The 144,179-nt window shown below is 36.1% G+C and overlaps 1 protein-coding gene across 2 annotated transcripts; it reads right to left on the bottom strand.

The window, feature by feature from the left end:
• Positions 1–42,400: 42,400 nt before the first annotated feature.
• Positions 42,401–132,050, bottom strand: LOC123559589 (uncharacterized). Of its 2 annotated transcripts, none has more exons than XM_053552554.1 (4): positions 131,994–132,037; positions 98,749–99,722; positions 70,149–70,293; positions 42,401–43,544 (listed from the first exon to the last, which is right to left on the bottom strand). In XM_053552554.1, the coding sequence occupies exons 2-4, from the start codon at positions 99,588–99,590 to the stop codon at positions 42,876–42,878; spliced, it is 1,656 nt and encodes a 551-aa protein (XP_053408529.1). In that variant the 5' UTR covers positions 99,591–99,722; positions 131,994–132,037; the 3' UTR covers positions 42,401–42,875. The 2 variants fall into 2 exon arrangements, with proteins under 2 accessions (XP_053408529.1, XP_053408528.1); XM_053552553.1 differs by having other exon boundaries at positions 42,402–43,544; positions 131,918–132,050.
• Positions 132,051–144,179: the final 12,129 nt, after the last annotated feature.

Genomic DNA, 144,179 nt, shown 5'->3' with positions numbered 1-144,179 from the left:
ATACTTTTTAATACAGTTTGTCAAACGATTATGGAAGATTTTATTTCTTGTCCAAATGTAAAATAAGCAGAAAATGCGTAGTAATTCAATAACCAGCAAGTATTTCTAATGTTCATTTCTAATTGATTAACTTAGCATTTCGCACATTAATTCTGCGCCGTTGACTCAAACAAATCAGTTGAGTATTCACTTCTTTTACTACTGTCTGTACATGTTTCGTTATTCCCATGGATTACCGTATAGGTTTATTTGCTAAAAATGTTGAAAATGTCAGTTATCAAATACTAGATAAGATTCTATTTTCATATACAATATATTTAGTGTATAAATCGGAGATAATGATTTTAAATCGATTATTAGTTATTTATGCATGTTTAATATCCTGTACTTCCAAATAGTTTGATTTTGTTTAATTAAAAATTATTAAGATTTTGGTAATCGTATCGCCCTTCAGTTATCATTCTTAAATAATTGTAGATATATTTTATCGTAATTTCTAATTTTATATATTTTGCGTTTGACAATAATGCTACTTGTTAAATATTTATACATTTTACAACGGGTATTATTACTTTATCTGGAATACAATAATTGAGTATGCAAATAGGGTTTCAAATAATTGATCTTCAAATAGAGCAGATAATGTTAACTATTATGATTCAAGTAAACGTTTAAGCATGTTTTGCTGGTATGACAATGATGTAGAATGGTTCAATGATAGACTACTGAATATTGCATTCGGGACAAAAGTAAATTTAGTAATTATAATCTTAGCTGTTCGATTTATTTTATAAATAATGCTCAGAATGATTATCATTTCTGCATTTTTTATGTTATCTAATTCAGTAATCTAGCAATCATAATTAATCTTTTTTAGATTAAAAGTGTAATTAAAAATTTTAAATTTAATCATTTTAATTTTTTACTGAAAAAATAAACTAGTATTTTAAATTTATTTTAATCATTTAATTACATAAAAAAATAAAGTGAAAGGGTTTTAAAATAAAACCTTTCTTCATTTTAATTCTTGTACCCCCCGATAGGGGGGTTTTTTTTTTTTTTTTTGGGTTTTTTTTGTAACATTTTTGGGTTTTTTTTAGCGCCCTTTTTTTGGTGGGGGAAACCCGGGTAAAACATTATTTTGGAAAACCCCTCTTTAAATTTTTAAAAAGGAAATTTTAACCCATAGGGGTTCCCCCCCTGGTGGGGGAATTTTAAAATTAACCCCTCACCCGGCCCCTTTAGGGGGAATTTTTTTCCCAAAAATTTAAAAATTTTTGTAATAAAAAAAAGAAAAAAAACAAACTTTTTTTTCAAAGACTTTAAGTTTTTTTCCCTTTTTTAAATTTTTTTCAATTTATTAAAAAAATTTTAAAAAAATTTTTTAAAAAGGTTTTTTTTAATAATTTAGATTTTTTTGAAACTTACAGGGCTGGAAAAAAATTTTTTTTTGGGGGGAAAAAAAAAAAAAAATAAATCGGATGAATAAATAATAAAAAAACAGGTTTCGAAATAAATTTCAGGTTGTTGTACAAAAGATCATATGAAAAAATGGTAATATTTTAAAATTAAACTAAAACAAAGACACCCATTTTTCAAAAATGCATATACATTATGCGGTCATTTTAAATTTCCCTCGGAAAGAAGGGAACTTTTCCCCTTTTGGGAAAAATCATACCTTTAAATTAAGAACCCTTAATTCGCTTTTGTTAATGGCATCATCATTTTGAAATTGCATAAAAATGTAAAATTTCAACGGATTAAGTTAGTAATGATATCATTATTTATTTAAAAGAAATATTAAAATTTCGTTAAATTCGAAAACCTTCGCGAATTTTCATATTCGTCAGAGGACAGTGTGTTTTTTTTGTTTTGAGGATCATTCTTGCCAATTTTTTCTTCGTTCTTTTTGAATACGTTGACGTGATTACCCCGTACAGGACATTCTTAAAGTATAATGAAATTTAACCTCGTCTTGAAATTTTCAATTTTATTTCTATACCTGACAGAATCTTTGTCGAATTTTAAACACATTTAGTAATATGATTTTTAATAAGAAACATAATCACGATGCTTTAAATAAGGAGTTAAAATAAATTTAAATTAGAAAATAATTCAACGATTATTATATTAGCAAAAATTTTTCAATCGCATGGACTTTTGTTTCGAAGTAATTTCTGTAGATGTTTCTAAAGTATGTACGGTGGAATAGCGAGGACATAGGAAATAATTTATTTTTTCTGTGCGAGGTGATAGTACATGCGTATGTTGAATTCAACGTGCGGGGTTGATAATTATCACGTGCGCAGTGTTCACCAGATCGTTACTGTATACCATGTGCGCATGTGATTATAACACGTGCGTATTTAGTACTTTTATAAACAGTGTGATAGGCTGCAATTTTTCAAGAAAACTATATCAGATTATTTTTAAATATTACTCTACTATACTTTACAATAAGTCGAAGACTTGTTTAAAAACTGATATCTCAGCTTTTTCTTGTAGTCACGTGACGTGTAATCAACGCACGTATAGTATCAATGCGAACGTAGTAGATAGGTTAATTTCATGCGGCACGTGTTAATTCCACATACGACGGGCTATCTAACATGTGCGAATGTGGTGCTAACACGTGTCACGTTATATCATAAAATGTTTCTATGTCCATATATTCAATTGTATACATGTTCAAGAATATTTAGTCACTGGATGAGGTCCTTAGTAATTGACCTAGCACTTGTGAAAAAATTTCGTATATTTTCCATAAATATCTTTTCAATGTCCAAACATAAATAGCGATACAAAATTCATATAATCTTAGTTATATTATACTATTCGACGTGAAGTACATGGGGGCAATTTAGCTGCCAATATCAGGTAGGCGTTGAATAGTTTTCATACCGGTTTTCCATTTATTCACTTTATTATTTTCAAAGTTATTATTCATTATTAAAGTTTCAATTCACCCGTTGTAAAAATGTCGATCATATTTATATATATTCTAGACAAAAAAAAGAACTTTAAAGTTTCTTAAAATTAAAAAAAAAAAAATAAATTAAAATAAAAACTCGATAAAATTATTTTCTTATAATGAAAAGCGAGGAAACTTGCTTGGGGCTGTTAAATTTAAAATAAAAATTTTAAATTAAAAAGACAAAAATTGGGGGAAATAAGTTTTTAATTTCATAAAAAAATTTTAAATTTAACATTTACAAAAAATCTTAAATTTTGGAAATTTTCTGAACAAATTTCTAAAATTTTATTGTTTAAAAATTAAAGTCCCAAATTTTTTGTGTTTCTTAAAAATTTCTTTTTTTTCCCCCTTTTTATAAAAAAAAATTTTAATAAAAATTTTTTTTGGGGAAATTTTTTTTTTGAATAAAAAATTTTAAATGGAAAAAAAACAAATTTTTTAAAGCGCAGCTTAGTCTGTTATCTTTAAATCGATTGTCAACGGGGACCATTTTGACATTTTAACTAAATTAAAGTTGACGATATATTCCGAATGACTGGTATTTTTTCAGTTCTCGGTTTTTACTCTTTTTAAGCTGTTGTTAAATCATCTAAATGTGACCAAGCAAACGTCTTTTTTTGTCAGCAGGGCGCAAAATATGGACTTAACAGCGTTAACCATAAAACCATAAAATTCAAAGTACCTATCAATTGTAGTAAGTGGGTTAACATATATTTTTATGACCAGCTTGAACACACACTGACGGGCTTATTTCTTTTCCCCAGGCAATATTATAATACACAATGAAATTTAAGGGTGATTAAACATTTGACACAATTTAAATTATCTTTTTTTTGGTTGTATAATGTATGCTATTTGGGGTTATAATAAATCTAAGAAATAACGCAATGTTTAAACGGACCACTCACCCCCTTAAAAAAAGACACTGGCCTCCAGATCGGTCCGGACAAGAACAGAAAAAAAATATATAAGGGAGCCGTGCCATGAGGAAAACCAATCTTAGTCTTTGTTTTCGACCGGCTTGGACGAAGTTGACCAAACCTGCGCATCCGCGCAGTTTGCTCAGGATTCAATGCTGATTCGCTAACAGTTTTTCTAATATCTAATTGGTCTGGAAAGCGAACTGCATGAATCCTGACCGATTATTGTAGGACGTTTTGGCCAGCGGACGTTTTGGCTCGGACGTTGCGGCCCTAGGTTCTTTCGGCCTAGGATGTTTGGCCAGGGCATTTTATGGGGGGTAGGCGTTTTGGTCAAAATATAAGTGTGGTTCCATATCATGCAAAAATATGGTCTGGAGATTATTCTACTGAATGTTATAGTATAATGGGAACAAATTAAACTGATAATAAAACTACTCAAGGTATTGTATTTTTATTTTTTATAATCTTTTCTATTTGTATTTATGTGAAAATATTTGCCATTTACAACAAACCAAAAGAGTTTATGAAAATAATTTTGAGTCAACATTTACATTTTTAAAATAATGATCATTATTACTGATAACATATGATAACATATTAATGTCGGATCATAATTTGCATATTATGGAAATTAATTTCTTTTTGGCCAAAACATCCTACCTCAAAAATTTTCTTGGCCAATAAACGGTCCTAGGCCAAAGATCCTAGGCCGAAACGTCCGGGCCCAAAACGTCCGTGGCCCTTAACGTCCGTCCTACACTTCCTGACCATGTCTGCACGGAATGCGCAGCCGGTACTCGATCCATGATGGTCAGCAAACCCACTATGTGGTTTTCTCATGGCTTTATATTTTTTTAGATATATGGATATTAATGGTGTTTTATAATTATGCGACGTATTACTGACTGACTATATAATGTTGCGTAAACACATGAGAATTAGAAGTTTTATCTAATTTTTTCGGATACATTAAATGTATTTGTTACGCTGCATTGTAATCTCTAATACCCTTCCCTTGCTCACCCAATAGTATTTATTGGTAACGACCAGTGGAAAAACTTCGTTATTGCCGTGCGGTCTGGGTTCGTTTCCGGCTCGGACCAATCCTTTATTTTTTTTATATGACATTTTTTAATAGTGTATAGAAACAAAATGATTCCTATTTTAAGTTTTCACATATTGTGACAACTACATGCGTTAAAAGGTATCCTTGATGAACTGATAATTGTGCTTTTTAATCGGAACCTCCTTTTCATTATTTTACTCCGTAGATGTTATTTGTAGAATTTTATCGTCATAGCATATTCCTGTGGCATTGAAGGAATATGGATTAGGATATAAAGCATGTTTGCCTGGGGTCTATTATTTCGAAAAAAAAAAAAAAAATATCTGTGAGAACAATAAACATCTTCGCGGGAAGATCTTCTTTGCATGTCTACCGTTTTTCTGTTACTCTAGCAGGCTGTTCACGTGCACGAATAGACTTGCGCTCGTGCAAAACCAATTCATTCTGAAAACAAAGTGGGCATTTATTAGGGATATGGAAATCGGAATGTCTGTAAATTGTACCATTTCTTTCATTTTACCACAGATAAGGACATGTATACACTGTTACATAATTATTATCGAATATATTCGGCAAACTCTAATATGAAATAAGGTAAATTATAGTGATACCCTGCATATTTATTTATTATTTTTAGTTAGGTTAATTCTATGCGACAAGCATAATTGGTTTTTTTTAAATCCAGATTTTTAACAGATGCATTATTGTTATTGGTAACATGATAAAGGATGGGACGTTTATGTTGAATATTGTACTTGTCTTTGTATTATATGACCGCGAGATTGGAAATTCTGGGAAACTCTTCGATTGTTTAACCAAATATTATACGTGTTAGAGGGGCAAATATATTCGTTCAGGAATTTGTTCAAGTCACAAAGTTTAAAGAGATGTTTGGAAATATGTAAATTAAAAAAAAATAGCTTAACAATAACGCGACTGTTATGCATTCATCAGTCAGAATGTTCGTCAAATTCCCGGGGGAACCCACTCGGTAGAACTCTGGTATGCGAGAAGCTGTTATGTCACTATTTTGATATATTTTATTCCAAACTGTACAAAAGTTTTATTGGCATTTTGAATAAGTTTAAAACGGAGGATTGCGTAATGGGCGGACAGGTTATGGAACACTAATTTAGCACTGTTTTCGTTAACGCTAGCGTTGGTTAAATTATTACGTGTCTGTAGTTTGGACATTTTGGTAGGAATTAAATGAGGGAAGGGTTATTTAGATCCCATTACGCAATTTATGGCTTTTTGAAGTTTTGGGACATGGTTCAAAATCTCTCTTGTAAAAATAGTCTCTCCGTATTTATGTTATTACTGTTATGACAGTTTGAAGGACAATCCATCTAAATGGGTGTAGGATTGACCGGACAAAACGTGTGACGGCACTTTGAACACCATGCTTTTTATATTAAATATAATATGGGAGATAGTTTTTACGTAATATAACATTAACAATGCCAAATAAAACACTACATAGATAACTTGTATTAATATCAAACAAGGCACGTGTTATGATATCTTATTGCTTTTCGCGTCCTAGTGTGTATGGGCGTTCTGACATTATGATGTAGTCATCCCTGCCCAATGCCATTCGTCATAATTTTCACATCATGAATAGCTTATTAATTATCAGTATCTATGAATTGCAAGAGGTCCATTTATTTTATAACCTTTTAATCCGGGCATTGTGTTTTATTCCAGGTTTGACACAAGAGCTGTTTATGGAATCAGAAAAAACGGGACGGACATTTTTTCTCGATAGAGAATTTTACTTATGTGTGAAGTTTCTACTAGTTTGTCAACAGATGCTGACAGACACGCCCGGATGAACCATCGTTCTCAGTGACATTCGTTAACAACAGATAAAAGCTTATACTTATGAGATCAGGAAACTGAATATTTTCCATGTGGTTCATCATTTGTATCCCTGCTTTATATCGTGTTCCAGTACATGAACCATACATGCGTCTTTTTTAAGTACATCTTCGGACATAGGGGGTGTGTGCTGTCTTTTTTAGAAGTACGGCAAAATCGAAAAAAGCCTATAGCGGTATCAGCATTCGATGGGGGCATAACGAAAACATGTGCAGTCCAATAGTAAAAGAAGTGATACTCAATTGGAGTTCGTCGAGTTCAAAACCCGCGCAGAATTAAATGTTGCGGATTGCTAGTTTTTCAATTCAGAATTTGAACATAATAATATTAAGAAATGCTTGACCTCGTTTGGGGATTGATATCTACTCACATTTTAATACTGCTTATTTCATTTGGAGAAGAAATGGGAATTTGATTCATGACCGTTTTGAAAAATGATTTCAAAAGTATTTAAGGTGAATAAAAAGTTAGTTTTATCTGACATGTCTCAATTAATAACATTATGATTTTTTTTTCTCATACCTGTCTTTGTCTTGCTTTGTTATAACATACCTTTTCTGCTGTAGGATCACCAGACATTCATGTTGTCATCTTTTCAGTGTGTTCCCATATACCAAAAATCAAGTTCACCTACATGCGATAAAAGAAAAATTACGGTGATTTGTATTCTTCTCAATGCAGATACGGGAAAAGTCTGGTAAATGTATCTTTTAGAAATACTGGGTCCTGTGGATTTCCGAATTCGAAAACCAAAATTCAGTCTAAGTGTGACACAAATATGGAATCCTGTATATCTGCATATCTATGCATATAACAAGGGAGGGAAAAAAAAACCTTGCCGTTATGATCATAAAAAACTACAGGTTTCGTATTATCCCGTATATCAGATGCAAATATATTCCCGTATATGACCACAAGTACGGGATCCGTTTATATTGCGTATTACATGCATTTACGGGGACTTGTCCGTAGCCCGTATAGTAAAAAATACAGTTTTGTTATTTTCCCCGTTTTGATCACAAGTTACGGGATCCGTTATATTTTCGGTTTACCATGCATATACGGATAGTCTTAGCCAGTATATTAAAAATGTACAGTTTGTTTTTTGCCCGTATATGTCAAAAGTACGGGATCCGTATACTTAGTTTTCATGCGTATACGGAAAAAAATCCGATGCCGTACTAATTAGAAAATACAAGTCGTATATGCCCCGTCTTTATTAGATGCAATCACTGTCCGTATATGACTATATACGGGATCCGTATAATTCGTTTATCATGTGTATACGGAAAAAAAAAATCGAAAGCCCGGAATATTAGAAATACAAGTCACGTATATGCCCCGTCGTATATAAGATGCAATCACAGTCCGTTAATTTGACCAAAAATACGGGGATCACGTTGTACTACGTATATTCGGAATCTTACAGGCTCGTAAAGCGTTCCGTATTTTCGAAATACGGAAGTATACGGGAGACAAAAAAAAAAAGTCTCAAGACCCTTCGAATACATGAAAATTGAAAATTATCGTTGAAAGCAGGACGCGAATAAACACCATTTCTAGGTATTTTTTTAAAGTTCGTTTATTGCATAATATACGGGAAATATACAGTTATGTATATTCGGCGTGTCGGGCTCCGTATATGCATGACATTATCGGACCTTCACCGTATACTAGATGATTCCGAATCGGGATCGTATATTAGGTCCGTATATTTGTATATACATCCGTATACTCCCGTATTTTCGATATTCGGGACCGTACACTCCCGTATATTGACCCTTTTTTCGCAGTGTTAGCGTGCCGATACGACAAATAAGGTAACTGGCATATTGTATCATAGCTCGGTGTTTTTTCTTTACAAATTTGCTGCAGGTAAATCGTATACACTGACTGCAGGGTGCGGTAACTAAAAGTGTGCGGTATTTAATACCCGCACGCTAGTTACCGCACTTTTGGATAGGAAAGTATGCCAGCGTGTCTGGAATAGTAGACAGCGAAGTGTATTTTATTGATTTTCTGCTCTCGCATTGGTTTATTTTACCTGGGCTTTACACATTTGTAAAGCAAGGGGTTTTAAGTACTCACTGAACTGCTGTATTTTGGAAAATGAGGAACGCCTACAACTACCATATATGGAAGGCTATGATACAAAACTGAAAGAACATTAAAACTCTCTGGTAAACGATTTATACTCGGGGGCTACGCCCCCTCGTACAAATCGTTTACCCTCGAGTTTCAATGCTTTTTCTATTACTTGGCGCACTAATTTGTCGTTTTGGCGTGCATGCTTGTAGGTGCGGTAATTATAAAATTTGCAAGAACATCGTACACTGAATGCATATATCTACTATGACGTAAGAGATGAATGCTTATGCTTTGTTAAAGTATCAAGCTAGCTGACATAATGCATAGGTTCAACTGCTAAATAGGATTTAGCAGGGAAATGTAGAGATACATAAGGCCTAAAAGGAATTGTTTGTTTCCGGTGACATACTAAAAAAATTAGGGTATGTAAAGGGGCTGGATTTTTTTTATCAATTGGGACTCTTCGGAAATTATTTTTGTGTCAAAAAATGAATAGAAATAAGTCGGTTATGCCTTTAGAGCATCAGTACGTTGATTTCTAACATCATTGACCATATCGAACTAGACAAAGTTTGGTTTAAAGCAGAAAAATAACCTAGATATGTTAACTATTTAAAGGAAGTCATTATAGAAAGCGAAAGGAACCAATGGTCGTAAAGACTGTTTTACGAAGTAGTAATTTAGTGTTACAATTATAAACACTTACCCTATATTACAGCGTTTTGATGTAGTTCACACGTGAAATGATTTCCTGTTCTATGTGCGTGTGTGGTTTTTTCTTTTTTTTTTTTAGGTTTTTTTTTTTTTTAATAAATTCTTGTGTCGATATAATAAGAACGAGCAAAATGTTAAGCAAATTTGACCTATATTATCGTCTACCAAAATGTTAAATAAAGGCAATTCTCACGGAAACTCTATAATCACCATTTTGACTGCCATCACCTCATTTACTAAAATGTCAAATATAATCACTGTAACACACAGAGATAGGGGAAGTATTTTCAGAGAAAAATTATGTAAAAAGTAGATCAAAATCAGCAAAAAGTCATGTTCTTATCGATGTTTAAATCATACCAAATATGCTTTTCTGAAATGCCAAAAGCTAATAGAGTTTTACTCTTTTTTTTGTGAATGCTCATATGATTGCCCAAGGAAGGTCACGTGCCTGGTTCGGAAGAAAACGATATTGACCCGCAAAACTTATAAGGCTTCGGAAGGAAAAAATGATTTGGCGGGATATAAATACGTACCACCTGATGATTCGGTGGGAAATCATTGGGTACCAGATGAAAAAACGATTACTTCTGTATTTTCTTCCTCCTAAATGCCTTGTAATGTAATGTCAGACACAAAGTCTTTATATGAGCCATGAGAAAACAAACATAGTGCGTTTGCGACCAGCATGGATCCAGACCAGCCTGCATCCGCTCAGTCTGGTCAGGATCCATGCTGTTCGCCAACGGTTTCTCTAATTGCAATAGGCTTTGAAAGCGAACAGCATGGATCCTGACCAGACTGCGCGGATGCACAGGCTGGTCTGGATCCATGCTGATCGCAAACGCACTATGTTGGATTTCTCATGGTGCGGCTCTAAATTTATAAAATCGTCAGGGAGAAATGACGCGCTCGGGAATCGAAAACGGCCCCGAGATCTGCGCTATCCCTATTGAGCTAAACACACGGACTATTCTGCATAACAGGAAAAACTAAAAGTTAACGTACAAATTAGTTTTATACTCTTATATAGGCCGTGACAGAGGGTTACACCCTTTCACCATAAAAAAATAAACAATTTCAAAAATCTGTGACAAGTTTCCTTTATCAGAGAACATTGCAAAAAATGTAATAAACTGTAAGTCTTGTTCAAATATAGGAGATAGGTAAGATATTTTATTCCCTGAGTGGGCCGACCACTTAACCCTTTCCCTTCTAAATTTCTTTAATGAACTTGTCCATCTTTCAATTTGGACAGTCCATTGAACTGTAAAAAGGTTTGCTTACAAAAAAATTTTGGGCTGAATGGCGAACAGAGCAGATGCTAGGGATTCAGTACGGGCGCGGAAAAATGGCCCTAATGGTTTATGTTGTTGGGATTTGTGAAAAAAATCTGACTGGATTTGCTTGAAAAAAAAATTTTCCTGGTTGAACATATTGACAATAAAATCGGGCTCGCAAATAAATAAACAGGTCAGATGAAAAAAAAACGTTATTTCAAGTACCCTTATAGCTAATTTATAACCTTAAACTCTCTATAACGAAAATGTTTGAGTTTAAAATATTTTCTAAGAATCTAACTTCTTTTTCAGGTGAAAAACATGACTACGTAAACATTACTACATGTTACGACAGAGGCCTGTTGCTCTCAATCCTCGCAGAAGACAACACCCGGAATTCACAGACTTCCGTCATGCAAGAAATGTGATAAACAAAAGGTAAACATTCCTGCTGTTTTCAACGATCTAAACATAATCACTTACTTTAAAATAACAAAAGAAAAGTAGGATACTGTTAAAAATTTACCTTAGATATAAAAGCGTTTGGTCCGCTATTTGGCAGTTATGTGCAGCAATTCCAGTTAAAGCAATAAATCCATTTGACGTTGGTTTTAATCTACTATCCCACTCGAGGTTACAGTAACACGTATACATAGGGTACAATATCATATCACTATTTCGTACCTAAATGTAATTTGTAGGCTGATTATTTACTGGTATCAGTTAACTTGTAATAACAAAACTTAATTCACTTCAGGGTGGTAGTGTTAGATATTATTACCTGAATTGTATAATAATAATCAACCAAGATGGCAGACTATTCATAAATGTTCATATAATTTACTTCACGATATAAATTCAGTACGACATGTCATTGATTAAAAATGTCTGCTGGTAAAATTTGAGCTAAATTTGTTATGAAAAATAAGAAAAACGTATATTTTGGTTACATTTGCGAATGATTTTCCATTGGTACGACTGCTACCTATTTACAGCGAAATATGTTTCACCGAAGTAATGTTTGGGATCATGGAGGATATTCAGTTGTACTATAATAAAATATAATTCCATTTAACCCTTACCCTGCTAAATTTCTATATTGAACTTGTCCATCTTTCAATTTGGACAGTACCATTTACTGCTAAAAGGGGTTCATACCAAAATGATACTGACTGAATGGCGAACAATGCAGGCTGATCTTGGTCTGCACTGGTCGCAAAGGCAGAGCGGGCAAAGGGGTGATGCCCATTTCATTACCTGTAATGAACAGGCTCTGTCAAACCGAGTCTCCTGTTATGTTGCTTGGTTGCGTTCGTTTGATTTCAAAGGATCTTTTATTTTTATTTTAGAAAACCCATGTTTTCTGAAGAAGAAAAACAAATACATTCTTTATATACTGCATTTTTTATAATTGATTAAAACATTTGCAAATACAAAAAAAAGTGTACAAATGATAATTTCAGTGCAAAATATGTAGTGAATCATAAACAGAATGTTTTGATTTTGACACAGCTTTTTTGCAGCGTCAATGACTTTTGTTATGGCATAGTTTTGTTTTGGATATGTTTGTTTTTGATATTTGTTTAAATACATGTTTTATGCATGAGATAGTTTTTACCAAATACACCTTGATATGCATATATTCAGCTCAGAAATTACGGTATCGCTCACCGAGTGTAACTGACATATTATAATGTGTTGATGACTTTCTTGGTTGGAAAAGATCAACAAGATCCCCGACAGTTATATTTATGGCAAACGATGCAGAGTTTCATACAATTCACAATGTTGGTCTCTAATTGCCATTTTATGGCAAATAAGGGAGTGTCTTTTACTGAACATTAATCCGATCCATGAGAGCAATGTTTTTTGGCAAAGAGAGAAATGTTTTCTACAAATGAACTAACTATATTCCTGACCTGCTTTGCTGATGACAAAATAAAGAAGTGTTGTGTACTACAAAAACTGACCCCAATCCCAGAAAATCATGTTCATGGCAAATACAGAAGTGTTTCTACTGAAGCACCAAGGTCCAAAAATTTATGTTTATTACAAATAATGCAGTTTCGTTCGCTGAATAAAACCCCTACAATTCTTGACAGACATGTTTATGGTTGATTAATAAAGTTGTCTTTACTAACTTAGTTGTGTGTACTTTCAACGGAAAAGATGGTTTGTAAACAATTTTGTTGTAGTTGTAACAAGCAAGATTATAAAAGATCAATTTATTGAGTCGTTTGCATAAAGAATCATTTTATTTATCTTAATTAGGGTTTTAGAGGAGATGTCAGACAAAGTAGAAGTCGATGTACAAGGTACGGACCAATGATGAACGACGGACAGAGAATGACACAATAAACTTGTCTTTGATTGAATTGTGCTTCAACTTAAAACCATGGTGTGTCTTTATTTCCAAGTATATTTGCACGAATTCGTTTTTATAATGTATCCTCGTATCGGTACGGCCTTGATCTGTACATCTCTCTTGCTTGCTGATCAACAGGTTGCCACTTTGAGGATGGTCTGCAATAAGGTACTGACCCTCTGAAATGAATGAAAACAAAGCTACACAGGGGATGTAAAAAATACACCAAAACAATACGTATAGTATTTTATATATTATTTGATTAAAAAGGAATTTCGTTTCAAATGTTAGTATCAATTCTAAACTTTTACCAAGCATAAACGTATAGAAATAGGTAAAAATTGTGAAACACATGAGATCGATTCATGGTGGTAAAAAGTATAAGAACTATGTATACCATGAAAGCCATTATATTGAAGATATTGTTGAACCAGCACCAACCCCAGAACCTCCAGTTGTTTATAAAAAGCTTAAGGACATAAAGGCAGAACAGCAAACTATGGAGAAAAAGAAACCAACAAAAATGTTCACATGTACTGAATGTAATCGAGCTTATACGAAAAAGCAGAATTACGAGAGGCATTTAAAGACACACAGTATAACAAACGAAGAGTCTCAGATTGTTTGTGAGTTGTGCCAAGCTTGTCTTGATAGTAGGGGGACATACATATACCATTTACAACAGCATGCAGTGTTAGAAAACACAACTTCCACAAATGTTAAATTGAATGATAAAGATAAGAAAGTTGATCAAGTAAATGCCGAAATGTCTGAAACAAATGTAAAAGGTGAAAAAGAAAGCAAGTCTGCAGGTAAAGCAGTGATAAATGAGTTGTCAGAAGATGTTAATAAAGAAATGTCTGAGCTAGATACTGAAAAAGTTAAGAAACCAGCTGTGAAACAAACCTTAATAACTGTGCTGAATCCAGAAACTGGAGACTTTGAAGAGAAATTAATTGAAGAAAATGATGAACCAGAAATCACTATTGACATTAGAATATTTGAGGAAGACTTGCATAATGATGATGAAAATGATAAGGCTGATGAAAGTGATGATAAAGAAAAACTTGAAAGTGTTAGTGATGTTGTTGTTGGAGAGATTATATACTGTAGGTTATGCAACAAATGTGTTAAGAGAAATACTTTGTCAGATCATATGAGAACCCATCTTACATACAGTTGTAACACTTGTCAGTATGCGTTCATGAAGAAGCAACGTTACATAGATCACCAGCGTGCTTTACATCTCTCAGAATTAATTGCGGAAGAAATAGAAAAATTTCAGCAAGTGGAAAATTTGGTTTCTGAAGAACCAGTGAATAGTGAAAGTATGACTGAACAAAAAGAGAAAGATTTGCACAGAAGGAAAAGAAGTACGAAAATTCTGAATTGTCCTTTGTGTACCTCTGAATTCAGGCAAGATAAGTATGTTGAGCATTTAAAGACACATGAGAAGCATGTCTTAATTTGCCAATTTTGTGAGCGCTCATTTTCTAAGAAAAATATTTTAGTGATTCATGAAAAATCACATCAAATTATTTCACATGGTGTTGGTGAACTGCCTTATCCAAAGTTATGTCCAGTGTGCGAAAGTAATATGAACTCCAGGGAAATGTATATGAATCATATAAAGGAGCATTCTAGAAAGGTAGTTACATGTAAAAAATGTGAAGAAATGTTCACTAGTGAAAAGGTTCTAGACAACCATGTTAAAATTTGCCATGACCCTCATACAAAGATTTACTGGAAGGAAGATGGAGAGGGGCTTAAATTTGACACTAAAACTGGTAGAATCCATGAAGTATTCTCCGACTACATCACTGAAATTAAGGAACTGAATGATCTATGCAAGCAATTTGGCAAGCCGGCGATATGGCTTACAACACAGAAAAAAGCGAAAGACAAGTCATTGAATATAAGTAAGGCAAAAGAAAGTTCAAATAAAGTAAAAGTTTTTGAAAGTGTTGAAACAAGCGAAAGTGATGAGAAAGTTAAATCAGAGACATCTGATGAAGATTATATTCCTGAGAGAAGCCTGCGTAAGAGAAAACCTGGAAAAGTTACTGAAAGTGATGAACTTGAAGATGAGGATTATGAATCAGAGGAGTACAAACCATCCAAAAAGAAAAAGCGAACTTCGCGTATTGCCTCAGATGACTCTGTCTCTGAGGAAGATTATAAGCCTAAAAGCACAAGAACCAGACAGCTTGTTGTGAAGAAAGACCTTTTGAAACAGAAGATTAAGAAATTAAAACAAACAGCTGGAAGAGTACTCAGATCTACTCTAGAAAGTAAAGCTGAAAAGAAACCAGAAAAAGCTAATTTGAAAAAAAATAAAATAAAGAGGAAAGCTGCTGATGAAAATAAATTGAGTAGTCCGAAGAAAAAACGTTCAGAGGTAGATAATTTAAGCTTTGAGGAAGTAGAAAAAGTAAGAAGGAATGAAGAATTTCCTGAAAAATGTCCAGAATGTGGTATTGCTCAGTTTTCTTTAAGCAGTTACAAGGAGCATGCACGTATGCACACAGGGAATATGCCATTTCAGTGTCCTGTGTGTGAACAAACTTTTTCACGAGCTTGTAATATGCTAACGCATGTTAAGCATAGACACAAGGAGTATAATCTAAATAAATTGAAGAAAAACATGAAGAAAACTTCTGATTCGAATAAATCATTGAGAACATTAAGAAATCGTGAGAAAAGTCCAGATTCCAAACCTGGTATGCCAGTTTCTACAAGTACACCTTTAAGAGGCTCAAGGCTTATTGTGAAACTCTCTCCAATAAATGTTGAAGAGAGAAAGAGAAATGTTGCATCTAAATCTAAAGATTCAGTCAAGTTTAGTCCTGATACAAAAATTTTAGAAACAATTGAGAAGAAGAGTGCATATAGATGTGACATCTGTAAGAAAAAGTTTTCCCAAAGGTGGAATTATGCTCAACATATTCAGGGACATAAAAGGGAAGGAAAGAAGAAAGAAAAAGAAACAAAGACTGTTGCCAGTAAGAAAGATGCAAAAAAGAAAGAAAAAGAGAGCAAACCATTTTCATGTAAAGATTGTTCAGAGTCATTTAAAAAGAAACGAGACTTGTATATTCATACAAAGATTCATTCTACTGATGAAGATGATATTTCAGATAAAGCTGAACCTGAAAACCTTACTTCCATAAATACATCAGTAGATAGTGCAACCAGTGATAAACTGGACAGTTCGGTGGATATGACTAAAAGTTTTACTGGTAGAAATGGCAAATTAGATGAAAGCAAAAGCGAAAGTAACAATTCTTTGCAATGTGAGAGTGAAGAAATGTCTACAGATCTGAATTTAGGTGACAGTTTAGAAATAGACTCTGAAACTTATAGTCTTGTTAAGAAGAAAAAGAAACAAAGTGTTAAAGAACAAGTAATTGGTAAGAATGGTACCAAAGATGAAAGAGGTAATGGAAGACTTTTGAAAACGGACAAAGGCTCTGTCTCAGGAACAAGCGTTGATGCCATAACATTAGTTAAAGATGAGTCTGGTAAGACTGAAAAAGAATTGAACGTTGAAACTGCAGCAGTTGAAAACAATAAAGACTTGGAGAATTATGGTTGTGAAGTGGTGAGAGAAATATCGGTGCCTCAGAACAATAATGATGATCATAGTAAAAGTGGTGATAGTGACAGTGAAAAGGCAAAATTAAGATCTCAGCCATCCGTAAACAAGATGTCTGCTGAGACTGCTGTTTTTAAGTGGAAGGCCAAAGTCAGTGAGCTATTGTCATCGCAGCTTGAACTTCATGCTGCAAAACAGCAAGAAGAACTAGCTAATCCCGAGATAAAACGTGTCAAGGAATACTTGTCAATTAGTGGTAAAGGCGAGAAGCATAAATTTGAATGCCGTATTTGCGGAGACTTGACGTGTGATCAGGAGTCGACGTTCAAAAACCACATGGACGTCCATCTGAACGAGCCACCACCCCATTGTAATATATGTGACATTTATTTCATGGCAATTCATCCAAAGAGGCGTCTCACAGAGCACAATAAGAAGAAGCATCCAGAACTGAATTGCTAGAACTTGGCTGTTATATACAGTCAAACCTGTGTTAAAGACTACCTCTGAACAGAGACCACCTGGCTCTAAAGACCACATGTTTTGTTTCCAATTTTTTAACATTTACAGTGTATTTTAACAGTGAATAAAGATCGCCTCCCAGTAAAGACAACATTTTGGCTCTCCCAAGGGTGGTCTTTATATACAGGTTTGACTGTATTCCAATGGTTGAATGCAGCAATTACTTAATTCCATATTTTTTTCTTACAGGTTACAAGTGTTGCTTTCATCCATGTTTTCTGTGTTAGATGTGTTAAGAAGAAGCACATTTGTAATGATAAAACAGCCATTTTTTCATGAACAATTTTATTTAAAATGAATGCAGTTAGCTGTTGATGTTACAGTCTGTAAATATTAATGTTGTCATTAAGAAAAATGTTTCATTTGAACAAGCTTCCATGTTTTTTCTTCATTGTTGTTTATGCCCATTTTATATAAAAGTTTTTGTTTGGTCAGGTGTAAATAATTATTGTATCTCGGTAGATAATAGATTAACTGTTATTTTTATAAAACATATCAATTATCATTTATGATGAAATACAAGGTGGTGTAATTTAATGTGGTGGTATTTTGCATTGGTAGACTAAGGGTTAGCGATATGCCTTTAATTATACTTTGTTAAAAATGGATATTTGTATACCTTGGTCATTGTATGTTATGAAAAAGCCACAAAATTTAGTATCTACATGTAACTATCAATAGAACTTTCCAGACCACAATATAAAATTGACATTTATAGTATGAAAGTTTTGTTTTCACATACTAAGTGTGATCTCATCATACAGGCAGAAAATTAAAATGCGTGCAGCTAGACCTGGATCAATACAGGTTTAGACATATGTCACAGTTTTCCTGGAAATTTTCACTTTGATTCTGCAGATGTCGGTATGTCGGTTAGTCTGTAGACCAATCCGTTTCCGGATGATAACTCAAGAACGTTTAGGCCTAGGATCATAGAAGTTGATAGGTAGGTTGGTCATGACAAGCAGATGACCCCTATTGATTTAGAGGTCAGTAGGTCAAAGTTCAAGGTCACAGTGACCCGTAACAATTAAACAGTTTCAGGATGATAATTCAAGAACACTTAGGTCTAGGATCATGAAAGTTGATAGGGAGGTTGGACATGACCAGCAGAAGACCCCTATTGATTTTGAGGTCAGTAGATTCAAGGTGAAGGTCACAAGTGACCCGTAACAGTTAAACGGTTTCCGGTTGATAGCTCAAGAACGTTTGGGCCTAGGATCATGGAAGTTTATAGGGAGGTTGGTCATGACCAGCAGATGACCCCTATTGATTTTGAGATCAGTATGTTAAAGATCAAGGTCACAGTGACCAGGAACAGTTTAACGGTTTCAGGATGATAACCCAAGAACCCTTTGGCCAAGGACATGTCTGTGACCTTAAATTACATTGAAATAACCCTTGGATACGACAGTTTCAAAAATATTTCTCTAGTTCATCCACATATAAAGATTAGCAAACATGTCAAGTAAAACACACTTTGCCATCGTATGCCACTTTTCCCAGATATATATTATTCTATATAATATTATATATATTATATATATATTTTATATAATTTCATCAGTTTTATTTACAAAATACAAAATGGCGTTGAGACACAATATTTAAACTAATTTAGATGGTATATGAAAATAAAACGAATGCATAGCGGCATAGTTTATTTGTAAATGCACTTATTTGACCTTTGACCCCATTGTACTGTAATTAGGAACCCTAGAAGGCGACAGCCCCTTTTAAATTTCATGTTCGATCCTAAGGAACACTTTTATACTAATATCCGAGCATTAACAAAAAATGCCATCAGAAGTCACATTTTCTCAATATATTGGCAGACTAATAGACTCATGTAACAGAAAAACATTTTGACAGGCTCTATATAGTGTTACCAATACATCATCAATTGTTAAAATTGTTTAAAATGTCACTGGTCCATACAAGTTCACAGCCAGTATAATTTTTATCTAATACTTTAAGAATGACTAATTCTATAACTAATACTAATTTTATGACCTCTCATGAACAGACTCAATCAAACCGAGTCAGACTCTGCTATTATTCTCTTTTTTGTTGTTGTTGCATTCTATGCTTCCAAGGGATCTTTTTACAGATTTTATTAATGATAACATCATGCAGTACAAGTAGCAAATTAACATCCCAAGATCATAATTTCACTCAACATTATTTAACACAATGCATACTAAGTTCAAAAATGAGTGCTACTCTCGACAACTGGCATTTTTTCTTGGGGGTTTTACACCTGTTTCAACAGTAACTTTAATTTGGGTCTAGAATCAAACAATGAAAACAATCAACTATTTCAGATGTCTGTGGTCTCTCGCTAGCACTGTAACTTAACCCCTTATTCAAGATGGTGTAGATTTTCCCCATGATATTATCAACATCAGCATTGTTTGCAAGTAAATCTAAATCATCCAGGTTTTGCCTTCAATTTCATTCTGTTAAATATGTACTGCAATTGGTCCTCTAAGCGGTTACAGACAGGTACTTCAACCATCACTTCTACCGAAGTACACATAAAGCTCCACACATCTGTTGTTGAAATTTAAGCTGCTTCTTTCTAGCATCACCTCGGATGCCTGGTAAGCAGGAGTGCTAGGCTATTAGGACCCACCAGCCATTTTTGTCATGACAGTATTCAGGCTCCTGTGCTTGCTCAAACCCATGTCACGTAACTTTACCACATGGAAATTTTGTGAAACAAGTATATTTTCCGGCTTTATATCCCTGTGAATGATTATTGGATCTAGTGAGTGCAAATATGCTATGGCTTGTGATACCTTTAATGAAACAGTCAACTTCACTGACATAGCATGGTATTTTCTTTATTACCGAAGAGGCATTTATCCAATGTGCATCCTTCAGTTAGTTCAGACACCACGTATAGCTGATCACTTGCTAAGGCATACGCCATCATCAGTACAATATTTGGATGTCTTAACTTACTATGTACACAAAGTGCACGGTCAATGAATGGTTTTGCAATCTTCATTCTCCTCGTAACAATCTCCTTTATAGCAATATTAGTCCCATTCCAACGCCCTTCATATACAGTACCAAATGCCCCCTTTCCTATTTCTTTACTCATGTTTAAATCGTTTAAATGCATCCTAGGTACACACGGAGATGCCTGTGGTGGGTGCCTAAAGCTGGACTCTTCCTCCATTTTGTTTGTATTCCCGCGTTTTAAGTACTTAACAAATAAGTAATAAGTTATAACAAATAAGTAATAAGTAATAACAAATAAGTAATAACAAATAAGTCATAAGAAGTAACTAAAATGTCCCTCCAGGGCTTCCGTACATTTCACTTCAAACCTTCAAATTAAGCAGTTATTTCCGTTTCAGGCTTTCAGCTTTTTTTCTGAAAATGTGTTTTACATCGTTAGCATTGACGTAAAATAAATACAAGTCAATCATTGTTTCAGCCATAGATAATGAGGTGGAAATTGCAGAGATGCACACAACCCATTTAACTCATTTTCATTATGGGTTACTGTTGTTAACAATCGTATTAAAGGTTCGGATGATAACACTCTGTTTTTAGTATGAATACATGTTTGTGTACTTTGACTTGACAAGGCTGATAGTTGGACATAGTGACAAAAGTACATATATATATATTGTCCGTAAGTATTGACCTGGCACTCATTAATCTTCGCCAATATGTTCGGTCGTTTTCGTTATTTTACGCTATATTTGTGCCCTGAAAATATCTACGTTGATCAAAACAATCATTTCAATTAACCAATGGCACAGTTGCGTAGTGGTAAGCCGTCCGACTTGTAAGCACATTACCATGGGTTCGAACCATTTCTTCCTTGTAATTCCGTGTAATTGTGTCGTTAATACATTATTTTAAGAACAGTTTCATTTTTTTGTCGTTGACAACAGTTTTTTTTAATTGTCCCTTGAACGAATGGATACTTGTTCGATCCTGAAGAGTTTAAACGAAATCTATGTAGGACGGTTTACTGACATGTACTTAGTAGAATACTCGATAGTATAGTATTTAGTTGATAAATCATGATAAGTGTGACAATTTTTCCGTATGTTAAATTTACAGATTAAAAAAAAAATACAGATAAAATAAAAAATGTCAGACAGAAGACTCGAACTCACACCCCTGAGATTAGTGGCAGAACGCTTTGTCTGCACAGCTATATCTGCATGTGGTATATAATTGGTTTTTCAATAGTTTTATCGTAAAGTACTTTATTCAAACAAGTTGACATATTAACAGTATGTAATGAAAAGCTGCTATAGCAGAAAGCCTTCTTTTCTTCATACAGTGTCACCAATTAAGTTAATGGGCTTAAGAATAAAAATAAAGTAAAATGTGGCTCTAAAACTAGGTGATTTGGGTAACAGCACAATACAAAGTACATTAGTCTGTGTACATAATAGTACGCTGAAAGAGGTGATCCTGGAAATTTAACCCTAAGCCTCCCGTATCTTACAGATTTTTTTTATCTCGGAGGGTCCAACCCCACCTCAGACATCCAATTTCACCAACATTTTCACATTATTCCATTATTCTTTCTCTCTAGTTTGCTCATAAAACTCATTTAACTCCATTATTATTGCAGAAGACAAAAAAGAATAGTGAACTAGATACTGACCCGGAAGTACTTTTAGGTATGACGGTATTAAATACATTTCTTCTTTGAGTCATATTAAATTGTCAAAATCTACAGTGTTTTATTTTACTTTTCCATTCTTTCACTTGTTGCCAGACCAGGCTCCTTGTATAAAATAATCCAAATGCTATTGAAAACACAGAAAAAAAACAATATGTCATCCATAATGCAAGAGCAAACTTTGAATGACATCACTATTGTAAACAATGTATTCTTCCGCAAACTTTCCCAGCATCCTCAGCTGTCACTAAGCAATATCCTTAAACTACATATTACCAACTTCCATATATCTGACCTCTTCTAAAATACTCTATAAGGATATGATTACTGATAAAATTGAAAATAAAAGAATACCTAGCATAAAAATGCCTTTTTACACTCCCCCCCCCCCCCCAAAAAAAAAACAAAAACAACAATATAAAATAAAAATAAATAAATAAAAATTGAACTATATAGTGTCAGGGACTACATTCGAGTGGACCACGGAGGAATACCGGCGCATTACTACCGTCATACCTAATCACAATAAAGTTTTATTTGATTTGGTACTGACTGGTGCTTTCTGTTACCTATGTACTCACTATTTTTAGAGACCGTCCGATCTTGGTAAAAAAATCTACCTCATTTAAAATGTACGGTCTCGATATGTTTTAATTTGAGCCAACGGCCTGTATAAAGGTCTACGTTAAACAAATTAATAATTGCCTTTATTCTTTATAATTATATAATATATATTTAATCAATCAAATAAATCCTCAAGTCTATATTTCTCATGCTCGGTCGTTCAGTAAAATCCAAAGCAGAGTGGCGGTAGGTTAACACATTTCTGTGCTATTGATATGCATGCTAGATCTATAGACGAAATAAAAATATGACCTTTTAATGGGTATTTTTGTCTTCAGCTTAAGATAAAAGTAGCATGTTCAAGCGCGTCAGTTACTTTCATTTTCGATGGTATTAAACACGCGTGTTTTTCTCCGCCAAAAAGTACGTATACGAAACATTTACTTCTGGTTCTATTACACAGAACGGGTATGATGGGGGCAGTAGATAGCTACATTGAAAATTCTGCCAAAAACCGCGTTGACAGCGACAAAACAGTAAGTAAGCGGCCTCAACCACATTGCCGAAAAGCCCCTTAACGGCGGTCAATTGAAATGCAATGTACACTCCAAAAGCCCTAAAACTGTTACTTTACCCTCTTTAAATTCGGGACTCATTTACCTTCAGTACTAAATTAATTGTCATTGGGGTAGCTATGCGTAAAAGAGCCCACATATCATGACGCCAATGCACTTGATCGCTCGAAATATTTAGTGACGTCATATATTGTATGACATAATAGAAATTCAGCGTTTGAAAAATTATAGCTTGTTACGTTTGTAAAGAAGGCTATGTATATTCTAAGAAGGGCTAAGGCTGAAGCAGTTGACGATTTTGTATCGTACAGGTTTTTCTTGGAGTATGCATTTAAAAACACTGTGATTAAAGATATTGTTTCATATGCATAGTTCAGTAATTTGCCTGAAATTCTTCAAAACACTGCCGCTGATTGACTGAATCAATTTTCGGATGATGGATTTTACTTTGAAAGTTGTGCATTGAACTGGACATCAATTGGAAGGATTTTAGGATAAAAGGAATTTTGATTACAGTAAATAATTTTTATCTGTGAATACTTAATGGCACGATTCTTTCGTACATAGTAGATCTAAGTTCTTTTTCTAATTTTCATTTTTGAATTTTTCCAAATTTCATTTGTACACTCCTAAATTGTAGACTCTTTTTCAAACTCTAACTGTTTTTTACGGGAGGAAAAATAGCTAAGTGTAAAAAGCGAAATCGGACCGCGGACCCATTCTCTCTATTTCATACCAGCGCATAATCCAGACTGCTAATTCAACAGAAATGTACGGAAATAACAGAAATATAAGGAAATTCTTAAACTTTTGGTTAAAAATCTGGCCGGTGTGGGGTGAAATAAGTGGAGCCATGAAAAAAAAGTGGACAGAAGGTCATATGCGCCTGCGCAAACCTATATATAACTAATGGGAGGAGCGCGCTTAATATAACCTCAGGGTACATCTCAAAACATGAATTGACTAGTTCGCTGATTGATAATACGTCCAGTAACTAATAAATCTCCTCTGGATTTATTATATTTATCTAAGCTTCCGTGCATACATTGGGCTAATAAACTGGTATGACTGACTAAAAGTTTCTCATAAGGTCTAAAAATGGTTTCTGTTTGTTTTTCTTTCAGGTTATATTTTCTTATCGACATTGTATTTTACATATGTCTTTGTGACTGAGTGGTCTAGGGCGCTGGCATTTTGCATGAAATTTACAGCATTTTTGATTTCAAACAATGGTGATTTTGCCCAGTGGGTATCAATTTTCATTAAGAACTATATCCTTTCGACTACCGCTATCGTACACCGACGCACTACCTGAGACGCCAAATGCAGACTATATTTTTGGGGTTCTCCATTACCGCTACTGTTTTGCAGGCGGGCTACCGCAGACGACTAATACGTACCAGAAAAATGGGGGTGCTCATTTCCATAGCGCATAATGCAGTATTTGGGTAAAATTGTATTTTTTCGCAATTGAAAATAGAAGGAATTAACAAAAATATACTACATTTTTATGCTGCGGTAATTTTTATGTAAAACGGTTGCTACACTATGGTAGTTATATCCATTGTGTGGTTATTGGTATAACTACACTGTGGCACAACTTATAGTTTCTTGTTTCCTGCAATAGTCTACTATGGTATTTATATGCAGATAAAACAAACAATTAATGTTATTTATTAAAAGTCACATATTTAAACGGCCACTGCATCACTGTGGCAGTACATGCTATTTTGTGTGAATATGTATTAATACGCTGCGGCACTCTCTTTGGTTTCGCATGCCCTGCATTAAACTACTGTGGTAATCGGGGGAATAAATAATGCCTACAGGATAAGTTTTGATTAGTAGTATAATCCTTTTGCATGGTAACTTTCTCAGCACTGTGGAAGTGCACTTAATTTCATTTAATATGCACTATGGCACTGCCTTAAAATTCAAGTTTCTCACAAAAGTCTACTATAGTTCTTAGTAACAGGACGAGTAAAACTACACTGCGGTACTACATTGAAATTCGTTCTTCCTGCAAACGTCTACTGTGGTAATTATTTGCAGAGTGGTTTGGTTGCTGTACCACTTCCTCCCTATGTCAGCCCCTCCCCCTCCCCAATCCCGTCTAACAAAACATATGCATCCCCACTCCTATACCTAGATCCTCACTCCCTGTAATTACTATAAGTACTCTTTTTTCCAGGCACCATAGTGCTTTGTAATTCCCTTCCAGTACAACTTGTGCAAGCCCCAACCATGAACCAGTTTAAGCAGGGTGTAACCAAACTTGCACACAATGCTTAACATGATAGACCTGTTTCTTTAAACTGCTTTTATCTGTAAATCCTTCTTGTTTTTAACACTATCAACTGTATTCCTGCTTGCAATACACATCGTGTATTACTTTTATTCTCCTGTCCATTCTACTTTTAAAATTCTTGTACAGGCGCGCAGCTGCACGTAATACTCGTAAAGGGGAGTGATGCAGTATAAAAAGATAAATAGATAAACATTTAGTTAATAGTATGTATTAAAGAGAGGCTTTAAAATATTCGTTTTAGCAGATGCAGTTTCTGCATATCTTTGGAAGTTTAAAGTTTATATTAGAGGAAAAAAGAAGTAGAACTAACGAGGAAGGTTTGAACCGTATAGTGCTTCTAGACACATCCCTTTGGCACAGGCGTTCCTTGCCAGCTCAACCCATCTTTGTGGGTTTTTAATAAGGGCGAAAATTCTTGCCATATGATTTGAAACCACAGAAATTAGTCCGACAGAAGGATGTTTCAGCAGGAATAATGTAATACATGTAATACATTATAATTCCTGGTTTCGGTTAGTACAATAAACAAAGGACAGCATATGACACGTCAAATCAAAGATGGAAACATGGTAGCTAGAGTATGGAAGGTTACCGTTCAGGAATTAGGAAACCCAAACAAATGCAGGTAGTTGATACCATAGACCGAGAGTTTGCAGACTCACATGAAATTATCTCAATGTCAGGGCGAACAAATGCTTGTCAGTTTTGCAGTATGAAGAAACTAAAGACCGCCGGTGGTCTCCGAACACCAACGTAATCATTTGGTTGTAAGCAGTGTAAAGACAATTTACACAGGTATAACAATACTCTTCTTATTAAAAAGTTGATCTAATGAGTAGTTCTAAAGATTTCATGGTATTATTGAGTCATTGCTATGTTACGTGAACGTACTTTCTTTTACTCCATGTATATAAATTGGGTCTGAGTCAACAAGTCGCTCAAATCCAAAAATGTACTCAAATTATCGCTCTGGGTCAAATTTCTCGAAATGTTTAAGCATGTCAGAAGAGGAAAAGTCTGTTATTGCATTATATATTCGACTGCTCTTAACAGGTTAATCTTCTTAGTACAGGATAAAATGTTTCAAGAAATCCAGCCCTTAAGTATAAAAGCCAGTTCCAGAGAAGTTGTGCAATAATTGTATTTGAAAATCAAAATGTCTTGCTTACATAAAAATATTTGTCATTTATTTTCAGGGTTAATCCCCGTGATCTTTTAAATAATACTTTCAGGGAATGCTTTCTTTCGTATCATGCGTCCAGATATTGGGTTTGGCTAACTAAAGGACAAGTCCATACAGACCTCCAATCCAAAAACGCCGTAAAACTTATGGCAACAAGAGCAAAATTGGAAACTCCAGAAAATCGATTTTAGTATATATAACCATTGCAAATCACTAAATGTTATAATTTGATACGTTTTATTATTGCTCATTATACTACATTTTAATAAGAAATCCCTTCCTTCAATTTAGCTACATAACGGTTGCAAAAAATCACACAGGAAGGTACATATTAAAATAGAAACACCCCGTAAAATGCCAACAAAATTATCTTGGAAATCGACGAAGAAGAAATGACTGTCTGACAAGCGGACACTAAGCACAAACTGGAGAAAGAAACAGACAGTGTCTAAGATTAGTGACAACATTACATGGTGTACACATTTTTACTATGTGTCGTGTGTATATGTATGTTATGTTTTTAGTACCAATGAGAAAGTTTGATTGATTCATCTTTTGATAATTAATTTTCACATGCAATATACTTTTGTAATATGAGCTGTCTCAAGAGAAAAGGTGTTTAGAGTTAAAGTTTTGAAATTCAAGAAAAACATGTTTCATAAAGTTTGGCTTCTTGTGAATTTTGATACATTGTAATATGGTATAGAAATAATAATCATACAACCGGGCATATTAAATATAGATACATAACTAACTTATTAAACAGTTCTACCGATGACATGTTTATCACAGTGAATTTTGGACATTTTATCTTTCTATGCGTCATTAACAATGCTAATTACCCTACCCCCCACCCCCTTGCCTTTAGACGGCTATTCAAAAAATACATGTATATATAGATTAACGGTTATTGTCGTAAGTTGTTGACAAAATTGTTTCATTCTTACTCAGTTTAAACGGACTACAGTACAAATTCAACAAAAAACAGGAATTATTTCATGACTTTTAGCGAACTTTTTGTGTAACATTACATATGCTCTATGTTACCTTTTGCAATGATTTGTAAGTAATGAATGATCCTCATCTGTTATGGCTTTTACAACTTGCTTTCGTTTAAATATATTTTTTTAAATTTTCTGTCAAATGTTTTTGTTTGCTTTAAATGTTTTACTTTTAGTCTCTTACCCGTTTCTCCGGATCGGACTATAGGTAGACTGTCTATCATGAAATTTAGTCCAAAATAGCCTACGTTGTTCAGGTTGTGTAGCATTTGATATATGATTCTTCTTGCTCATACCCGTTCATAGGAGATTGCCTGTACTGTAGTGTTTTCATTTAGTTGTTAATTTTATTATTTTATCTTATTATTTTCTGTTATAAAATGTTTTTGTTGCATTTTACTTTTAGTCACCTACCAGTTATGTCAGTGGATCGGACCATGTAAACGCGTCAACTATACGTTATTAAGGTTCATTTAAATTTATTCATATTCATAATCTGTTTTTGTGGTGTATATGATACAAGTGCCAAAACAAAACTCAAAAATGTCGAATGACACTTCGTGGTAAAACTTATAATAGTAGCTAAAAGTGTCTTTTTCTTAGTTTGTTATGCCTTACTGACTTTCAAACAGATTTTAAAATATCTGAATTTATTAATAGCATTATATCTAAATTAGAGCGTATCCCAGTTGCGAGCTGTATTCCGTCGATACTTTTCTTTAAAGTCACAATTAAGGTATCAATTGTTTAATCATACAATGAAGAATTGTAAGATCTCATTTCACCGAAAGCACATTCATGTACGGTTTTGGAAACAAATCATTTTAGAGTCTGTTTTTGTTTGCATTTACGGCCATTTTCAACATTATTCCAGTTATATAAGGCAGCCAGTTCAACTAAGCATCGTTCCTGGGAAAGACCAGTACTAGACGCCAAAGTCCGTAAGCAACTGCCTACTTTCTCACATAAAAATCCTAGTCGGTAGCACAGCTCGAACCTGCGAACCTCCGTCAGTGAGAGGATTCAGAGATTACAAGTGCACGAATGTATCTCCTACATTACGGACCCGGACTATAAATTAATATAATGAGTATACAAAGGCACATGTGAAATACTGAATACTGTACCATTTATAAAGCATTCCAGAGTATCCATGCATTGTAATGCATAATGCATGGAGCTCAAAGTCAAAATTACCATTGTGTACTTTGAGATAATTTAAATGCATTCTTACCTAAAGTTTGAGTTTTAAATTTGAAAAGTACAATACTTCCATAGCGGATAAATTTACACACGTCTAGTATGCAATTGGAAGAAGCGATGTGTGCATATGTATTACCGTTGCGGCGTAAAAACGATGAAGCGTTCTGTAGAGAATTACCACAATGTATATATGTACTTTCCATGTGCAATACCAATTTAAAATATTACTGCCGTAGTGTATAAATGTACACTATTTCTGATTACCACAGTGAAATTTTGTATTTCATGGAAAAAGGTTCAGAACTACCGTAGTGCCACAGTGAAAGTAACTGGTGAAAAGTCTACATAACGCATCAGTAGCAGACCTGTGGTTTTCAGATTTCTAGAATGCCGGTGTAATGAAGTATTTCGACCCCCATAGAATAACGACCCCCCGGTCATTATTCTATAGAAAATGTGACTCCTTTCCTGTAAAATATTGACTCCCCTTATAAAAAACTGACTCCCTTTGAAAACTCTATAGAATAACGACCCCCGGTCATTATTCTATAGAAAAACTGACCCCTACAAGTAAAATACTGACTCCCTAAAGATGACTCCCTTCGAATGTCATAGAATAACGACCCCGGTTATTATTCTATAGAAAAAGTGACTCCTTCCATGTAAAATACTCACTGCCGAAATAACTACATTCGAACTCTCATACAATATCGATTCCCGGACATTATTCTATTTAAAAAAATTACTCTTTCCGTGTAAAACACCGGCTCCTAAAAAGACTTTCGACGATAATATCTATTAAAAAGTGATCCCCACCAAACCTAACGGACAATTTTACTAGATCTACAACTTTAATACCCTCCATTGCCAATAGTTAACATTTTGATTGTGCTACTACTACTGGTGCCGCTACTTCTATTGCTATTACTACATGTAATTCTTCTTCTTCTACTACTACTACTACTACTTCTACTACTACTACTACTACAACTGCTACTATTGGTACTACTATACCTGCTTTCACTAATACGTCTTGTACATCTACCTCTTCTTCTCCTGCTGCTGTTGTTGCTGTCACTTATTCCTCTGCTGCTGCAACTGCAACTGCCATTACTACTACTACTACTACTACTACTACTACTACTTTCTATTGTTGCCGCTACCGTACTTTACTGCCACTGCTAAGTATCGCAACTTCTATTAATTTCTATGCTAGCAGTTTCTTGTGCAGTTTTCTTCTGAAGCATTACTTCATACCGAAGTTTGCAGGGATTATTGACACTGGTGTGTTTTGTGAACGTATTGTGAAATGTTATTTTCCTGAAAAAAAATGTATACACCAACATACAGCGTCTAGAAATAGAATCCCTTTTCCCGTTGCGGAATGCTCTGATTTCTGTGTCAAGTGATGGTATCTGGGGCTAATGGTGAAACGGAAGGACGGACGGACGGACGGACAAGGTCAAATCTATATGCCCCCCCCCCCTCCCCCGAGTGGGGGCATAAAATGCAGCAATTAGGCCTTAGATACATGAATTATCACTAAATTTGTCCAAATGACTGGGGGTCGTTTTTTTATGGGAGTCACTATTCTTCGTGAGGTTCAGTTTACTTCACGTAGGGGAGTCATAGTACTATGATCTGGAGGTCATAATACTATGACCGGGGGGTCACTTTTTCTATAGAATAATGACCGGGGGGTCATTATTCTATGGGGGTCGAAATACTTCATTACACCGGAGCCGCATAATGCAGATGTAGTAAAATAGCTTTAAATACCGTAGCGTAGAAATGAGTAATTAATTAAATTTTTCAAACTGAGTTCTGTAATTACCGCGACGAGCAACCATCAAAACTAATGGGTATTTTTGTAGAGTAATGATCCCTTAATTGTCTGAAAAGGATTTTCTTATCAACAAATTGCGATAACAATGGTTTTAGAACATTATTGCGCAGGAGACGTTTGGTTTTGTTTTTAAATTTTATGGAGACCTGTAATTTGTTGCGTAATATTATTTAGTATGTCATATGAATAATTTAACTTATTAGTTTAACTGATTTTATACCGTTTTGTTAATAACATAAATGAAAGTTTACACTTCAGATCAAATTCTGCAAAAAATAAAAAGCATTCAAATTCGCCCCAGATACAAAGAAAACTTAAAAAAATCCGGTAGTCCTACGCTGTACGATGTCGGTAATCTGGACCCTCGTTTTGATGGTACGTTTTAGGCGTCTGCGGTAGTCGGTCGGTGTATGATAGCGGTAATAGCGACCCCCGTTTTTATGGTACGTATTAGTCTGCTATGGTAGCCGAAAGGATATGTCATTTCTTTTTGATTGTTTAAGAATGGCATGCAACAGGGATATACAAGTATATGAAATATACATATACACATGAGGAATTAGTAAACATACAAAGAATCCACTGGAAAATAAGTGAGAGAGAAATGCGGTATTGGTACACATAATAAGATTATCTGGTAAATAATTAGACACAATGTTATTATTATACTAGATTTATATAGCGCCTTTTTCATGATAAAAGCGTTCAAAGGCGCTTTACATGTAGCAAACGCAGCCGCACAGGGCGCGAAGTCCATCTTCTACTAGTACAGACACAGAACGATCTAACCAGACGGACAGAATGAGATAAAAAAAACCCCAGAACAGATAGAGAGAAATCATTTTAGATACAGGACTGTCCGGCTAACTTAGCCTAGCTATTTGCTAATAGACAGTCAAGTTCCTTGACGTACCCGGTGTATAGCACCGCTACTCGCGAAACCGTCTTTCCCTGGAGAACCAATACAGGCGTCTTAGTTAGGTTGGAGACACTCAAGAGCATCACAGAAATGTCCAGTGTCTGAACCTGGATTCGAACCCCGGCCCACATAATTACAATATATATATATATGAGACATAGCTATGGTATATATATGGTAGACATAATAAGAATCACCTGGGAAATAAGTGGACACACTGCAGAGAAATGCTATACTTTAAAACAACCTATTTCGAAATAATAAGTTGTCGCGATATTTAGCAGACACATCTGTGGACGGATAGCTCAGTGGTTTGCACACTGGCCTTCCAATCCTGAGGTCGGGGGTTCGATCCCCGGCAGCTACTCGGGAATTTTCAGAAACGCTTTTCAGTGTTTCCCACCCAACTAGAGGTGTACTGGTCAGGAACCCAGGCAATCCTTGCGTGTATCAGTGCTATACACTGGGCACGTTAAAGAACCAGGCTGTCTATTCGTAACGAGCTAGGCTAAGTTAGCCGGACAAGCCTGTATCTGATTTCTGATCTCTCTGTCGTGGGGGGCTTTGTCTCACTCTGTCCCTCTGGTCAGATCGCTCTGTGTCTGTACTAGTAGAGGATGAATTATGCGCCTTGTGTGGCTGCATTTGAACTATGTAAAGCGCCTTTGAACGTGAAATTGATCATGAAAAGGGCGCTATATAAATCTGGTATAATAATAATAATATTAATAATAATCTGAGAAAATGGTAGGCATAATAAGAAACTTGGAAACTGGAAACGATATATATAGGACACCGCTGAGGAACTGATAGACATGATAAGAATCATCTGGGAAATAAGTGAACGCATGAGACACAGCTGAGGAATTGTATGTCATAATAAAAATCTTCTGGGAAAGAAGTGGACAAGATATATTTGAGACAAAGCTAAGGAATTGGAAGACATAGAGTTTAGAATCATCTGGTAAATATTTGAACACGATATATATGAAACACAGCTGAGGATTTGAAGACATAATAAGAATCTTCTTGAAAATAAGTGGTCATGATATATGTGAGACACAGCTGAGGAATTGAAAGACACAATAAGAATTATCTGGGAAATAAGTGGTCACGAATTATGAGACACAGAGGTGAAAATGGCAAACACATTTAGATTCCACTAAGAAATAAGAGGACACGATATATATATATTTTTTTTTGTTAGGTTTAACGTCACACCGACACAATTATAAATCATATGGCGACTTCCAGCTTTGATGGTGGAGGAAGACCCCAGGTACCCCTCCGTGCTTATTTCACCACGAACAGGCACCTGGGTAGAACCACCGACCTTTCGTAAGCAAGCTGGATGGCTTCCTCGCGAAGAATTCAACACCCCGAGTGAGACTCGAACCCACATCGATGCGGGGCAAATGATTTGATGTCAGCCACTCAGCCACAGAGCCCCCCACCCCCCACCCAGCCCCTGGACACGATATATATGAGACGCAGCTGACGATATCGTAGATACAGTTACAATCTCCGGGTGAATAAGTGGACACAGTATATATACACAGCTTAGGAAAAGGTAGATATAATTTAAATGTTCTGGGAAATAAGTGAACACGATATTATGAGACACGGCTGAATAATTTGTAGATATACATGTAATAAGAATCTCTTTTGGAAATAAGTGGACACTGTCTATAAAAAACACAGCTGAGAAATAAGTAGATATAATAAGAATCATATAGGAAATAAGTGGACACAATACATATGAAACACAGCTGACGAAACGGTAGACGTAGTAAGAGTCTCCTTGGAAATAAGTGGACATATGAGACACAGCTGAGAATTGGTGAAAATAATAAGAATCACAAAGGAAATAAGTGGACACGATATATATGAGACACTGCTAACGAAGTGGTGCACATAATAAGAATTTCTTGGGAAATTAGTAGACACAATAAATATGGGACACTGCTAAGGAAATGGCGGATATAATAAAACCCACCAGCCGTGAAATAAGTGGACACGCTATATATGCGACACTGTTGAGAAATACTATACTCAATATGAGGCTATTGGGAATTAAGTGGACGCGATATATACCAGACACAGGTGAGGAAACAGTAGGCATAATAAGAATCTCCAAGGAAATTAGTGGACACAATACATACGAGTTTTTAGCTGACAAAATGGGAGACATAGTAAGAATCTCTGGAATAAGTGGACACGCTGACGAAGTGGTGGACATAATAAGAATTTCTGGGAAATAAGTAGACACAATAAATACGAGACACAGCTCATGAATTGGTATACATAATAAGAATTTCCTAGGAAATAAGTGGACAAGATATATATGAGACACAGGTATGGAAATAGTAGACGTAGTAAGACTCTCCAGCGAGGAAAAAAGTGGACACGATATGTATGAGACATTGTTGAGACACTGTTGAGAAATACTATACCTAATAAGAGTCTATTGGGAATTATGTATTGTCAATTGAAAACATTTCGACCCTGAAAAAACTGTCCACTTTTGTATACAGGGCTCTTGTAATTCGTAAAACTATCGGTTACCCTTAACACACTTAACATTAACTGGCATTTATCCAGATAATTACATGTTTATGTAGGTTCCCACTTAATTATAACGAGTTTAGTATGTAGTTAGCTGACAGAATTGTTTGTGATCAAGACAGTTGGTTAAAGATATGTCAAATTGCACAGGTATACATCTCAGCTTATGTGTATTTGTAAAATCACTTATTTTTCACACCGCCATTGACATTACTATTTAAATGTTATATGATTATATGTTACATGTGAACTCATGGGTTTGTAACCTTTTGTTAATAAATTATATATCTATGTGGACGCGATATATACCAGACACAGGTGAAGAAACATTAGGCATAATAAGAATCTACAAGAAAATAAGTGGACACAATACATACGAGATACAGCTGACGAAATGGGAGACATAGTAAGAATCCCTAAAAAATAAGTGGGCACGACATGTATTTGACACAGCTGAGGAAATGCTATACATAATAGGATTGCATTAAGACATAAGAGGACACGATATCTATTCGACACAGCTGAGAAATTTGTAGATATAATAATAAGAATTTACTGGGAAATAAGTGAAATTGTAGATACAGTACGAATCTCCGGGTGAATAAGTGAACACAATATATATGTGACTAAGCTGAGGGACAGGAATTTGTAGCCTTTGGACATAAGTAGATATATGACACATAGCTGAGAAATTGGCAGACCATAAAAGGAACTTATGGGAAATAACTGGACGCGATATATATGAGATTCTGCTGAGGAATTGGTAGACATAATAAGAATCCACTGGGAAATACGTGGACACGATATCCTCGTTTAATATTTTCGACATCTGAAGGGTATTCAAGAAAGTAAGTGAGGAAGGACAAAGCGTAAGAACCAATCGTTATTATTTTAAATTTATCTCCCTTTTTGACTCTATTATTTTTAAACAATTGAAAAAATATGTTTTAACCTGCGCTGAAACCAAAACCTTTTTAAAATCCTATCCCCCGCTATACTTTTACATTTTTTTCTTTTGTTAAAAAATAATAACAAACTCCTTATACAATCAAAATAGTAAAAAGAGAAATTTACAAGTTCAAAAAACCCAGCTTGAATTTTAAAAATTTTTACTCCCCCCCCCTGCCCAAAAATCCTAAACTTTTATTTTAAAAGGGGCCATATGAAAACCTTTCAGTGGGGGAATACCGCACGCGGGTGCCCCCCAGGAAATATCTCAGCAGGGGGCGGTCGCTTACCAGCGAAATAATCTGACGCTACCTCATTACGATCCGAGCGTGTCTCGAACATCAAGGATGGGGGCCACTGATTATTTTAAAAAAATGTGTAACACTAGCAATTCCATTCCTAAACCCTTTATATATAAAGACTTTCAATTTTTTGGACAATAGACATACAGTATTTTTTTAATGACGTTTTCCTTTTTTAAAATTTTAAATCATTTAAAAAACAATTAATTTTACGTATACCTTAATGGAACCAAAAACAAATCTTTGCTTTTTTATATTAAAAAACGCCGAAAACCTTTAAATAGATCATTACCAAGTTTAACCTTATTTCATTTAAATGTTTATCATTTTTAGAACTAAAAAGAAACGGAAACAAAAACAAGAAAAATAATTGTTTAACATCCGATTCAACTTAGATTACAAACGGATTTTGCATCCACAACCCCGATGTAAAGATTTATAACTGCAAATACAGATATAACATGATTAAGGGGGGTTTTTCAAAAATGAAAAAAAAATTGAGGGATCTTATAGCTTTTATGCACTTTTAGAAACGGTATAAGACTAAAAAAATACAAAATTTTTTATTTTATGCAATAAAATTTTTTAAAAAGGGTTTATGATACACGAATTTTTTTCAAACTTGATTAAGGGACGCATCGAAAAATCAACAGTTAAAAGGGTCCGTTACCGGGATACTACCACGATACGCTGTTCGTTTTTTTTCCGTGTTTAGCGGAAATCCCGAAAAAACCCCTCTGGTGCTAGAACGTGACTCACTTGCATCTGCGTTATGCTATGTTTTTGGGCTTAGAGACATTGAAGTGCAAATTTGGGGGTATTAGGGGTCAACCGTTCATTTTCGAATGAGCATCTTTTCGCGAGAAGTGTATAAAAAACGAAACAATAAAACCTTTAAATGTCTAATTTTTTTAAAGAAGAAAAAAATCGAAAATACTTAGCGAATTCGCCAAATTAAACTTTTTTTCATCCATACATTGCGGGAAACCCAAATTATTTCCTTACTTTTTGGAATAACAACACAAATCTGCATTGCACTGAAATTTTCCCCTCCAATGCATCGATTTGCTTCACACGCAGCATTCCAAAAAAAGATAAATATTGCAGACTTATGCAAAGGTCCATGAAAATTTCAAATATGAAAGAATATGGGCATATAAGAATGAAAAAAAATCATTTTCAAAGTCAAATGTTGATGCCATGTGTAAAATAAGGGTTTACAAGTACGAAACACAACAATTTTGCCTTATATTTTTCCATAAACGCATTGACATTAAAACTAAAAACAATAAACATTAAAAAAATACTACTTCATACTAGTGTTGGGGGAAAGGTAAAATTTTTTAGAACAAAAGCGCACAATTTGTGTCGGACATTGGGTTTACAAGATATGTTTTAAAAAACTGAACGGTTGCAAAAATAAGGGATAAAATTATATTTGCGCCTGCATATCATTGGACTATTAAGGGGGACACTTTAAACAGAGAACTTCAATTCGAATAAATAAATAATCCCACCCCAAAACGGATAAAACAAACACCTGATTTTCTTACCTATTCTTAAAACGTTCTATATATAGTCCATTCCCCAGCTAAACCTTTTTGTAAAGTCCAAAAAGAATTTCAAAATATCTTGTTAGCATAGAAAAAAAATTCTTAAAAACCTTTTTTTGAAGTTTTGAGTTTTTTTTCCCCAATTTTTTTTTTTTTGTTTCCCGGGTCAATTTTTTTAAACAAAAATACAAAAATTTAGACTGTAAAAATTCTTCGCAATTTGAAAAAAATAATCCACACCACACCACACAAGATATTTATTACTGCTCTTGTTAAACACCGGTCTATAGTTTGTAATATTGACCTATCAAACTCACAACCGGTGTGCTTTTAAAAAAAATTTTGAAGACAAAAACCTGGAATTGATTTATACGTCATAAAAATTAAATAAAAATGAGGGCTTGTCGAAAAAATTGTAAAATTCCATAAAAACCGACTAAATTATGATCAAGCATGAACCCTTTAAAATTTTGGGAAGGGAGATCAAAGCTCCTCACGGCTGTAGTACGGGAACAATACAAGAAAAAAACCCCTTTGGGGCCAAGAGGCGTCCAGGAAAAGGGAAACAAAAGGGAAACTTAAAATCTCATATAGGGGTCTTTTTTTTATATGTGGGGATAAAAAACGTAGCAAGGTTTTTTCGTCGGGCGAAAAAGAAATCGCACGTATCTCTTTTTAAGGCCAGCATGTTTTAAAAAACCGTACCATTTATCAACTTTTTACACAAAAAAGCGCAAGTACGCTTTTAAACTTCTTTAAGTCTTTCGAAACTGACGGCCATTTTTTTTTTTCACAACATCAGTCTAAAAAGGGTTTACTCCCATTTTTACTAATGCTATAAAAAAACAATTTTGAAAATGGGGGAAGATGATGTAAGCGATGGTGGGGATGCGCTCCAAAAAAAATTCATTTTTTTAAATTTTTCGAACCTCAGCACGCCTGCGGATTGGCCATGAGGTTCACCCCGGGGATTTTAAAATCTTTTTTGAAAGATCCGGCTTAACATGTAACGTGAGAAAAATCAATTTGGGAAAATGGGGAAGGCAAAAAATTGAACACAGCCAGCGGTCGGGCAACGCCCGGGAAACCTATAACTCGTACAAAACATGTTTGACACAGTCCACAAAATTTTCACTCACCCTTTGTAATCAATCAACCTTTTTCCCGAGAAAAAGCCTATGTTCAGTTCCATAGCACGGATTTTTATGACTACATATTTTTATTTTTGGGCGCCAGCGCGGATATATTCAAAGGACACTCAAAAAGGTATACATTTTTTTTTCCCTTTTTTTTTCTCTCTATTTTTTTCTGTGTCGCGTTCTTCTTTTTTCCTTTTCTTCCGATACATATTTTATTATTCATTTCGGTTTCCACATTTTTAGCTTTAAAAAAATCCGCATTTTCGCTGTATTTAAAAAAAGGGAAAACTATTTATAGAGAAATAGCTTTGCAACATTTCTCAGTTCTCGGTTTTATAAAAAAAAATAAACATCAAATTTTCTTTTTTTTAATTGATTAACTGGGAGGAAAAACATCGGGAAGAGACCATGATTATGCTCAAACGACGATTATGAAAATTTCCGCGTGTCTTTTTCCATTTTCTGAAAGAACGATAACTAGGGAATCCAAAACATTTTTTTGCAAATGTTTTTTTTAAGGGGAACTTTGTTGACGCGCAAAAAAACCGCACCCTAAAAAAGGGTTTTTTGGGGACGCAGGGTAAGCTTCCTGCCCCACCCAACCCCTGTCTACATCAAAATGCATTGACAAATTCGAAGAAAATGTTTATTTAAAATTTCCCTTATACTTACGAATAAAAATTTTTTCAGCGCCCTTTTTGAAAATTCAAACTATTTTGTCAATTCCAGGTTTTCTTTCCACCCCAAAAAAATTCCAAATGGTCATTTTTAATTGTATTACATTTTTTTTTAATAATGAAAGAAATTTACAAAAATTTCACATACCGACATTAATGGGTACTGCACAAATTTTTTCATTTTTTTTTGAAATACCACCAAAGTAAACCGCTTAAGGCTTTTTTGGCCATTTACATATTTTGCACGTGCAGGGCTGTACACCAATATCCCGGGTTTTAATGAATATTTTTGGGCTTTACGACAAAGTCCTATAAAAAACACAAACATCTTTAAAATTGCACAAAAAACCCAACGCCCCCGGGCTGTCAAAAATTATACAACAAACTCAAAATTGTCATTCAATGATTGTTTTTGGTTAAATTTCAAAAAAAGAGCGCAGATGGTAATAACCAAAGATGTGAAGTTCTTAAACCCCGAAAAAGGTTCAATGGAAAAACCATCAAATACATTACAAAAAAATAACATCAAATTCTATTAAAATTTGTAAAACCAATAACACATGTTGTAAATTTTCCCCCCGCTGGCAACATTCCGACGCTCGATCCCATTGTTTTTTGGTTAAATTTTCACCATATTATGTGTTTTTCTAGTTGGACTTTCGCAGTAATGCCAAAATTGAAACGAACAGTTGGGCCCCTACTGCACGTGCAAAATATCCAATTTGGGGCAAAACCAATGCGGTTACGGCCATGAATCCCCAAAAAATAAATTCTAATTAGCTGCAGTACCTATTTAAATTCCCTATTTAATTTTTCGGTAAACCTGCATTTTTAAAAAAGAAATACAAAATAACCTGACCGATTAGAATTTTTGATTTGAAGTGAAAAACAGTCATTCAGAATCTTTTTTTTTTTGAAAGGGGGTTTGGGATCTTTCTAACCTTTTTCCAAGCCTTTTGAAAAGTGTTTTTTCCAAAAGAAAACAATGTTTAAAATAACTTTGATATTTTAATTGCAAGTGGACATTTATTTTTTAACAAAGTTTTTTTCTTTTTAGGTCGTTTTTGTGACAGAGATAAAGGGGTGATTAAGACATAGAGGGGTCCACTGGTTTCAATTTCCCACTGTAGGGAAAAAGGGCGTATGTTGTTTTACTTTCGTTTCAAAATTTTAAAAAGGGCAACACACGAAAAATTTTGTTTCTGTCTACCACCCCTTCTTTTTTAATATCCTTAAAAGGGTAAACGAAATCTAGATAATGATAAAAAATAAACGACCACTTTAACTAAATTAACTTTTGCAATATTTGATTTTTACTCACTTTTTTTTGGGGGAAAAAATGAATTTATTATCTCACCTGCTCTAGGCCTTATGGTTTAAGACAAGAATCTTTTTAAAGGTTTTTCCCTGTACAAGTTTAAGCCATGTACTCCCTGGGCGGGGCCATATTTGACCCAAGGGGGATAATTTGAATAAACTTGGTAGAGAACCTCTAGATGATACTACAAACCAAATATTAAAGCCCTAGGCCTTGTGGTTTTGGACAAAAAGATTTTCAAAGTGTTTCCCTATATAAGTCTATTTAAACCATGTGACCTCTGGGACAGGGCCATATTTGACCCTAGGGGGATAATATGAACACTCTTGGTAGATGAAATCTAGATGATGCTACACAACAAATATCAAAGCATAGGCCCTGTGGTTTTGGACAAGATAATTTTTAAAGCTTTTCCCTATATAAGTCTATATAAACCCTGTGACCCACAGGGTGGGGCCATATTTGACCATAGGGGGATAATTTGAACAAATTTGGTAGAGGACCAACAGATGATGCTACATACCAAATATGAAAGCCCTAGGCCCTGTGGTTTTGGACAAGAAGATTTTCAAAGTTTTTCCCTATATAAGTCTATATAAACAAAGTGACACCCTGGGCGGGCCATATTTGACCCAAGGGAGATAATTAGAACAAACTTGATAGAGGACCATTAGATGATGCTACATACCAAATATTAAAGCCCTAGGCCCTGTGGTTTTGGACGAGAAGATTTTCAAAGTTTTTCCCAATAGAAGTCTATATAAACCATGTGATCCCCATGATTCTAAAATCGGGCAAGCAGTTTCACACAAGAAGATTTTTAAATTTTCCACTATATACATATAGGGAAAAGTGACCACGCCCTCAGGCAGCCATTTTTTTGGATAAATCAAAATGATTTGAACAATTTTGGTAGACGGTCACACAAGGACCATTTGTGTAAAATTATTCTAAAATCTGGCAAGCAGTTTCACACAAGAAGACTTTTAAAGTTTCCACTATATACATATAGGGAAAAGTGACCACGCCCTCTGGCAGCCATGTTTTTTGACAAATCAAAATAATTTAAACAATCTTGGTAGAGGGTCACACAAGGACCATTTGTGTAAAATTATTCTAAAATCGGGCAAGCAGTTTCACACAAGAAGATTCTTAAAGTTTCCACTATATACATATAGGGAAAAGTGACCACACCCTCTAGCGGCCATGTTTTTTGACGAATCAAAATAATTTGAACAACCTTGGTAGAGGGTGACATAAGGACCATTTGTGTGAAATTATTTCAAAATCGGACCATCGCTTTAGGAGATGTCGTTTGAAGATTTTCTTTTTTTTTTTTAGCTCTGACAGCCCCTATGTGCAAACAAGCGAACCGTTTGAACAACTTTGGTAGAGGACAACCCAAGGAACATCATGGCCAAGTTTCATCAATATCCATTCAGTGGTTTTGGAGATGTCATTTAAACACAAATGTTGACGATGGACGACTTGACGCATGCACGGACGACGGACACAGCATGATCACAATACCTCACCATGAGCACTTTGTGCTCAGGTGAGCTAAAAAGGCCTGAAGATAGGGTCATAAATGTGGCACCTAGGGTGTTAACAAGCTTTTCCTCTGATTTGAGCTGGTGACCTATTTTTTGACCCCACATGGCCCAGTTTCTATCTTGGCCTAGAGATCATCAAGATAAGCATTCTGTGCAAGTATGTGTCAAATCAAAGCATAAATGAAACCTCTATATGGCTGGAGAAAATTTTGCCCGTATTTTGCCAGTTATTCTAGAAAACATGAAGGAATCTAGCCAGTTTTCTAATGGATTTTATTGTGACTTAAGTTTGTGCAAGTGTGGTTAAAATCAAATGTAAAATGTCACTTCTATCGTGTTCACAATTAACAAATTTTGGCTCTTTCAGTGGTCAATCAAGGCCCGTAACTCCCGAACCTATCATTGGATCTGACAGATTCATCATGGAATCCATGATCTATTGTTGTTAAAGATATTTTGCAAGTTTGCATCAAATCAAACCATAAGTGAAGTCTATATGGCTGCAAAAGTCAAAACAGCAAATTCTGGCCCTTTAAAGGGCCATATCTCTGGAACCCATTATTGGATGTGAGCAGTTTTCAACAGGAATTGAGATATTATACTAATACAAGTTTTGTGCAAGTTTGCTTAAAATCAATTGCAAAATGTTGCCATAACTCGAGAACCAATGATGGGATCTAGCCAGAAATGAACTGAGATATTATGCCAATACAAGTTGTGTGCAAGTTTGATTAAAACTGATTGCAAAATGTGGTTTCTATTATGTTCACAGGAAATTGTGAACGGACGACAGACGAAGGGCGATCACAAAAGATCACCTTGTTACTATGTGATAGGTGAGCTAAAAAGACTGTTCCCCTTAAATTTTAGTACTTTTTACATTAAGGCTGTTATATACAATACAGTATAGTAGGAACAGTGGACAAAACTTCTCCGTATGAGATAATAAAGACCAAGAAAGTTTATATTTTACCTTAAGTTTACTTTTTATGTATTTTTTTGTTACCTAACCGACAAGAAGAGCCTGACCTCACCTGGGGTAGGTTACTGTGGACATCCGGTTTAACAGCCGAGACATATTCCATTAAAACCCAGTTTCTTTTCAATGTCAGCAGTTCAAACATACTAATCATTTATATAAAAGCTATAAGTATCACCATACCTGAGCTTGTGGTTGACTGCCCTTGTAAACCTGGCTGTATGTGAGGTGAGGTGAGACATGCCCACTCTGGTAAGCAGGCAACTGTTCTGTCGAGTTCAGGACTTTTTGCTGGCTGGGATTGGTATGCTGTTGATCTGAACGTGGAATGCTATGTTGAAAGTGGGAATGGTTGGGTGTGGACACAGGACCGTAATGTAGTGTCTGTTTCGGCACAGTGTCCCTTTGCTCAGTGCTGGATTTATCATTACTATTTGGTTGATTGTAATAATTTAGTGGTGTGGAAGTTAATTTATCTATTCCATAAAGTGTCTGAGGTTGACTTGACATGTTCTGCTGGTAGTATGTTCCTTGCTGAGGACTGAGAAGTTTACTGAGTCCATACTGATTGTTCGCATAATTGTCCCCTGCCTCTGTTCCAGAGCTTTGATGGTAAATGGACTTGGGGATTCCATAGTAAGGATCAGGCTTCTGTATTTGGTGCTGCCTGCTATCTAGTCCTAGTATGTCTTCAGGACGACACATGGGAAGCGAACTGAATGGCGGTGTGGACATGGGTTTGTTTGTGAGATCTGGGGTGTACAAACTCCTTGTCAAGCTGTCCAGGAAGGAAGGAGAGCTATATGTCAGGCTATCAGCTGGCAGATGTCTACTGTCTGTTACCTGTAATTAAAACCAAGTGCACTAACAAACAAGAGCTGTCAGAGGCTGCAACGCTGGACCATTCAACAGCCTTGTCAGTTGAATGAAAATAAAAATTGAACAAGAGCACCGCCTTGCAGGTGCAGATGCTCATCTGATTTTTTTGTCTCTGTATATTGTTCTACCATGATTTTCTAAGTCCGAAAACAGCCATAATTTTTGCAAAAAGCAATGTAGAGTTATGGTACTTGTTGTGCAGAGTTAGCTTTTAATAGCGAATAATTGCTTCAAGTTTTAAAGCAATAGCTTTGACTGTAAAAGAGAAAAGTTGACTTAAACATAAAACTTAACCAAGAAATCTGATATTTTCTAAGTCCAAAAGGGGCCATAATTCTTGCAAAAAGCAGGATGGAACTATGTTTCTTGCGGTACAGAGTCCGCTTTGGATGGTGAACAAGTGTTGCAAGTTTTAAAGCAATAGCTTTGATAGTTTAGGAGAAAAGCTGACTTAAACATAAAACTTAACCAAGAATACTGATTTTCTAAGTCTAAAAGGGGCCATAATTCTTGCAAAAAGCAGGATGGAGTTATGTTTCTTGTTGTACAGAGTCAGCTTCTGATGGTGAACAAGTGTTGTAAGTTTCAAAGCAATAGTTTTGATAGTTTAGGAGAAAAGTTGACCTAAACATAAAACTTAACCAAGGAATCTGATATTTTCTAAGTCCAAAAGGGGCCATAATTCTTGCAAAAAGCAGGATGGAGTTATGTTTCTTGCTGTACAGAGTCAGCTATTGATGGTGAACAAGTGTTGCAAGTTTTAAAGCAATAGCTTTGATAGTTTAGGAGAGAAGTTGACCTAAACATAAAACTTAACCAGGAAACCCCAACGCCTACGTCGATCAAGTGATGACAATAACTCGTCGTTTTTTCTCTCTCAAAAAATCAGATGAGCTAAAAAGGGGAATAATTTTGTTAAATTGCAAAACAGGGTTTTGGAACCTGTAAAATGCATATCATTTCATGACAATAGACAACTGTGTGAAAATTCAATCTAGTCCTGACGAGACCAAGTGGGACCTTGTTTTGGGGTAGATAGAAAATGTTTTTACTATTTTCAGTAGCCCTTGTGGTGTAAAAGATGAATCCATTTGATGACACCCTGTCATCACTGGGCAAATTTTTTTATGGAGGATTAAAGATGGCGACCAAAATGGCGTCGTAAGTAAATGATAAGTTTATGCCACATTCAGATAACATATATTTTATCAAACAATATTGCCATCAGATAGGTCCATTTAGAAGTAGATATTCCCTATAATGATGCAGACAACAAACATAACATATATTTTTATAAAAATGAAGTCGACAAATGCGTTACCAATAAAGTCAATAAAGTCTAACAGTTGTCTCCAGTCAAATATTGTGTGCATTTTTAATGCTTGCGACAATTATATTATACTGAACAACAACTAGGAAAGAAAATGTATGTCATAAGAGTTCGCCATTTATAACAGAAGATTACGTTACCATCATATATAGTTAGATACAAAAGCAAAGACTTAATATTCATAGAATTATTTGCTAAAATTGGTTATTTGAATATACTATTTGAATATACTATTTACAAGTTAACAAATACAGCGTATTTATAGTTAAAGATTAATTATTTCTGTTTTATAATAACTCAATTGTAATTAAAAATGTGAATAACATTTGCATTACAAACTAAAGATGCTTTTGAGAAAAGCGCATGTCTCCCACAACTGCCCCTATGAAAAATGTTAGTTTCTCTGGATGTTTTAGACGAGTGGATCCAATTAGATGGTCTGGATGAGTGGATCCAATCAGTAATTCAAGGGCCATAAATCAAAAGTGCCTGGGCAGATTTGGCTAGTTATCGAACTTGGGTAAGGTATTTTAGCCAAACACATTTTGTTCAAGTTTGGTGAAAATTGGATGAGAAATGTTCGACTTAGAGTGCAGACAAGCTTTGTGACAGACAGACAGACAGACAGACAGACACACACACACACACACAGACTGGAGTAAATCAATATGTCGACTTAGAGAGTGGACAAGAGTACAAGAGTAAACAGACGGATTTTTTCTGTAATTCAAGGGCCGTAACTCTAAAATGCCTGGACCGATTTGGCTAGTTATCGAACTTGGCCGAGGTCTCATGGTCAAACACATTTTGTTTAAGTTTGGTGAAGATTGGATGAGAAATATTCGAATTAGAGTGCAGACAAGAAAAAAAAGACCGATTCTTGGTAATTCAAGGGCCATAACTCCAAGACACCTGAACAGATTTGGCTAGTTATCGAACTTGGCCGAGGTCTTATGGTCAAACACATTTTGTTCAAGTTTGGTGAAAATTGGATGAGAAATGTTCGACTTAGAGTGCAGACAAGCTTTGTGACAGACAGACAGACAGACAGACAGACACACACACACACACAGACTGGAGTAAATCAATATGTCTCCCACACCACTGTGTGGTGGGAGACATAAATATACAGTAAAACAGTTTGACTAGTGAGTAGTCTAAGGCATGTATTTGAACTAGAACTTGTGAATTGGAATCAGCATAGTTTCAATTGCAAATTTATACAATATTAACATGTATTCAGGCCTCGACCTTAGCGGTGGACCGTTGGACCGACGCAACCAAAATATCGGCAGGTCCACTAACTATCAAAAGTTGGGTAGACCGACGGTCAACCAATTTTCAGTCACGGTCTGCAAATAAAATAAAACCCTTAAAAGTAAACAAATAGGGGGGGAAATCATACCCATATCGGCGAATTCACAAAACGAAAGTTGATTTTGCCTTAAGTACGGCATTCTACCGTTAAAAGCATTGGCGAGTTAAAGTCAGGAGAGCACGAATGGACTACTCACCGATCGGGCGAGTGGTTTTTACGTGGTATTTACCAAATTGAGAAATTACATCAGGCAAAATTACCTGGATTGACTGGAATTTACCCGCGAATCGTAAAAAATATCAAAACGTCATGCTGGTAATTTTCCATTCCACAAGCACGTGCGCCCTATCGTAATGTCTAATTTACATCGCAGTTACTTTTGACACAAAAAACGCGCGTAGTGCATTCATTTTTTAATATAATCGCTTTAAATTTTCAACACCGCTTGAGAACTAACACAGTCTGAATTCTATAACAATTTTAATAAGATATCGACAGGAATGTAGGCAAAATTCTTTAAAAACGATCAAATTTTCATATAATGTTTTGTAAAATTTCAAGCAGCGCGATCTTGATTATTTATTTCTTTCTTAAAGTAAATAAACGGTACATACTATGGTAATAAAATTCAGACTTTTGACCAGAAAGTACAAAAAACACAATTAAAAAATCTTAAATAATGAAAAAGCGGCAGCAATTTAAATACATGGAGTAAAACGATTTTTGGCAAACAGATTTGTTAGCGCGGCAGAATAGGTTACGTGACCTAATGAACGTAAATAGAAATGTGGTTTTAAAATAAAGCAGTATGATGTCGTTGCGGTTTTTAATAAGTTTTAAATGATTCTTTGTACATGTATTTTTTGACACAACACTTTGTTAGATATTCTTCTCAAACAATAATGTAAATTTCTTGAGGGCAAATAGGTCACAGAGGTAGGACATCCACTATTATCTTTCACGGTTTGACACATTTACATGTCAGTTTATTCGGGATATTGCACATTCGCTTTTAAAAAATTAAAGAAAAAACTTTTTTACTGATTTCTTCTCAAAAATTAAAGGAATCGAGACAGTACGATCAGACAGTGATGTGTCACATGGCGCGAAAACATGACGTAATGCCATGACAATCTCGGGGAAACTATACCGCTTTGATCTCCGCTTCAGATGCCACGAATAACCGACACACTTCTTTTAGCTCTTTGAGAGGGTGTTAATTGAAGATGAAAACAAGGTCAATTAGCTTAATTTATCATCAGAATAATTACCGATAATTAATTGTTGATGTTTTCTTTTTTCACTTTCAACACAGGTCGGGGGGATGATGATTATTGTGTCCATATTTTGGGACACTTTTCAAAATAATTATTTTTCGGGATAACAGATTGCTACAGTCTTCCATTTTTAATTATTTTAGAAATAAGTCCTGTTGCTTTGAGTCATATGAAGTAATGACGTCTACAGCATCACAATTTATGTGATAGAATTGGAGGTCCACTAAAGTCTAAGCAGGTCTACTAGATTTTAGCAGTTGGTGGACCTGCTGGCAACTGCTGACAAAAGTTAAGGTCGAGGCCTGGTATTCAGTTAAACAGTAACATCTATAAGGTTTTAAGTACCATATGATTATAACATATTATACAGAAGATGTATAATGAAATATACAAAATGCGCGCACTGTTACATCTACATCTTGCAGATGAGCAAGCCGGCTGACTTTCGCAACCACGTTTGATCATGTTGCGCAGCTGTCTTCTATAATAAAACATACAAAAAGGACCATAACATTTCGGTACAACAAATGGTTTCTGTAGTCAAGATGTATTCGATATATCCAATGATATTGATGTATTTTCACTACTCCTGTACCACTATGTACAACAAGGGCTCACACAGAACGTCATAATGGAGTCACCTATAAGAGATCGTGTGTCAGTGGACATTAAGGAAACAGTGTTGAGTATTCAGCTATAATACCTGACCTTGTTCACATGCTTTGTCCGGCGGTTGTGATAGCACTGCAAGTCATTTTGGAGTTGGAAAAGGAATTGTTGTGAAGATATTGTGTTCAGGCAGGTTCTGCACCTTTGGCTTGTGTCGGCGATCCGACGTCGGATTTCGAAACTGTTATGAAGTCTGTACGAAGTTTATTGCAAAGTGCTATGGTTATCATACAGACCCTGAAAGCAACATGTGTGGGCTTAAAAAGTAGAGAAATCACCTTCTGCGGCACTGTAAATATCTTCATTCCCTCCCACAACCAAGTTGTTTGGACAGAATGTAAAACGTGCTCATCTGCAAACATGCATATGGAAAAGTGCTCTAGAACCAAACCCCTAATCTCGACCCAACATTATTTGGATGGGAAAAAGTTCAAGCAACAAAATCGCTTTGTCCTATTATGATAAAAGACAGGGTAGCACTCATGAAACATGATCAAATGTGGTTGCTAAAGTCAGCAGGCTAGCTCCTCTGCAAGATGTAGATGTAACAGTGATGTACAATATTTTATGCATGCATGGGAAGTGTAGTTTGTAACAACCCTCAAACAAAACAAAATGTAGTTGGAGTACAGCAAAGCAAAGCTTTCAGCATTCCCAATCTTGTAACATACAGATTTGTGACCACTATCAAGTCAGCACTTTGCTGATATTTCGAATGATAGCATTTTCCTATAAAGGAATTTTGTGTTATTGATAATGTGACCCACGTTTATGCCATCACACCATTGCAGTCATTAACCTAGTCAAGACAAACATTTTGTATATTTTATTATACATCTTCTATATAATATGGTACTTAAAACCTTAAAAATGTTACTGTTTAACTGAATTTAGGCTAATTGTTTATATGTGCAATTGAAACTATGCCGATTCCAATTCACAAGTTCTAGTTCAAACACATGCCTCAGACTACAAACTAGTCAAACTGTTTTGCTGTATATGTTTTAATCCAAATGTTATTCACATTTTTAATGGTAACGTATTGTAATGTAAATTACAACTGAGTTATTATAAAACAGAAGTTATTAATCTATAACTATAAATACACTGCATTTGTTAACTTGTAAATAGTATATTTGAATAACCAATTTGGCAAATAATTCTATGAATACTATTTAACAATACATGATGGTAACGTAACTTTCTATTATAAATGGCGAACTCTTATGATACACATTTTCTTTCCAAGTTCTTGTTCAGTATAATATAACTGTCGCAAGCATTAACTAGAATGTGTCTGTAGGACACAGGGTGTGCCCCCCACTGGTACATTTGTCACAAATAAGGGGCAATAATTCAAATGTTTGCAGTCTTAATGGGGTATAGCCTCAACAAACATTTTATGAAAAGGATTCATTATTCTAGGCCCTATACTTTTTGAGCTATGAGCATCACAAACAAAAAATCCACTATTTTGGCTATTTCAAGGGCCATAACTCTGTAATAAGAGCTAAGATTCTCAAGAAGAATGCCAAGTGTGCAAGGTCACATCATGTTAAAGACTCCAGCAAGGTTTCCTGAATTTACATCTAATACTTTTTGAGCTAGGCACATAATTAGGTGAAAAAGTGCATTTTTAACTATTTCAGGGGCCATAACTTTAAAAATAGGGGGTGGAGCCAGCCAAAAAATTAGAGGTGTGCAAGTTTATATCATGATAAAGACTTATGCAAGTTTTCAACCATTCATATTAAATACTTTTTGAGCTAGGTGCGTCACAAGGTGAAAATGTACAATTTTTACTATTTCAGGGTCCATAACTCTAAAAATAGGGGGCGGACCCAAATGAAAAATAGGAGGTGCGCAAGTTCATATCATGATTAAGACTCATGCAAGGTTTCATGAATCTATATCAAATACTTTTTGAGCTAGGCATGTCACAAGGTGAAAATGAACAATTTTGACTATTTCAGGGGCCATAACTCTGAAAATAGGGGGCGGAGCCAGATGAACAAGAGCTGTCTCCATAGGATGACACATGCCCCCGATGGCACTTTGAATGAAAATATAGTTATGGCCGATGTTAGAGTTTAGGACCTTTGACCTACGGAACTGGGTCTTGCGCGCGACACGACGTCTTACTGTGTCACACATTCATGCGTAGTTATTTTAAAATCCATGCATGAATGACAAAGATATGGACCGGACACGCCCATCAATGCACTATCATGAAAAATGACCTTTAACGTCTAAGTGTGACCTTGACCTTTGAGCTACGGACCTGGGTCTTGCGCTCGACACGTCGTCTTACTGTGGTACACATTCATGCCAAGTTATTTGAAAATCCATCCATCTATGACAAAGTTATGGACTGGACACGCCCATCAATGCACTATCCTTTAATGTCTAAGTGTGACCTTGACCTTTGAGCTACGGACCTGGGTCTTGCGCATGACACGTTGTCTTACTGTGGTACACATTCATGCCCAGTTATTTGAAAGTCCATCCATCGATGACAAAGATATGGACCAGACACGCCCATCAATGCACTATCCTTTAATGTCTAAGCGTGACCTTGACCTTTGAGCTACTGGCCTGGGTCTTGCGTGCGACACGTTGTCTTACTGTGGTACACATTCATGCCAAGTTATTTGAAAATCCATCCATCGATGACAAAGATATGGACTGGACACGAAAATTGCGGACAGACTGACAGACCGACAGACTGACGGACCGACAGACGGTTCAAAAACTATATGCCTCCCTTCGGGGGCATAAAAATAGGAGGTGCGCAAGTTCATATAATGATTAAGACTCATGCAAGGTTTCATGAATCTATATCAAATACTTTTTGAGCTAGGCATGTCACAAGGTGAAAATGGGCATTTTTGACTATTTCAGGGGCCATAACTCTGAAAATAGGGGGCGGGGCCAGATGAAAAATAGGAGGTGCGCAATTTCATATCATGATTAAGACTCATGCAAGGTTTCATGAATCTATATCAAATACTTTTTGAGCTAGGCATGTCACAAGGTGAAAATGTGCATTTTTGACTATTTCAGGGGCCATAACTCTGAAAATAGGGGGCAGAGCCAGGCAAAAAATAGGAGGTGCGCAAATTCATATCATGATAAAGACTCATGCAAGGTTGTATCAATTTATATCAAATACTTTTCGAGCTAGGCACGTCACGAACTTCAGACGGACGGACGCATGCACGGACGGACGCACGGACAAGACCAAATCTATATGCCCCCACCACTCATGGGGGGGGGGGGGGGGGGGGGCACAAAAAAGCACAAAATATATGACTGAAGACTTACCGTTAGACTTCAATGGTAACATAATTGTAACGTAGACTGAATTTTTATGAAAATATATGTTACATGTGTTGTACACAGCATTCTGGAGAGTATCCACTTATAGGTAGAATGACCTGATGGCAATATTGTTCAATAAAATGTCTGTTAACTGAATTTGGTGTCAACTTATCATTTGCTTAAGACGTCATTTTAGCTGCCATCCTTAATCCTCCATAAAAAAATTTGCCCAATGATGACAGAGTGTCATCAAACGGCTTAAACTTCTACAACACAAAACAGCTTAAAACCATTAAAATAATTTCTATCTACCGCAAAACAAGGTTCAGACAGAAACAAACTTCCTCTTCCATTCCCATTGGTGGGTACTGAGATACCAGCTTACATATAAGAATTTAACCAAAAACTGCTAAGTTGAAAAAGGGGCATAATTTTGTAAAAATGCAAAGTAGAGTTATTGAACCTTAGCACTGCATGTCATATCATGACAGTGAATAAGTGTGTGAAGTTTCAATCCTTTTCCATTAGTGGATACTGAGATACCAGCTTACATACAAAATCTTAACCAACTAGAGCTATCACTAAAGGTGATGAATGTACCCACCCCCCCCCCCCCCCACATGCACTGACACAGTACATTGCAATTTGACGCACACAAGACTGCATAATTATGTGGACTGTATGTATACAGTATAGTAACAAAACACAAAGTCCCATAACTATGCAGAATATTTATCTAAAAGAACGTAACATGCACCATGCACAACTAGGGTTGGTACTGATCACTTGTGTGAAGTTTCATTAAATTGTGTGCAAGGGCTCGGAAGATTAGGCGCGCACAAGTCTGCATATGCAGACTGTATGTACATAGTATGTTAACAAAAAACAAAGTCCCATAACTCTGCAATTTTTTCTTTTTAAAGAACCTAACAAACACCATGCACAACTACTGTTGTTACTGATCACTTGTGTGAAGTTTCATTAAATTGTTTCAAGGGGATGAGGAGAGATGGTGCGCACAAGATTGTGTCTATGTATATAGTATAGTAACAAAAAACAAGCAAATTCGATGAATTGGTATCCCCCGCCGAAAGGGTTTGTGGTCAGGAATGGCAAAAAAATATATCTGGCAAAAAGTTACGGATGTTACTAAGAAGCAAATAATTTCATTTGTCAAAATCAATTTAAGAGAAAATGAATGCTATTTTTTGGTTGGGGAAGCGGGGGCAGCAGGGGTGACTGGGTGAGGGTACAAAACATTGATTATTGATGTTGATTATAAATATTGAAATATTGATGGAAAATTAAAAAAAAAAATTTAAAAAAATGGGGGGGGGGGGGGGGGGGGGGGGGGGGGGGGGGGGGGGGGGGAATGACTTGGTGGAGGAGTGAGGTGGGGGAACAGTACAACTTTGCATGTTGATAAATATTCATGGAAGGTTTGAAAATAATAATAATAAAAAGGAAATAATTTTTTTTTTTTTGGGGGGGGGGGGGGGTGGGGGGGGGGAGGGGGTGTGACGAAGGCAAGGCAAGGTGGTGACAGGTGTGGGTACACAACTTCACATGTGTTTACAATAAATGTTCATGGAAAAGAATGAAAGAAGTTTTATGAAATTCTACCAACTGGTTGGTTTGTTATGTACAAATCAGTAGATTTTCAAACAATTAAAGGGCAATAACTCTAAGGAAAATTGACCAATTGAAAAAAAAAATGACAGACATCATCGAAGTATGTTGGTTCATATTTATTTTAAGTTTCATGAAATTCCAACAGCTTGTTACTGAGAAATGGCTGCAGATGTGGATTTTTCATTAAATCAAGGGCAATAACTCTAAGGGAAATTGACCAATCCAAAAAAAACTTGATGGGCATCATTGCAGTATGTTGGTTCATATTTATTTCAAGTTTCATGAAATTCTACCTGCTAGTTACTGAGAAATGGCTGCGGATGGACATTTTTGGGCATTTTCATTAAATTAAGGGCAATAACTCTAAGGGAAATTGACCAATCCAAAAAAAAAACTTGACTGGCATCATCGCAGTATGTTGGTTCATGTTTATTTCAAGTTTCATGAAATTCTACCTGCTAGTTACTGAGAAATGGCTGCGGACGGACGCATGCACACACGGACGCATGGACGTGACGGACGGACAACGCCATTTCAATACCCACCTCCCGATTTCATCGGCGGGGGATAACAAAGTCCCGTAACTCTGCAATTTTTTTTTCTGAAAGAACCTAACATGCCCCATGCACAATTACTGTTGTTACTGATCACTTGTGTGAAGTTTCATTCAATTGTGTCAAGGGGACAGACGTGTATACGGACAGACAACCTGAAACCAATATACCACCCCCCGCCCCGCCACCCCCTTACAACTTTGTTGTTCGGGGGTACAAAAACTGCTATGTTGAAAAAGGGACATAATTTTGTAACAACAGGGCCATGATGGCCCTATATCGCTCACCAGAGTTGATCTGGCCTACTGACCTAGTTTATGACCCCACATGACCCAGTTTCGAACTTGGCCTAGAGATCATCAACAAAAAACATTCTGACCAAGTTCCATAAAGATTGGGTCACAACTGCGACCTCTAGAGAGTTCACAAGCTTTTCCTTTGATCTGGCCTACTGACCTAGTTTTTGACCCAACATGACCCAGTTTCGAACTTGAAGATCATCAAAACTAACATAGTGACCAAGTTTCATAAAGATTGGGTCACAAATGTGGCCCTTTAGAGTGTTCACAAGGCAAATGTTGACTGATGATGGCCGCCGGACAATGACCGGTCACAATAGGTCACCTTGCGCACTTTGTGCTCTAGTGAGCTAAAAATGCAAAGTAGAGTTATGTAACCTGTGCATTACATGTCAGATCATGACAGTGAAGAAGTGTGTGAAGTTTCAATCCATTCCCATTAGCGGGTACTGAGATACCAGCTTACATACAAAAACTTAATCAAAAACTGCTAAGTCGAAAAAGGGGCATAATTTTGTAAAAAAACACGAAGTAGAGTTATGGAACCTGTGCACTGCATGTCAGATCATCACTGTAAACAAGTGTGTGAACTTTCAATCCATTCCCGTCAGTGGGTACTGAGATACCAGCATACATATAAAACCTTAACCAAAAATTTATAAGCCAAAAAAAGGGCATAATTTTGTAAAAATGCAAAGTAGAGTTATGGAACCTGTTTCACTGCATGTCAGATAATCACAGTGAACAAGTGTTTTACATATAAAACCTCAACCAAAAACAAGAGGACCATGATGGTCCTGAATCGCTCACCTGTTCCCACATGACCCAGTTTTGAGTACGATGTTGTTTTTTCTATTATTTGACATAGTGACCTAGTTTTTGAGCTCATGTGACGCAGTTTTGAACTTGACCTAGATATCATCAAGACAAAAATTCTGACCAATTTTCTTGAAGATCCATTGAAAAATATGGCCTCTAGAGGTCAGAAGGTAGGTTTTTCTATTATTTGACCTATTGACCTAGTTTTTGAAGATATGTGACCTAGATATCATAAAGGTGAATATTCTCACTAAATTTCATGAAGATCTCATGAAAAATATGTCCTCCAGAGAGGTCACAAGGTTTTTTTATTATTTGACTTACTGACCTAGTTTTTGATGGCATGTGACCCAGTTGCAAACTTGATCTAGATATCATCAAGGTGGAAATTCTGACCAATTTTCATGAAGATCCATTCTAAAGTATGGCCTCTAGAGAGGTCACAAAGTTTTTCTATTTTTAGACCTACTGACCTAGTTTTTGATTGCAGTTGACCCAGTTTCAAACTTGACCTAGATATCATCAAGATGAACATTTAGACCAATTTTCATACAGATCCCATGAAAAAAGTGGCCTCTAGAAAGATCACAAGGTTTTTTCATTATTTGACCTACTGACCTAGTTTTTGACCGCACATGACCCAGTTACAAACCTGACCTAGATATCATCATGCTGAACATTCTCACCAATTTTCATGAAGATCCATTGAGAAATATGGCCTCTAGAGACATCACAAGGTTTTTCTATTTTTAGACCTACTGACCTAGTTTTTGATCGCAGTTGACCCAGTTCCGAACTAGACCTAGATATCATCAAGATGAACATTCTGACCAATTTTCATGAAGATCTCTTGAAAAATATGGCCTCTAGAGAGGTCACAAGGTTTTTCTATTTTTAGACCTACTGACCTAGTTATTGACCACACATGACCCAGTTTCAAACTTGACCTAGATATCATCAAGGTGAACATTCTGACCAATTTTCATAAAGATCCCATGAAAAATATGGCCTCTAGAGAGGTCACAAAGTTTTTTTATTTTAAGACCTACTGACCTAGTTTTGATTGCACGTGACCCAGTTTCAAACTTGACCTAGATATCATCAAGGAGAACATTCTGACCAATTTTCATGAAGATCCATTGAAAAATATGACCTCTAGAGAGGTCACAAGGTTCTTCTATTTTTAGACCTACTGACCTAGTTTTTGACCCCACGTGACCCAGTTTCGAATTTAATCTAGATATCATCAAGGTGAACATTCTGACCAATTTTCATGAAGATCTCATGAAAAATATGGCCTCTAGAGAGGTCACAAGGTTTTTCTATTTTTAAATCTACTGACCTAGTTTTTGACCCCACGTGACCCAGTTTCGAACTTGACCTAGATATCATCAAGATGAACATTCTGACCAATTTTCATGAAGATCCATTAAAAAAATATGGCCTCTAGAGAGGTCACAAGGTTTTTCTATTTTTAGACCTACTGACCTAGTTTTTGACCGCATGTGACCCAGTTTCGAACTTGACCTAGATATCATCAAGGTGAACAGTCTGACCAATTTTCATGAAGATCTCATGAAAAATATGGCCTCTAGAGAGGTCACAAGGTTTTTCTATTTTTAGATCTACTGACCTAGTTTTTGACCGCACGTGACCCAGTTTCGAACTTGACCTAGATATCATCAAGATGAACATTCTGACCAACTTTCATAAAGATCCCATGAAAAATGTGACCTCTAGAGTGGTCACAAGCAAAAGTTTACGCACGCACGCACGGACGACGGACGCTGCGCGATCACAAAAGCTCACCTTGTCACTTTGTGACAGGTGAGCTAAAAAGGGGCATAATTTTGTAAACAAGTGCTGTCGGAAGACAGCAACGCTCGACTATTCAACAGCTTTGTCAACTGAATGAATACAAAAGTCGAAAAAGGGGCATAATTTTGTAAAAATGCAAAACAGGGTTATGGAACCTGCACAGTGCTTATCAGCTCATGACAGTGGACAAGTGTGTGAAGTTTCAATCCATTCCCATAAGTAGGTACTGAGATACCACCTCACATAAAAGAATTTAACCAAAAACTGCTAAGTTGAATGAAAAAGGGGCATAATTTTGTAAAATGAAAAGTAGAGTTATTGAACCTTTGCACTGCATGTCATACCATGACAGTGAAAAAGTGTGTGAAGTTTCAATCCATTCCCATCAGTGAGTACTGAGATACCAGCTTACATATACAAAAACTTAACCAGAAACTGATAAATCAAGGGACATAATTTGGAAAAAAATGCAAAGTAGAGTTATGAGACCTGTACAGTGCATTTTAGATCATGACAGTATACAAGTGTGTGAAGTTTCAATCCATTCTATGTGGAAAAAGAGGTATAATTTTGAAAAAAAACAAAAAACAAAGTAGAGTTATAGGACCTGCTTAGTGCATGTCAGATCATGACAGTGAAGAAGTGTGTGATGTTTCAATCTATTCCCATTAGTGAGTACTGAGATACCAGCTTACATACAAAACCTTAATCAAAAAAGTCAAAAAAGGGGCAAAATTTTGTAAAAGATAGAGTTATGGAACCTGTGCAATGTAAGTCTGTTTATCACAGTGAATAAGTGTGTGAAGTTTCAATCCATTCCCATTTTCTATCTACCGCAAAACAAGGTTCAGATAGAAACAAGCTTCCTTGTCCATTCCCATTGGGGGGTACTGAGATACCAGCTTACATATAAGAATTTAACCAAAAACTGCTAAGTTGAAAAAGGGGCATAATTTTGTAAAAATGCAAAGTAGAGTTATTGAACCTTAGCACTGCATGTCATATCATGACAGTGAATAAGTGTGTGAAGTTTCAATCCTTTTCCATTACTGGATACTGAGATACCTGCTTAAATACAAAAACTTAACCAAAAACTGCTAATTCGAAAAAGGGGAATAATTTTGAAGAAATTGGAAAGTAAAGTTATGGGACCTGCACAGTGTATGTCAGATCATGACTGTGAACAAGTGTCCATTCTCATTAGTGGATACTGAGATACCAGCTTACATACAACAAGAGCTGTCCGTAAGACAGCCAAGCTCGAATATTCGAAATATTGTCCCAGAAGCAGGAAATTATTACCCAAAGGCCATACCAAATTGATATGTCGTTCGTCGGAACTACCGCATCAATAATTTCATTCCCGAGAAAAAAAAATAAAAATCACCCGCCCGCACGTACATAAAAATCTCCGAAAAAAAATTTTTTTCCCGATTACGCGGTCCGGAATAATAACGGCAAAGCAGGTTTTATCGCTGTTTTAATGCGTCAAAGTGATATTGATCGGATTCCATGCATCCGTAATACATGTTACTGATGACCAAAACTCAAAAAGTCAGGAATTATGGTGTTGTTCATCATTTGTTTTAAATCTGGAGTGTCTGTGCTAGTGCCACACATGGCCTTCGATGTGTCGGTAGGTAATGAAGTAGGCACGTTCTACTTTTGTTCAATACAGTGAAAGGAACGAATCACGACTTGTAAGACGTGCACGGGGATGCAGTTAAAAAAATATTTGGAAATATTGTTCAGATATAGTTTTCAAACCATTTGTTATCAGTTATTTAGTTCAGTATGGTATATCTAGAGCCCAAAGCTGAGGCCGACTACTATCTTAAAAAAATGTTTGTTCACAGATCCGGACCGACCTATCACATTGTCTAGGCCAAATCTTTTTGAACGTAACTTCTTTAGTACAGCAGTCAGATATTCTATCGAAACGCATTTAGTCAATTTAAAAATTGTTTAGCTTTTCAAATAAGTAGTGTAGATATAAAATATGTCCTTTTGTAACCCCAATTTTGCCTGTTTGTCTATTACTTGGCTGTGAATTGATACAACGAAAAAAAAACTGGAAAAAACAGACCTCCCCAACTCTAAATTTCTAGTTCAGTCAAAGCAAAACAAACAACACTTTAAGGGTGGCCATATTGGGATCATTCTTTGTCAGTCTTGTTATCATTTTTGCCTGAAATGAATCTCCACCACAAAAACAAAAGCTAGCCTGATCTGTTAAGAAATTATTCCAAAGGGATTCGAGCAATGTCGAAGCATCTGTATGACCAACTCTGTTTGGTCTCACTGGTCAAGTGGTTTATTACTTCCCTTCACCTCTATGGGTTGGAGTTCCACTAGGGGCACAAATTTGTTCATGTGCCAAAGCCATCTAACTGTGCTTCAGAAGAAATGTTATTCCACACATGTACCTGTTTTGTCTTAAATAGGCAGGCCTTCAGATTAATGTAGAAAAATCAAAATTAAAGATAAGACACTCATCCCTTAGAAATTATAACTAAAAAAAACCAAAGTGATTCAGTGAGGTTTGGCAAGAATTTATTTGCAAAATCATTCATGTAGTCTTTAAAACATAATAGAAAAGCTATATACTGTGTTACCCACACTGTAAATGTTTGATTTCTGTGTTATTTCTAAAGAAATGTTAACTTCATGTATAATCATAACCGCCTCCTCAAGGGTCCAAGCTGGGAAAAAAAATAAAAAAAGCCCGCTCGCTCCATGTAAAATCTACCCGCCTCTGAAAAAATCAAAATTGAGAAAAAAAAAATAAAATAAAAATTTCGCTCGCCCGCTCCATTTTTTTTTGAAAATTTTCCGAAGAACTATTAATCAATTTGGTATGGCCAAAAAGGTTAAATATCAAGAGTTTTAAGTTCAAAAGGGGACATAATTTGACCAAAATGCATATCAGAGTTATGGGACTTGATGCTATTGACTAGTTTTATAACCCCGAAGGCACATGTGAAGTTTCAATTCAATATCTGCATTAGTTTTGGAGACAGTAACTTGCATGTAAAACTTTAACCAGAATTTTCTAAGTCCAAAAGGGGACATAATTTGCCCAAAATACATGTCAGAGTTATGGGACTTGACCCAGTGAGGTTGGTAATTGATCTAGAAAAAGAAAAAATAAGTTTCAAATCTATACGCCCTTTAGTAATAGCTGTATGTACTTGCACGCAAAACTTTAACCAGGATTTTCTAAGTCCAAAAGGGGGCATAATTTGGCCAAAATGAAGGTCAGAGTTATGGTACTTGCTGCTATCATCTAGTTTTATAACCCCAAAGACACGTGAAGTTTCAATTAAATATCTGCATTAGTTTTGGAGATAGTAACTTGCATGTAAAACTTTAACCAGAATTTTCTAAGTCCAAAAGGGGGAATAATTTGCTCAAAATACAAGTCAGAGCTATGGGACTTGACCAAGTGAGTTTGGTAATTGATCTAAAAAAAGAATAAATAAGTTTCAAATCTATATGCCTTTTAGTAATAGCTGTATGTACTTACACGCAAAACTTTAACCAGAATTTTCTAAGTCCAAAAGGGGGCATAATTTGACCAAAATGCATATCAGAGTTATGGGACTTGCTGCTATCAACCCCGAAGACACATGTGAAGTTTCAATTCAATATCTGCATTAGTTTTGGAGACAGTAACTTGCATGTAAAACTTTAACCAGAATTTTCTAAGTCCAAAAGGGGGAATAATTTGCTCAAAATACAAGTCAGAGTTATGGAACTTGACCCAGTGAGGTTGGTAATTGACCTAGAAAAGGAAACAAGAGGACCATGATGGTCCTGAATCGCTCACCTCTTCCCACATGACCCAGTTTTGAGTATGACGTCGTTTTTTCTATTATTTGACATAGTGACCTAGTTTTTGAGCTCATGTGACCCAGTTTTGAACTTGACCTAGATATTATCAAGATAAAAATTCTGACCAATTTTCATGAAGATCCATTGAAAATAGGTCACAAGGTTTTTCTATTATTTGACCTATTGACCTAGTTTTCGAAGGTACGTGACCCTGTTTTGAACTTTACCTAGATATCATCAAGGTGAACATTCTCACTAATTTTCATGAAGATCTCATGAAAAATATGGCCTCTAGAGAGGTCACAAGGTGTTTCTATTTTTATACCTACTGGCCTAGTTTTTGACCGCACCTGACCCAGTTTCGAAACTGACCTAGATATAATCAAGGTGAACATTCAGATCAATTTTCATGAAGATCCATTGAAAGATATGGCCTCTAGAGAGGTCAAAAGATTTTAATAATTTTAGACCTACTGACCTAGTTTTTGACCTCAGTTGACCCAGTTTCAAACTTGACCTAGATATCATCAAGATGAACATTCTGACCAACTTTCATACAGATCCCATGAAAAGTATGGCCTCTAGAGAGGTCACAACGTTTTTTTATTATTTGACCTACTGACCTAGTTTTTTAAGGCACATGACCCAGTTTAAAATTTGACCTAGATATCATCAAGGTGAACATTCTGACCAATTTTTATGGAGATCCATTCACAAGTATGGCCTCTAGAGAGGTCACAAGGTTTTTCTATTTTTAGACCTACTGACCTAGTTTTTAACCGCACATGACCCTATTTCGAACTTGACCTAGATATCATCAAGATGAACATTCAGACCAATTTTCATACAGATCCCATGGAAAATATGGCCTTTAGAGAGGTCACAAGGTTTTTCTATTATTTGACCTACTGACCTAGTTTTAGAAGGCACGTGACCCATTTTCAAACTTGACCTAGATATCATCAAGATGAACATAGAGACCAACTTTCATACAGATTCCATAAAAAGTATGGCCTCTAGAGACATCACAAGGTTTTTCTATTATTTGACCTACTGACCTAGTTTTTGAAGGCACATGACCCACTTTCAAACTTGACCTAGATATCATCAAGGTGAACATTCTGACCAATTTTCATGAAGATCCCATGAAATATATGGCCTCTAGAGAGGTCACAAGGTTTTTCTATTTTTATACCTACTGACCTAGTTTTTGACCGCACGTGACCCAGTTTCAAACTTGACCTAGACATCATCAAGATGAACATTCTGACCAACTTTCATACAGATCCCATGAAAAATATGGCCTTTAGAGAGGTCACAAGGATTTTCTATTATTTGACCTACTGACCTAGTTTTTGATGGCACGTGACCCAGTTTCAAACTTGACCTAGATATCATCAAGGTGAACGTTCTGACCAATTTTCATGAAGATGTTGTGAAATATATCGCCTTTAGAGAGGTCACAAGTTTTTTCTATTTTTAGACCTACTGACCTAGTTTTTGACCGCATGTGACCCAGTTTCGAACTTGACCTAGATATCATCAAGGTGAACATTCTGACCAATTTTCATGAAGATCTTGTGAAATATAAGGCCTCTAGAGAGGTCACAAGGTTTTTCTATTTTTAGACATACTGACCTAGTTTTTGATGGCACGTGACCCAGTTTCGAACTTGACCTAGATATCATCAAGATGAACATTCTGACCAACTTTCATAAAGATCCCATGAAAAATGTGACCTCTAGAGTGGTCACAAGCAAAAGTTTACGGACTGACGGACGGACGACGGACACCGCGCGATCACAAAAGCTCACCTTGTCACTTTGTGACAGGTGAGCTAAAAATAACTTTCAAAGCTATATGCCTTTAAATGACAGCTGTATGTACTTACATGCAAAAACTTAACCAAGGTGTGATGCTGACGCCAACACCAGGTTGAGTAGAATAGCTAGACTATTCTTTGAACAGTCGAGCTAAAAACTTAACCAACAAGAGGGTCATGATGACCCTGGATCGCTCACCTGAGTAATATGAGCTACATGCTTCAAATGTCAAAATGATGATGAAATATTAAGAAAGTCAGTAGGTCATATTCATGGTCAATGAAATTCAGTTTTACGATTTATGTGCAGAATTGTGTATGTCATCAAAATTTCAAGGCTATTTTTTTGAAAAACAAGAAAGTAGGTCAGTAGGTCAAGGTCACAGTCAAGTGACATCACATTACTTGGGGTCATCAGGTAATTATAATTAAACAGTCTTGGAAATAGGATCAGATGATTTTTTAAGTATTTTTCTTATATACAGTCCAAACTGGCCTTACGGTCACCTTGAATAAGCGGTCACTTTACTTTAACGGCCAGTTCAATTCCCCCCGACGAAAATCATTCTTTATTTGCCCTTGATTGAACGGTCACCTGGCCAACGCGGCCAGCGGCCAGGTAATTTCATACCAAATGTAAAAATTTACCCCTTTAAACGGTCATTTGCAAAACTCTCAGTCAGCTGGAAATTCCAATATGTCGAAAATGCACTAAAATTAGGTAACCTTTGACCTCATGTTCAGCGGAGATTGACGAAGTGTTTTCGTCTTATATCGTTAACCAATCAGAAAAGATTTTACGTCTATGCAACACATGTCATTGTGCCATAAATTATCTATAATTAGGTCGGCAAATGTGTAAATGTGTTTTGATGTAATATGTTTGCAAATTAACTGTAAATCGTTGTTTCTGTAATCCAAAAGGTGATGAGAAGTTTGTCGGCAATTAAAGTAAATCAAAGGCGCTTCATTAAAAGGAAACTTGCACGTATTGTTGTAATAATAAATAGAAAGTGAAATTTCAACATGCTGTCACTTATCAAAAGTTTCTGTCAATGATAACATCAGATTTAATTGTTTGAATTCATGTTGTAATACAAAAATGACTTCTAAACGGGATCGCAAGTGCCTTACTCTTGAGGACCGTGTTAAATGTATAAAATTACTCGAGTCTGGAAAAAGTTCACGTGTTGTGGCTGCTGAGATCGGTGTTGGACGTACGCAGGTTCAGAATGTTTTAAAGCGTAAAAGAGAAATCATGAAGGAGTACGAATCAAATGGGAATTTATCTCTGAAGCGGCTGAAGAGAGACTCTGAGTACAGTGATATAAACAATCTAGTGTACCGTTGGTTTTTGGATGCCACTGCAAGGTTATTCCCGGTGTCAGGACCTCTGATCCAGGAAAAAGCAAGGACTTTTGCTCAGGATTTAGGGTTTGTTGACTTTAAGGCAAGCAATGGATGGTTAGAATCTTTTCTTAAGAGAAATAACATTGTTTTTAAGACTCAGTCTGGTGAACGTGGTGAGGTCAAACGTGACACTCCAAAGCCCTAGGCCTTGTGGTTTTGGACAAGAAGATTTTTTAAGTTTTTCCTCTCGGTTGCCATGGCAACCAGAGTTCTGCATGGAATTCAATTCTTTGAACATTTTGAAAGGGGGCCACTGAAGGATCATTCCTGTGAAGTTTGGTGTAATTCTGCTCAGTGGTTTTCAAGAAGAAGACTTTTTCAGAAATTGTTGATGGACGACGCACGACTGACAAAGCACGACGGACATCAAGCAGTCACAATAGCTCACCTTGTCACTTCGTGACAGGTGAGCTAAAAGGTTGGTCAGTAGGTCAAGGTCACAGTCAAGTGACTCCTAATCGCTTGGGGTCATCAGGTAATTATACTTAAACAGTCTAGGAAATATGATCTGATAATTTTTTAAGTATTTATTCCTATATAACTCATACAACAAGTGACCCCCAAGGGTCTCTTTTCACCTCAAGGGCATAATTTGAACAATCTTGTTAGATATCCACTAGGCAATGCTACACACCAAATATCAAAGGCCTAGGCCTTGAACTTTCAGAAAAGAAGATTTTTATTTTTTCCCTATAGGTTAAAGGTCAGTAACTCAAATCCTTCTTTGTTTCATATAAAAAATGACAACTTCAGGTCGTCTTTACGTATCTTTAGAGAACATCACTTTTTCCTACACCTATTTTTCATGAAAGTCCTATCACAAATTAACGAAAAAATGAAAAGAAAATAGGGGGTTATGTAGTTCCTAGTGAAATGCCAGTCAGTTGTGGTCTGCTACCCTAAAAATGGCGCATATTTGCTCTCGTCCGCGCAATAAACACCTACTTCCGGTTTCGATCTGCAAAACTTGCCATGTGGGGTGTATGAACATGAAAACCATCTAATTTCATGCAGAATGTATTCTAGTAGTGTAAAATGGTGATTGAAGCACTCGTTCTACACGAATTTGCGCAAAAAATGGGAAAATTAGGATCTATTTATTATGGACTTCTTTCGACTACACCACGGAAGCACATTTTCGACCAAATTACTGACCTTATTCCTATAAGAAATGTTTCTTATCAAATATCACAAAATTTTCATCTCTATTTTCAAGAAAGATGTAATGCCAAACATATTGCCAAGCTTCATTGTGAAATTTCGAGATTTTAGAGAAATATAGACATTTAATAGAAGTCACACACTACCAATTTACTGGGCTAAATTTTGACCCTATGGTCCTTTTATTGTATATTTTGGTAAAAGTTTCACTCGTTTGCATTATTTTTCACTTGGATTCTGAAATATCATTCATTCTGTCATGAATAAGACCCAGAAGGATGCATTTTGTGCATTTTCTGACATTCCGGAGACAAAATATTGGCTTTTTAATCCCAGAAATCGCTGCTGAATAGGCGCATCTACTCAAAATATGGTCAAAATTCAAAAATTTTCAAATTTCACTATTATTTTGCATTGGAAACACCCTTTTATATCATATACAACCTATCTATGACTATTAAGACTAATTGCGATGTGTTTCGAGAAAGTCTTATTTCAGCTCTTATAGGTTAAAGGTCAGTAATTCAAATCCTTTGTTTCATATAAAAAAACGACAACTTCAGGTCGTCTTTACGTATCTTTAGAGAACATCACTTTTTCCTACACCTATTTTTCATGAAAGTTCTATCACAAATTAACGAAAAAATGAAAAGAAAATATGGAGTTATGTAGTTCCTAGTGAAATGCCAGTCAGTTGTGGTCTGCTACCCTAAAACTGGCGCATATTTGCTCTCGTCCACGCAATAAACACCTACTTTTGGTTTCGATCTGCAAAACTTGCCATGTGGGGTGTATGAACATGAAAACCGTCTCATTTCATGCAGAATGTATTCTAGTAGTGAAAAATGGTGATTAAAGCACTCGTTCTACACAAATTTGCGCAAAAAATGGGAAAATTAGGATCTATTTATTATAGACTTCTTTCGACACCACGGAAGCACATTTTCGACCGAATTACTGACCTTATTCCTATATAAGTGTTTGTTAAATTTGGGACCCCTAGGGCAGGGCCATTTTAGGGAACCAAAAGGCACTGCTACACACCAAATATCAAAGGCCTAGGTCTTTTGGTTTCAGACAAGAAGATTTTTACCTATATAAGTCTATGTAAAACTTGGGACCAGGCGCCAGTGCACAGGACTTTCCTGGTTTCATTAAAAAAAAACAAAAAAAACAACCATTAAACACCTAAATATATTTAAATATGTACGGTCATGAAGGTCGCGTGTGATTTCTGCGGATTTCCCCTAAACCACAATTTGTGTATACGATGGCTTGGAATTTATGGCCTTATGTAATCAAAACAGAAGGACTGTGGCTTCCAAATATTTTATGACACCCCTAGAGTTAATTGCAGCGGAAGTCATCCGTGATTTGCCGACGATTGATCAGCAAAAAATTATGTAATATTATCTAAAAATATTTTAATCTTTAGCCCAAGACTTAGTACTCTTCGGTTTCGAGGTCAGCGATGTTTTTGTACTTTGAATAATGGAATGGTCCACGATTTAAGTAGTGTTATTCAGTATGATAGTCGTTTTTTATGTAAATAAGACTAGAACATGCTGATTTTCCTATTCGGCAGACGAGTATATAAATTGAACTCCCAAATTCAAACTATATGAACTTCAATTTGAAACCAATCCAAAACAGAAATTTATGCCTAAAATATATTTCACTTACTTTAGCAAGTTATATCTTCAAAACACAGAGAGAAACTATAATGAATTTTGTATCACTGGAAAAAGAATTTAATTTACTAAAATCTTTACATTGACAACTAGAAAATGCTTTTGTAAAAAAGCGCATGTCTCCCCCAATGCAAAGTCCTATAGGCAAGAAGTCAATAGGGGTCAGGAGCAAAAGTCAAAGAGACACTGATGGTTGGTTGCAATAGGGATCATCTACTTGGCATGTCCAATCATCCCCCTAAATTTCAACACTCTTGGCCTAGTGGTTCTCGAGTCACTGTTCAGGCTTCTGTGACCTTGACCTTTGATCAAGTGATCTCAAAATAAATAGGGGTCATCTACTCTGCAAGTCCAATCATCCTATTAAGTTTCAACATTGTAGGTCAAGTGGTTCTCAAGTTATTTCCAAAAAATGTTTTTACATGAACAGGCCACTGTGGCCTTGACCTTTAATAGACTGACCCCAAAATCAATAGGGGTCATCTACTCTGCATGTTCAATCATCCTATGAAATTTCAACATTCTGGGTTGAGTGGTTCTCAAGTTATTGATCGGAACTGGTTATCAATGTTCAGGCCCCTGTGACCTTGACCTTTAACGGAGTGACCCCAAAAACAATAGGGGTCATTTACTCTGCATGAACAATCATCCTATGAAGTTTCAACATTCTGGGTCGAGAGGTTCTCAAGTTATTGATTAGAAATGGTTTTCCATGTTCAGGCCCCTGTGGCCTTGACCTTTAACAGAGTGACCCTAAAATCATTAGGGGTCATCTACTCTGTATGACCAATCATCCTATGAAATTTCATGATTCTGGGTCAAATGGTTCTCTAGTTACTGACCGGAAATGGTTTTCAATGTTCAGGCCCCTGTGACCTTGACCTTTCACAGAGTGACCCCAAAATCGTAAGGGGTCATCTACTCTGCATGACCAATCATCCTATTAAGTTTCAACATTCTGGGTCAAGTGGTTCTCAAGTTACTGACCGGAAATGGTTTTCAATGTTCAGGCCCCTGTGACCTTTCCTTTAATGGAGTGACCCAAAAATCGATAGGGGTCATCTACTTTGCATGTACAATCATCCTATGAAGTTTCAACATTCTGGGTCAAGTGGTTCTCTAGTTATTGATCGGAAATGGTTTTCCATGTTCAGGCCCCTGTGACCTTGACCTTTGACAGAGTGACCCCAAAATCGTTAGGGGTCATCTACTCTTCATAACCAATCATCCTATGAAGTTTCAACATTCTGGGTCAAGTGGTTCTCAAGTTACTGACCGGAAATGGTTTTCAATGTTCAGGCCCCTGTGACCTTGACCTTTAATGGAGTGACCCCAAAATCGATAGGGGTCATCTACTTTGCATGTACAATCATCCTATGAAGTTTCAACATTCTGGGTCAAGTGGTTCTCTAGTTATTGATCGGAAATGGTTTTCCATGTTCAGGCCCCTGTGACCTTGACCTTTGACAGAGTGACCCCAAAATCAATAGGGGTCATCTACTCTTCATGACCAATCATCCTATGAAGTTTCAACATTCTGGGTCAAGTGGTTCTCAAGCAATCTGACTAAAGTACATCTCCTATTACGCTACGCATAGGATCTGAAAACGACCTATTCATTGCCTCGTTCTGACGGCCCTTTCACTAGCCAATCAGAGCCTAGCTTACAACATTTTGCAAATCTACCTCTAGCATTGACTTTTGATATTTACAATTCTTATGTCGTAATTTATCAGATAGCCGGTTAGCTCAGTCGGTAGGCCACTTGCTTTGTAAGCGAGGGGTCCCGGGTTCGAGTCCTGGAATAACTGCATATTTTTCTTACTCTTTGAAATTGGAACAAGTCGCCTGATTGGATAACATAAAAATAGCAATAATGGAAATCCAAAATATACAGAAGACGAATGTGAATGGGTCGTTCTCAGATCTTCGTTTAGAAGATCAAGTACTTTAGTCAGATTGGTTCTCAAGTTACTAACCAGAAATGGTTTTCAATGTTCGGGCCCCTGTGACCTTGACCTTTAATGGAGTGACCCCAAAATCGATAGGGGTCATCTACTCTGCATGTACAATCATCCTATGAAGTTTCAACATTCTGGGTCAAGTGGTTCTCTAGTTATTGATCAGAAATGGTTTTCCATGTTCAGGCCCCTGTGACCTTGACCTTTGACAGAGTGACCCCAAAATCAATAGGGGTCATCTACTCTTCATGACCAATCATCCTATGAAGTTTCAACATTCTGGGTCAAGTGGTTCTCAAGTTACTAACCAGAAATGGTTTTCAATGTTCGGGCCCCTGTAACCTTGACCTTTAATGGAGTGACCCCAAAATCGATAGGGGTCATCTACTTTGCATGTACAATCATCCTATGAAGCTTCAACATTCTGGGTCAAGTGGTTCTCTAGTTATTGATCGGAAATGGTTTTCCATGTTCAGGCCCCTGTGACCTTGACCTTTGACAGAGTGACCCCAAAATCAATAGGGGTCATCTACTCTTCATGACCAATCATCCTATGAAGTTTCAACATTCTGGGTCAAGTGGTTCTCTAGTTATTGATCAGAAATGGTTTTCAATGTTCGGGCCCCTGTGACCTTGACCTTTGATGGAGTAACTCTAAAAACAATAGGGGTCGTCTACTCCAGCAGCCCTACAACCCTATGAAGTTTGAAGGTTCTAGGTCAAATGGTTCTCCAGTTATTGCTCGGAAATGAAGTGTGACGTACGGACGGATGGACGGACAGGGCAAAAACAATATGTCTCCTGGGGGAGACATAAAAATAATGTCAAACTTACAGAAAAACTAGAGATGCTTTTGAGAAAAGCGCATGTCTCCCACAACTGCCTAATCATCTAAATAGTAAGTCAATCTTTATATTGTTTACTTAATCCACATGTGCATGCGCCTTCTTGACACCAAAAGGACGCCTATACTACTAGTAGTATAGGCGCCATTTTGGGGGCAAAACTGTGCAAGAAATCTGAGTGTTTTTGGTAATTCAAGGGCCATAATTCCAAAGTGCCTAGGCCGATTTGGCTATTTATCGAACCTGGCCAAGCACTTATTGGCAGACACATTTTGTTGAAGTTTGTTGAAGTCTGGTGAAGATCGGATGAGAAATGTTCAACTTAAAAGTGCGGACAAGCTTTGTGAGACAGACAGACAGACTGGAGTAAATCATTTATTTATTTTGTTGGGTTTAATGTTGCACCGACACAATTTTAGGTCATATGGCGACTTTCCAGCTTTAATGGTGGAGGAAGACCCCAGGTGCCCCTCCGTACATAATTTCATCACGAGCGGGCACCTGGGTAGAACCACCGACCTTCCGTAAGCCAGCTGGATGGCTTCCTCTGGAGTAAATCAATATGTCTCCCACACCACTGTGTGGAGGGAGACATAAATACTAAAATAATCATATTTGTAACATAAGTGTGTGCAATCACAATATAAATGCCAACACCTCTGTTCAGATAAGACTGTCAGGCTTATCAGCCATATACCTATTATTGATTATCCTTTATCAGTGTTATGTAAAGGCGGTTATATTGGCTTCTGTTTTGTGTGGTAAAGGGATAACAACACAGACATGGAGATGCATCTGTTTTCTTACCTGACTCTGTAACGGTCGAGTATCTACTGGCAACAATCTAACATCTGTTGACATGGGAACAGTTGCCATAGAGACTGATGGACTCTGAATGTTGATTGGGGTCGATCTTGAGCCAAGGTTAATATTCTGTCCTTCTATATCACTCCTGAAAATTACAAATTTATTGAAGTTATGATCCTAACAAATTATATAAAGAATCTATATAACAAATAATTTCATTTAACAATCTCAACTTTAACAATTAAAATGTTGGAATGCATGCTGGATTTTTGGCCGATTAAACCGTATACATACAAGTTTCAAAGACATTAAACGCTGCCAGACTCACTAATCAGGCTAATTTTGAACAAGTCTGTTAATTTTGTTTAAATTCTCCAACCTGATGTCAGTCTTACCATGTATTCCAAAACTGAAATATAATTGTTTCCCATGAAAAAACAAGAAGCTGCATTCAATAAACGCTTGATGCCCCCGGTGGCATCCTTGTCGATACAAAGCAACCTAAGTCCAAAACGAGGTCAAGTTCAAGGTCAAGGTCAAGCTGAGGTCAGGAAATGCAGAGTTTTCTCAGACGCAGGTTTTCTGCGTCCTTGATGCGCTTTGACTGCTTTGGACTCGTATTTTGTAGTGCCTCTGCGTCCACTGGACCCGCAAAATCGGTCACGAAACTCCTTTGCACTGAAGCTTCCTTTGCGCAGATACCCATGTAAAATGCGCAGTTTTTTACCACCGGGACCATCCCCGAATCGTGGGTACTCATTATACACAGGTATAGACGATTTTCCAACTTCAAAACAAGTTTTGTTACGAATGTTCGCCATTTTGGTAAAGGGAAACTACTCTCCGCGCTAACTGACACCGCTAAAATCTAAGATTGCCGTTACGTTCCGTAAAAGATCTAATGGTTTATTTTTCTATTAAACAAAATTAATTTCATATAAATTTAAAGTATTTTGATGAAAAAATATTAATAAATCACAAAAATTATGATACTAATTAAGGATCGAGTATTATTTTTAACTAAGATCAAACTGTGAACAACATAACTGACACGAGTTGACACTTAATTGCCGGTAATTACTGGCTATTTGATCATAACAAAAAGACTGTCACACCTTTTGTTATCAGTCTGAATTGAGAAGCTCATGCCATTTTGAAAGATACCATTCCGAAATACTGAATCAGCTGCTATCTTAATTAAAAAGATACAAGTTCATTCGGTTTTAGGATAAATTTTTTTTAGTAATAATGTCCATTTTCAAGATCAATAATTTGTGGAACCCAAAAATTATTAGGGACCCTTAAATTAGCAGCCATGGGAGTCAATGGACTCCCAAATAAAAAACCCGAGGGAAAACCCTGGGTGATGTCTGATTTATTTATTTATTTATTTAATTATTTGGGTTTTACAGCGCACCAACACAGTATAGGTTATATGGCGCCAAACAGGACTACAAATTTTGGTTTCACATCTCATTTACATCGAAATAAAAACAGGAGATGTGGAATCAAAATTTGCATACCTGCTGGAATCACAGAGTTACAGCAAAGCCCGTCTGTAGAATGCCCATGGACAAGCAAGGTTTTCCATGGAAAGTGCATGGAATTCCATGGAAAGTATGCTATTGACACTGGAAAGTGTAAATCCCTGGAAGTGTTCCATGGAAAAGTGTCCTGTATTCCAGGGAAACACTGGAAAGTTTCCAGACATACAGAAATATGCATGGAAAATGTCCCTTAACTAAAAATATGTATGGAAAAATTCCCTGGACACTGTAGCATTTGCAAATATACATGTATATAGCTGATAACACTTGGACATTCCAATAAAGAATAAGAACCAACAAGAGGGCCATGATGTCCCTATACCGCTCACCTGTTATCATTGCACTTGAGGACAAGAAGGTCCTCGGAAAAAATATCTAAGTCCAAAGGACAGGAACAACAAAGGGAAGGAATTTAACCAAACAGAAAAAAAAATCTAACAAGGTATAGCTATGTTAAAATACATCTAAAGATTGGAGGTACAATCCATGTTGTACCACAGAAAACTGGTCTCGTATTTTCCCTATGGCCAATAATAAAAAAGTTACTTAAATAAGCTATTAATAGTAACGTAAAAGGGAAGTAATTAAAAAAAAATATTGTAAGTGGACAAAAGAAGGATCTGCCAAATAAATCTGTTGACATAAATGAAATTTCAGATCAGTATCTTCATAAGTTATGGAGATATAACAATTTAAATTTGAAATAAAGGGAGGTAATTTAACATCAAATCAGTCCATAGTTATCTACCCTGATTGTCTCGGTCCAACTGATAACAATAATGAAATTTCAAATAAGTCCTGTAAGTACTTACTGATATAAATCCATTTTGATTACCATCAGGGGAGATAATCAGATATAAAATAACTCTGGAACATATGATTGGATCTGATTTGTCATGGAATCCAAGATTTATTGTTACTGAAGATATTTTGGAAGTTTGTATCAAATAAAACCATAAATGAAGTCTCTATATGGCTGCAAAAGCCAAAATAGCCGATTTTGGACCTTTAAGGGGCCATAACTCTGGAACCCAAGATGGAATCTGGCGAGTTGAAGAAAGGAAGCAAGATCTTGTGGTAATACAAGTTGTGTGCAAGTTTGGTTAAAATCATATCATAAATGAAGCTTCTATTGTGCAGACAAGGTCAAAATAGCTAATTTTGGCCCTTTCAGGGGCCATAACTCTGGAACCCATTATGGGCTCTGGCCGGTTCAAGAAAGGAACCGAGATCTTATGGTGACAGAAGTTTTGTGAAAGTTTGATTAAATTCAAATCATAAATGAAGCTGCTACTGTGCAGACAAGATCAAAATAGCTAATTCTGGCCCTTTCAGGGGCCATAAGTCTGGAACCCACAAAGGAATCTCGCCAGTTCAAGAAAGGAACCGAGATCTTATGGTGATACAAGTTCTGTGCAAGTTTGGCTAAAATCAAATCATAAATGAAGCTGCTATTGTGCAGACAAGGTCAAAATAGCTAATTCTGGCCCTTTCAGGGGCCATAACTCTGGAACCCATAATGGAATCTGGCCAGTTCAAGAAAGGAACCAAGATCTTATGGTGATACAAGTTGTGTGCCAGTTTGGTAAAATTCAAATCATAAATAAAGCTGCTATTGTGCAGACAAGGTCAAAATAGCTAATTTTGGCCCTTTCAGGGGCCATAACTCTGGAACCCATAATGGGATCTGGCCAGTTCAAGAAAGGAACCGTGATCTTATTCGTGATACAAGTTGTGTGCAAGTTTGGTTGAAATAAAATCATAAATGAAACCACTATCGTGCAGACAAGAAATTGTTGACGGACGGACGGACGCACAGACGGACACAAGACGGACGAAGGGTGATCACAAAAGCTCACCTTGTCACTTTGTGACAGGTGAGCTAATAAAAATGTAGGCTACTTGTGACCTAACAAAAATAATCCCAATTTTTCTGTTCGTTTTCCTGTGATCTATGCAAATTCTGTGAGCTAAAAGATGGTCAAATTCACTCTTGTATTGTATATATATCTGTTTTCATAACATTCTTGATATTCGCATCAGTAACTAATTGTACTGAAGAAAATTGCTCATGAATACCAAAAATTTGAATGTAAACAGGAAGTGCTTTGTTCTTGTTGTTAGAGGTACATGGAATGGAGCTAAATATTGTCTAACTGGAAACTCTCAAATGCTTTTAGAGGGACACCTGAGGTAAAAACATTATACTTTCTAATTTCAAATGTAATTTAAACCTATAATATGTCACAGGACTAGGAAATCTGAAATACTGTTGAAAAACAGCGTTAAACCCAAAACAAACAAACAAAGGAAATTATAGATTGAGGCAGGAACTCTATTCAGCTCAATGGCATAAACTTTCATCTGGTTACAGGTAATTTATGTTCAGGTATGTGTGAATGATAGATAAAAAATATACTTCTCCAGCAACAGTTTACCTAATACTTGATGACATATATTCAGTACATAATTTAGGTAATTAGTACTTAAATCACTTTGAACCACTGACTTAATGGCATTTTAAATGTTATAATTTTACCTTTCAAATAAAAGTGTGTGCATATAAAGTTTTATAAGAAGTATGTCCTCAACACATATATCGAGGGTTCAACGCAACAAGGGCGTATCTACATATAATAATTATATGTAGATATGCCCTTATTGCGTTGAACCCTCGATATATGAATTTATATGGTCAGAGAAATCTGAGTGCTTCAATGAACATGCTATAGGATGAAAAGATATTACAGACTGACCTGAGACTCAATACAAATTGTGCACATGTGAAAGTTTGAACCAAGAAATAAATCATTAGAAATCTTTTGTTTCTGATTGAGCTACTAACAACATGATTTTTCAGTAAGAAACTTGGTGTATCAGGGACTATTTCCATGTGTACCATGGAATATTTCCAGGGATACCAGGGAATATTTCCAGGTGCATCAGGGAATATTTCCAGGGATACTATGGAATAATTCCAGGTGTATGAGTGAATATTTCCAGGGATACTATGGAATATTTCCAGAAACATTAACAGACTAAACCTTTGGAATTTTCCATGGAACACTGGATTTTTTCCATGGAAATCTGTTCCAATACTCCATGGAATAATTCCATGTACTTTTCCATGGGAATCCCTGGACATTCTACAGACGGGAACCAAGTGTTAAGACCCTATTAGTCGCCTCTTACGATCATGCAAGGGTAAGGCAGTGGTTCCAATTCTTTTTATACACAGATCGTCCCAGAACCACATGGGGCAGGTGATGTCTGAAGATGAGGAATGTTCACAGGTTACATCTGCATTAGTATCAAGTCATTCTAGTAAGGGGTATTGATGCTAGACAAAACGGTCCCATTTGGTTAACCGTGTACGGACGGACAGGACAATCACTATATGCCTCCCGCATCAATAGATGCCAGGGGCATAAAAAATACAACAAATATTTTACCTTTTCAGTTACTATTAAACTTCCACCCTGAATCTGTTTTTAGCTATACCACATACGAAAGAACATTTTTATGAATCATGAACAAGGGTGCCATGATGGCCTTAAATCACTCACAATTTCAGAATTTAAACAGGACAGCATAATGCAACTTTGGAAGAGGACCATAACATGCTCCAGGTGTCAAAGTTCTAGAGGCAGTTACATGTAATTACCGTAAACACACAAATGTATTTCTTGTCGCATTTCCACACAACTCATACAAGCGCTTCAGAGCACCGCCACTTTTAAAGTTATTTTGTTTAGTTTTTATTGAAGCACCACCTAAATTAAATAGTGCATCGTGCATATGAATATCTTAGCTCTAATTTCCGGAAGAAAAAGTACATGGTTACTACTTAAAGTTATGCTATAAATAGCGTCCAATTAAAGGACCCATAAGGCACATGGTACGCACCTGTCTATGACGAGTAAATCACATTCAAAAATGGCTAACTGAGAATTTCTCATGTGATGGCTACACAGTGATGATAATTCTGATTCAGAATTTGAGGGTTTCGCTAGCGAATCTGATATTGATGTTGATCGTAATGATGCCAGTGAGTCAAGTTCATCGGAAATTGACTCCCGACGACGACCAACGCACAAATAATGAATAGACAAACAGATTTTCGCCCTTCATGGTTTGTATACATGTCGTGTTTATTTGACCTAATTATACCTTTTGCAGTATTTAAATCAGTTCTTATATACACAATCCCGACAATAATATTGATTTTGCTCTTGAAAATATGCACTGCAACAGATACGACCGCCGGTTATAAAAATACGTATTTTACAATATTTATAGCATAACAAGAGGGTCATAATGACCCTGGATCGCTCACCTGAGTAATATGAGCTACAGGTTTCAAATGTCAAACTGATGATAAAATATTAAGAAAGTCAGTAGGTCACATTCATGGTCAATGAAATTCAGTTTTACAATTTGTGTGCAAAACTGTGTTTGTCATCAAAATTTCAAGGCTGTATCTTAAACAAGAGATAACAGAGTGATCTTGGTGCCCACCAATGTGCCATTTTTGAGTGTTCCAAATTTCAAGACTTATTGACTAGCTCAAGGTCAAATTCCATTTCAGTACACAACACTGTGCATGTGGTCCAAATTTGAAAGCTGTAGCTTGAGAAATGTGAAAGTAGGTCACTAGATCAATTTCAAGGACAAAGTTCTTTGTACACAAAATTATGCATGTGCATCAAACTTGAAGGCTGTAGTTTGAGAAATTTGAAAGTAGGTCACTAGGTCAATCTTAAGGTCAAAGTTTATTTTGGTACACAAAACAATGCAAGTGGTCCAAATTTGAAGGCTGTAGCTTGAGAAATGTGAAAGTAGGTCACCAGGTCAAAATCAAGGTCAAATTTCATTTCCGAACACAAATCTATGCATGTGGTCCAAATTTGAAGCCTGTACCTTCAAAAATGTGAAAGTAGGTCACTAGGTCAATGTCAAGGTCAAAGTTTGTTTCGGTACACAATCCTATGCATGTGGTCTAAATTTGAAGCCTGTAGCTACAGAAATGTGAAAGGAGTTCACTAGGTCAATCTTAAGGTCAAAGTTGGTAGAGGACCACTAAATGATGCTTCATACCAAATATCAAAGCCCTAGGCTCTGTGGTTTTGGACAAGAAGATTTTCAAAATTTTTCCCTATATAATTCTATGTAAATTATAGAAATAAACAAAGGGCCATAACTCACTCAAAAATTGTTGAACCAGTCTGATTTTCAGAGGGACACAACTAGGGTACTAATACATCATTCTGACAAAGTTTGGTCAAAATCCCCCTGGTAGTTTCTGAGGAGATGCGATAACGAGAAATTTTTAACGGACGGAAGGATGGAAGGACCACGGACCACGGACGCAGAGTGATTTGAATAGCCCACCATCTGATGATGGTGGGCTAAAAACAAGAAAGGAGGTCAGAAGGTCAAGGTCACAGTCAAGCAACATCATATTACTTGGGGTCATCAGGTAATTATAATTAAACAGTCTTGGAAATAGGATCAGATGATTTTCTAAGTATTTTTCCTATATAACTCACATAATAACTAAGTGACCCCAGGGCGGGGCCTCTTTTAACCCCAGGGGCATAATTTTAACAATTTTGGTAGAGGACTACTAGACAATGCATCATACCAAATATCAAAAGCCTAGGTCGTATGGTTTCAGACAAGAAGATTTTTAAAGCTTTTTCCTATATAAGTCTATATAAAACTTGGGACCCCCAGGGCAGGGCCTCTTTTCACCCAAGGGGTACAATTTGAACAATTTTGGTTGAGGACCATAAGACAATGCTACAAAACAAATATCAAAGGTCTAAGTGTTGTGGTTTCAGACAAGAAGATTTTTAAACTTTTTTTCCTATATAAGTCTATGTAAAACTTGGACCCCCGGGGCGGGGCCATATTTGACCCGAGAATTTGAATAATCTTGGTAGAGGACCACTAGATGATGCTACATACCAAATATCAAAGCCCTAAGCCATGTGGTTTTGTACAAGAAGATTTTCAAAGTTTTCCCTATATAAGTCTATATAAACCATGTGACCCCTTGGGCGGGGCCATATTTGACTGACCCTAGGGGGATAATTTGAATAATTTTGGTAGAGGACCACTAGATGATGCTACATACCAGATATCAAAGCCCTAGGCCCTGTGGTTTTGGACAAGAAGATTTTTTAAGTTTTTCCTTTCGGTTGCCATGGCAACCAGAGTTCTGCATGGAATTCAATTTTTTGAAAAATTTTGAAAGGAGGCCACCCAAGGATCAATCCTGTGAAGTTTGGTGTAATTCTGCCCAGTGGTTTTCAAGAAGATATTTTTAGAAATTGTTGACAGACGATGCACTACGCACGACAGACATCAAGCGGTCACAATTGCTCACCTTGTCACTTAGTGACAGGTGAGCTAAAAATATGAGTCCCTTCCCTGTGTACATGTACACACAACAGTTTGTACTTATTCTGGTATGTGAAAACAAGTCGCTCACCTGAGTAACATACAATAACAGTGTAAACATGTTTTACCTAGTGATTTCATGGAGACAAATATTCTGACCAATTTTCATTAACATTGGACCCAAAAAAGTGGCCTCTTGAGTGTAAACAAGCTTATTCTTTCATTTGACCTGGTGACCTAGTTTTTGACCCTACATGACCCAGACAAAAATTCATCCAATATTTATTGCACACAAACATTTCTAAGTTTCATCAAGACTGGACCCCAAAAAGTGGCCTCGAGTGTTAACAAGCTTTTCCTTTGATTTGACCTGGTGACCTAGTTTTTGACCCCATATGACCCAGTTTCAAAATTAGCCTAGGAATCATCAAGATAAACATTCTAACCAAGTTTCATGAAGATAGGGTCATAAATGTGGTCTCAATAGTGTTAACAAGCTTTTCCTTTGATTTGACCGGGTGACCTAGTTTTTGACCCCAAATGACCCAGTTTCGAATTTGGCCTAGAAATCATCAAGATAAACATTCTGACCAAGTTTCATGAAAGCAGGGTCATAAATGTGCCCTCTAGGTTGTTAACAAGCTTTTCCTTTGATCTGATGACCTAGTTTTTGCCCCGACATGACCCAGTTTCGAGCCAGGCCTAGAAATCATCAAGATAATCATTCTATGCAAGTTTGTATCAAATCAAAGCATAAATGAAACCTCTGTATGGCTGAAAGGGCCAAACTAGAAAATTTTGCTTCTTTCAGGGGCAGTAACTCCAGAACCCATGATGGAATCTACCCAGTTTTCGAAAGAAACTGTGATCTGATTGTGACTTAAGTTGTGTGTAAGTGAGGTTAAAATCAAATATAAAATGTCACTTCTATCATGTTCACAAGGTAAAAATTAACAAATTCAATCACTGGCCGTAACTCCGGAACCTATGATTGGATCTGACAGATTCATCATGGAATCCAAGATTTATTGTTGTTGAAGATATTTTGCAAGTTTGTATCAAATCAAACCATAAATGAAGTCTCTACATGGCTGCAAAGCAAATTTTGGCCCTTTAAGGGGCCATAACTCTGGAACCAATGATTGGATCTGGCCAGTTTTCGAAAGGAACCAAGATATTATGCCAATACAAGTTGTGTGCAAGTTTGATTAAAGTTGACTGCAAAATGTGGTCTCTATCGTGTTCACAAGCCAAAAATAGTAAATTTTGGCCCTTCTTCGGCCTTCTGGCCAGTTTTCGAAAGGAACCGAGATATTATGCCAATTCAAGTTGTGTGCAAGTTTGATTAAAATTGATTGCAAAATGTGGTCTCTATCGTGTTCACAAGAAATTGTGAACGGACGATGGACGGACAAAATGCGATCACAAAAGCTCACCCTGTCACTATGTGACAGGTGAGCTAACAGGAGCTGTCCGTAAGACAGCGCACTCCACTATTCGGTGATTTGACAGTAAAATGAATGTATATCTCAATAAGAGACCTCTACTTTAAAAGGAAGATACATCGAGGTGCATAATTCTGTCAAGAACACAAACTAGAGTTATTGAGAGTGTTACCACACACGCAGATGATGATGGTAACAAGAGCTGTCTCCGTAGTATGACACATGCCCCCGATGGCACTTTGAATGAACAGTTATGGCCGATGTTAGAGTTTAGGACCTTTGACCTACGGAGCTGGGTCTTGCGCGAGACACATCGTCTTACTGTGTCACACATTCATGCATAGTTATTTTAAAATCCATGCATGAATGACAAAGATATGGACCGGACATGCCCATCAATGCACTATCATGAAAAATGATCTATAACTTCTAAGTGTGACCTTGACCTTTGAGCTACGGACCTGGGTCTTGCGTGTGACACGTCGTCTTACTGTGGTACACATTCATGCCAAGTTATTTGAAAATCCATCCATCGATGACAAAGATATGGACCGGACACGCCCATCAAAGCACTATCCTTTAACATCTAAGTGTGACCTTGACCTTTGAGCTACGAACCTGGGTCTTGTGCATGACACGTCGTCTTACTGTGTCACACATTTATGCCAAGTTATTTGAAAATCCATCCATCGATGACAAAGATATGGACCAGACACGCCCATCAATGCACTATCCTTTAACGTCTAAGTGTGACCTTGACCTTTGAGCTACGGACCTGGGTCTTGCGCACTGCACGTCGTCTTACTGTGGTACACATTCATGCCAAGTTATTTGAAAATCCATCCATCGATGACAAAGATATGGACCGGACACGCCCATCAATGCACTATCCTTTAACGTCTAAGTGTGACCTTGACCTTTGAGCTACGGACCTGGGTCTTTCGCACTGCACGTCGTCTTACTGTGGTACACATTCATGCCAAGTTATTTGAAAATCCATCCATCGATGACAAAGATATGGACCGGACACGCCCATCAATGCACTATCCTTTAACGTCTAAGTGTGACCTTGACCTTTGAGCTACGGACCTGGGTCTTGCGCACTGCACGTCGTCTTACTGTGGTACACATTCATGCCAAGTTATTTGAAAATCCATCAATCGATGACAAAGATATGGACCGAACACGAAAATTGCGGACAGACCGACAGACTGACAGACCGTTCAAAAACTATATGCTTCCCTTCGGGGGCATAAAAACATATTTTGAGTTTCAAGTCATAACCTTATATAGTATCAAAGCTATGTCCAGAAAACGAAGATTGTCAAAAAATTAAAGTATGAAAGGGGCATAATTTGGTCAAAAATACAAATCAGAGTTATGGGGATTGTTACCATTCATGCAGATGATGATGATAAAGATACATTTCAAGTTTAAAGTCTTTATCTTATATTGTACTAAAGTAACATCAAGAAAGCGAAGATTGCCAAAAAAATTTAAGTATGAAAGGGGCATAATTCTGTCAAAAATACAATTAGAGTTATGGGGATTGTAACCCACATTATAAAGAAATGTTTTTAATTTCAAGTTATCTTCATTATCTTTTTAAGAACCAAAAATATGTCTATAAACAAAGCTTTCAAAAAAATTTAACATGAAAATAATTCCAAATATAACAACTTTGTGACCTTGACCTTGGGTATAGTGGGCCCAGCCCCTGCACATACTTTGTATGCTGGACAATGTTTATGTGAAGTTACAGTAAGATATAAGCAACAGTAACAAAGATATGACAGAAAAACAAAGGTTGCCAAAAAACTTTAACCTTAAAAATAACCCGAGTATAACACCTTGATGACCTTGACCTTGGGTATAATGGGCTAAGCCCCTGCACATACTTTGTTTGTACGAAGGACAATGTTTATGTGAAGTTACAGTAAGATATAAGCAATAGTAACAAAGATTTTACAGAAAAACAAAGGTTGCCGAAAAACTTTAACCTAAAAAATAACCTAAGTATAACACCTTGGTGACCTTGACCTTTTGTTTAATGGACCCGGCCCCTGCAATACTTTGTTTGTATGCTGGACAATGTTTATGTGAAGGTACAGTAAGATATAAGCAATAGCAATAAAGATATGACACAAAAACCAAAGGCTGCCAAAAAACTTTAACCTTAAAAACAAGAGATCAGAGTGATCTTGGCGCCCACCAATGTGCCATTTTTGAGTGTTCCAAATTTCAAGACTTACTGACTAGCTCATGGTCAAATTTCATTTCCGTACACAACACTGTGCATGTGGTCCAAATTTGAAAGCTGTAGCTTGAGAAATGTGAAAGTAGGTCACTAGATCAATTTCAAGGACAAAGTTCTTTGTACACAAAACTATGCATGTGCATCAAGTTTGAAGGCTGTAGTTTGAGAAATTTAAAAGTAGGTCACTAGGTCAATCTTAAGGTCAAAGTTTATTTCGGTACACAAAATTACGCAAGTGGTCCAAATTTGAAGGCTGTAGCTTGAGAAATGTGAAAGTAGGTCACTAGGTCAAAATCAAGGTCAAATTTCACTTTAGAACACAAATCTATGCATGTGGTCCAAATTTGAAGCCTGTACCTTCAACAAGAGGGCCAAGATGGCCCTAGGTCGCTCACCTGATAAACACACCATAACAGTGTAAACATGTTTGACATAGTGATTTCATGGAAACAAATATTCTGACCAATTTTCATTAAGATCGGATCAAAAATGTGGTCTCTTAAGTGTAAACAAGCATTTTCTTCCATCTGACCTAGTGACCTAGTTTTTGAGCTAAGATGACCTATATTCGAATTTGACCTAGATTTGATCAAAGCAATCATTCTGACTAAATTTCATCAACCTCGATTAAAAAATACAGCCTCTATCGCATACAAAACGTTTTTCTTTGATTTGACCTAGTGACCTAGTTTTCGACCCCAGATGACCCATTTTCAAAACTGGTCTAGATTTCATCAAGGTTATCATTCTGACAAAATTTCATGAAGATCAGTTGAAAAATACAGCCTCTATCGCATACAAAAGGGTTTTCTTTGATTTGACCTAGTGACCTACCTTTTAACCCAGATAACCCATTTTCAAACTCGGCCTAGATTTCATCAAGGTAATCATTCTGACCAAAATTCATGAAGATAAAATGAAAAATACAGCCTCTATCGCATACACAAGGTTTTTCCTTGATTTGACCTAGTGACCTAGTTTTTGACCCCGGGTGACCCATTTTCGAACTTGGCCTAGATTTCATCAAGGTTATCATTCTGACAAAATTTCATGAAGATCAGTTGAAAAATACAGCCTCTATCGCATACATAAGGGTTTTCTTTGATTTGACCTAGTGACCTACTTTTTAACCCCAGATAACCTATTTTCTAACTCGGCCTAGATTTCATCAAGGTAATCATTCTGACAAAAATTCAAGAAGATAAAATGAACAAGAGGGCCAAGATGGCCCTAGGTCGCTCACCTGAGAAACACACCATAACACAACATATTAAACAGAGTAAACATGTTTAACCTAGAGATTTCATGGAAAAAATATTCTGAACAATTATCATTGAAATTGGAGGAAAAATCTTGAGTATAAGTAAATATTTTCTATGATTTGACCTAGTGACCTAGTTTTTGACCCCAGATGACCCATATTCGAACTTGACCTAGATTTCATCAAGGCTATCATTCTGACCAAACTTCATGAAGATGAATTGAAAAATACAGCCTCTATTGCATACACAAGGTTTTTCTTTGATTTGACCTAGTGACCTAGTTTTTGACTCAAGATGATCCATTTTCAAATTCGGCCTAGATTTCATTAAGGTAATCATTTTGACTGAATTTCAGGAAGATCAACTGAAAAATACAGCCTCTACCGCATATACAAGCTTTTCCTTTGATTTGACCTAGTGACCTAGTTTCTGACCCCAGATGACCCATATTCGAACTTGACCTAGATTTCATCAAGGTAATCATTCTGACCAAAATTTATGAAGATTAACTGAAAAATACAGCCTCTATCGCATACACAAGTTTTTTCTTTGATTTGACCTAATGACCTAGTTTTTGACCCCAGATGACCCATTTTCAAACTTGACCTAGATTTTATCAAGGTAATCATTCTGACCGGAATTCATGAAGATTAATTGAACAAGAGCTGTCCGTAAGACAGCCAAGCTCGACTATTCGAAATATTGTCCCAGAAGCAGGAAAATATTACCCAAAAAGGTTAAATATCAAAAGAGTTTTAAGTTCAAAAGGGGGAATAATTTGACCAAAATGCATATCAGTTATGGGACTTGCTGCTATCAACTAGTTTTATAACCCCGAAGGCACATGTGAAGTTTCAATTCAATATCTGCATTAGTTTTGGAGATAGAAACTTGCATGTAAAACTTTAACCAGAGTTTTCAAAGTCCAAAAGGGGGCATAATTTGCCCAAAATACATGCCAGAATTATGGGACTTGATCCAGTGAGGTTAGTAATTGATCTAGAAAAAGAAAAAATAAGTTTCAAATCTATATGCCTTTTAGAAATAGCTGTATGTACATGCACGCAAAACTTCAACCAGAATTTGCTAAGTCCAAAAGGGGGCATAATTTGGCCAAAATGAAGGTCAGAATTATGGGACTTGCTGCTATCAACTAGTTTTATAACCCCGAAGACACATGTGAAGTTTCAAATCAATATCTGCATTAGTTTTGGAAATAATAACTTGCATGTAAAACTTTAACCAAAATTTTCTAAGTCTAAAAGGGGGCATAATTTGCTCAAAAAACATGTCAGGTCACTAGGTAAATCTTAAGATCAAAGTTCATTTCAGTACACAAAAGTACGCTTGTGGTTCAAATTTGAAGGCTGTAGCTTGAGAAATGTGAAACTAGGTCACTAGGTCAAAATCAAGGTCAAATTTTATTTTGGAACAAAAAACTATGCATGTGGTCCAAATTTGAAACCTGTACCTTCAAAAATGTGAAAGTAGGTCACTAGGTCAATAACAAGGTCAAAGTTTTTTTCAGTACACAAACCTATGCATGTGGTTCAAATTTGAAGGCTGTAGGTACAGAAATGTGAAAGTAGGTCACTAGGTCAAGATCAAGGTCAACTCATGTCAAGGTTCATCTTGCCACTCAAAACTATACATGTGGTCCAAATTTGAATGATGTAAGTTATGGACATGAAGATTCTAAGTTTTTCCCTATATAAGTCTATATGAACCATTTGACCTCTGAGGCAGGGCCATATTTGACCCGAGAGGGATAACTTGAACAAACTTGGTAGAGAACCACTAAATGACGCTACATTACAAAATACCAAAGCCATAGACTTTGCGGTTTGGACAAGAAGATTTTCGAGGTTTTTCCCTATAGATGTATATGTAAACCATGTGACCCCCAGGGCGGAGCCATATTTGACCGTAGGGGAATAATTTGAATAATCTTAGTAGAAGATCACTAGATGATGTCATATACAAAATATCAAAGCCCTAGGCCCTGTGGTTTTGGACAAGAGGTTTTTTCAAAGTTTTTTCCTATATAAGTCTATATAAACCATGTGACCCTAGGGGTGGGGCCATATTTGACCCCAGGGAAATAATCTGAACAATCCTGGTAGAGGACCACTAGATTTTGCTACATACCAAATATCAAAGCCCTAGGCCCTATGGTTTTGGACAAGAAGATCAGAAACCATTTAACTGTTCCTGGCCAATGTGACCTTGACCTTTGACCTAATGACCTCAAAATCAATAGGGGTCATTTGCTGGTCATGGCCAACCTAACTATCAATTTTCCTGACACTAGGCCAAAGCGTTCTTGAGTTATTGCCTGGAAACCATTTTACTGTTCCTGGTCACTGTGACCTTGACCTTTGACATACTGACCTCAAAATCAATAGGGGTCACCTGCTGGTCAGGACCAACCTCCCTATCAACTTTCGTGACCCTAGGCCTAAGCGTTCTTGAGTTATCATCCGGAAACTGTTTTACTGTTCAGGGTCACTGTGACCTTGACCTTTAACATACTGACCTCAAAATCAATAGAAGTCATCTGCTGGTCATTAACAACCTCCCTATCAACTTTCATGATCCTAGGCCCAAGCGTTCTTGAGTTATCATCCGGAAACCATTTTACTGTTCAGGGTCACTGTGACCTTGACCTTTAACATACTGACCTCAAAATCAATAGGGGTCTTCTGCTGGTCATTATCAACCTCCCTATCAACTTTCATGACCCTAGGCCCAAGTGTTCTTGAGTTATCATCCGGAAACCGTTTTACTATTCAGGGTCACTGTGACCTTGACCTTTGACATACAGACCTTAAAATCAATAGGGGTCATCTACTGGTGATGACCAACCTCCCTATCAACTTTCATGATCATAGGCCCAAACGTTCTTGAGTTATCATCCGGAAACGGATAGGTCTACATTCCGACCGACCGACCGACCTACCGACCGACATCTGCAAAACAATATACCCCTCCTTTTTCAAAGGGGGGCATAAAAATACAGCCTCTATTGCATACACAAGGTTTTTCTTTGATTTGACCTAGTGACCTAGTTTTTTACCCAAGATAACCCATTTTCGAACTCGGCCTAGATTTCATCAAGGTTATCATTATGACCAAAATTCTTGAAGATTAATTGAAAAATACAGCCTCTATCGCATACACAAGGTTTTTCTTTGATTTGACCTACAGACCTAACTTTTGATCCTAGATGACCCATTTTCAAACTCGGTCTAGATTTCATCAACGTAATCATTCTGACAAAAATTCATGAAGATTAATTAAAAAATACAGCCTCTATCTCATACACAAGGCCATCCTTAAAGAATTGTTTGTTTGCAGTAACGCGACCGACTCACGAAAATCGCCGCGACTCGAACAATTTTTTAACCCAAAACTCGGAAATTTTTTTTTTTATCGGTGCCGTGTTTTTATTCTTTCCTGTTTCGTTATTTCTTTTGGGTAACTATTTGTATCGCTAAGTTTTCCTAGACAGTGTTCGTTGAGGTTCAACTACATGAATGATCGATATGACCGATAAGAAACAAAATATGTGAATGTTACGCTTTCTGTATACCGCTAATTAACAAGTGACACAAATACGATAATAGGCTGCTCTTCTATGCATTGTTTATCAATTAACTTTTACACATTGATCAATAAATACCTTTGGCAATGACGGACATTATTGTACCAAATACAAACCGCGAGAAGCCCACGTGTCAGTCGGCGCGTGGCATGATTGACATCTGCCAGAAGCTGATTAATATACCAAGCTCCGCCTACTGCCATACCTCCGCTTATGGCGACGGACAATATTGGAATTCACCGGGATTTTGATTGACAAGGGGCAGTACTTTCGAACTCGAGACGCATAAAAGAAAATTTCCTCGGGTCAAGCCGACGCACGGGACATTTTTTGTGCGGGTCAAATACGAGTTTTTCTCGATAAGTGCGAGTGAAAACCCAGAACCTTGGGTCTACCAAACGCCCTGCCGATTTCCTGATATACTACAAAAAATGCATGCAAAGAGTTGTTTAGGAAATTCCACATGGACAAATCGTGGTACATAGTGTTATCTGTGCCATACTGCAGACGTATTTAACCGAGTTTTAGATTTGTAAAATAATGATTTTTCTCGTACGTAAAACATCTGGGATAGATAAATTCTTGGATATCATTCTGTCATAATTTTTCTCAAACAATTTTGCAAACAAATAATAATTTTAGTTTCGATCTTTTGTCGTTGCATAATCTTTTTAATCTGCCCCGAGGATAAAACTGCAGTGACACTGCACAAGTCACTTGGAAAGAGCACAATAAACATCAAAAATATTAGACAAACAAAATTTTCTTACCTGAAAATTTATTTATAAAAGTTAAACATCCTTTCAGTGCAATGACTAAAACCAGTGAAAGAAATCCATAATGTTTACATATCTAGATTTTCCTATTTAAGTGAAATTAAATTTCCATGGGTCCACTTTTCCTATTTTTCAAAACCCAGACTTTAGAAACATAGTTAGGCCATCCTTAAAAAATTGTTTGTTTGCAGTAACGCGACCGACTCACCAAAATCGCCGCGACTCAAACAATTTTTTAACCCAAAACTCGGAATTTTTTTTTTTATCGGTGCCGTGTTTTTATTCTTTCCTGTTTCGTTATTTCTTTTGGGTAACTATTTGTATCGCTAAGTTTTCCTAGACGGTGTTCGTTGAGGTTCATCTACATGAATGATCGATATGGCCGATAAGAAACAAAATATGTGAATGTTACGCTTTCTGTATACCGCTAATTAACAAGTGACACAAATACGATAATAGGCTGCTCTTCTATGCATTGTTTATCAATTAACTTTTACACATTGATCAATAAATACCTTTGGCAATGACGGACATTATTGTACCAAATACAAACCGCGAGAAGCCCACGTGTCAGTCGGCGCGTGGCATGATTGACATCTGCCAGAAGCTGATTAATATACCAAGCTCCGCCTACTGCCATACTTCCGCTTATGGCGGCGAACAATATTGGAATTTACCGGGATTTTGATTGACAAGGGGCAGTACTTTCGAACTCGAGACGCATAAAAGAAAATTTTCTCGGGTCAAGCCGACGCACGGGACATTTTTTGTGCGGGTCAAATACGAGTTTTTCTCGATAAGTGCGAGTGAAAACCCAGAACCTCGGGTCTACCGAACGCCCTGCCGATTTCCTGATATACTACAAAAAATTCATGCAAAAAGTTGTTTAGAAAATTCCATATGGACAAATCGTGGTAAATAGTGTTATCTGTGCAATACTGCAGACGTATTTAACCGAGCTTAGATTTGTAAAATAATGATTTTTCTCGTACGTAAAAATCTGGGATAGATAAATTCTTGGATATCATTCTGTCATAATTTCTCAAACAATTTTGCAAACAAATAATAATTTTAGTTTCGATCTTTTGTCGTTGCATAATCTTCTTAATCTGCCCCGAGGATAAAACTGCAGTGACACTGCACAAGTCACTTGGAAAGAGCACAATAAACGTCAAAAATATTAGACAAACAAAATTTTCTTACCTGAAAAATTATTTATAAAAGTTAAACATCCTTTCAATGCAATGACTAAAACCAGCGAAAGAAATCCATAATGTTTACATTTCTAGATTTTCCTATTTAAGTGAAATTAAATTTCCATGGGTCCACTTTTTCCTATTTTTCAAAACCCAGACTTTAGAAACATTTTTTGACACCTGCCATCAGAAACTGGGTTTAACCTGTTTGACAACTGTTTCTTTTAATGTGTGCCGACAGTAGCAGATCAAAGAAGACAGTAGCAGATCAAAGAAGACGTGTATTCTGTGTGATGTCATAGTGATGTCACTGCTATTGACATGTATTTAATTCAAGAAGTGACTGTGAAATGCTTTTATGGGTTTTTGTGTTTTGACTTTGAGTGCATTAGCACTGGGAGCTTGATTTATTTTTTGCTGATATGGAAATAACCTAGCTTTTTTTAATTGTATTCATATTCAGATTAGGCTTTTCTTGGTTAAGGCAATCATTGCAAGAGTGAAAAAAAAAAAACACTTTAATTTGCAGTTTAATCACATTAGATTCACAAGGATAAGAAATTAGGCTTACATTGAACAAAGAAGTATATTTTATAGCTCTTTGCATTGAAGGATAAGAAAACAGAATCACTGATATTTTCAGTGAATTTGTTATTTACTATAAATCAGTAGACTTAAACAAAGAAGGGAAACAATAATAATAAAAAAAAAAGTAAATTTAGTTCCATTTTCAACTTGCATGTCATGGCGCTATTAAAAATCTTTCCACGTTTCCCTAAAATCACTCCACCTCTCCCTAAAATCTCTCCACTTCTCCATAATCTTAGCTGAGGAAGAAATGACTTCTCCCTAAAATATTAGCATAGCTTTAGCCCTGAGTAAACAATGTAAAACAATTAGGTATTGTCTAAAAATTACATGATACATAGGCTTTGAAGGAGTGCTGTGCTAGTAATCAGACTCAGGTCTACAGGGTAAAATATCAAAGATTTTGCTATGTACTTCAATGCTGTCCATTGGAATAGGAATCCTAAGGAATGTAATGTTTTTTTATTACCCCAGCCAGTGCAAGGACATTCAAAAGGTCTGGCCAATTATTTTTGTTTAATATATTGATAATCTGAAATTTTTAAGTTTCATATGGAGATAATAAGCTCTGTTTCTGACTGGTGTCAGGCTATCTGTTGTTTTTACTGTTATTAAAAAGGTGATATTAATATTAGTATTCATACTATTTGAAAACTACCACCCTTGCAGATATGTTACAATCAAGTTAGCATTCTACAGAGAAGTGTTAGTACCCAAAAGGTGTATAAACCAGAGGGTTAAAAAGAAAATGCAGGTGTTGTACAATTAACATACAAAAAAAAAAAAAAAAAAAACGAAAAAAAAAAAAAAAAACCCTACCTACCTACTCACACTAAAAATTCTGGGTCGCGTTACTGCAAACAAACAATTTTTTAAGGATGGCCTTATTATTACTGAAACTTTCTGTGACTTAAATAATGTAACTGAAATTCATGCAAATTTTATACACCTGCCATCAGAAACTGGGTTTAACCTGTTTGACAACTGTTTCTTTTAATGTGTGGGGCAGTAGCAGATCAAAGAAGACAGTAGCAGATCAAAGAAGACATGTATTCTGTGTGATGTCATAGTGATGTCACTGCTATTGACATGTATTTAATTCAAGAAGTGACTGTGAAATGCTTTTATGGGTTTTTGTGTTTTGACTTTGAGTGCATTAGCACTGGGAGCTTGATTTATTTTTTGCTGATATGGAATTAACCTAGCTTTTTTTAATTGTATTCATATTCAGATTAGGCTTTTCTTGGTTAAGGCAATCATTGCAAGAGTGAAAAAAAAAAAACACTTTAATTTGCAGTTTAATCACATTAGATTCACAAGGATAAGAAATTAGGTTTACATTGAACAAAGAAGTATATTTTATAGCTCTTTGCATTGAAGGATGAGAAAACAGAATCACTGATATTTTCAGTGAATTTGTTATTTACTTTAAATCAATAGACTTAAACAAAGACAGGAAATAATAATAATAAAAAAAAGTAAATTTAGTTCCATTTTCAACTTGCATGTCATGGCGCTATTAAAAATCTTTCCACGTTTCCCTAAAATCACTCCACTTCTCCATAATCTTAGCTGAGGAAGAAATGACTTCTCCCTAAAATATCAGCACAGCTTTAGCCCTGAGTAAACAATGTAAAACAATTAAGTATTGTCTAAAAATTACATGATACATAGGCTTTGAAGGAGTGCTGTGCTAGTAATCAGACTCAGGTCTACAGGGTAAAATATCAAAGATTTTGCTATGTACTTCAGTGCTGTCCATTGGAGTAGGAATCCTAAGGAATGTAATGTTTTTTTTATTACCCCAGCCAGTGCAAGGACATTCAAAAGGTCTGGCCAATTATTTTTGTTTAATATATTGATAATCTTAAATTTTTAAGTTTCATATGGAGATAATAAGCTCTGTTTCTGACTGGTGTCAGGCTATCTGTTGTTTTAACTGTTATTAAAAAGGTGATATTATTATTAGTATTCATACTATGTGAAAACTACCACCCTTGCAGATATGTTACAATCAAGTTAGCATTCTACAGAGAAGTGTTAGTACCCAAAAGGTGTATAAACCAGAGGGTTAAAAGGAAAATGCAGGTGTTGTACAATTAGCATACAAAAAAACAAGAGCACCGCCTTGCGGGTGCTGACGCTCATCTGATTTTTTTTGTGTAATAGAAATATTGTCCTACCCATGATTTTCTAAGTCTAAAAAGGGCCATCATTCTTGCAAAAAGCAGGAGAGAGTTATGTTTCTTGATGTACAGTGTCCACTTATGATGGTGAAAAACTGTTGCAAGTTTTAAAGCAATAGCTTTGATAGTTTATGAGAAAAGTTGACCTAAACATAATACTCAACCAAGAAAATGATTTTCTGAGTCCAAAAGGGGCAATAATTATTGCAAAAAGCAGGATGGAGTTATGTTGCTTGCTGTACAGGGTCAGCTTATGATGGTGAACAAGTGTTGCAAGTTTCAAAGCAATAGCTTTGATAGTTTAAGAGAAAAAGTTGACCTAAACATAAAACTTAACCAAGAAATCTGATATTTTCTAAGTCCAAAAGGGGCCATAAATCTTGCAAAAAGCAGGACAGAGTTATGTTTCTTGCTGTACAGGGTCAACTTATGATGGTGAACAAGTGTTGCAAGTTTTAAAGCAATAGCTTTGATAGTTTTGGATAAAAGCTGACCTAAACATAAAACTTAACCAAGAAAACTGATTTTCTAAGTCCAAAAGGGGCAATAAATCTTGCAAAAAGGAAGATGGAGTTATGTTTCTTGATGTACAGGGTCTGCTTATGATGGTGAACAAGTATTCCAAGTTTCAAAGCAATAGCTTTGATAGTTTAGAAGAAAAGTTGACCTAAACATAAAACTTAACCAAGAAATCTGATATTTTCTAAGTACAAAAGGGGCCATAAATCTTGCAAAAAGCAAGATGGAGTTATGTTTCTTGCTATACAGGGTCAGCTTATGATGGTGAACAAGTATTCCAAGTTTCAAAGCAATAGCTTTGATAGTTTAGGAGAAAAGCTGACCTAAACATAAAACTTAACCAGGCAACGCCGACGCCGACAACTGCTCAAGTGATGACAATAACTCATCATTTTTTTTCAAAAAATCAGATGAGCTAAAAAAAAAAAAAAACCTACCTACCTACTCACACTAAAAATTCTGGGTCGCATTACTGCAAACAAACAATTTTTTAAGGATGGCCCAAGGTTTTTATTTGATTTGACCTAGTGACCTAGTTTTTGATCCTAGATGACCCATTTTCGAACTCGGCCTAGATTTCATCAAGTTAATTATTCTGACCAAAATTCATGAAGATTAATTATAAAATACAGCCTCTATCGCATACACAAGGTTTTTCTTTGATTTGACCTAGTGACCTAGTTTTTGATCCCAGATAACCCATTTTCGAACTTGGCCTAGATTTCATCAAGGTAATCATTCTGACCAAAATTCATGAAGATCAGTTGAAAAACACAGCCTCTATCGCATACACAAGCTAAATGTTGACAGACGACAGACAGACGCCGAACACCGAGCGATCACAAAAACTCACCTGAGCATTGCTCAAGTGAGCTAAAAATACAGCCTCTATCGCATACACAAGGTTTTTCCTTGATTTGACCTAGTGTCCTAGTTTTTGACCCCGGGTGACCCATTTTTGAACGTGGCCTAGATTTCATCAAGGTAATCACTCTGACAAAATTTCATGAAGATCAACTGAAAAATACAGCTTCTATCGCATACACAAGGTTTTTCCTTGATTTGACCCCAGATGACCAATTGTCGAACTCGGCCTAGATTTCATCAAGGTAATTATTCCGACCAAAATTCATGAAGATAAAATGAAAAATACAGCCTCTATCGCAAACACAAGCTTTTTCGTTGATTTGACCTAGTGACCTAGTTTTTGACCCCGGATGACCCACTTTTGAACTCGGCCTAGATTTCATCAAGGATCATTCTGACAAAATTTCATGAAGATCAATTGAAAAATACAGCCTCTATCGCATACACAAGATTTTTCCTTGATTTGACCTAGTGACCTAGTTTTTGACCCGAGATGACCCATTTTCGAACTCGGCCTAGATACCATCAAGGTAATCATTCTGACCAAAATTCATGAAGATCAGTTGAAAAATACAGCCTCTAACGCATACACAAGCTAAATGTTGACGGACGACAGACAGACTACAGACTACAGACGACAGACGCCAGACATCGAGCTATCAGAAAAACTCACGTGAGCTAAAAATGTGAAAGTAGGTCACTGGGTCAATGTCAAGGTCAAAGTTTGTTTCGGTACACAATCCTATGCATGTGGTCTAAATTTGAAGCCTGTATCTACAGAAATGTGAAAGTAGGTCACTAGGTCAATCTTAAGGTCAAAGTTCATTTCGGTACACAAAACCATGCATGTGGTCCAAATTTGAAGACTGTAGCTTGAGAAATGTGAAAGTAGGTCACTAGGTCAAAATCAAGGTCAAATTTTATTTCGGAATACAAAACTATGCAAATTTGAAGCCTGTACCTTCAAAAATGTGAAAGTAGGTCACTAGGTCAATGTAAAGGTCAAAGTTTGTTTCGGTATATAAAACCATGCATGTGGTCCAAATTTGATTGCTGTAGCTTGAGAAATGTAAAAGTAGGTCACTGGGTCAAAATCAAGGTCAAATTTCATTTCGGAACATGAAACTATGCATGTGGTCCAAATTTGAAGCCTGTACCTTCAAAATTGTGAAAGTAGGTCACTAGGTCAATGTCAAGGTCAAAGTTTTTTTCAGTGCACAAAACTATGCATGTGGTCCAAATTTGAAGGTTGTAGGTTATGGACAAGAATTTTTTAAAAGTTTTTCCCTACATAAGTCTATATGAACCATGTGACCCCCAGGGCGGGGCCATATTTGATCCTAGGGGGATAATTTTAACAAACTTGGTAGAGAACCACTAGATGATGCTACATTACAAATATCAAAGCCCTAGGCTTTGTGGTTTGGACAAGAAGATTTTTAAAGCTTTTCCCTATATATGTCTATGTAAACCATGTGACCCCTGGGGCGGGGCCATATTTGACCCTAGGGGGATAATTTGAACACAGTAGAAGACCACTAGATGATGTCACATACAAAATATCAAAGCCTTAGGCCCTGTGGTTTTGGACAAAGGTTTTTCAAAGTTTTTCCCTATATAAGTCTATATAAACCATGTGACCCCCGGGGCGGGGCCATATTAGACCCCAGGGAAATAATTTGAATCATCTTGGTAGAGGACCACTAGGTGATGCTTCATACCAAATAGCAAAGCCCTAGGCTCTGTGGTTTTGGACAAGAAGATTTTCAAAGTTTTTCCCTATATAAATCTATGTAAATTATAGAAATAAACAAAGGGCTATAACTTACTAAAAAATTGTTGAACCAGTCTGATTTTCAGAGGGACATAACTAGGGTACCAATACATCATTCTGACAAAGTTTGGTCAAAATCCCCCTGGTAGTTTCTGAGGAGATGCGATAACGAGAAATTGTTAACAGGACGGACGGACTGACGGACGGCGGACCACGGACGCAGAGTGATTTGAATAGCCCACCATCTGATGATGGTGGGCTAACAAGAGGGCCATGATGGCCCTATATCGCTCACCTGAGTACCATTGCTCTTAATGATAAGATCAAGTTTTGACATAGATCACATAGGCATACACATTAAATATCATCAGGATAAATATTTTCTTGTAACAGTCCCTTTTGACCTATGGGTCACGTACTAGTCAGGGCCAATCTCCATACCAAGTTTGAGGGTCCTAGGCTCAAATGTTGCATTTTTGTACTAGCATGACTATTCCTTACCCTGGAAGACATAAATAACATTTAAAACCAATCTCATTAGAAGCTGCTAACGTATATTCATTTACATAAAAAATAAACGGAGGTAATTCCAGGGACTATGATAGACTGCATAAGATCCCACCAGTGTTAGATCATGTGTCTGAGAACTTTCTTGAGCGGTATGATGTGGGAAGTAACGTTTCAGTCAATGAAGCAATGATTCGATATATGGGGAAGCTGTCATTCCGTCAATAGATGCTGGCCAAGCCGATAAAGAGAGGGATAAAGGTTTGGATGGCCTGTGAATGCTGTGATTCGGAGTCAGCATATCTCTCGAGGTTTGATGTTTACTGTATAGTGGGTTATTTCTACCGGGGGAATATTTCTGCGTTCTCTCTGTAAAATCGCAAAAATATTTCCAGCAGATTATTCATCCAGCAAAAATTTAAAATGCAAAAAGATCTGCATGTTTTCATCAACGTTGTTTCACGATATGTTACTCAAAGTAATCCGAAGTTCACAATGGCATGGTCTAATTATCTGAAATTACCGTCGTCATCTAACAATTACCGATAATGGTATAATTAGGTGTGATGGTCAGTTAAGGTATTGGACCCCTAATAGTAATGTTTTAACAAGAGCACCGCCTTGCGGGTGCTGACGCTCATCTGATTTTTTTTTGTGTAATAGAAATATTGTCCTACCCATGATTTTCTAAGTCTAAAAAGGGCCATCATTCTTGCAAAAAGCAGGATAGAGTTATGTTTCTTGATGTACAGTGTCCACTTATGATGGTGAAAAACTGTTGCAAGTTTTAAAGCAATAGCTTTGATAGTTTATGAGAAAAGTTGACTTAAACATAATACTCAACCAAGAAAATGATTTTCTAAGTCCAAAAGGGGCAATAATTATTGCAAAAATCAGGATGGAGTTACGCTGCTTGCTGTACAGGGTCAGCTTATGATGGTGAACAAGTGTTGCAAGTTTCAAAGCAATAGCTTTGATAGTTTAAGAGAAAAAGTTGACCTAAACATAAAACTTAACCAAGAAATCTGATATTTTCTAAGTCCAAAAGGGGCCATAAATCTTGCAAAAAGCAGGATGGAGTTATGTTTCTTGCTGTACAGGGTCAACTTATGATGGTGAACAAGTGTTGCAAGTTTTAAAGCAATAGCTTTGATAGTTTAGGATTAAAGCTGACCTAAACATAAAACTTAACCAAGAAAACTGATTTTCTAAGTCCAAAAGGGGCAATAAATCTTGCAAAAAGCAAGATGGAGTTATGTTTCTTGCTGTACAGGGTCAGCTTATGATGGTGAACAAGTATTCCAAGTTTCAAAGCAATAGCTTTGACAGTTTGGGAGAAAAGTTGACCTAAACATAAAACTTAACCAAGAAATCTGATATTTTCTAAGTACAAAAGGGGCCATAAATCTTGCAAAAAGCAAGATGGAGTTATGTTTCTTGCTATACAGGGTCAGCTTATGATGGTGAACAAGTATTCCAAGTTTCAAAGCAATAGCTTTGATAGTTTAGGAGAAAAGCTGACCTAAACATAAAACTTAACCAGGCAACGCCAACGCCGACGCCGACGCCGACAACCGCTCAAGTGATGACAATAACTCATCATTTTTTTTCAAAAAATCAGATGAGCTAAAAATGGCATTTGCTTGGTCTATTCTTAAAGTTGACCATGTTTCACACTGTGTTGCAAATTTTAAACAACTTTTACCGTGCCGTTTTTTGTAAATTTTGTATAATTTATGGTATTTCCTTACGCTCAGGAAGAGACTAAATTCAATGTGATGGCCACTATCTAAAACGTTTGCAGAGAATTCATTACAACATTAATTTTGATAAAAGAAACATCAAGCTATTGTTAAACAATTATAAAAAACAAAATAAAACTTTAAAAATCATTTTTGTCTAGGGTGCCTCAAGTAAACAGATTTAATGAGACAGAATTCTAACTCCAACATTGAAAAATTAAGGTCGAATCCAGTGGGTCTGTTTTGAATTTTGCCCACTTCATTCAAAAATAACCTTGGGGCAATAGTAAAACCTACCTGCATTTCTTGCAAAATGTGTAATCTAAAGAATGAAGGCAAAATAGAGAACTTTTACCGCGCGTAACTCAATATTTTTAAAGATGTCTAACTCTACCCCTCCTGATTCAGAGGTAAATTCACATTGAACAGCAAAAAATCGCTAATAAAATTGAAAATTTTCCACTTTTGTACAATTCATCCATAATTAGTCTTGAAAGAAGTAAAATCTTACTAGAAAAAAAGGAAAACATGGAAAAAAAATTTGGTCCCAGTGGGGTTTGAACCTACGCCCCCCTGAAAATTGTAGTCAAAGTAGGTTTATGGTAGGAATTGAATACTCTTCAAAAAGGAGATACTCTATTATGGGTCCAATACCTTAAAGTCCTAACAGTTAATCCCTCAGGAAACGTTTGTTTGTTTGTTTGTTGTTTTTATTTTGTGAAAGTAATAAACTGAATGAATTTCACTTGAGTTGTTCTTATTAATCCCTTATGAACATCTTCCGAACTATACCTTCTATACCTTAGTAACCTTTATACCTGTATAACCGTTATGCTGATATACCGTAGTTTGCAGTTGTAGTGTGTACAATTGTTTTTGGACTTATATTTGTTCAATTCACGTTATTATATCCTACAATGTATTCATTAAAAGCAAAACTACTTAAGTTTATTGTTTTCATACGCTATCATTCTTACGACGTCCGATCATGCGGGGAACTACCTCCTCCTTGGTATCGAAAACGCAGAAATTTCACTTCCTTTTCTGTGAAAACGCAGAAATTAAACACGCAGAAATTTCTTTCACAATTTTTGGGACCAAAACGCAAAATATTTAACCGCAGAAATAACCCGCTATACGGTATTTAGGGCCCACAGGCAATCAGCCAGAACATAGACTTGGACACTGTGTCGTGACAACCCTATCTGATAATCTACAGCAAAGTCACAGATGTTTATACTTTGATAATTTCTTTACTGGTGTGCAGCTTTAATAGTATAATTCTAATTCAAGCAGGATACCATTTTTACAATTTCGCGAATATAAAACCTCGCCAACATACTAAAAATTTTGACCCCGCAAAAATATGTGCGTTTACAGTACTTTTTTGTGACTTTCTTTGTATAATATTAACTATTCATTGCTTGGCATATTTTCATTTCCAGTAAAAATTGGCAATCATGTTTAAATGTGATCGCAGTCATGTATACGGAACAGAAACACTTCGCAAGAAATTCCTTAACTTTTTGCTGAACATATTTCTTTGCCATTCCTCAACACAAACCCATTCGCATGGGATACCAATTCATCGAATTTGCTTGTTCTGTAAAAAGTTAACAGCAGAAATAGTCACCAGATAAGCAATTTAATTTTTGACAAACAGGTCTCCACACTGACACTTTTCAAATTTTTGACAGTACACAAGCAAATTAGAAGTTTGACAATACCCGATGACATACCCTTTCGACTTGATATTGTATTTGTTTCACTCCAATTGCTCAACTTCGCCCAAAACGCAGTCCCTGATGGACAAACTTAAATACAGTGCCAACTTCGGGCATATAAAACTTACAGTGACCTACCCAGTCAACTATTGCCTTTTTTATTCTTCTTTAAGTCCTTTAGCTAAAGATAAATAAAATTACCTGTATAACTGCTGTGTGGATTTGTCAGGCAAAGATGCTGGACTTGAAACCATCAGATTTCTTGGATCTTGTTGAGCAGCTGGGCTGGCTGGTACCAGATTTCTTGGATCAACAGGGCTTGCTGGTACCATGTTTCTTGGGTCAACAGGGCTTGCTGGTACCATATTTCTTGGATCAACAGGACTTGCTGGTACCATGTTTCTGGGATCCACAGGGCTAGCTGGTACCATATTCCTAGGGTCTACTGGACTTGCTGGTACCAGATTCCTTGGGTCTACAGGGCTGGCAGGGACCATATTTCTTGGGTCTGCTGGACTGGATGGAATCATATTCCTTGAGTCTGCTGGGCTAGAAGGGATTAAATTCCTAGGATCTGCTGGACTTGAAGCCACCATGTTTCGGGGATCACCTGGACTAGTAGCAACCATATTCCTTGGGTCTGCTGGACTAGTAACGGCCATGTTTCTATGATCTGCCGGACTTGAAGGCACGTAATTTCTCAAGTCTTGCTGACTTGATGGTACAAGACCCCTTGAATCTGTCTGTGACCTGATATCTGCTTCAGGTATTGTACTACGGAATGGCTGTATCAACTTATCAAAACTGTCTAGAGTCCCGGGAGTGGAACTGGTTGAGTTATACGGAGGTACCACATGGTTATCATACGCCGGTCTCAATCCACCCTGAAGAGAACCAGGTAAAGGAACCTGATCAAAGTGCATTCGTTCATGGAATGCATAATCACTGTAGTACAAAAACTGCTTTAAACACAGCCTGCATGTGTAAATATTCTGTTCTGTGAGCCGACTTCCATCCATGACATTCGAGAAATTGTTAGCCATCACCAAAAACTGAACTTAGAATTGAAGTTAAGTCTTCAGCCAATCCCAAATCTTCAACCCATTGTCTACCCCATTGCTGACATCCAGCTGTCTGTGGAAATTTACCTCTTCTTTTCACACAATGATATAAGTCTAAAATAAAATAAAACAAGAATGAGTTACCAACGTCCCCTGCCTAGAGACATTTTTTTACAAAACATATTGCATGCCAAAACAACATACTGAAAAATCATTTAACATCATGGGCATGAAATTTCATGGTTTTGGTCAAACCAGCAATTTCGTGGGGATATGAATTCCATAAAACATAAAATAAATGGGAATTTTGCATGTTCGTTGGGATCAAATTTCGTGGATTGACTCAATCACGATCATTAATCCCCCACGAATATTAATAATTTCACAGTATTCTTAGTAAAAGGGCAACATACTAACAATATACATCAGTCATAACTATATATCGTATAATTCATGAAGACATTATGAAGTTTGAAAATGACTTGAAGTTCGGCCCCATTCCCCCCTCAAAATAATATGTTTTTTCCCCTTCTCGATGCCTAAAATTCTCCTCCGAAAATAAAACAAGAGGGCCATGAAGGCCCTGTATCACTCACCTGACCTATTGACCTAAAGATCATCAAGATTAACATTCTGACCAAGTTTCATTAAGATATGGTCATAAATGTTGTCTCTAAAGTGTTAACTAGCTTTTCCTCTGATTTGACCCGGTGACCTAGTTTTTGACCCCACATGACCCAGATTCGAACTTGACCTAAAGATCATCAAGATTAACATTCTGACTAAGTTTCCAGAAGATAAAGTTATAAATGTGGCCTCTAGAGTGTTAACAAGCTTTTCCTTTTATCTGACCTAGTAACCTAGTTTTTGACCTCACCTGACCCAGACCTATAGATCATCAAGATTAACATTCTGATCAAGTTTCATTAAGATATGGTCATAAATGTGGCCTCTACAGTTTTAACTTGCTTTTCCTTTGATTTGACCTGGTGACACCTAGTTTTTGATCCTACATGACCCAGATTCAAACTTGACCTTGAGACCATCAAGATAAACATTCTGACCAAGATTAATGAAGATAAAGTCATAAATGTGGCCTCTACAGTGTTAAGAAGCTTTTCCTTTGATTTGACCTGGTGACCTAGTTTTTGACCCAAGATGACCCAATATCAAACTCGTCCAAGATTTTACTGAAGGTAACAATCTGACTATCACTCAATAAGATTGGGCCAAAATTGTGACCTCTAGAGTGTTAACAAGCTTTTCCTTTGACTTGACCTGGTGACCTAGTTTTTGAACCCAGATGACCCAATATCGAACTTGTACAAGATTTATTTGTGAGTAACATTCTGATAAAGTTTCATTAAGTTTGGGCCAAAAATGTGACCTCTAGAGTGTTAACAAGCTTCTCCTTTGATTTGACCTGGTGACCTAGTTTTTGACCCCAGATTACCCATTATCGAACTCGTCCAAGATTTTATTGAGGGTAACATTCTGACCAAGTTTCATTAAGATTGGGCCAAAATTGTGACCTCTAGAGTGTTAACAAGCTTTTCCTTTGATTTGACCTGGTGACCTAGTTTTTGATCCCAGATGACCCAATATCGAACTCGTCCAAGATTTTATTGAGGGTAACATTCTGACCAAGTTTCATTAACATTGGGCCAAAAATGTGACCTCTAGAGTGTTAACAGTCAAATTGTTGACGACGGACGGACGACGACGGACACAGGGTGATCACTAAAGCTCACCTTTGAGCACTTCGTGCTCAGGTGAGCTAAAAACACTGCTCTATAACAAAGACACTGTGAATCACTTTGGTAATTCAAATCTCTTATAAAAACACTTTAAAATTTTATTAAAGAGATAAAAATTTATACAGTTATTTATATTTCATAGGTGTCTTTCTGTAACAATGCAATTTATAAATGTTTTGTAATAAAATTATTTAATATCATTGAATCAAATGTATAACAAGCGGGCCATGATGGCCCTATATCGCTCACCTGTTATCATTGCACTTGAGGACAAGAAGGTCCTCAGGAAAAATATCTAAATCCAAAGGACAGGAACAACAAAGGAAAGAATTTAAACAAAAAGAAAAAAAAATTCTTACAACGTACAGATGTGTCAAAATACACCTAAAAATTGTAGGTACAATCCATGTTGTACCACAGAAAAATGGTCTCGGTTTTTCCCTACGGCCATTAATTAAAAAGTTACTAAAAATAAGCTATTTATAGTAACGAAAAATGGGAAGTAATTAAAACAAGAGGACCATGATGGTCCTGAATCGCTCACCTATCCCCACATGACCCAGTGTTGAACTGAGTATGACGTCATTATTTCTATTATTTGACATAGTGACCTAGTTTTTGAGCACATGTGACCTAGATATCATCAAGATAAAAAATTCTGACCAATTTTCATGAAGATCCATTGAAAAATATGGCCTCTAGAGAGGTCACAAGGTTTTTCTATTATTTGACCTAATGGCCTAGTTTTTGAAGGCACGTGACCCACTTTTAAACTTGACCTAGATATCATCAAGGTGAACATTCTCACCAATTTTCATGAAGATCTCGTGAAAAATATGGCCTCTAGAGAGGTCACAAGGTTTTTCTATTTTTCGACCTACTGACCTAGTTTTTGACCGCACATGACCCAGTTACAAACCTGACCTAGATATCATCAAGCTGAACATTCTCATCAATTTTCATGAAGATCCGTTGAGAAATATGGCCTCTAGAGAGGTCACAAGGTTTTTTCTATTTTTAGACCTACTGACCTAGTTTTTAACCCCAGGTGACCCAGTTTCGAACTTGACTTAGATATCATCAAGGTGAACATTCTGACAATAATCATGAAGATCTCATGAAAAATATGGCCTCTAGAGAGGTCACAAGGTTTTTCTATTTTTAGATCTACTGACCTAGTTTTTAACCCCACGGACCCAGTTTCGAACTTGACCTAGATATCTTCAAGGTAAACACTCTGACCAATTTTCATGAAGATCCATTGAAAAATATCGCCTCTAGAGAGGTCACAAGGTTTTCCTATTTTTAGACCTACTGACCTAGTTTTTGACCGCACGTGACCCAGTTTCGAACTTAACCTAGATATCTTCAAGGTGAACATTCTGACCAATTTTCATGAAGATCCATTGAGAAATATGGCCTCTAGAGAGGTCACAAGGTTTTTCTATTTTTAGATCTACTGACCTAGTTTTTGACCCCACATGACCCAGTTTCGAACTTGACCTAGATATCATCAAGATGAACATTCTGACCAATATTCATGAAGATCTCATGAAAAATATGGCCTTTAGAGAGGTCACAAGGTTTTTCTATTTTTAGATCTACTGACCTAGTTTTTAACCCCACCTGACCCAGTTTCGAACTTGACCTAGATATCATCAAGATGAACATTCTGACCAATTTTCATGAAGATCCATTGAGAAATATGGCCTCTAGAGAGGTCACAAGGTTTTTCTATTTTTAGACCTAATGACCTAGTTTTTGACCCTACATGACCCAGTTTCAAACCTGACCTAGATATCATCAAGGTAAACATTTTGACCAATATTCATGAAGATCTCATGAAAAATATGGCCTCTAGAGAGGTCACAAGGTTTTTCTATTTTTAGACCTACTGACCCAGTTTCGAACTTGACCTAGATATCATCAAGGTGAACATTCTGACCAATTTTCATGAAGATCTTATGAAATATATGGCCTCTAGAGAGGTCACAAGGTTTTTCTATTTTTAGACCTACTGACCTAGTTTTTGATGGCACGTGACCCAGTTTCAAACTTGACCTAGATATCATCAAAATGAACATTCTGACCATATTTCATAAAGATCCCTTGAAAAATGTGACCTCTAGAGTGGTCACAAGCAAAAGTTTACAGACGGACGCACGGACGGACTACGGACACCGCGCGATCACAAAAGCTCACCTTGTCACTTTGTGACAGGTGAGCTAAAAATATATATATTGTAAGTGAACAAAAGAAAGATCTGCCAAATAAATCTGTTGACATAAATGAAATTTCAGATCAGTATCTTCATTAGTTACGGAGATATACCCATTTTAGTTTGAAATAAAGGGAGGTAATTTGACATAAAATCAGTCCATAGTTATCTACCCTGATTGTCTCACTCCAACTTATAACAATAATGAAATTTCAAATACGTCCTATAAGTACTTACTGATATAAATCCATTCTGATTACAATCAGGGGAGGTAATCAGATATAAATTAACTCTGGAACCTACGATTGGAACTGATTTGTCATGGAATCCAAGATTTATTGTTGTTGAAGACATTTTGGAAGTTTGTATCAAATAAAACCATAAATGAATTCTCTATATGGCTGCAAAAGCCAAAACAGCCAATTTTGGACCTTTAAGGGGCCATAACTCTGGAACCCATGATGGAATATGGCCAGTTCAAGAAAGGAAGCAAGATCTTGTGGTGATACAAGTTGTGTGCAAGTTTGGTTAAAATCAAATCATAAATGAAGCTGCTATTGTGCAGACAAGGTCAAAATAGCTAATTCTGGCCCTTTCAGAGGCCATAACTCTGGAACCCATTTTTGGATCAGGCCGGTTCAAGAAAGGAACCGAGATCTTATGGTGACACAAGTTTTGTGCAAGTTTGATTAAATTCAAATCATAAATGAAGCTGCTATTGTGCAGACAAGGTCAAAATAGCTAATTTTGGCCCTTTCAGGGGCCATAACTCTGGAATCCATGATGGAATCTCGCCAGTTAAAAAAAGGAACCAAGATCTTATGGTGATACAAGTTGTGTGCAAGTTTGGTTAAAACTAGAGCTATCACTAAAGGTGATGAATGTACCCCCCGCATGCACTGACACAGTACATTGCAATTTGACACACACAAGATTGCATAATTATGTGGACTGTATGTATATAGACTGTATGTATACAGTATAGTAACAAAAAACAAAGTCCCATAACTATGCAGAATATTTTTCTAAAATGTAACATGCACCATGCACAACTAGGGTTGGTACTGATCACTTGTGTGAAGTTTCATTAAATTGTGTGCAAGGGTTTGGTAGATTAGGCACGCACAAGATTGCATATGCAGACTGTATGTACATAGTATGTTAACAAGAAACAAAGTCCCATAACTCTGCAATTTTTGTCGCTGAAAGAACCTAACATGCCCCATGCACAACTACTGTTGTTACTGATCACTTGTGTGAAGTTTCATTAAATTGTGTCAAGGGGATGAGGAGAGATGGTGCGCACAAGATTGTGTCTATGTATATAGTAGAGTAACAAAAAAACAAAGTCCCATAACTCTGCAAATTTTTTTTCTGAAATAATCTAACATGCCCCATGCACAACTACTGTTGTTACTGATCACTTGTGTGAAGTTTCATTAAATTTTGTCAAGGGGATGAGGAGAGATGGTGCGCACAAGATTGTGTCTAGTATAGTAACAAAAAAACAAAGTCCCATAACTCTGCAAATTTTTTTTCTGAAAGAACCTAACATGCCCCATGCACAACTACTGTTGTTACTGATCATTTGTGTGAAGTCTCATTAAATTGTGTCAAGGGGATGAGGATAGATGGTGTGCACAAGACTGTCTACGGACAGACGGACGGACAAACAGACAAACCTGAAACCAGTATAGCCCCCCTTACAACTTTGTTGTCAGGGGGTACAACAAGGTTGGCAAAAAAGCGGGAAATACTCATAAAAGACAGGACGGTGGGAAATACTGGGAATTCCCAGGAAATACTGCCTTTTACTGGGAAATACTCAGTGATATTTAGTACCTTGCAATAAAAAGGTTTTATAAACATAATTAAATCATTTTATTTAATCTTTGTTCATTGAATCTTTTACATTTTTAACAGTAACTGGTACACTGACAAAAGTTATAAAGTAAAAAAATAATTTTTTCATCGGGTATTTTGAAGATGAAATTACGAGAAAATAGTAAATTGCAGCACTCAGCCCACTGCATTTCTGTACTTTAACATGTTAAATGTATAAGTGTTAAGTGTATAATTAAGCCTAGCCACATAGTGGTTTACAATGATTATACCATGTATTGTTGCTGTAACAATGATAAATAACAAGGTGCTAAAATATATCTGTTGTCTGGTGGAAATCGGTGAAAGGATCCAAAACTGTGTCTGCCGAATGTGTGATGTGGCAGTGAATTTGAAGTTCTGCGCGTTACGGAGTATAGCCGCAGAACATATGTCTTAACGTTGTGTAGCACAACTATTTGTGCGAATCACTGATGCGTTGGATCACGTGATCAGTGATTGGTCAAGTGGTACGTGGCGGGAATTAGTACGGGTAACGCGGTTGTTTGTCAGTTCTACGCTTGGCTTCGATTGTTTCACTTCTACTTTTGAGCAGCGGTCAACCTTACGATCGATAGGGAAGAAATGTCGAATTTCGTCGAAGGAAAAGTGAAAGATGTTATACAGTCGAATAACAGGGAGCTTCTGAGCAGTATCAGCAACATGATAGCTAAGATAAGTGACAAGTCTTCTTCTGCTATTTCTGTTTTAGATGTTCCAAATTTAAACGTAAAAGTAATGAGGAACAATTTAAATTAAATGCCAAAGTTATACAGAAGATAGAAGGTGCGCATTCAGTCGTGGAATCAGAGGATTTATCGTCTGCTAAAGAGGCTATTATTCAAGGTAAATTTTTACGATATGCACTTATCCGTGATAACCTGATTTATGTAGGCCATAACGGTTCATGTTTTCACAGGATATACATTAAGAAAACGGATAATGTTTGCGTCTGTTTACATCAATATGGTAAAAATTGACAAAAAGTGATATTTTTTTCAGCCAGAGACATGTTGAAGCACCGACAAAAATTAGTGCTTCTGGCCGATACGTCAGATTTGGGTTGGAGATTGGTCAGCGAATACGAGGCAAATCCCATCGCTAGCGATAGCGACGACGAAAAACATATTTATAAGGCAGAGGCTCGTGCCAGTAGGAAGGCTAAGGCAGACAAGACCAAAAAACCCAGAAAAAACAACTGGCCATACAAGCGTCCAGAGGCATCGGGATCTGCGCAGGCGTCACAGGGCATCAGACAGCGTCCCGGATTGTGTTTTTCCTGTGGAAAGGCGGGTCACTGGAAAAATGAATGTACACAGAACAGTTCTTACCAGAACAATAAGTTAAGTAGTTATTTTGAGATTTTAGACTCAGTAAAAGTCACTGACTTTACCAAGGTACTGTGTGCCAAGATAAGTCTTATTTGAGTAAAAATGAAACATTATTTAAGGCCGAGAAAAAAGGCAGTGACCAGATGTCGGATAAAGGTATAGTAAATTCTATTTCACCTGTAGGCACGATTAAGGCAGAATAAAGACAAATGGTGCAGGGTGTCCTATAATCAATATATTTTAGACGTTGTTGAAAACGGATATAAATTGCCGTTTAAGAACATACCAGAAAGTGCGCACTTGAAAAACAATAGATCCGCACTTGAAAACAAAACGTTTGTTAGAACGGAGATAAAGTCTTTGTTAGAAAAGAGAGTAATATCGGAAGTATTAAAAAAACCAATTGTGGTAAATCCACTCACAGTTGCATATAACAAGGCTGGAAAGCCCAGACTGGTGTTAGATTGTAGGCATGTAAATCCTTGTTTGCATATGTTTAAGATAAAATTTGAAGACATAAACACAGCAGAGAGTTTGTTTGACCTTAATACGTTTGTTTATACTTTCGACTTAAAGAGTGCTTATCACCACATAGATATTTTTCCTGAACATACTACGTATTTGGGATTTTCCTGGATTGATGACGGAGTTGTAAGATATTATGTGTATAATTCATTACCATTTGGAATTGCTTCCGCAGGGCACATCTTTACGAAAACTCTAAGAGTGTTGATTAAACACTGGAGATCATTAGGACACAGGGTAATTATGTTTTTGGATGATGGAGTAGGGGGGACATGCTGAATTTAAAAGGCCATGTCGTCTAGTAATTTTATACACAATTCTTGATAGATCTGGGGTTTTTACTTGCGGAAGAAAAATGTTGTTGGAACCCTTCACAAATAGTATGCTGGTTAGGCCATATTTTGAATTATAGATCTAACTGTATGTTTATTTCGGAAGAAAGAATTCTTCGATTAGAAATGTCACTAAAGTCAGTTCTATTTCAATTGTCAAAAGACAAGTTAGACTTGATACATGTAAAATGTTTAGCAGCAGTTGTAGGCCAAATAATTTCCCTACAAAGTGTGGTAGGTAGAATAGTCTGCCGGAAGACCAGAGATTTATACAAATGTATTATAGGGCGTGCTAGCTGGAACGCACCTGTTAAGGTAAGCGAAAAGGCTCAGGCTGAGCTACAGTTTTGGCTAGAAAATGCAAGAAAATTGAACAAAAAAGGTAAGCGATTGAAGCAGTTATTTTCTGCAAGTTTAAGTATGGCAACGGACGCTAGCGCCGTTGGATACGGTGGATACGTGAGAAAAGACGAAAAGTCATATGCATATTATAGTAGTTTGTCCAAGGAAAAGACATTTATTAACCAGTCCTCAGGTGTTGAAATAAATGAAAAGGTGACTGGGTTCCCGGAAGTGAACCATGAGGAAATGTTCCAAGGTATGTGTAGCAAGTTTCCACGGAAGTAGAATATTACACAGTTTTTGCTCCCGGATGTGAGCAAAATGTTTCGACAAACATAGAACAAGGTTCTACAAAGGAGAACTGTGGTAGTTTGTCCGAGGAAATGTCAATTTTTGATCAGTACTCACTTGTTCCGTTACATGAAAAGATAACGTATTACGAAACGGGTTCCCGGAAGTGAACCACGGGGAAATGTTTCAAGGTATGTGTAAAGGTAGCAAGTTTCCACCGGAAGTGGAATATCTCACCGGTTTTGCTCCCGGATGTAAGCAAAATATTTTGATAAATGATGAACAAGGTTCTATGATAGACTCCCGGAAGTGGGTCTAGTGGTCTGGTGCTCCCGGAAGTGAGCGTATTGTACAGTAAACACATGTCTTTTACTTTTAGCAGTACAGAGGTACATGGGTCTTGGACAGAAGTAGAAAGAGAAAGAAGTTCAACATGGCGCGAACTTGAGGCTCTTCATCGAGTTTTAAGAAGTAACATTAATATATTAGTGAATAATCATGTCATTTTCCTTACAGACAATAAGAATGTGAAATTTATTTTGAATTCCGGCAGCTATGTTGACGATTTGCATGAAATTTGTCTTAAAATTCACGAAGTGTGCGACATAAATAGCATACAGTTTGTTGTAATTTGGATACCAAGGTGTAGGAACGCAGAAGCAGATTATCTGAGTAGGTGTCTTGATTGTGACGATTGGTCTGTAAATGAGGTCATATTTAAACACTTGAATAAGAAGTGGGGACCTTTTACAGTCGACAGGTTTGCCACACATTATAATAACAAATGTGACAGATTTAATTCAAGATGGTGGGTACCCGGTACAGAAGCAGTTGATTGTTTTACACAAATATGGACCGGGGAGAATAATTGGTTGGTACCACCACCAAATCTAGTCGTTCAGTGTTTGAATAAGTTAAAACACGATAAATGCTTAGGAACTTTGGTTATTCCTGAATGGAAATCGGCGCCATTTTGGCCATTGTTAATTGATGAAAAGGGTAATTTCAGTTGCATTGTGAAAGAAAGTTATGTTTTTCCTTCTACAGGTGCTGTCACAAGGGGAAAAGGGAACAACGGAGTGTTTAATATAGAACCTTTTAGTTTCAGAATGCTAGCATTGAAGTGCAGCTGGTAAAAATCTTCAACATTATGAGATTTATTGAACATGTACGATCGAATTTTGACCTCATGTATGTCTTTCAGGTACTGGCTTGAGGCAAACACTAAAAGAAAGTTTGACGAGGCTGGCGTTCAGATAAATAACGAAGAACAATGTATAGACAGAATGGCTACCACATATTTTGAGCTCTAGAGCTGATAGCACTGTAAATAAAATGCTCATCAAGTGAAAACTTTTAAAGATTTCTGTATTTCGAAGGGATTTCCCTGTGATCCAGCACATTCCATTCACGTCGCCATGTATTTATCGAACTTAATAGACAGTGGAAAATCGGACAGCGTAATTATGGCAGCTTTTTATGGAATTAAATGGTACCATAGTATTAACGACTTCCAGGATCCAACGGAGAACGTAGTGGTGAAATCTATGCTAGAATGTGCAAAACGGTTGAACTCTAAACCCACAACGAAAAGGATGTAATTACTACAGAACATTTAATAGAGCTTTGTAATATGTTTTCAGAATCTACGGATGTTATCGTACTCGCGATCTGACAATGACTTTGTTAAGTTACGCAGGTTTTTGCGTTTTGATGAAGTTAGTGAATTACGTTTGTAGTGATATTGATATCAAGGACAGATACATATCTTTGTTTATTAAGAAAAGTAAAACTGACATATACAGGGGTGGTAAAGAAGTACTTCTTTCTAGCGGTGAAACGTCGGCTTGTCCAGTTGCTATGTTGCAAAGATATTTACATTGTTCAAGTATGCATTTAAAATCAGACTCGTATCTTTTTAGACCTGCATGCAGGTCCGGCCACAAATGTTTTTTAATTGATAAAGATAAAAAGCTTAGTTACACTCGATCAAAAGAATGTATTGTGTCTAAGTTAAAGCTAGTTGCACCTAATTTGCGTTTAGGAACACATTCGTTGAGAGCTACTGCCGCCAATGCTGAAGGCGTTTCAGATAGATGTCTAAAGCGACACGGTCGCTGGAAGTCTGATTTGGCCAAAGATGGTTACATAGATGATTCATTAGAGAAAAAGCTTTTTATTACAAAACAGTTAAAGTTATGAGTACATATATTGTTTAAGGAAAATTCGAATTTGAATGACATAGGCTCTAACATTTGTATTAGTTCTATCGCAAGTCTTGCCCATTGCAAAACAGAGTTTGTGTTTTGTGCGTAGTTATGTTAAGACTTTAAAGTTCTGCGCGTTACGGAGTATAGCCGCAGAACATATGTCTTAACGTTGTGTAGCACAACTATTTGTGCGAATCACTGATGCGTTGGATCACGAGATCAGTGATTGGTCAAGTGGTACGTGGCGGGAATTAGTACGGGTAACGCGGTTGTTTGTCAGTTCTACGCTTGGCTTCGATTGTTTCACTTCTACTTTATTCAAATTCGAATTTTTGTTAGATTATAATGAAAACTTTGATTCTGTAAACTCTATGTAGTTTATAATCTGGTTTGATAAAGTTGATATACTTTTTGTAGAAAGTTGAACAATTCTCAAGACATAATGAATAATTTGTCTAGTTTTAAGAAAAGCTATTACTTTTTATTATTTTATACTACCAAGATACAGTAGGCACAGTTTTCCAGAGTTTTTTACATTCCAGTTCGGGAATGATTTTTTAATCTCTGGTTTTTAATCTGGCCTATTGTATCTAGGTTGACGGCTGTACTGTACAGTCAGTGTGTACACAAGATAATTATCTGACAATGTTATTTGTATGAAGCTGATATGCATATTGTATGCTATTTGATTTTGTTTATAAAGAATATGATCATATATTCATGTACTTATACATAAAATGCTCAAAATAAAACAATCGCAAGTCTTGCCCATTGCAAAACAGAGTTTGTGTTTTGTGCGTAGTTATGTTAAGACGTTACTTTCTATGCCGTCTAGTTCAGGTCAACTGAATGGGTATTTTCCAATTTTGGACATATTCAGACAAAATTGAGGAACAGACTGGGAATTGCCAAAGCAATAAAATTAGTTGTTTGCTATAGAATGTTGAGAGGGAGAGAAGAACTTGAGTGGTAACTGAACAAGAGCTGTCACAGGAGACAGCGTGCTCGACTATTTCAATGCTGGATAGTGAAACTGGGCACATCTGAGGAAACTAGAGCTGTCACTGGAGTGTTTAATGACTCCAATTGTGGATGAAGATATTGCACAACAGCCTGAGTCTATGTCAAAAATATCAACTTAAAGTAATAAGAGAGGTAAAGATAAAATGTATCAAAACACTATATAAGTATATCCTAAGCAAAAAGGGGCATAATTCATTAAATATTGGTGCCAGAGTTGTGCAGCTTGTGTCATATAGTGTGGGTGATGATGTTGAACAACTATCTTAAGTTTGAATCAAATCCATTCAGTAATAACAGAGACAGAGTGAAAGTGCATCAAAACTTTAACCTAAAATTCTAAGTAAAAAGGGGAAATAATTCATGAAAAAATTGGTCCCAGAGTTATGCACTTTGCATCATATGATAAGGGTAATGATGTTGAACAATTGTTTAAGTTTGAATCAGATCCATTCAGTTATAACAAAGATAAGAGTGAAAGTGCATAAAACTTTAACCTGAAATTCTAAGTAAAAAGGGGAATAATTCATGAAAAATTGTGTCAGAGTTATGCATCTTGTGTCATATGATGTGGGTGATGATGCTGAACAACTATTTTAAGTTTGAATCAAATCCATTCGATAATAACAGAGGTAGAGTGAAAGTGCATCAAAACTTTAACCTGAAATTCTAAGCAAAAAGGGGGAATAATTCATGAAAAAATGGTGCCAGAGTAATGCATCTTGTGTCATATGATGTGGGTGATGATGTCGAACAACTATTTTAAGTTTGAATCAAATCCATTCAGTAATAACAGTGATAGAGTGAAAGTGCATCAAAACTTTAACCTGAAAATCTAAGTGAAAAGGGGGGATAATTCATGAAATATTGGTGCCAGAGTTATACCCCTTATGTCAGATGATGTGGATGATGATGAGGAATAAGTATTTCAAGTTTGAATCAAATCCATCAAGTAATTACAGAGATATGTTGAAAAAAGAGGAAGTGCACCAAAACTTTAACCAAGGTGGGGACGCGGAAAGACGCCGACGCCGGGGCGAGTAGGATAGCTCTCCTTATACTTCGTATAGTCGAGCTAAAAACTGTGAAAATCTTGTAAATAATTTATGATTTTTGCCATGAAACTTTTGAACTATTACTATTGTGCTCCCCTTTGCTATGGATAGGTATCAAGTGTCATGTGCTACTGCTTTCATTAACAATTTGTCTATATATATATATATATATATATATATATATATATATATATATATATATATATATATAATTTTCTTACAGTGTTATTCTATATTTTAGCCAGTATTTCCCACTTTTGCTGTTTTGGGGGGTAATACTGGGAAATACCACCCCAGGAAATACTTTACCAACCTTGTGAGAAAACAGATCGATTTTGCTTTTAAAAGAGATCTGAATTACCGAAAGACAAAATTGTAAGCATTAATACAATGTTTTCAATATCATCAAATATATCGTTTTTACATAGTATATGTATTTAAACTGATTCACAAAGTCTTTCGGCATCGAGCTACACAACGCATTACTTTCTTAATAAACAGACACTTTTATTATCATTATAATCTTATTTGCATAATCTATTTTGTCATCAAATATAATTTGAATACATTATAATACCATAATCTGTGTATAAAACATCTAATTTCAATCTCTTCATACGAATTTAATGTGATTCACGGTGTCTTTCGGTGATACATAAGCTACATAATGCATTACCGAAAGACACTTTTATGATCAATAAAATCTTAATTGCACAATCAATTTCGTCATCAAATATAATTCTAACACACGGGTATGAAACGTTGCCTGCGGCACAAAATGTGCCGCACTGAAATGAAGGCATCGCGCTTCCGACGGCGCAGGCATTGCGCAGGATGTTTACAAAAATAATGAGCACGGTGAGTAAAACTGAATGTTTTTGGTTATTGTCTTGTTACAGTAAACACTTTTTAGAAATCGGGGAATGCAGCGGGATGTAGTTATGTCTTGCCGACAAATCCATGCCCAGTTTTTTGAAGAAATATGTAATATTGTTATTTTGCGCGTGTTTTTCATCGGATACAGTAACGAGAAAATTACAAAAGCAGTGAATATTCCGAGTCATTTCACATCCTGCAGAAAAAGGAATGATGTATTTCTGTAGTATATTATAACAAGAGCTGTCCGTAAGACAGCCAAGCTCTACTATTCGAAATATTGTCACAGAAGCAGGAAAATATTAACCAAAAAAGTTAAATATCAAGAGTTTTAAGTTCAAAAGGGGGCATAATTTGACCAAAATGCATATCAGTTATGGGACTTGCTGCTATCAACTAGTTTTATAACCCCGAAGGCTCATGTGAAGTTTCAATTCAATATCTGCATTAGTTTTGGAGATAGACACTCGCATGTAAAACTTTAACCAAAATTTTTTAAGTCCAAAAGGGGGCATAATTTGCCCAAAATACATGCCAGAGTTATGGGACTTGACCCAGTGAGGTTGTTAATTGATCTAGAAAAAGAAAAAATAAGTTTCAAATCTATATGCCTTTTAGTAATAGCTGTATGTACTTGCACGCAATACTTTAACCAGAATTTGCTAAGTCCAAAAGGGGGCATAATTTGGCCAAAATGAAGGTCAGAGTTATGGGACTTGCTGCTATCAACTAGTTTTATAATCCCGAAGACACATGTGAAGTTTCAAATCAATATCTGCATTAGTTTTGGAGATAGTAACTTCCATGTAAAACTTTAACCAAAATTTTCTAAGTCCAAAAGGGGGCATAATTTGCTCAAAATACATGCCAGAGTTATGGGACTTGACCCAGTGAGGTTGGTAATTGATTTAGAAAAAGAAAAAATAAGTTTCAAATCTATATGCCTTTTAAAAATAGCTGTATGTACTTGCACGCAAAACTTTAACCAGAATTTGCTAAGTCCAAAAGGGGGCATAATTTGGCCAAAATGAAGGTCAGAGTTATGGGACTTGCTGCTATCAACTAGTTTTATAACCCCGAAGACACATGTGAAGTTTCAAATCAATATCTGCATTAGTTTTGGAGATAGTAACTTGCATGTAAAACTTTAACCAAAATTTTTTAAGTCCAAAAGGGGGCATAATATGCTCAAAATACATGTCAGAGTTATGGGACTTGACCCAGAGAGGTTGGTAATTGACTGAGAAAAAGAAAAAATCAGTTTCAAAGCTATATGCCATTAATTGATGGCTGTATGTACTTGCATGCAAAAACTTAACCAAGGTGTGACACCGACGCCGACGCCGACGCCAGGGTGAGTAGAATAGCTAGACTATTCTTCGAATAGTCGAGCTAAAAAGACATGATATCTGATCGATTGAGATAAAATACATGTCAAGGAAAAGGCATATCCCCTCGTTCTGCCGATTTTTCAGTCCAGTGCCGCAGGCATTGCGAGGGGCGCAGTCATCTTGAATACTATTTGTAGTCAGTAGTATGTGTAATTTCGACCACCTAACATGTATTAAAGTACAAAAAAAAAAATCAATAACAATGTTGTTCCTCAAGTTATTATGTAAGACAAATCTTCTGAACCCGAACTTTGTAATATTAATAGCTATTTTAAGAAGTTTGCAGTATTCTTTCTCGCTGTTTTGGGGAATGGGGCCAGGTCGCTTCCAGTTGGAAAAATCACGTCATTTTATATCGAACTGGGATTATTTTCTCCTAAAATAACAATATTCAATTACCAGACATTACCATTAGTAACAATCATTGATGCTTACTTCAAAGCAAGGTATGAAAACCAGAATTGGAGCACAAAAACGGTCAAAACTTTTGTCATTTTTCAGCCAGTTTTGATGTTTTTGTTTCAGCATCAAGTATTGTTGTTTTTATTTTCTTTACAGTTTTGGCGTACTCTTTTGATTAGCGATGAGCTGAGTTCCCCCACCCCCACCCTAACAAACAAGAGGACCATGATGGTCCTGAATCGCTCACCTCTTCCCACATGACCCAGTTTTGAGTAGGACGTCGTTTTTTCTATTATTTGACATAGTGACCTAGTTTTCGAAGGTACGTGACCCTGTTTTGAACTTTACCTAGATATCATCAAGGTGAACATTCTCACTAATTTTCATGAAGATCTCATGAAAAATATGGTCTCTAGAGAGGTCACAAGGTTTTTCTATTATTTGACCTATTGACCTAGTTTTCGAAGGTACGTGACCCTGTTTTACACTTTACCTAGATATCATCAAGGTGAACATTCTCACTAATTTTCATGAAGATCTCATGAAAAATATGGCCTCTAGAGAGGTCACAAGGTTTTTCTATTTTTATACCTACTGGCCTAGTTTTTGACCGCATGTGACCCAGTTTCAAAACTGACCTAGATATCATCAAGGTGAACATTCAGATCAATTTTCATGAAGATCCATTGAAAAATATGGCCTCTAGAGAAAGATTTTAATAATTTTAGACCTACTGACCTTGTTTTTGACCGCAGTTGACCCAGTTTCGAACTTGACCTAGATATCATCAAGACAAACATTCAGACCAACTTTCATACAGATCCCATGAAAAGTATGGCCTCTAGAGAGGTCACAAGGTTTTTTTATTATTTGACCTACTGACCTAGTTTTTTAAGGCACGTGACCCAGTTTCAAATCTGACCTAGATATCATCAAGATGAACATTCTGACCAATTTTTATGAAGATCCATTCACAACTATGGCCTCTAGAGAGGTCACAAGGTTTTACTATTTTTAGACCTACTGACCTAGTTTTTGACCGTACGTGACCCAGTTTCGAACTTGACCTAGATATCATCAAGATAAACATTCAGACCAACTTTCATACAGATCCCATGAAAAATATGGCCTCTAGAGAGGTCACAAGGTTTTTCTATTATTTGACCTAATGACCTAGTTTTTGAAGGCACATGACCCAGTTTCGAACCTGACCTAGATATCATAAAGTTGAACATTCTGACCAATTTTCATAAAGATCTTGTGAAATATATGGCCTCTAGAGAGGTCACAAGGTTTTTCTATTTTTAGACCTACTGACCTAGTTTTTGACCGCACATGACCCAGTTTCGAACTTGACCTAGATATCATCAAGGTGAACATTCTGACCAATTTTCATAAAGATCCCATGAAAAATGTGACCTCTAGAGTGGTCACAAGCAAAAGTTTACGCACGCACGCATGCACGGACGGACGACGGACGCTGCGCGATCACAAAAGCTCACCTTGTCACTTTGTGACAGGTGAGCTAAAAACTAAATACTCAGAACAGTTATGACTGGTATGTTCAGGACAGTGAGAAATTATGGCATTGCTCACTGTGCAGATCGGCGAAATTTGATAATGCCTATGCGCGTGGACATGACATACCGGCTAAGACAACAAATCACGATAGGCATGCATCTTGTAAGTTTAAAATCATGCATATTTTCATGAATGTTACAGTAGTGTATTTTGTGGCATTGTTTTTCATAACAAGAGATCACAGAGTGATCTTGGCGCCCACCAATGTGCCATTTTTGAGTGTTCCAAATTTCTAGACTTGACCAGCTCAAGGTCAAATTTCATTTCCGTACACAACACTGTGCATGTGGTCCAAATTCGAAATGTGTAGCTGGAGAAATGTGAAAGCAGGTCACTAGGTCAATGTCAAGGTCAAAGTTTGTTTCGGTACACAATCCTATGCATGTGGTCCAAATTTGAAGCCTGTACCTTCAAAAATGTGAAAGTAGGTCACTAGGTCAATGTAAAGGTCAAAGTTTGTTTCGGTATACAAAACTATGCATGTGGTCCAAATTTGAAGGCTATAGCTTGAAAAATGTAAAAGTAGGTCACTAGGTCAAAATCAAGGTCAAATTTTTTTTTGGAATACAAAACTATGCATGTGGTCCAAATTTGAAGCCTGTACCTTCAAAAATGTGAAAGTAGGTCACTAGGTCAATGTAAAGGTCAAAGTTCATTTCAGTACACAAAACTATGCAAGTGGTCCAAATTTGAAGGCTGTAGCTTGAGAAATGTGAAAGTAGGTCACTAGGCCAAAATCAAGGTCAAATTACACTTCAGAACACAAATCTATGCATGTGGTCCAAATTCAAAGCCTGTACCTTCAAAAATGTGAAAGTAGGTCACTAGGTCAATGTGAAGGTCAAAGTTTTTTTCAGTACACAAAACTATGCATGTGGTCCAAATTTGAAGGCTGTAGCTCGAGAAATGTGAAAGTAGGTCACTAGATCAAAATCAATGTCAAATTTAATTTTGAAACACGGAACTATGCATATGGTCCAAATTTGACGCCTGTACCTTCAAAAATGTGAAAGTAGGTCACTAGGTCAAAATCAAGGTCAAAGTTTTTTCCAGTGCACAAAACTATGCATGTGGTCCAAATTTGAAGGCTGTAGCTACAGAAATGTGAAAGTAGGTCACTAGGTCAAAATCAAGGTCAACTCATGTCAAGGTTCATCTTGCCACTCAAAAATAAACATGTGGTCCAAATTTGAAGGCTGTAGCTTCAGAAATGTGAAAGTAGGTCACTAAGTCAAAATCAAGGTCAACTCATGTCAAGGTTCATCTTGCCACTTAAAAATATACATGTGGTCCAAATTTGAATGTTGTAGTTATTGACAAGAACATTTTAAAAGCTTTTCCCTATACAAGTCTATATGAACCATGTGACCCCCGTGGCGGGGCCATTTTTGACCCTAGGGGCATAATTTGAACAAACTTGGTAGAGAACCACTAGATGATGCTACATTACAAGTATCAAAGCCCTAGGCTTTGTGGTTTGGACAAGAAGATTTTCAAAGTTTTTCCCTATATAAGTCTATGTAAACCATATGACCCCCAGGGCGGGGCCATATTTGACCCTAGGGGTATAATTTGAACAATCTTAGTTGAAGACCACTAGATGATGTCACATACAAAATATCAAAGCCCTAGGCCCTGTGGTTTTGGACAAGAGGTTATTCAAAGTTTTTCCCTATATAAGTCTATATAAACCAAGTGACCCCCAGGGCGGGGCGATATTTGACCCCAGAGAAATAATTTGAATCATCTTGGTAGAGGACCACTAGATGATGCTTCGTACCAAATATCAAAGCCCTAGGCTCTGTGGTTTTGGACAAGAAGGTTTTCAAAGTTTTTCCCTATATAAATCTATGTAAAATATAGAAATAAACAAAGGGCCATAACTCACTCATAAATTGTTGAACCAGTCTGATTTTCAGGGGGACACAACTAGGGTACCAATACATCATTCTGACAAAGTTTGGTCAAAATCCCCCCAGTAGTTTCTGAGGAGATGCGATAATGAGAAATTGTTAACGGAAGGACGGAAGGACGGAAGGACGGACGGACGGACGGAAGGACCACAAACGCAGAGTGATTTGAATAGCCCACCATCTGATGATGGTGGGCTAAAAAAGAAATACATAAAATGGCAACAATTTATAAGGTTTATAAATCTTTTACATGAAATTCACAATGTTTTAAAATGTAGTTAATGTTTTTTTTTAATTCTGAAACGTGTTTCATTGGTGATAAATTTGTTTAGACTGATTTATAGAACTGATACTTGACTGCCACTGTCACTATAAAATAACAGTTATTAAATAAGTCATCCCAATAAGCCAAGTAAGTAAGACTAGATGGCACAAGATCCGTGCCACTTAAGGCAGGGATTCTTTTTTTGCAATTCTCAAAATGATATCAGTCTCGGACTACTTACTAAATTTATTTCTGTATTTTCAGCACAGAAATATCTTGATGCAGTGGCAAGATCAACGCTCAAATCACAACAGCCATTACAGCTTGTAATAGCAGACCAGCTACACAAGGACGATGCACTGGGCATCAGGCTGCTCCAGACAGCCTACCACATTGGCAAGAGAGAACTGCCTAAAGAAGAATTTCGCCATCATCTGGAATATGCTTCTTCAGTTGGTGCGGACTTTGGTTCTTTATTAACCGAGAATGCTAAAGTAACCTACTGTAGCAATAGAAGTGTGTCTGAACTACAGTGTGCTATAAGTGAAGTAATTCTTGAGGACAAACTTCGTAACATTAACAGATCTGGTGTCTTTTCTCTTGTTCTGGATGAGAGTACAGACAATGCAAATAAAAAACATGTGCTACTCTATTCTCAATGTGTATCTGAAGACGGGCTTGAGTACTGTCTACTGTCAAACAAACAAATCAAGGATGGTTCTGCCAATGCTATAAACATTGTCAACCTTGTGGTCAGTGAACTCAAAGAGAAGAAAATAGACATATCAAAAATGGTAGGGGTTAGTACAGATGGTGCCAGTGTGATGACTGGTAAAACAGGTGGTGTCGTACAGCGACTACGTGAGTACTCGCCAAACATTGTTGGAATCCATTGTGTTGCTCACCGTACTGCATTGGCTACATCACAGGCTGCCAGGTATATACCCGACATGTGTAGTTATTCAAGAACAATGTGTAATGTGTTCCGCTATTTCCACAACTCTGCACTGAGAAGCAACAGACTTCGTGACATACAGAACATTCTGAAACTTCCAGAATTAAGATTCACAGAGCTTAACTCAGTGAGATGGTTAAGTATGGAGACTGCTGTTAAAGCCATGTACAGAAGTTACCCAGCCCTAGTAATGTGTTTGGAAAGAGACGCAGTCACAGACTCAACAGCCAAGGGACTTTCCAATGAAGTGACCCAGTACAAATTTGTTGCTCTCACACATCTTATGATGGATGTACTACCATTCATGGGGAGACTATCAAAAAACTTCCAGTATGATACAATTGACTTTACCAAAGTTCAGCCATTAGTTCAAAGTACATGTGACAGTATGAAGGACTTAAGTGAAGTGCCAGGTGTATTCATGACCAAACTGGATGAGTTTGTCACTAAAGATGGTGACAAAGTTGTGTATCAGAGACCTCTCAGTGAGTCTAACAGTGATGTTGTGAAAAAGGGTGTCACGCACAACTATGAGTTTGACGGATTTAGTGAGAGTGATGTGGAGGACAGTGACACTGACAATGAAGATGATGAGTCTGTTGGATTCTTGCCTGAACTTAAGTACTACACACAGCAAAAGGGAAGTGTGATATCAACATGCAACAGATATGTCAACAAGCTAGTTGAAAATCTTGAAAATAGATTTCAAGACAGTGAAGTGTTATCTGCTATGAGTGTTGTTGTGCCTGAAAATATATGTAAGTCAGATTCAGTGGCCAAGTATGGCAATGATCAGTTTAAGGTTCTGGTGAAACAGTTTGCTCAAAATCTGGATAGTGAAGAGAAATGTGTAAGTGAGTACAGGCAGTACAAATGTCTTGTAAATGGTTCATACAAATCTGCTTCATTGTTGGATATTACCACAACATTCATGAAGAAATATGCAGATGATTTCCCCAACATGGTCACCATTCTGAAATGTTGTAGTGTGTTACCCATGAGTAGCGTGAAATGTGAGCGTGGATTTTCCACCCAGAATAGAATTATGTCTAGACTCAGGAACCGACTAAACAACCAAGCATTAGATGATCAAATGCGTATTTCTGAGGATGGACCCAGTGTAGGTGACTTTGATTTTAAGAAGGCACTTGAAAAGTGGAAAGCAGTAAAAGTCAGAAAGTTGTATAGAAAATAGGATGTGTAAAAATCAGAGTGTTAAATACAAAACAGTAAACATTAGTAAGTGTTGATAAAAAACAGGTCATTTCTGTAATGCTTGATGTTATGAATTACCGTAAGTTGTTTTACAAGCTGTTATATGCTGCATCAAATGTAAATGTGTTAAGAACATTGTTTTGGTAATTTCACCATTTCTGACGTGCTGGTATTTTCCTTTTATCATAACATTATATGCTGCATCAAATGTAAATGTGTTAAGAACATTGTTTTGGTAATTTCACCATTTCTGACGTGCTGGTATTTTCCTTTTATCATAACATTATATGCTGCATCAAATGTAAATATGTTAAGAACATTGTTTTGGTAATTTCACCATTTCTGAAGTGCTGGTATTTTCCTTTTATCATAACATTATATGCTGCATCAAAAGTAAATTTGTTAAGAACATTGTTTTGGTAATTTCACCATTTCTGAAGTGCTGGTATTTTCCTTTTATCAGGAGATGGATAAGAGCATTGTCTTGGTAACACCATTTCTTAAGTGCTGGTATTTTCATTTTTTAGGAGAAAATGTACATGCTGCATCAAATATAAATAGTTGTTTCTTGTTCCATGAAATACACTTAATATTGCTTTGATATGTATTATAAATTATTTATTTATTAAAGTTAAAATATTTATCATTATGTTTGTTTATTTATTTAAAAAACTTACTAAACATATCTTGGCTATGTGATATGTAATATATAGGCACGAAATGAGAAATACTCTGCCGAAACTTCTCCCTAAATTCCTCCACTTCTCCCTAAATTCTGTGGAGGGAGAAGTCACTTCTCCCTAAAATTTGGACCTAGGCTGATCCCTGCCTTCGGGGGCATAAAAAATGTAAAAACATGAAACTTCCCTTAAAACGATACTGTTCACAAATTTTATGTGGAAAAGAAGCAAATTATGAAGTTATCGAATGTTAAGTATCTTGTTAATTTTATATTTTCAGATGGATGTGCATTCAGTGTATATTAAAAGGGAAAAAAAAAATGATTTAGAACTCCTTATGGTCAGACGTAAACTTTATGTGTACAGTCAGTGCACAGACCTAAACAATATTTGAACGACAAAGAGTGAGTAAAGTACGTTAATATTTTTGTAGAATTTCAGAAATAATTAAAACAAGTTATTAAGCCCCTTTTTGGACATATTTTTCGAAAGATCTCAACTTCATTGGTTCTTTTCCACACAAAACTTGGGAACAGTAGTTTTAAATATTCTTCGTTCGTATTTAAATATCTTGACCTAACAGTGAATTTGGTGCTGATGTACTGTTACAGAAAAACATGGCGCGAGATGAGCCAAAGAAGTTTCATGTTTTTACGATTTTTTGTTTGTTTTTGCGTTCCTTTTTTTTTTTTGGAACGCTGGAACGCAGTAACAGCGATTCTCACCAATTACTTATTTCTTTTTCTTTTTTGGGGGGGGGGGGGGGGAGTCAGCTCACCACTTATAAAAAAAAAGTATGCCTGAACTGTAAAGAAAAAACACTCGATGCTGAAACAAAAGCAAAAAAATTGGTTGAAAAATGACAAAAGTTATGACAGTTTTTGTGCTCCAATGTTGATTTTCATACCTTGCTTTGAACTAAGTATCAATAATTGTTACAAATGGAAATGTTTGGTAATTGAATATTGTTATTTTAGGAGAAATAATCCCAGTTCGATATAAAATGACGAGATTTTCTCAACTGAAAGGGATCTGACCCCATCCCACAAAACAGCGAGGAAAAATATTGCAAACTTCTCAAGAATAGCTATTAATATTGTGGACGGATAGCTCAGTGGTTTGCACACTGGCCTTCCAATCCTGAGGTTGGGGGTTCGATCCCTGGCAGCTACTCGGGAATTTTCAGAAACGCTTTTCTGTGTTTCCCACCGAACTAGAGGTGTACTGGTCGGGAACCCAGGCAATCCTTGCGTGTATCAGTGCTATACACTGGGCACATTAAAGAACCAGGCTGTCTATTCGCAACGAGCTAGGCTAAGTTAGCCGGACATGCCTGTATCTGATTTCTGGTCTCTCTGTCGTGCGGGCTTTGTCTCACTCTGTCCCTCTGGTCAGATCGCTCTGTGTCTGTACTAGTAGAGGATGAATTATGCGCCCTGTGTGGCTGCATTTGAACTATGTAAAGCGCCTTTGAACGTGAAATTGATCACGAAAAGGGCGCTATATAAATCTGGTATAATAATAATATTACAAAGTTCGGGTTCAGAAAATTTTGTCTTACACAATAACTGGAGGAACAACATTGTTATTGATTTTTTATTGTACTTTAATACATGTTAGTTGGTCGAAATTACACGTACTACTGACTACGGTAGTATTCAAGATGACTGCGCCCCTCGCGATGCCTGCGGCACCATCGAGATGCCTGTGGCACTGGACTGAAAAGTCGGCAGAACGCGGGGTTATGCCTTTTTCTTGACATGTATTTTATCTCAATCGATCAGATATCATGTCTTTTATAATATACTACAGAAATACATCATTCCTTTTTCTGCAGGATGTGAAATGACTCAGAATATGCACTGCTTTTGTAATTTTCACGTTACTGTATCCGATGAAAAACACGCGCAAAATAACAATATTACATATTTCTTCACAAACTGGGCATGGATTTGTCGGCAAGACATAACTACATCCCGCTGCATTCCCCGATTTCTAAAAAGTGTTTACTGTAACAAGACAATAACCAAAAACATTCAATTTTACTCACCGTGCTCGTTATTTTTGTAAACATCCTGCGCAATGCCTGCGCCGTCGGAAGCGCGATGCCTTCATTTCAGTGCGGCACATTATGTGCTGCAGGCAACGTTTCATACCCGTGTAATATCTCATAACACCATAGTTTGTGTATAAAACATCTAATTTCAATCTTTTTATATGTATTTAAAGTGATTCACGGTGTCTTTCGGTATAGAGCTACATAACGCATTACCGAAAGACACTTTTATGATCATTAAATTCTTATTTGCACAATCTATTTCGTCATCAAATGTAATTTAAATATAATATAACACCATAACATATGTCTAATACATCTTATTCAAGTCTTTTTATATGTTTTTTAGTGGTTTTTGGTGTCTTTCAGTATCTTTCGGTGTCTTTCTGTTTTTCGGTGTCTCAGTATTTATATATACACCATATTTATATTAGTGTTTCCTGCAGGCCTTTTTAACATGGCGCAGCGCCATGCCCCCTTTGAAGTGCCGCCAAGGTGCCCTTCAAGCTGCCCGATTGCGCCATGTGCCCTTTTATTTTATCAGGCTTTTGTATTTATCTTGAAAAGTGCCCTTTCAAAACCAGCCTGGATAGCCAATGTCCGCGGGGCATGTTCCGTGTATTGTACCGTCAATTAGCGGCTTTGATCAACAAGTCGACACGTGGGTGCATCAACCGTGAATGACCCTGATTAAGAACTGACAGGATTATGCAATCAATTACTGTTTTATGATTCTTTAATTGGAAACAGTAGATGAAAATCTGTTGTTTTTAGCACATCGGCGGAGAAGCTACATTTAGCCTTTTTACGGAAGAGATGATTGAAAACAGTCAGTTAACACATGATTAAAGGATAATTATTTTAAAAGGTTGTAATCAATTAAAATGTAGATTGATTGTTGCACATTTTTGATGCGCTCATTAGGCCTTTAAAAATAAAATGTTGAATGTTTGCCCTTTTGCTGATCGCCGACCAACCCATGAAAAATGACCAGACTCAAAATGTTTTACATCGATTTTATCTACAAGGTATATTTTATTCCTTCATGGGTATCATTTATAAAAATAATACAAGATAAACATTTAAGCTTCAGAATGAAACCAAATTCATTAAAATCGACAAATGTCTTGTTTAATAATTGCGAATTAATTAAGTAGTACTTTCAAAAGCACATTCATGACGCGCCGACGCAGAAGTCGCCACCATCTTGAAAATTTGAAAACGTACATCGGTATGAAAATAACCGATAACCTAGCGATTAAGTTATAAAACCTGATCGAGATTTAAATGAATAAACTAAAAATGCAAGGCCCTAGTTTTGTTTTAGTAAATAATTTGTCAAAATAATTTTATAAGGCTGAAATTTAAGTTGAAAGTGCACGGCCGCATTCAAGCAAACCGAAATTTTGAATTATTATTCGCAATGAACCATAGGTATTCACATGTATGTTTATTTTACTTAATACTGTATGATTAGATAGAAAAAAAACAACAGATTCATAGTCAATCATTGATTCAAACTAGTGTATGTATCGCAGAAACTTGATAAAAATAGTGGCAGACGATCTAATCTAGCAAATTTCACAGCATGTACTTTTTACGTAGCATTCTACTTTCGTTTTCGTATGCCCAAAACAAAAGAAAAATGTAACTTTCCATGTAGATTTGTCTTCTAAATCTTACTGACAACGAAGACCAATGGGTTTAATCAGCGATATAGGTACACAGTCATTGATTACATGTAGATTTGACGAACTGCCTATGCTCTTAACGTAATTCAATGGTGAAATGGTATGTGATGATTGACAAAATAAAGTTGGGCATTGATAGTTGTTCAATAAAACTTGTTGCTTATTAAATTATCACCTGATATCTGTCTCTGAAAATGCAAGCCAGCACTTCATGTTGGTAACAAAATAAGAATGTTTGAAAGTATGGTAAACATTATCTAAGGAATAATACAAAATATCTACCCCATATCTGAGATATGAAAAATTCTCAAATGCAATGTGAAAATAGTATGTAAAATGGTGTCTGTAAAATGATGCCAGCAAGCGTACTTGGACGAATGCCCTTTCAGTGCCAAACCGCGCATTAAAAGTGCCCTTTTTCAAGGGAAGCACCATGCCTCTTTTAGAGTCTGCAGGAAACACTATATATATACACCAGCCGCAATATATTTGTAGGAGGATCTGTTTCAGTGACTGACCTGTTTCAGTGACCTTCTGAAAATCTGCTGCCATTTCCAAGTGCAATAATTTAGGCAACTAATTATAGTAGGGTTGTTAACAGTAACATTTCAGCTTTCGATACGCTCAAAGAAAATGTGCTGACAATGACAGTTTGGCGGCATTGTTATTTCCATGGTAACCCCAATTATGAGACATTTTTCTTATTACTTTTTTATGCTCTCAAAGTCTGATCTAACTCTTTAGTTATATGAAACATTTTGATTTATTTTCTTTTTTGATGCAAATGTCATCTTGTTTTCTGTCTGATTTTTATGCAGATAGAACAATCAGGGTTTTCCCTCGGGTTTTTTATTTGGGAGTCCATGGACTCCCATGGCTGCTAATTTAAGGGTCCCTAATAATTTTTGGGGGTCCACAAATTACTGATCTTGAAAATGGACATTATTACTATAAAAATTTACCCTTAAACCGAATGAACTTGTAACTTTTTAATTTAGATAGCAGATGATTCAATATTTCGGAATGGTATCTTTCAAAGTGACATGAGCTTCTCAATTCAGACCGATAACAAAAGGTGTGATACTCTCTGTTATGATCAAATAGCCAGTAATTACCGGCAATTAACGTGTCACCTCATGCCAATTATGTTGTTCACAGTTTGATCTCGGTTAAAGATAATACTCCATCCTTAATTAGTATTATAATTTTTGTCATTTAATTATATTTCTTTTATCAACATACTTCTAAATTTATATGAAATTAATTTTGTTTGAAAGCAAAATAAACCATTCAATCTTTTACGGAACGTAACAGCAATCTTAGATTTAAGCGGTGACAGTTAGCGTGGAAAGTAGTTTCCCTTAACTAAAATGGTGAACATCGGTAACAAAACTTGGTTTGAAAATGGAAAATCGTCTATACCTGTGTATAAATGCGCACCCACAATTCAGGGGTGGTCCCAGGGGTAAAAAAACTGCGCATTATACATGGGTATCTCACAAAGGAGGCTTCAGTGCAAAGGAGTTTCGTGACCGATTTTGCGGGTCCAGTGGACGCAGAGGCACTGAAAAATGCGAGTTCAAAGCAGTAAAAGCGCGTCAGGGACGCAGAAAACCTGCGTCCGGGAAAACCCTGAACAATCCAACAATTACTTTTAGGAAATATACAGCTTTGAAATCCTTGATTGGCTTATATATCTTTTAACCAGAAATTATAGCCAATCTGAAAAATGACAACTAACTTTCGCTTCTGATACTGTTGACATGAGGTCGCCAGCGTTTCCATATTTTATCAAATGAGATAACAGCATCTTGTTGAATAATACAACACAGTATGTTTGAATATTACCAACAGATGTGCATATAATACAAAGTCTCTGAACCCACCCCCTTATAATTTATAGAATTTTTATGCCGCATAACCAGTATAACTGTTTTGCTCTGTACTTTATTATTAACAAGGCCCAGGGTTTTCCCTTGGCAGGGTTTTCCCAGACGCAGGTTTTCTGCGTCCCCGACGCGCTTTTACTGCTTTGAACTCGCATTTTTTAGTGCCTCTGCGTCCCACTGGACCCGCAAAATCGGTCATGAAACTCCTTTGCACTGAAGCCTCCTTTGCGCAGATACCCATGTAAAATGCGCAGTTATTTACCATCGGGACCATCCCCGAATCGTGGGTGCTCATTATACACAGGTATAGACCATTTTCCAACTTCAAAACAAGTTTTGTTATCGATGTTCGCCATTTTGGTAAAGGGAAACTACTCTCTGCGCTAACTGTCACCGCTAAAATCTAAGATTGCTGTTACGTTCCGTAAAAGATCTAATGGTTTATTTTTTTATTAAACAAAATTAATTTCATATAAATTTAAAGTATTTCGATGAAAATTATTAATAAATCACAGAAATTATGATACTAATTAAGGATCGAGTATTATCTTTAACCGAGATAAAACTGTGAACAACATAATTGACACGAGGTGACACGTTAATTGCCGGTAATTACTGGCTATTTGATCATAACAAAAAGACTATCACACCTTTTGTAATCAGTCTGAATTGAGAAGCTCATGCCATTTTGAAAGATACCATTCCGAAATATTGAATCAATTGCTATCTAAATTAAAAAGATACAATTAAGTTCATTCGGTTTTACGGTAAATTTCTATAGTAATAATGTCCATTTTCAAGATCAATAATTTGTGGACCCCCAAAAATTATTTGGGACCCTTAAATTAGCAGCCATGGGAGTCCATGGACTCCCAAATAAAAAACCGAGGAAAACCCTGCTTGGGTTTTTTATTTGGGAGTCCATGGACTCCCATGGCTGCTAATTTAAGGGTCCCTAATAATTTTTGGGATCCACAAATTATTTATCTTGAAAATGGACATTATTACTATCAAAATTTACCCTAAAAACGAATGAACTTAATTGTATCTTTTTAATTTAGATAGCAGTTGATTCAATATTTTGGAATGGTATCTTTCAAAATGGCATGAGCTTCTCAATTCAGACCGATTACAAAAGGTGTGATAGTCTTTTTGTTATGATCAAACAGCCAGTAATTACCGGCAATTAAGGTGTCACCTCGTGTCAATTATGTTGTTTACAGTTTTATCTCGGTTAAAGATAATACTCGATCCTTAATTAGTATCATAATTTTTTGTGATTTATTAATATTTTTCATCAAAATACTTTATATGAAATTAATTTTGTTTAATAAAAAAATAAACCATTCGATTTTTTACGGAACATAACGGCAATTTTAGCAATGACAGTTAGCGCGGAGAGTAGTTTCCCTTTACCAAAATGGCGAACATCGATAACAAAACTTGTTTTGAAGTTGGAAAATCGTCTATACCTGTGTATAATGAGCACCCACGATTCGGGGATGGTCTCGGTGGTAAAAAACTGCGCATTTTACATGAGTATCTGCGCAAAGAAGGCTTCAGTGCAAAGGAGTTTCGTGACCGATTTTGCGGGTCCAGTGGACGCACAGGCACTAAAAAATGCGAGTTCAAAGCAGTAAAAGCGCGTAAGGGACGCAGAAAACCTGCGTCCGGGAAAACCCTGAAGGCCTAACATTGTTTTTACTAGGTTTGCAGTGTTCGAAATTCGCGGTAGTCCGACAGCCCGTGGCTACCAAATTTCAGCTTGGGCTACCGATTTTCCGCAGGTACAAGCCCGACCAGGCTACCGAATTTTCCTAATTTGTTTAAAAAATCATGCTAATTAAACGAGTACTGCGTCCAGACTGAGAAACGCTTATGGAATAATTGTTGGTTTTGCACTCTCACGTATTGACAATCAAACACAGTGTCAAAGACGTAACCACAGCGCTAATTGGCTGAATACAATCACCTCTAGCATAACGGATAATTTGATTAGCTTTCATACTTCTCGCGAAATCTCACAAGTACCTGCAGTAGGCGGAGCTTAAATTATGCTATCAGTGTGTGTGTAAATGTGTATTCAGCACTCGTTATTAAATCTTGCAAATTGTCAACAGTCCTAGTTGCAGTAATTGGCGAGTGCGGATCCTAAAAAATCGGGCGTAACAGTTTAGATTTTGTTTTGGCAAGGAGTGTCATGTCCGATGCTTTTGGACTCTGACGATGCTGATCTGGACTGGAGTATTTAGAGTTAAAATTTTTCAAAAACATGGCAAACATGTACTGTATGTCTTTTCTTCAAACATGCATAGAGAAGTTCGGGCTAGTGAAATTGGTGTCGGGCTTGGAAAATTTCCAATCTGGTAGCCCGAACAGGCTAGTGGATTCAAATCTGAATTTCATACACTGGGTTTGTTGTTCAGTTTGTGTAAGTTAACATCGACGAAAGGCCAATTACTGGCTACCTTGACTAGTTTAGAAATAAGGTAGGGGTCACTGAAACAGGTCCCACAGAAAATCTGTAAGGCAGATCAGGGTTGGTTCAGATAAACAGTATTTTTGCTGAAAGATTTTCCACTCTATTTTACATCCTCTGAATTGGGGAAAGGCTACACTATAGTAATCCATAAATGACACTAGTTCTTCTCCAAGAATTTATCTAATTCTGCCAGTGGTATCCTTAGGGTCACTGAAACTGGTACATGGATACCTTTGGTCTAAGCATTCGGAAACAGGCTGATTCGGACCGTGGCTGATTCGGACCATGGCTGATTCGGACCAAATATTTTGGCTGATTCGGACCACATACTTTGAATAAAAGTAGATAACGACCATATATCTTGGCTGATTCAGACCACAAACTTTTATTTAACAGTCAATAATGACCATAAATTTTGGATGGTTCAGCAATTTTCAGAAAATAATGTTGATTATAGCTTATATAGAGGTTTAACTTGAAGTAAGGACATAAAATATACACCATACAAACAGGTAAGAAGTTTTGACAAACTAAAATGCAACATTTATGCATTTAGATAAGGACTTTAATTGTTCTTTGCATCAGACATTAAACTTAATACTCATAAGTATTATTTTTACTCATGACATTAGTGTCAGGAAAACTTAAACAATTTGGGCCGAATAAGCCAAGTAAATTTGGTCCGAGTCAGCCTGTATTCTAGAGTGGGCAGACCAATGCTCGGCGTAAAAACTACATATTTTAAATCTGAAAACTGACTTAACATTAATTTACCGTAATTCTTTATCGTCAGTTTGAAGAACAATCTGCGAGTATTCAACCATATTGTTTACATATTTCTAGTCACATTGTGACGTAATAGGCGGGAGCTAAAAATAGTACCAGTAAAACTGGTCCGGTTCATGCGGAAGTATACCAACACTCGGCGTACGGCATATTAGTCTGCAGGTTGAAATTTTGAAATATTTATGCATAAAATTGAAGTATAAGACATATCTAACACAAAACATAGGTTATAATAATTAACTAATTTTTAAAGTATATAAACATGTACGTAAATTAACCCTCCCTCTATTCTGTATCTATAAATTGAATAAACACATTTATACAACAATTATCTTAAGGTATTCATTTGAAGACAATTTGTCACAATCATGTGAGTTTAACTACATGAAATCAATAACTGATGATAGTTGATGATATATTTCCATTATTTTTGGAAATCTTTTCAAAAGTGCCATTAGTCTACATGGTATATCAATTACTTGAACAGCATAAGCTACAGAAAAGTGAAGAACAATTGGTCTGTATAAAATGCCATGATAAGGGTTTATAGTTTATTTAAGTATAAAGGAAAAAAAATAATTAAAAAGAAAAATGTTTTTTTCTCCAAAATTCCGCCCGCAAGCTCCTTTTTAGTACCTGTTTTACCAGAAAATCGGTTTTAATGAGAGTAGAACACAAAACTGAACGGCTTTTAGCATTGCATCGTCTGCTCTACTGTGACCACGTGACCATACCGGAAGTAAACCGCACTTGGATAAAATCACGCGTGATGTAAACAAACGAAATGGGACTCGTTAGAGATGATATTTTAAATACACATTAAGAAATTCCCAGAGAAACGTGATATACGCCGAGCGTTGGTATGCGCCGAGCCTTGGTCTGCCCACTCTAAGCATTCATTTCTGCACACTGCTGCACATGCTTATCTGAACACCAAGGCATTTTCTTATGCATTCTATATGTTCTTACAATGAAGTAAATTTTGCACGGCCAATTATAGTCTGACACAAATATCTTTCAAAATGACATCTCATTGGTGATATCCGGCGACTAGGTAAGTCCGGAAACATTTACGTACGAAATCCTTTGTTTGCGCCAATAAACAAATTCAAATTTTGCAAACAAAGAAAGTTATAAGGATATTCATATTTTTCTGCTACATTACCTAGTATGAAATGCAAACTATGTACATGTAACTGGTGAATAAATTTACTCTCTATTGCAGGAATTTTGGAAAATACCTCAAAAATTTCGCCAGCAATTAATTTACAAATGGCGGAGATTATTTTTCAAGGGCGGTAATTTAGAGGGAGGTAATTCTAATGGAAAAAAAGAGCAGGTCTGGATACACTAAAATTAAATAGGGTTTATAGGTTATAACACACTAAATAGTTGTTGTTCTTTATTCTATATAAAACTGACCTATTTCCAATGACCGCAGCACACATCAGGACCCATTTTAAATGTCTGTAACTTACATTTTCTTGAAGAATATTGTCAGTGCTAACAAAAAATCAAAAGAAAAGTGGGGGTCATGTTTGATGCAAGAAAAATAATTTCAGTCAAACACACAAACTGCAAAATCAGCTAAAAAATGAGACCCCAAATTATACTGGTGGTGTATGATCTACGTTTCCATGCAAAATTTTGTCATGTTGTTATTTCATTATGAAAATGCTACCTACATGTCAAGATAGATCTGTCATGTGATTTTAGCAAAAAAATTGCAAAGAAAATAAGGAAAATAGCTCTGCAGAGCAAAAAAAAAACAAAAAAACTGAGGACTATTTGTATCCGCCATTATGCTGCCATTTTTTTTCGCGCCATTTTTCTATTTAGTGTCTGTATGCCTAGAAGAAAAACTTTTTTCTCTGACACTGTGCCAGTTTCATTTGAAATGTACAAGAAACCCAAATGCATGAAAAAATACAAGGTTTTAGCTTGATATCAACAGTTTCCAAGTTTTTACGGCATTTTCAGTACCATAAGACAAAGCATCAGATTTTGTCAAAAATAGCTGTCACGACATAATTTTGAAGCAGTTACCCTAAATGCAGCCTTGTTTTGCCCTGTTTTGACATTTTCTACTCTGATCTGCATACAAATTACACATTTAAACTGTTAAATATGTTCACTTTTACCTTTGATGGCCAGAAAATAGCAATCAGTACCCTATGAATATGCAGTTTTTGAAAATAAATACACTCAAAACAGTGAAAATGTGATATTTTTGGGTTTTATCCTCATTTTCAACAAAATTGCAATTAATTTGTCATTTTCTATCAAATTCTAATAAAAGTAGCCCATTTCCACCATCATCTGGCCAGATTTCATTTTTTTACCAATGTCATCTTAAACTGAAACTGTTTCATTTGATTAAACGCCTATTTTTACGCAAAACATATTCAATGGCGTTTTACAAATACATAAAAATACGACAAAAATTAAGATATTTAATGACATATAACATAAATGAGCATAAATACCATTGTGAATAAACTATTTAGTAAGCATTAAAAAAAAAAGATCAGACATCAGATAAGACTAATAAAACATTAGAATATTAAAATACAGTAAGACAGCTGTTTGTTATAAAGTAAGAATAAATGGGTTATTGCGACATGTCCAAAAGTTATTACAAACAACTGTATTATGTATTTGTTATAATATAGTTCATATTCGAATGTATTTACACAATAAAATCATCCAGTTCACGTTACTTCAATTTCTTAAAAATTACAGTCACAGTCTCTAAAAGAGTGCAAAGTAATTTCCAAAATAATGAGTTTTCAACTTCTTTTTGAAAACATCTATTGTGTCTGAGTTCCTTATTTCGAGAGGCAATTCATTCCAGAGTTTAGGTCCAACAGTACCAAAACTTCTGTCGCTGAATGTTTTGCGCTTGTTGAAAGGAACAACGAAACACCCAGTAACGGAGTTTGAAGAACGCAAGTTTCTTGTCTGTGTTTGTTTTATGAGAAGTTCAGAAAGATATTCTGGAGAGTTTCCAACTGAACAATTATACATGTAGGTGAGCATTTTGAATGTGATTCTGGCTTTGATTGGTAGCCAGTGAAGGTCATACAGCGCTTGCTTGGAACTGTCATATTTTCTTCGATTTAGGACAAGTTTTGCACACATGTTCTGAATTCGTTGCATTTTGTTTACTTCGCTTTGAGCAATACCATACAGAATGACATTACAATAATCTAAATGGGATATCACCAATGACAGGACAAGGGTTTCGGTAGCCTCTTTGGTAAGATATTTCCGGATACATTTTATTCTGAAGTAGTTGAGCATTGCTGTTCTACACTTTCGTTTTACATGCTCTTTTAGATTCAACTTTTCATTCAGGAATGCACCTAGATATCGTATAAAGCTCACTGATTTCACTTCATCACCTACAATGCATACTTTGTCAGTTGAACACTTAGAGAGCTGTTGCCTACTACCAAACATGATGAACACGGTTTTGGAAGTGTTCATTTTAAGCTTATTTTCATTCATCCAGTTGTTGATCTTATAGGTTATAACACACTAAATAGTTGTTGTTCTTTATCCTAAATAAAACTGACCTATTTCCTATGACCGCAGCACACATCAGGACCCATTTTAAATGTCTGTAACTTACATTTTCTTGAAGAATATTGTCAGTACTAGCTAAAAATCAAAAGAAAAGTGGGGGTCATGTTTGATGCAAGAAAAATAATTTCAGTCAAAACACACAAACTGCAAAATCAGCTAAAAAATGAGACCCCAAATTATACTGGTGGTGTATGATCTACGTTTCCATGAAATTTTTTTCATGTTGTTATTTCATTATGAAAATGCTACCTACATGTCAAGCATAGATCTGTCATGTGATTTAAGCAAAAAAATTGCAAAGAAAATAAGGAAAATAGCTCTGCAGAGCAAAATAACTGAGGACTATTTGTATCCGCCATTATGCCGTAGTTAGAAAAAAATAATTTATGTTCTATATAAAATTCTTCTGAGAGCTGTAACACATAGCCAGACCCATTTTAAAAAGGATTACTAGCCTAAAGTTCTTAAATGACCTATAAACCACCAAAGAACACCAATAAAATCAGGGATCATGTATCTTCTAAGAGAGATTTTTTGTCTGACAGGTTAACAGTACACTATGGAAATTCTTCCAAACTGACAGCTAAAATGTGGGTATGAACACATGTGTAATATAATATGAAATTAGGCGCTGCCTATCTGACGGGAAAACCTAGTCATACAGAATCTTATTTCTGCATTCATTTTTCTTTTTGATATTTTCAGCTTTGACAGTCAGTAAGCCTGACGGTTTTGCTCTTCAGCCTTTTGTTATGAAAATTATGAACAAAGGAAAATGATTTTAAATGTTTGGAATAAATGAACAAGATTAAAACATTTCTTCAAATGTGTCAAGACTAGACTGACGACGGAAAAATCGCTGGGTGCACAGAATCTAGTCCCAAAATGCACAAGAGGCCACTAGTCCAGTATATATGTTGAGCGCAAATAACCAATCCGCGCTATTTACCAAATGCGCAGCGCATATAACAAATTTTTGTACGTTGGTTATATGCGCAACAATTTACCAATCGTTGCGCAGGATAAATTTAACCTGCACGATTTACCAAATGCACAGCGCAAATAACAAATGTAACTTTATATATCAGTAATTTGCATTTCATGTTTGATAAATCATGCAGTTGTTCAATTTATTCATAAATATAAATGTCAAATGCTGAATATCTTGGTACTTATATTATGTGTCATAAATTTGTTTCTATATCAGTAAATTCACAGCAGTCGGTCACCAGGTTTCAATACCTCCGATCTGATCAAGATGCAATAATACTCAAACATGCGTGAAGGTGTGATTTCCTCCAGCTTGCACACGTCGTCCCCTGGTATGTTTTAGGCTATTTTTATAATTTTCTACTTCACCAGAGCACACACTTAGCAAAATATCGTTTTTATTATATTGAAATACCTTGAAATTTCACAATAATCATGATTCTTTTTACCAACGGGAGCATATATCTCAACATGGCTAAGATAACAGATTAAATAAAAAAGTGAAAGAATTAAAAGAAAATTCTTACAAATCAAATTGATATTATTATTATGTTGTTGTTTTTTTAAATATTGTACAAAATTGATAGATTAAAGAGTAATTCTCGTCAAAACGTAAACGAAATTTTACATTTTGCAGCTGCGCAAGATATGTGTTCGTTTCCCTGTGCTAAAAGAAAATCTGGAATTTACTCTGATAACTTGAATATCTTTTATAAATCAGATTAACTTTTACTTTGATTTACGATTACAGACTAAAATTGTAGTCTTTTTGCAAATCTGAGATCTATAATGTTAATCTGTAACTTGCGCGGGAGGTCAGTACGTCCTGCGCTAACAGCAAAGTTTGAAATGACACTGATATTTCAAATACATTTCATTCATAAAACATACTATTTATCTAAAAAATATTGTAAAAAAAGAATAGAAAAAAGTGATTTCTGCTATAACGAGAATGAAATATTACATTTTTTATCTGCACAAGATGCTTGTCCTTCGCTAATAGTAAATCTGGAAATAACTCCGATAACTTTAATGTCTCTCATAAAATATGTTAGCTTAAACTCTTTTTTTATGATTACAAACTAAAATTGTTGCTTTTGCAAATCTGAATATAATGTGGGATGTCGGTCCTGCACTTGTAGCAAATCCTGAAATGACGCGGATATTTCCAAAAAACTTCATTTCTTAAACATACTATTTATGTATTTTTAAAAATTAAAAAATATGTTTAAGAGTAGAAAATAAATAGAAAAAAAGTCATTTCCGTCATAACGAGAACGAAAATTTTACATTTGTTGTCTGCGCAAGATGTGTCCTGCACTAATAGTAAATCTGGAATTAACTCCGATAACTTAAATGTCTCTGATAAACTAGGTTAAGTTTAACTCTGTTTTATGATTACAGACTAAAATTGTAGCTTTTGCAAAATTTGTAACATGCGCGGGATGTCAGTCCTGCGCTGATAGCAAATCCTGAAATGACGCCAATATTTGAAATATATTTCATTTCTAAAACATGCCATTTATGTAACTTTAAAAAAAACTATTATAGTTTTAAGAGTAGAAAATAAGTTTAAAAAAATGATTTCCGTCATAACGAGAACGAAATATTACATTTGTTATCCGCACAAGATGCTTGTCCTGCGCTAATACTCCAATCAAAGCAACAAAGGAAATGATAACATTGGATATTTCTCAGACTGGTTTCTTTCTTGATTAAGCGATTAAATTAAATTGAGCCACGCCATGAGAAAACTAATATAGCGCGTTTCCGACCAGCATGGATCCAGACCAGCCTGTGCAGCAATGCAGTCTGGTCAGAATCCATGTTGTTCGCTTTCAAAGCCTTAAGTTAGCGACCTGACCAGACTGCCCGGATGTGCAGGCTCTTCTGGATCCATGCTAGTCACAAACACACGTATGTTGGTTTTCTCATGGCGCGGCTCAATTCTCTTCAACAATCATAGTATAACAAAAACAGTAACTAGTTCAATATTTACAATATATATTATTTTTATTGTAATATGTCTTTATTGTTACAAACAATTCAACGAACACCTTTAGAAATAAGCACCAACTTAAAAAATTACATTAATCTCATAAATCTCATAATCATTATTTGTTTAATCATTTATTACATTGGTTGATTTCGCTGCTTGCCTGGCCTGCATAAATATAAAATCGCGAAAAAATAATATCAATAGGATGATAGAAATATCGTCTTCATTACAGGAATATATATTGGCATTAGCACAGAATCGACTTCTTTAGTGGAAAGGAAATAGAATACGATATTATAATTTGTTATTGCAATATGCCTTTATTTTGCAATCAATATCAATAAATAACTTAAGAAATCCTCACCAAATTTTTAATAACATGAATTTCGTATTTATCTAATTACGCTAGCTGGTTATTTCCAATTATTACCTGATCTGCGCTAAAAGCAAAATTACGCTGATATTTTAGGTATTTCTCTCCAATATTTATTAATTCACACGATATCCCCCCCCCCCCCCCCCCCACCTCCCCCATATCTTTAAACAATAACAAAATATAATACTTGTCAATTTTGGCTAACAGTTTATACATATAAGTACAATACAATTTAATATCAAATAAGTAAAATACGACTTAAATATCTTTTTTGTGGCATGGTTTTATACTTACCTAAAATAGAAAGATTAATTGTTTAATTAAATGTTGAGGTATTACAAATCTGCTACTAATTTTGTATTATAAAAGCATGAAAAAATAATATCAATTAGATTTGTAAGAAATGACATATATTTGAAATATCGTTGTCATTTCAGGAATTGCAATTAGTGCAGGACGGTAGGCCTAAAGTACGAAAATAAGGTTATTTTCGCGAAAATAAGATTTTATTACGAAAATAAGCCATATATTTTTTATTTCTTTATTTTTTTAAATTCTTTCTTTGGTTTCTTAAAGACTATATTAGTATATGCTTCCATACGAAAAATGAGCGATTTTTATCTAATAATAAAGAAATAATCATCATTTATATGCAAACCGCGCTGATTTTACTTACGAAAATAACCGTAATAAATGCGAAAATAAGCCATATATTTTTTATTTCGTCATGCCGCAGTAACTTTACATTCTAGCTACAATTTTAGTCTGTAATGGTAAAACAAAATTAAAGTTGACGTATAACGTATGAAATTATCGGAGTAATGTTAAAATGTTCTATTATCGCAGGACATACATCTTGCACAGATAAAACATATAATATTTCGTTCTCGTTATGACGGAAGTCACTTTTTGTTCTATTTATTTTCTACTACATTTTTAAAAGGTACATAAATGATATGTTTTATAAATGAAATATATTTGAATTCAGGATTTGCTATTAGCGCAGAACCGCGCGGGTTACAGATTTAACATTACATTCGTCTTTTTAAAAGCAACACCTTTAGTCTGTAACCATAAAACAAAGTTAAAGTTAGCATGGTTTATGAAAGATATTCAAGTAATCAGGATTATTTCCAGAATTTTTTATTAGCGCAATGGAGAGTCAATTAGTGAACGCCGATGGAGATCAAAGGTTAATGAACTACAACCCAGTCTTAGGCGAGTATGAAGCATCTGGAGCTTGCGCTGACCAATTTTAAACAGAGCGTTGGGTTTCAGATTGCTTCTATCATTTAAAGCATTTTTGAAAGAATGGATGGTCGTTTGGCCTGTAATAGAAGCTGGTAAACTGTTCCATTCCCGTATAGCAGAGGGTAAGAAAGATGTTCTATAGAACTCTGTTCTAAATTGTATCAACGGTAACCTTTGAGAGTGTCTAAGTTCAAACCTATGATCAACTCTGGGAGGAATCAAATTGCATAAGTAGCTCGGCACTAGTTCATTTTTCATTTTAAAAGGGAAAGTTTATGTTTTCTACGTCTCTTAACTAAGGGCTCAATACTGGATTCGTTGTAAAGTTTTTCTAAGTTACAATATTTAGTTGCTCCCGTTATTATCCTTAATGCTTCAATTTGAACGGACTCTAATTCTGATTTTAAGTAGTCGGAACAATTGTCCAAGACGACATCGCCGTATTCAAGTAGAGGACGAATAAACGAGACATATAGTCGTTCAAGATTCTGTCTAGTTAAAAGGTATTTGAAGGAACGTAGAAGTGCAAGCCGTTGCCAGGCTTTATTGACTGTGTTTGTGATATGTGCATTCCACTTGCAGTCTTCCGACAATGTTAGACCTAGATGTTTGTGTGTACTTACAGGATTTAACAAGACATTATCAAAATATAGGTCAGGATATACAGGTTTTGTCGTTTTTCTAGAGAATGTGAGAGTCTCAGTTTGGAAGGATTAAAAGTGACCAGCCAAGTCCTACACCATTTCTGAGCCGTCTCGAGATCTTGGTTTAAGGTTGCTGCCGACGTAACAGGATCATCGACAATAATGTACATACTAGTGTCGTCAGCGAACAACCTCACATTTGAACGTAAATTGAGAATAATGTCGTTCATGTAGACAAGAAATAGAGCAGGTCCGAGGATTGTTTGTTTGTTTTGGGTTTAACACCATTTTTCAACAGTATTTCAGTCATGTAACGGCGGGCAGTTAACCTAACCAGTATTCCTGGATTCTGTACCAGTACAAACCTGTTCTCCGCAAGTAACTGCCAACTTCCCCACATGAATCAGAGGTGGAGGACTAATGATTATCAAATTGTCACGGAGAACGTACGCCCCGCCGAGGATCGAACTCGCGACCCCGAGATCCGTAGACCAACGCTCTTACCTACTGAGGTCCGAGGATTGAGCCTTGAGGGACACCAGCAATCAGACGAGGTATTGGCAAATACCACTCTTTGCTTTCGAAGAGTGAAATAAGATTTGTACCACTGAAGAAGGTTACCACAGACACCAATTGTGGACAATTTAAAAAGAAGACCTTCATGCCATACTCGGTCAAAGGCTTTGGAGATGTCGTTGTGACGAAAATCATTTTTTTTTCTGATTATTTTCCTTTCTGAAAACTTTTTTAAGAAATTACATAAATAGTGTCTTTTAGAACTGAAATATGTTTGAAATACCGGCGTCATTTCAGGATTTGCTATTAGCGCAGGACCGACATCCCGCGCAGGATACAGATATTACAAAATATTCATTTTTGCAAAAGCTAAAATTTCAGCCTGTAATCGTAAAACAATGGTAAAGTTAACATGGAAGATATTCAAGAAACCTGAATTATTTCCAGATTTTTTATTAGCACAGGACACACATCTTGCGCAGATAACAAATGTAAAATTTCGTTCTCGTTATGATGAAAATCACTTTTCTTTCTAATTATTTTCTACTCTGGAAACATTTTTTAAGAAGTTACATAAATTGTATCTTTTGGAATTGAAATATGTTTGAAATATCGGCGTCAGTTCAAGATTTGCTATTTGCGCAGGAACAACATCCCGCACAGGCTACAGATGTAACATTATATTCAGAGTTGCAAAGCTTAAATTTTAGATTGTAATCGGAAAACAAAGTAAAAGTTAATATGCTTTATAAAAGATATTCAAGTTATTGCAGTTATTTTCAGATTTTCTATTAGCGCAGGACACACATCTTGCGCAGCTACAAAATGTAAAATTTCGTTTATATTTTGACGAAAATAACAAGTTATTTTATCTATTTCACTATAAAACATAAAAAAGACTTAAGTATTAAAGATCTGTACGAATTGTCTTTTAATTCTGCTTATTTTTATTTTATTTTTAATCTTAGCCATGTCAAGAGATGTGCTCACGTTGGTAAAAAGAATTGCGCTTTTTCAATGTGATAAAAGCGATATGGTGAAATGTGCTAAGTGTGTGGCATTTCAATTCTTTTATGTACGTCTTCTTTATGTTCAATATCCGGTATAAAATGACTGTGTGAGATCAAATGAAGTAAAAAGACTTTAGTTATAAAAAAGAGAGGACGATGTGTGCTATCCGAAGGAAATCACATTAATCATCATGGTATCAGCGCATTTTGATTATGCGGGTGCAACATCAAGTCAGACGTGACAGTATTTATACTAAATAGCAAACTTAGAAAAATGCTTTTAAAACTTATCTTTGTAAAGAGAAAATGGAAATCACAATTAATAAAAAAAAACAGTGTGAATTTAGTTGCTATCTAAAAGGCAGAGTTCTCTTGATAAACCAACAGTGCCCCATAAAAATAAAAGAAGTTGTGTTATCATTAATGGCAATACCTGGTATTACAGATTCTTTTTATGAAGTTTGATGTTCTATTAAGTTATTAACACAATGTCAATTCTTTGCATTAATGATAATCCATATTCCCTGAATGTAATATCAGTTTGTTATGATTCTTAGACTACAATGAAATTAAAACTCAATTTGGCATTTTTTTTTTATTCTATTAAAGAATATAAGATTCTTTCACTGGTTGTAGGTGCAGATGGGAATATCCGGCCTCGAGTGAAACTGTCTAGTTCCGGTTTTGTTTTATCAGTTGCAGCGTAATGTTATGATTTTTTTGGGATAAAATAACGTTTTTTGAATCGAGAAATATCCGGAACAAAGAGGAACTGTCAAGGTATTGGATTTTTATTCCGTATTATGAAATAAAATATAAATTACTACATAAATCTTCTACAAAAATGTTCGTTTTACGTCATTTACAGCACGAGAGTCATCTTCCAGCACCGGTAAAAATACCGGAAATACCAGTCTGGTATACAAGAAAAAGAATACGTCTTCCACAGCGCAAGATGAGGAGAATTAATTATAACTAAAATATTTCTGTTATACGGTTAATCCAGGAAGGTCTAATACTACGTATCAGTTGTTGCAGGATTAATCATATTAGTTATGGTCATGGAAACCAGATAAATAGAAATTTGTCTCTTTTCGGCTGGATATTAGAAAATAGTGATATAAGTTTTTAATGTAGTATCTAATGTTCTTCCAACAAATAAACTTTTGAACTTATATAAACCTGTTATCCTAAACACAGACTATTGCGATTCTTTTAAATGTCATTTATATTGTCAAATTACATCTTTTAGGACAAATTTTGTTCCACTAATTAGCTATGGTAAACCTCTTGTGTGGGAGAATGACAAAACAACCATTGACATGATAAATTCTTATTTCAAATTCATTCTAAGAAGTTCTTGACCAGAATTTTATCAAGAACACAAACTCTGTTGGTCAAAACCCAATTTAGTTTACCAAACTCATACAAGTCTAGGGCTGTGAAAGGGAGATAAGCAACACATGCTCTTCCATGCCTTTGAATTTGAATCTCAAGTTTTGTTCAAAATTTACATCGGTTAACAATACACATTAATGATTTCTGCTTTAAAATTTGTGACTGAGTTTATAGCAAAAAAAAGCTAATCACTGGACCACGAAGGACTCTGACATGTTACGACATTATTATGTATATAAATAAATTTTATTACGCCAGTGTGTCTGGATTTGTTTTACATTGGCATTTTTTTTTGTAATTACAGGGTTTTCTACATTAAATATTAAACTGGCGATGATTTTGTTCTTCAAACACTACTGTAATGCACATTTTTATTCAATATTGGAAACTATAAGCGGGACGCTTGAATCATAAAGAAAAAACGTTACAAAGAGACCCAAATAAGACCGATTCCATCTAATACCGCCAATTTTCAACTCGTTAGAATACGACAGAATAAGAATAATTTGTCTGCTGATGATTGTTCGTAAGAAACTTTATTTTGTCGAATGTCGTCCTGAAAATTATTCACCGCGGCGGAGCAGTTCCGGGAATTATGGGATAGACAGGACAACAGGTGGTTACATTCTACCAATTCAATTCCTTATTTATTTCATATTAATAACAAAACATTCAGACCTCATTTTCAGCACTTTAGAGCATTTCAATGATATGAAAACTTTTTTCAATACAATAAGCAATAAAAATAAGCCAAAAATTTAACTGTCACCTCCTCATGTCACTCATTATACCAGATTTGATCAGTAGCATGGAACTACATTTTGGACTACTTCACATGTAACACTGAATAGTCACTTCCGGTGTTGATGTAATCCGTCCCGGTGAAGGTATAGAACATATTCCCAAGTTGAACGGTATACAGGTTTACTTTGGCATATATACACGTACACATTATCTATAGACGGAAAAACCTTCGGTTTTCCCGTATTAGGTTTGTTTACATTACTTTAAAGTAAAAAAACCTCCTTCAAAATGCTACCAAAATTTCAGGTATAGGTCCACAATGAAATAAATACAGGAGCTGGCATAAAACATGAAAATGCCACCTTAGCTGGGAAAAATGGAGGATTATTTCTGGCTATATATCGATAAAAGAAATTGTTCTTTGTTTCAGCTACTTCAGATCAATTTTGGTACAGTTTCTAGATTTTCACTCAGTCGTAGACATATTTTCCACAAGATATCCATACATTTGCTTCAAGAAAACGAAAAGAAAAGGGTATGTTGAATAATATGTAGTGAAATGCAAGTCAACTGAAGTTAGGTACCCTCATATTGCCGCATTTCAGAAAGCCGTCCGCAGAATAAACACCCTACTTTCGTTTTCATGTAAAGGTCACAAACAGGTAAATAGTTTTCCCTATATATTCTATATAAAACTGACATTTTTTAAAGAGCTACCAAACATAGCTAGACCCATTTCGGCAGAGAACAAATCCTTACCTCATTTTAAAGAGTTATGATAAAACTGATATAAAATGAAGAGAAAAGTAGGGGTCATGTATCTTCTAAGAGAGATTTCTCTGGTCACATTTGCTTATATAATAATTCACTGTTTTCAGCCTTCTTTGTTTAATAGGAAAATGAATTGCGAC

The sequence above is a fragment of the Mercenaria mercenaria genome, chromosome 10, assembly GCF_021730395.1.
Source record: "Mercenaria mercenaria strain notata chromosome 10, MADL_Memer_1, whole genome shotgun sequence".
Taxonomy (NCBI): domain Eukaryota; kingdom Metazoa; phylum Mollusca; class Bivalvia; order Venerida; family Veneridae; genus Mercenaria; species Mercenaria mercenaria.
The sequence above is the reverse complement of the archived record's forward strand: the minus strand, read 5'-3'. Positions and strand labels throughout refer to the sequence as shown.

Excerpts from the sequence above, each read along its gene's own strand:
- LOC123559589 (XM_053552553.1), bottom strand. The coding sequence starts at position 99,590 with ATGGCTAACAATTTCTCGAATGTCATGGATGGAAGTCGGCTCACAGAA. Across the intron at positions 70,294-98,748 it reads TCCACACAGCAGTTATACAG|GAGTGATATAGAAGGACAGA; the intron begins GTAATTTTATTT and ends TGTAATTTTCAG. Across the intron at positions 43,545-70,148 it reads CTCGACCGTTACAGAGTCAG|GTAACAGACAGTAGACATCT; the intron begins GTAAGAAAACAG and ends TTTTAATTACAG.